Below are 131,918 nucleotides of genomic sequence, written 5' to 3'. Positions count from 1 at the left end.
GCGCTAAGACGTTTCAAAACCATGTCTTATCTCAGCGCAAAAGTTCCTGCATTTGCAGTTTGGAGATTCCACCAGCAGGTGGTAATAAAGTTAATGTCCAAACATTGAAAATAGTGGAACATCAAATTTAGTCCCTGACAGTTGTAGCCATTTTCTGAAACAAAAACATATGAGATGAACTATGAACAATCTATAGGTCATGGTTTATTTTTCCACTATTATTATTATTATTATTATGTTTATATTTACAATTGTATTTATGATCTAATTTATATTGGTATTTTTCCACCTGGGAAGCGAGGTTTCCAGGTTCAGGTAAGCATTTAATTTGGCCACCTTGATGCTTACAGTTTCATAAACTCAACAGTCCCTTAGGCACGGAGTTATTTAAACACATCAGCTTCACAGACAAATAGTTACTTAAACACTTTAACTTCATAACACAATAATCATAACAGCTTCTGTAGCACCGTGGCCTTCCTTGTGCCAGTCTCTCTCTCTCTGTCTGCTGGCGGTGTGGCTCTTTTATGCCGCTCTCCCCGTGCTCACTGAAATTAGAGACAGGTGTTAGATATAATCTAGCTCAGGTGTAAGCGCCCTTACCGCTTTCTCTCTCTCCGGAGAGATGCTTGACCACACCCCCCCGCTGCCACATATCCCCACCGCCTGACTCAGGCCGGGGAGGCATCCGGCCTGTCTACCACTCCCCCCACATTTCTGGAAAGGAAGTCGGCGACAGCCATCTGCGCCCCCGGTCTGTGGACCACCTTGAACTTAAACGGCTGAAGAGCTAGATACCAACGGGTGATCCGCGCGTTGGTATCTTTCATGTGGTGGAGCCACTGGAGCAGGGCGTGATTGGAACAGAGGGTGAAGGCCTGCCCCAACAGGTAGTATCGGAGAGTGAGAACCGCCCACTTGATGGCGAGACACTCCTTTTCCACGGTGTTGTACTTAGTTTCCCTCAACGAGAGCTTACGGCTAATGTACAGCACCGGGCGCTCCTCCCCCTCCACCACCTGCGAGAGTACGGCCCCCAGCCCTCTGTCTGAAGCATCTGTCTGTAAAACAAAAGGGAGAGAGAAATCAGGTGAATGTAAAAGCGGCCCCCCGCAAAGTGCGGCTTTAACTTGAGTGAACGCCTGCTGACACTGCTCCGTCCACTGGACCGGGCCTGGAGCTCCCTTTTTAGTGAGATCAGTCAGTGGGCTGGTGACATCCGAATAGTTAGGCACAAATGTTCTATAATAGCCAGCCAGCCCCAGGAACTGTCTCACCCCCTTTTTGGTCTTGGGCCTCGGGCAGGTCGCAATCCCGCTGTCTTGTCAATTTGGGGACGCACCTGCCCGTGGCCCAAGTGGAACCCCAGATACCGTACCTCCACCCACCCAATCGCGCACTTCTTTGGGTTTGCTGTGAGTCCCGCTCGGCGCAGCGATCTCAGAATCGCCCTCAGATGTTGCATGTGCCGCTGCCAATCATTGCTGTAAATGATGATGTCATCTAAATAGGCAGCGGCATAATCTGAATGCGGTCTGAGAATTCGGTCCATGAGACACTGAAACGTAGCCGGATATGCATCAAATTTAGACACCGTGTTGACTTTCCTATAATCCACACAGAACCGTACAGACCCGTCGCTCTTAGGCACTTGAACAACTGGGCTGGACCAATCGCTGTGGGATTCTTCTATAACCCCCATATCAAGCATTGCGTCCAATTCTTCCCGAACGATTTTCTTTTTGTGTTCGGGTAATCGGTAGGGGCGGCTATGTACCACGACCCCCGGCTCGGTCTCGATGTGGTGGTGAATGAGGTTCGTACGACCCGATAGAGGGGAGAACACATCCGCAAATTCCTGTTGCAACCTGGCAACCTCTGCAAGTTGACTCGGTGAGAGGTGGTCTCCGCAAGTGACCGGAGTGAACTGTTTATGTTTTGAATTCACCTCCGGTCTGAGCTCCGCCTTCTCTGGAACTACTGTAGCCAACATCACCGGGACCGCCTCCCTCCACAATTTCAGGAGGTTGAGGTGGTATATTTGATGTGTGCCCCCTCTATCGGTTCGTTTAACCTCATAATCGAGATCTCCCACTCGTCGCGTGACCTCAAAGGGCCCTTGCCACTTGGCGAGTAATTTAGAGCTCGATGTGGGAAGTAATACAAGGACTTTATCTCCCGGTGCAAATTCCCTTAGCTGAGTTCCCCTGTCATACGGTCAGCGCTGTCGTTCTTGAGCTTGGAGAAAATTCTCCTGTGTTAGTTGTCCCAAAGTGTGGAGTTTTGCTCTGAGATCAAGAACGTATTGAATTTCATTTGTACTATTTGAAGGTCCTTCCTCCCAGGCTTCTCGCAATACATCAAGCACACCGCGTGGGCATCGCCCATACAGCAGCTCAAATGGGGAGAAGCCAGTGGAGGCTTGCGGGACCTCTCGTACTGCGAATAACAGGGGGTCGAGCCATTTATCCCAATTCCTAGCATCGTCGTGCACGAACTTACGAATCATGTTTTTGAGGGTTTTATTAAATCGTTCCACCAGGCCATCCGTTTGATATCGCGTTGCATAGTCCGTTAGGACCAATACTGTCCGTGTGCTGACCGTTCTAATGGCCCGACGTGGTCCATTCCAATTCTCTCAAAGGGGACCTCAATCAACGGAAGAGGGCACAACGGCGCTTTTGGGGTGGCCGGTGGGTTAACCAGCTGACATTCGCAGCATGCCGCACACCACCTGAGGACATCGCCGCCAATGCCCGGCCAATAGAAGCGGGTTATTAGACTGTTCAGTGTTTTCCTTTCTCCTAAGTGACCCGCCATGGGATTATAATGAACCGCCTGGAATACCATTTCCCGACGGCTCCGTGGTATCAAAAGTTGGGTTGTATCTTCTTTAGTCTGAGCGTCCTGTGTCACTCTATACAACCGCTCATTTATAATTGCAAAATAGGGGTATGAAAGGGCGATGTCAGGCTGGAGTCGTTGACCATCGATGACTCTCACTTGGTCGAAGGCGTGTTTGAAGGTTTCGTCTCGCGACTGCTCCAAAGGGAAATCTCCCTCAGGGAATTCCCTGAGAAGGGGAGGGGCTGCAGCCTCTCCCCCTCTCTCATCATTGACATGGAGCTGTCGAGGACGGCCCCGGCTCCGCCTCCCCTGCCAGAGCATCGCACATTGCACATCTCCCTAATTTAATACAGGACACATCCGCACAAATTCCCTTTAATAAATCTCTAAAGTCAGGCCAATCCGTCCCCAAAATCAGCGGATGGGTGAGGTGGGAGCTAACCACGGCCTCCACTCTATGCTTTTTCCCCCGGAATTTAATCGTCAGAGTCACCACCGGATACTTGTGAATATCCCCGTGCACACATTTCACCCTCACCGTTTTAGCTGTGCCCAAAGCCTTGGGTTGAACAAGCGTTGGTGGATAGTGGTTTTTTGATAGGGCCGTGGCATTATCCGCCCATGTCTGTCTTCGTGTGAGCGTGCTGTCCTGTTCTATTCCTGGCCGCGCGCTCTTCTGTCTGTTGTGTTTCATGTCTGGAGTATGGTGTCTGGGTCCTGACTTCCTGTCTAGTTAGGTTCCGGTCTGTATCGGGACCCAGGCATTCATACTCCTTGTCTGTCTCTGGCGTACGCGGACACACGTTGCGCTTGCCTTGCGCCCAGGGTGCAAGCTGTTTTCTTGTTTGTGCTGAGGTTCGATCACTTCGGTAAGATGTTGGGTGTGTGTGTGGCCAAACTCTCACACAAGTGTCTGTTCTTGTCTTGTTTGTCGATTGGCTTGAGTGTATATCACCTCATTGTCTCGGTGATGTGCGCTCATGCCAATCGGTTGTTTTGCCTGCTTGTGAGAGCATGCTGCTTTGTTATTGTTTCTGTAGCGCCGTGTGCCTCTCGGACTGACATCACACCCCGCCTCCTTGTTTGCTCATTATTGTTTCATTGTTAACACCTGCTCTGGATTAACCCTCTTGATTTCTCTCCCTACTTTAGTCTCCTCGTGTTTGCTATCCAGTGCCAGTTCGTCTTGTTCTCTAGTCAGTTCTGCATGTGTGCTAGAATCCTGTTTACCCTGATCACTTTCCTGTTCCTTTGTGGTCTGGTTGGTCCTGTTTCCCTCTGCCATTGCCTGGATTACTTTTCCCCCCTCGTGGGAGTTTGTTTGTTTTGTTAATAAAGTATTTTTGATTTTTTTGAACTCTGTGTTTGGATTCCTCCTCTCCCCAAATCCGTGACATTACAAACTGGCCAGCTAGGACCCAGCAGAGTTCATGGGCATTTTTATTTTCCCCTTTTCCTCTCTCGAGGCCACCTGCAGCCAGCGATTGGCCCAGATTGCCCAACTCTGCTCTCTCCGGGAAAGAGAAGGTGATGTGAGAGACTTCGCTTCCAGGTTCCTTATTGTGGGGAACAACTTGGGTTGCTCAGAGGCTGAACTCAACGGTCTGCTGAATGGATGCCTTAAGGACCCTCTTGGAGCCTGGGAGATGGAAGGGCTGGGGCCCATTTCCTTCTGGGATTTTGTGAGCTACGTCTACCACCAGAAGGAGTGGATAACACCCGTGTACAGGCAGCTCTCCCACACTGGCCATTCCACCATTCCAGCCGGAGACTGTCAAGCCCCCAGCTGTTCCCAAACCCATACTAGGAGGAGGAAAGGGGCACCTTCTCAGTTGCTGCCAGTGCCTCCAGCCACAAAGGCTGCTCCCCTGCTGCTGCCAGCACCCACAGCCAACGAGCCAGCGCCAATGAGCCAGTGCCCATGGCCAATGAGCCAGCGTCTGAAGCCTCGTCCGTCCCAGAGCCAGCGTCTGAAGCCTTGTCCCTCCCAGAGTCAGCATCCCTGGCCTTGATGGCCACTCCCACAGCAGTGCTCCCAGCTGTCCGGAAGAGGAGGAGGAGGAGGAGGAGGAGAAGGGCTCCTGCTTCTCAGTCACTGCCAGCGCTCCCTGCCACGAAGGCTGTTCCCCCATCACTGCCAGTGTCCACAACAAGGAGGTTGTTCCCCTGTTCCTTCCTGTACTCACAGCCACGAAGGCTGTTCCCCTGTCACTGTCTGAGCTCATGGCCACTGAGACTGCTCCTCTGTCACTGCCAGTGCTCACGACCAAGGAGACTGTTCCCCTGTCGCGGCCAGTCCCTGAGCCTTCCACGGCTCCGCTCCCTGAGCCTTGTCCAGCGGCCACAGCCCAGAACTCTGTCCCCTCTGCCCTGGGGCCGCCTCCCAGGCCTCCAGACCTCGCCTCCATCCTGAGGCGTTCCTCCAAGCCACCGGACCCCGCCCCTTTCTTTGTTCCTTTCCTGGTTTCCCTCCCTCTCTGTGCTTTCTGTCCTGTGTTAGTATTCATTCTGTGTGTATGGTGTTTTGTTTAATGTTCCTGCTTAGGGGCACCAAGTGGTGTCCCTTTGTGGGGACTGTCACGGCCTTGTCTCTCTGTCAGTCTGAGTTTTGGTCTGACAGGGCCATGGCATTATCCGCCCATGTCTGTCTTCGTGTGAGCGTGCGGCCCCTGTTCTATTCCTGGCCATGCACTCTTCTGTCTGATCATGTCTGGAGTATGGTGTCTGGGTCCTGACTTCCTGTCTAGTTCGGTTCTGGTCTGTGTTGGGACCCAGGTATTCATACTCCTTGTCTGTCTCTCACGTCCGTAGATGTGCATTGCACTCGCTTTGCGCTGCGCGCCCGTGGCGCGAGCTGTCTTGTTTGTGCTGAGGTTCGTTCACTTCGGTAAGGTGTCGGGGGTGTGTGGTCGAACTCACACGTGTTTGTTCTTGTTTTGTTTGTCGATTGGCATAAGTGTATATCGCCTCATTGTCTCGGTGATGTGCACTCATGCCAATCTGTTCTTTTGCCTGCTTGTGAGAGCACGCTGCTTTGTTATTGTTTCTGTAGCGCCGCATGCTTCTCGGTCTGACGTCACACCCTGCCTCCTTGTTTGCTTGTTTCACTGTTAACACCTGCCCTGGATTAACCCTCTTTATTTCTCTCCCTATTTTAGTCTCCTTGTGTTTGCTGTCCAGTGCCAGTTCGTCTTGTTCTCTAGTCAGTTCTGCATGTGTGCTAGAATCCTGTTTACCCTGATCACCTGTGCGGTCCGGTTGGTCCTGTTTCCCTCTGCCATTCCCTGGATTACTTTCCCCCCTTGTGGGATTTTGTTTTGTTAAAGTATTTTTATTTAGGTTTATCAAACTCTGCGTTTGGGTCCTTCCTCTTTCCAAACCTGTGACCATTTTGTTTGAAGTGTAATTTGAATTTAGATTTATTTATTTTTTCGCATTTCAAGTTAATTTAAATCACATTTAATTACATTTAATAAATTAATTTGCTGTGTCATTAAATGGTGCTTTCTAGTTTTATTAATTTCAATTAAGTTCCATTTTATGTCACCCTAATTAACTAAATATCAGAATTAAATAATTTCCTCATATATATATATATATATATATATATATATATATATATATATATATATATATATATATATAAAATAATACATTTTGGTAACACTTTACAATAAGTTTGTGTACGTTAACATAAGTTAACTACATTAGTTAACATGAACTAACGATCAATGCTTTTACAGCAATCTTGGTTCATTTTAATTAAAACATATGTACTTATACATTTTTACAATTAAAAGTTGAATATTAACATTAGTTAATGCATTATGAGCTAACAAGTAAAAATTTTATTTTTATACCAAGTTTAATAAATGTTGATATCTAATTAATTCACTAATGTTAACAAATGGAACCTTATCCTTAAGAGTTTCCACTAATTTTTTATTTTATTTAGCTTTAATGTACAGTGGTTAGCTACTCTTTGTTAGTTACTTGTACTACTACTTAATTTATGAGAAACATTCAACATAAAGCTGATACTTCAATTAACTATAATTTAGAACTCCATTAAGCCTGCCGAGCCATGAAAGGTAAACCTCTGAGCAATAAAATGTTCCTCTGGTTTTGTACAACACAATCTCACTTACTACCAGCCGCCCACTTGCAGTATCACTCGTGCCAAAGTCACATTTACAACTGTGAAAGTTTGACACCTTCTCGTTTCTCAGTCCGCCCATTTCCTTTCATTGTGGTTTATCTCCTTTTGAAAATGACAAATATACTATTGTCAGTGGTAAAGAATCATTGAGCAAAAATGTATGTAAAAGAATACGTAAAAAAATAAAAGATATGTAAAATAATGCATTTACATATTTAGTTCTGAGACAGACACAGGAAAAGACATGTTGCAAGCCCTGTGAGGTTTTTGCAGAGGAAAACTGCGTGTGGCTGTTTCAGGAAAGATCTAACTGATAGTCTGAACATTTTAAACTGCGTTAACTTCCTCTTCATGCACTCTGCCCATTTGACTGCTCCTCATGTTATTAAGCCTGGAGATCATACTACTTCAATGCAACTTTTCTTGTTAGTCACATGAAGGTACAGAAACTACTAGTTGTTTGCTTAATGATTATCACCTTATAGTTGAATATATGGTTTGGTTTGCATACATGTTTAAAATTGGTAATTTCATGCTACTTTACCAGTGCTTTATTAATGTTTTTCTCCACCTACATGCAACTTGTATTTCCTGTTTTACTGCATGTCACACTTGTGACAAAAAAACAAAAAAACAAACACTTATTTTTGTTAAAATATGTTTTTTGTAGAGTAGTTGTGGAGTTTTAAAGAATGCTGAATGAGTCATAAATTATTAATCAAAATAGCTGTTTTTGACACGTGGACATTTGATATTGTGACCACGGTGCCCTTAACCTACTAACTGTCTTGCATTAAAAGGGATAGTTCAACAGAAAATTAACATTTTGTCACCATTTACTCACCCTCATGGTTGTTCCAAACTCATATGACTTTCTTTTTTTCCATGGAACACAAAAGATGTTATGGACTGAGTCACCATTCACTTTCATTGAATGGAATGTAAGTAAATATTAACGGAGGTTGTCAGTCCCTAACATGCGGCCTCTCGTTTTGTGTTCCACGAAAGAAAGAAACGCAGACAGGTTTGGAACAACATGAGAGTGAGTAAATGGTGTCAAATTTTTGGGTCTTTATTAAACTATCCCTTTAACAACAGAACATTAGCTGAAGTCGCCAGCAAAGGAAGTTCAATCACTTCCATGTAATTTTGTTACATAATTTTATTTTAAAGTCATGTGTTTCTCCACAGGTTTCATGTGCAAGAATACAATGTTCTTAGAGTGATGCGGCTTTCAGTCAAACGGGGAGTCATACTCCTACTAGCCCTGTTTGCAGTGTGTACTCTTACTAGGACCCTTAATCAAGTACTAACATGTTTTGGAGCACTTCCTAGAACACATCTGATTTCTGTGCTGGTTCGAAACTGGAACCAAACTGAGTATCGTTATAACCAACATACCCCGGTAGTGTTTGTGGGTGGGGTTCCTCGATCTGGGACCACCCTGATGCGTGCCATGCTTGACGCCCACCCTGACATCCGTTGTGGTGAGGAGACGCGGGTGATCCCCAGGCTGCTCTCCCTGCGCCAGAGCTGGGCGAGGCAGACTGAGGAGCGCTGGGCTCTGGAGGAAGAGGGGGTCAGTCAGGAGATGCTGGACTCAGCCACCACAGCTTTCATACTAGAGGTCATCGCACGTCATGGGGAACCTGCTCGATTGCTGTGCAACAAGGACCCCTTTACACTGAAAAGTGCCAACTATCTGTCACACATTTTTCCTAAGTAAGAGCCTCAATATGGTGCTTTGATCCCGCCACTGAACTGAAAAATAAAAAAGGTAATTCTGACTTTATATCTCACAATTCTGACTTAATTTATTTTTTCACTATTATGACTTTATAAATTGTAATTGCAAAATTTAAAGTTGATTTAAAGTTACGTGACATAAACTTACGAGACTTAAAGTTGCAATTGCGAAAAAGAACAGTGCAACTGCGTGAAATAAAATGATAATTGCTACTTTATAACTCACAATATAAAGTTGCAATGGTGTCATACAGGGGCGGAGCCAGGAGTTTTTCACAGGGGTGGCCTGGCAGGGGCCAGCGATCAGTCTGTAGTGGCACAGAAAAGCAAAGGCAGCATTTCCGTTTTGGGGGGGGGGGGGGGGTTGATACAGTGACACCCAGGACAGGGAGGTGCGGCGACCTTGGTGTGCGCACATGTTAAGTCTCCTGTGTGTTGCGGTTGTACAGAGACAGTTCCACCTCTAAAAACTAAATTGTGCCCAAGACAAAAAATGACCCAAGCAGCAGTTGCGAGTGGGGTGGCCAAGGCCACCATGGACCGAAGCCTGGCCACCCCCTAGCTCCGCCACTGGTGTCATATAAATTTGCAGTTGTGCAAGTAGGCATAGCTGCAGCCCAGAGATCTCCAAATGGGGGCGGAATCTCTCAAAGAGGGCGGGGTACCTCCAGAAGGGGGTTGGGCCAGCTTCTAAAGCAGGGGCGGACTGGGAAGAGAAATTGGCCCGGGATTTTACATAGAAACTGGCCCAAAAGTTGTTGGGGTGATGGGGGGGTTTGTTTGAAGTTGCATCCAACTTCAAAGGCGCATGTTGATACAACATGAATGGAATCGTTTTTACTGCTACCAAAAAGTCATAAAAACGGTTTGTTTCATGAATCAAACTACTTGTTTATTATAAAGCAAAAATGTAGAATCTTTTTAGAAACTACGAAATTTTCTCTGCATACACAATCAATGTAGAACGTTACTCGGAGCCACTGATCCAGAGTCAGCTTTTCTCATCCCATTCTCCCAGTTACGGGGAGCTGTAACATGGAGCAGTTCGGCTGCATAAGTCAGTGAATTGAGCGAGTATTTCACCCTGTGTATTATGTCGTGGCCAGTGGAAGTCTAGTGTTATAATCCCTGTGCCTAAACGCGTTTACTGATTTTTTTAGTGCAGTGTGGATTAACACAAATCAATCGCATATCACTTAACCGAATGTTGACCTCATATTACGCTACGACACGCAGTTTTCCTGGCTAGTATAGCTAATGCGCATGCGTGTTAGCGAGTTGATTGACAGGCGATGTCTGTATCTAAAAGGGTATTTTGATTGGCTCTTTTATCTGCAAGGAGGAACATCCTCCTTTCTACATCCATTGACTGTTGGGTGCTAGAGCTTCTTGGTTGGGCTTCCAATTTCTCCCATTCATTTAAATAGAAGTGACTCGTCACTCTCTGCTAAATAGTCTCTGGTCACACACGCTATAGAACTACAATGACCATCATGCACTACGTCTCCTCCACGAAGTTTGCACACTTTTACTCCTGATTTTTCGCAATACAGGGAAAGCAGAGGTGTACAAAAGCAACGCGTTACTTTATTTAAAAAGTAACTCCGATATTATGGTCTAAAATAAAACAATATTGCGTTACTTTACTCAAAAGTAATCTGATTACGTAACACGCATTACCCCACCAATGTTTATGTGAAATAAAGTCACAATTGTGAGATAAAACTCATCATTTTGGAATAATTCCAGCTCTAAATTATTCTTTTATTTGTAGTTTCTTTTTATTCCGAGGCGGGATCCGGCTTCCATATGTCACTGTATTGCTAATACAAGCTAAGAGTTTCCCAAAAGTTTTCACTAACAGGAAAAATTTTTAGTTGTGCCTAAAGATATTTAAACACTTAAGCTAGAATTGAAAATGTATGAATGTCCCTGAAATAGATTACAAAAAATAAATAAACCAAGAGGCTTCTGCTAAAAATTGTAGTTTCACCAGTGGTTTTGCTTGAGAAGTGCTATTGCTATCTTTCATAAAAATGCTACTAGCTTTGTTGAAATACTTTTTGTGACAGTATTAAAAAAAACAAAAAAACGTTTGTCTTTTTTTAATTGTTCAAGTAACACGTGTTAAAATTTAGGCTCATTTTCATATATAGGGAGACTTGCTACTGTGGCATGTAATCAGAAAAGGTTAATGTGTTCAATCATATAAAGCTTCTCCAAAAGCTATTACTTTTAATCAGAAATATTCTCTCCATTTCTTGTCTTTTTTCATGACATTTTAGTCTGTCTTGCTTGTGCTCATTTCTGTATACTGTCTCTTCAGCTCTAAATTTCTGCTTATGCTGAGAGATGGTCGAGCGTCCGTGCACTCCATGATCTCCAGACACGTGACTATTTCTGGCTTCAACCTATCCAGCTACAGGGACTGTCTGACTAAATGGAGCAATGCTATAGACGCAATGTTCTCCCAGTGCATGATTGTAGGCCGACATCGCTGTATGACAGTGCGCTATGAGGATCTGGTGCTGCAGCCACGGACTACCATGAAGAGTGTGCTGCGATTCCTGAATGCACCATGGCATGAAGGGGTGCTTCACCATGAGGAGGCCATCGGGCAACAAGGAGGCGTATCGCTGTCTCGGTATGGCTAAATGACATTTATTTTATGCACTAAGTTTTCCACCAAAAACATGTTATATGTAAAATAAAGTACCTTTGGTACATTTGTTTAAAATGATTCCAAACATGTCAGTGGGCTAGAAAAAGCAGTGGCTGCCATGTTGAGATCACATGACAACCTGAATCCTAGTCACTTTATCTGAGTAATAGTGTGTTCACATCATGTAAGAATTGCCGTAATTATGAGATTGTTTCTGACGTTAGACTTGGCCAAGATTATGAAAGTGTTCACGCCTTTCTAGAACTCATAATTACAAGTTCTATGAAAGCTCCAACTTGACAGTCGTGACGTCATGGGGAAAAAAACAATATGGCAGTGGCCTCAACAGTTAAAGGTAGTGAACACATATTTCCAGCCTGATCTTATGAACATAACGTGACTGTTAAACATTTTTGCAAAACGAAATTAAGTGCTTCATTACATGTTTCGCTGCAGTTTCCAAGTGAAATGTCCAGCAGGGGGCACAAAAAGCAAGTGAAAAGGTGTCAATCAGACTATGTTTTTAATGTTGGATGGAGGTTTTAATGAGTAATCCGTACCTCCCTAACCTAAAAATTTAACATAAACCTAAATGACAGTGTCCTAAACGCAAATGAGAAATAAACAAAACAGACATCCTTACCCTTAACCAACACCTAAACTTAACAGATAGTGTGGAAAAAGCAAATGCGACATCAAAAGCATTTTCTGAACAACCGTGTCATTTCAAGTCGCTTTTATGACATTTTAGTCTGATGTGTTAGCTTGCGTGATTGGCTGGGCTCGAATTGCAGTCTTCCGAGTCTGAAGTCCAACACTCTAACAGGTGAGCTACCACAGAAGCTGATCACATTGTAATATGTGTGTAAATGTAATACAAGCTTTAACATAGGTAGTTTTTCAAATGATGCATTATAGTAAGTGTTTTGATATCGTAACATAGCAGTGTGTGAGTAGTAGTGCGAATATTAGTGTTTATAAAGTCATAATCAGCCATTGTAGTTGGATTTTGTGAGAAAGTGAATAAAACGCACACTAGTTGTAGGGACTCTAGTGTTAATTTTGACCAGGAAACTGCGGTGAAACATGGAACATGGCATGTAAAAGTCAGTTTGCAAAACAATTGCAAAAACTAGCTTGCATATTTCTGTTTGATATGCCATTTTATTATGTTATTGCTACCTGGAGCACTTTCTTTGTTATTAAAAAGTAGTGTAGTGCTAAATATTCTGTTGTTATGAGTGTTCACATAGAAACTATTAACTTCCAAGATCCCAGGATGTGAAAAGCTCAGAGTAGTTGTGTATATAATCTTGTAATTATAGTAATACTAAAACAACATTAATGCACCATCCCCAGATAAAACACGTACATCTTAGAGATGTCTGTTTAAGAGTGTTTTATTTGGAAAGCATTGCATTCTCATTAACATCTGCTAAACATCTTAAAAAGATCAGGGCAGCATTTCCCAAAAGCATCGTAAGCCTAAATAGATCATAGAAACCATTGGCGCCAGTGGCTTGCAATGCTTTTGGGAAATGCAGCCCAGATTTACAAACATTCTAAATCATAAACATCTCATAGACATCTGCTGTCTTATTGACATCCAAGAGGAAATGTCTTATAGACATATTGCAGATGAGCAAACAACGTAAAGAATATGTTGACCAGATGTTAACACACATCAAATAGACGTTTAGGTGATTTATGTGTGCTATCAGTGTAACTATACAAATAAATCTTTAATGTTTTGGGTATAGTACTGTTCCTTGTAGATGCTCACTTTCCCATTTTGTTTTTAAGGACTGAACGTTCCACAGATCAGGTGATCAAACCAGTTAACCTGGAGGCTCTCAATCGTTGGGTGGGCCACATCCCAGCAGATGTCAAAGAGGACATGCAGAACATCGCACCAATGCTCCGCAGACTAGGCTACGACCCCAACGCCAATCCTCCAGACTATGGTCAAGCAGATCCTGAAGTGATAAACAACACAAAAAGGGTATAAATATGAACACAACATATGTAATTTTCACTGCAGTCCAGAGCAGCTCACCATTAGCTGAGTTGCTGGTTATATAAGTAATCTTTGTTCCTTTCCTAGGTATTGAGAGGAGATTTCAAAACTCCTTCAAGCTTGAAAAGATGGGCACAAGTGAGTGCATACTTCTGATTTATTTTTATTTTTTTGTACATTGTCTTTAACGGTTGTTATTAATAAACAATATTTTTAAAACCATTTGAGACCAACAGAATAAATTTTGTATTAATTTCTTATATTGACAGATATCTCAAAGATTCAAAGGAGGTAGCAACTGAACAGATTTCTGCATTGATTGTAGGCCTAATATTTGTGTATCCTGTAATGTTTTGATTACTTTGAGAAAACTCATCACCATGAAGTGAACATGTCGGAGTCAAAGATTATTTTACTAAATACTCCTCAATGCAATGGACTGCTGTCAAAACGACAAATGGATGTCTCTGGAAAGACTTGAAACTCTGGACAAAGAACTGTTACCATTCTGTTGTCTATTACTTGATAAATTCAGTGAGCCACTATTTTCCTCCTGTAGACTCATATGATAAATTGTTTGTTTTTCTGCATGAAGGAAGCGTTCTCATTATTTAAGGACGCTGCACTTCCTGAACATTTCAGTTTCTCATCTCTCACGTGTTGTTTTGTGAAACGAGAAAAGACAAACTGTGACGTTGCGCATGGTGACTTGCTGATTGCTGTTGCTATGTGGGAGTGTGCATTTTATTTTCTTGACCTAGTTATTAAACGGAGCCATTATTCTTTTGCAGCAGCCAGAATTACCCCAATTTCCCTCAATGTCTCCAAAAGTTCATTATTTCAATAAATCCATCATTAAAATAGCATCGTGTCAAGACTATTTTTGAAATAAAACACTGGATCACAGCCAACACTGTGTGCAGTGCATCAAATCATTCCGCCTCTGCCTCCCTAATCCCCAGGTTACTCTAAATAAGATGATATATATTTATTTTACTTCCACAGAATAATTTATCAGTTTGAATATGTTCAACATACCATATATGTACTCGCTTTTCGTGAAAACAAACCTCGAATTCAACAGCAGCCTTTGCTTGAATAGTGCGCTGGGTGTAACGGCGGAAGGATACAGCACGTTCTGTATATATTACCGGATCTTTTGTTTTTGAGTCATTATTAGATTCGCTCCCGTGACGAGAGGACAGAGACATCTACAGCGTGCTTTTCCAGAAAAGAACATTTGTTTGTAAGTATCGAGTAAAATGGGTCCAAACGACGCACAAATGTATGGTTATTTTAAAAACGAAATCTGTTCTTGATTTTTTAAGAAGTTATCAAGCGTAAAATTTGAAAGAGCTTGTTAGCTTCCTTAGCTAGCCGGACTGATGACGAGGGGCTCTGAGGACTAAAGTGGTTTTTTGTTTGGTAATATTTCCGTTGAAAACCGCGTTAGAATACAAATCTAACGAGTTTTCTGTATGTTTCGGTGAATTACCAGTAATTTGGCGGTAATTTTGCCGCGAAACGGGCGGTTATGTGTTAACTGCGATTCGTTTGTTCTATTTCAACATCTGTTAGGCGTCGACAGGCCATTAAACGTTTTCTCATAGACTGCTCACTGCGCTGTCACGTGACACCGGTTACTTTAGCAGCGCTGTTCAGAATGGGCCAATCACAATCGATTATTACGGAAGGATCTAAAATATATATATATTATAGGCGGATTTAACAAGTATGAATCCTTGCAACCATCAGTGTTCCCGCGGATCCCTTTTAACTGTCTTAAATTAAGTGTTTCCAAAATTTAAGGTCATTAAAAAGTCTTAAATGATACAACAAGAGTCTTATCATTTAAAGAGGTCTTAAATTTGGGGGCGGAAAAACAGGAATCGTGATATAAATTAATGTCATGGTCAAACTTCAAAAGTTTATGGTTTAAATAAATGCGCCGCGTTCCTCAGAGTGAAAACACGGCACTGTTGTATTTTCTCCAATCACGCGGGCGCTTGTGAGCGTTTTCAGCTATTGCGGAGCTGTTCACAATCATTAAGCCATATCGGAAATTTATGACAAGCGATCACTAAAAATCAACTTATGACTATGATAGTGTTTATGAAATGTTTACTTTTAATAGTTTATATTGCAGTACGTTTGAGATTATTGGAGTGCACATTTTATAGCCCTTATTTGTTTGAATGAGCAGCTGGAAACAGTGAAGCTCAAACATTTCAAAATAAGAGTCCCCGGTGTATTTCGAAGTTAAAGTGCCTTTAAAGTTAAAAGTTACACGCTATGAAGCAAATCTGCCACCCCCTAACCATAAAGTGCATCTGGAGTTTAATTCAATTTGGACTCTTGTAGCCAATATCTGGCCCTCTCCATCACAGGAAGGAAAGACTTAAGAACTTAACATAGGCTACCAATTTTTAAAAGCTATTGGCAGACTAACTGGTTTTCAACACATTATCGAATCAGCACAATCCAATATCGGTCAACCCCTAAATTGTATTTAGTTATGTAATGGTACATATTAACGAATTTTAATGTGACGTGTGGAAAACATGTCTTGTATTTTAAACTTGCATATAGCCTACACTGTTTTACTGAAATTATGTTAAGGCCATGTTGAATGTGTTTTATTTGAGATTGTGTTGGTTTGTTTCGGTATGGGGATACTTTATTTTATTTATTCAGGTCTTGAAAAAGGTCTTAAGTATTACATTTTTGGGAGACTCTGCAGCAACCCTGCTATCAGTTTTAATTAAATTACTCCCCAGAAAGAAACAATTACATGTAAAACATACTTAGATTTGAATGCAGATCAATGGAGGATTCAGTTTTGTCAGCCGTCTAGTGCCCCCTTTGTGTAAGAAAGCTTTGTCTCACAAAATGGGTTATTTCTGACAACATTTGGGTCAGTATCAACATGTCCCTTGACTTTTAATCATGCTAAAAGCTTTCAAATAGCGGGGGGGAATTAAAAAGTATCATTCTATAACCATTAATGATATGAAATGGCTTGTCTTTGTTATGCAAGTGTTTTTTTTTTTTAGAAATATATTTAAAAATTCTCAATTTCCTGAAAGAAAATCCTTTTCCCCTTCAGCTGGTACACCACTTCTATGGCATGTAAAGTTATGTATTTTGTACTTATTTTTTAATAAGAGCATTAGTGCAAGGCTGTACAAGTATGCAAAAAGATATTAATCATTTAAGTTTAAAGAGTGCTTGTCCTTTGATTTCATGGCATTGGCGTTATCAATTAAGCTTTTTGTTTTTAAATGCAAAAAGTTGTGAAATAATAATTAAGTTCAAAGTTCAGAGGCTGCTTAAGTTTGCATAGTTTTTTTTTTTTTTTTTTTTCAGCATGTTAGGTTATTAATTCACTAACTTATATTTTCATACAAAAATATTTTTACTCCATTGAACCCTCAAAATGTGGTGGTGTAACCCATTTAACCCTCATTAGTGTTAACTAACTTCATTAGTAAAACATAATTAAATAATAAAAGAACAGCCAAGTTGTCCTTTTATGAATAAAAATAATGCCAATTTGTTAATGTTTACCCTCTGTTTATAGGCAACAACTGAACTGAATGGAAAATTTAATATTTTGTAAGTTGTAAAGCACATTACAATTGTGCATCAATTTCATCATGAATGAACCAAGAATCGTTACTGAGAAGTACTTGTAATAAGTGGTGTTTTAATAACAAATTGACTGACTGAATATTCTGTATAATTTAAAATTAACAAAGAATTTGTCTGAATGACATCTTGACCATAGTCCTTAAACAAATAAAAATGTGCTTAAAGTCCTTGAATTTAACTTTGAAGCATCTGTACGAACCCTGCCTATTGTTTAGTTTTTATATTAGGTGGAAGAATTTTCCAGAAAAGGAGTCTAATGTTAAAATGAATACTTGTCTGTCTGCCCCCACCCATCCTATTTTGATGTCATTTGGGGTTTAACTTTATGATTGGACAATTGTCAGAAGTTGTCATTTCTAGTGTCTGTTTCAAAAACTCAGACAGCCTTGCCAGTAGTGTGCAAATTTTCTGTTTTTAAATGAAGTAAATGTTGTGTAAAATTCACCTATTTAAATTTAGTAATTGCATCTTTTTGTAAAGGTTACTTATTTAATCATAATATACACTGGACATCCCATTAAAACCCCATTTTGATTCGCCACTAATTGTGGATTGATTTATTTATTTTTTTTAGCGTAAAGATGCAGATCTTTGTAAAAACGTTGACTGGCAAGACCATCACCCTTGAAGTTGAGCCCAGCGACACCATCGAGAATGTCAAGGCCAAGATCCAGGACAAAGAAGGTATTCCACCTGACCAGCAGCGTCTGATCTTTGCCGGTAAGCAGCTGGAAGATGGACGCACCCTCTCTGACTACAACATCCAGAAAGAGTCCACACTCCATCTTGTCCTGCGTCTGAGAGGTGGTATGCAGATCTTCGTCAAGACGCTGACTGGTAAGACCATCACTCTTGAGGTTGAGCCCAGTGACACCATCGAGAACGTCAAGGCTAAGATCCAGGATAAAGAAGGCATTCCTCCTGACCAGCAGCGTCTGATCTTTGCTGGCAAGCAGCTGGAAGATGGTCGCACCCTCTCTGACTACAACATCCAGAAGGAGTCCACCCTCCACCTGGTGCTCCGCCTCAGGGGAGGTATGCAAATCTTCGTCAAGACGCTGACTGGTAAGACCATCACTCTTGAGGTTGAGCCCAGTGACACCATTGAGAACGTCAAGGCTAAGATCCAGGATAAAGAAGGCATTCCTCCTGACCAGCAGCGTCTGATCTTTGCTGGCAAGCAGCTGGAAGATGGTCGCACCCTCTCTGACTACAACATCCAGAAGGAGTCCACCCTCCACCTGGTGCTCCGCCTCAGGGGAGGTATGCAAATCTTCGTCAAGACGCTGACTGGTAAGACCATCACTCTTGAGGTTGAGCCCAGTGACACCATTGAGAACGTCAAGGCTAAGATCCAGGATAAAGAAGGCATTCCTCCTGACCAGCAGCGTCTGATCTTTGCTGGCAAGCAGCTGGAAGATGGTCGCACCCTCTCTGACTACAACATCCAGAAAGAGTCCACACTCCATCTTGTCCTGCGTCTGAGAGGTGGTATGCAGATCTTCGTCAAGACGCTGACTGGTAAGACCATTACCTTGGAAGTGGAGCCAAGTGACACCATTGAGAACGTCAAGGCTAAGATCCAGGATAAAGAAGGCATTCCTCCTGACCAGCAGCGTCTGATCTTTGCTGGCAAGCAGCTGGAAGATGGTCGCACCCTCTCCGACTACAATATCCAAAAGGAGTCCACCCTCCATCTTGTCCTTCGTCTTCGCGGGGGCAATTAATCTATCCTTAATGTTTAAGTCTTTAAATTGATGAAGACCAATTTCTCCCCCTCCATTGTTACTCAGTCATTCAATAAAGTTCAAGCATTCCTCGTTCTTTTGTTGTGTGCCTCATTTTTTTTTAATTCATATTGTTGACTCATAAATATTAAATGTATTAAACCCAAATGTGTAATTGTTTTATTTAACCAGTGGTTTCAGAATGTGTTTGGGTCCAGTGGTCATTGAAAACGGTAGTATTTGAATGAAAACAGTCCTGGTGAGGTCATGGAAACTGATTGAATCTTTAAGGCATGCAGGTTTTCAACAACATGAGGGTGAGTAAATGACAATTTGAAATGACAAAGGGTGAGTGAGCTATCCCTGTAAGTTTTTATCCAACTGTCAGAAATTAGTTTACACTTATTGGTGAAAAGTTTGGAACCCTGAATATAGTATTTGGTAGCATATTGTAAGGCAATTTTACATGTTAAAAACATTTAGCGTTTTATATTTAATTACGCTGCTGTGCTTATGCACGTCATACCAATGATTGAAATTAAGCCAGCCACTAGATGTCACTAAAAGATTTTTTTTTACTTTTATATTTGCTGAACCATGGCATTGAGTCAATGTCCAAATGGGTAATTGTTCGGCTTGTTCACAGTACATGTAATCACCACAGATGATTAAATGCAAATGAAGGTGTCTGGAATATATATATGAAATTACCTTTTTGCCTTTAAGTGAAGTACTGTGTAATCTAATCCTTGGGTTGCTCAAGGGGAACAGCTATGTTGTAAAACTTCACACTTGAAGTTCAAAAGCTGGGAAAATGTGTCCCTTTTTGCACAAATATTGCTGTACTAAGTATTAAACAAGCCTAAAACCAAAGTATATAACATACTGTACACTCTTAAAGCAATGTTCCAGGTTCAATACGGCATTTGTGGCATAATGTTACTTTCGATTCATCCCTCCTTTTGTTTAAAAGTACAAATCAAGGTTACAGTGAGGCACTTACAATGGAAGTTAATGGGGGCAATTTTTAGGGAGTTTAAAGGCAGAAATGTGAACCAATTGCCATCTTTTATATTTTTTGAGCTGTAAAACGGTTTGTCTTAGTTTTACGAAAGTAGAACAATTAGATATACAGTTGGAAGTCATTAAAACTCGTTTCATTTTAGCAAACTATAGTTTTGGTAAGTCGTTAAGAACATCTACTTTGTGCATGACACGATTAATTTTTCCAACAATTGTTTACAGATTTTCTTTAAATTGACTATATCACAATTCCAGTGCGTCAGAAGTTTACATACACTTAAGATAACTGCCTTTTAAGCAGCTTGGAAAATTCCAGAAAATGATGTCAAGCCTTTAGGCAATTAGCCAAATGGCTTCTGATAAGATAGTCAATTGGAGTTGTACCTGTGGATGTGTTTTAAGGCCTACCTTCAAACTCAGTGCCTCTTTGCTTGACATCACGGGAAAATCAAAAGAAATCAGCCAAAAATTGTGGACATCCACAAGTCTGTTCATCCTTGGGAGCAATTTCCAAATGCCTGAAGGTACCACATTAATCTGTATAAACAATAGTATGCAAGTATAAACACCATGGGACCACACAGCCATCATACCGCTCAGGAAGGAGACGCATTCTGTCTCCTAGAGATGAACATAGTTTGGTGTGAAAAGTGCAAATTAATCCCAGAACTACAGCAAAGGACCTTGTGAGGATGCTGGAGGAAACAGGTAGATAAGTATCTATATCCACAGTAAAATGAGTCCTATATCAAAATAACCTGAAAGGCTGCTCAGCAAGGAAGAAGCCACTTCACCAAAACCGCAATAAAAAAGCCAAACTACAGTTTGCAAGTGCACATGGGGACAAAGATCTTTTTGTTGAAATGTCCTCTGGGCTGATGAAATAAAAATTGAACTGTTTGGCCATAATGGCAGTCGTTATGTTTAGAGGAAAAAGGGTGAGACTTGCAATCATCATCCCAACCGTGAAGCATGGGGGTGGCAGCATCATGTTGTGAGGGTGCTTTGCTGCAGGAGGAACTGGTGCATTTCACAAAATAGATGGCATCATGAAGGAAAATCTCCAGACATCAGCCAGGAAGTTAAAGCTCAGTCGCAAATGGGTCTTCCAAATGGACAATGACCCCCAAGCATACCTCCAAAGTTGTGGCAAAATAGCTTATGGGCAACAAAGTCAAGGTATTGGAGTGGCCATCACAAAGCCCTGACCTCAATCCAATAGAAAATTTGTGGGCAGAACTGAAAAAGCGTGTGCAAGCAAGGAGGCCTAAAATCCTGATTCAGTTACACCAGTTCTGTCTGGAGGAATGGGCCAAAATTCCAGCAACTTATTGTGAGAAGCTTGTGGAAGGCTACCCAAAACGTTTGACCCAAGTTAAACAATTTAAAAGCAATGCTACCAAATACTAACAAAGTGTACATAAACTTCTGAACCACTGGGAATGTGATGAAAGAAATAAAAGCTGAAATAAATCTTTCTCTCTACTATTATTCTGATATTTCACATTCTTAAATTAAAGTAGTGATCCTAACTGACATAAGACGGAATGTTTTCTACGATTAAATGTCAGGAGCTGTGAAACACTGAGTTTAAATGTATTTGGCTAAGGTATATGTAAACTTCTGACTTCAACCGTAACTTTACACAGAAAAGGTTAGTTAGCCCCGGAATGTCATAGAGGCTTTTATTGAGGAATGTGAGTTTCATCCTGCTATAAGTGAAGCATCGATTTTGACCTGCTGTTACGAGAGGTATTAATGAAGCATTTTAAAACAAGTATCTCCCCTTATCTGTTGATGGTGATTTGACATTTTCCAGGTAGTATTATTTGTCAAGCTGACTGGATTTGAATTGTTTCTTTATTTAACATGTAAAGAATGGTTTTGCTTTCACATAATGGTCACCATAAAGTATAAGGGTAGCTACACAACAGCAAATCTAGACTCTTTCTGCTGTGTGTCACAGTGTCATGTGTTTTAAGAATGAAAGAGGGTCTTTTATACTTTTTATTCACCAAGTCCATAGATAAATTTGCATGGCCCAGCAAATATCACTCATAATGTGTGGTTTATCATGTTTGTCATGTCCTTTAGGGACCAAAAACTTGGCCAAAAAAAGATTTGCTTGTTTTCTTCATCACGTTCCCAGTCTGGATTTGTCTTGGATTTGTGGTCAAAATCACATGAATAGCCATTTAAAAGCTTTTGATGTCTCATTTTGCCTGCACCCTGTTTGACATTTTATACTTTAATGACAGATAGACTATATTACTCTTTTTTTTTTTTTTTTCTCAAATTAAAATCAGAATGAGCTTTATTGCCACGTATGCTTACATACACACACAAGGAATTTGTCATGGTGACAGAAGCTTCCAGTGCAAGAGAATGCAACGTATACAAACATATACAGTATACATATAGTGACATAAAAAAATAATAAAATTAGATATAACAGATAACAAAAGATAAATATACAATAGCGCAATAATTATTTGATATACAATTATGTGCAGGTTATGTAATGTATTGAAGAAGAGGTAGGATATGTTAAAGAATATAAATGAAATATGGATATAAATATTAAACTTTAAAAAGCAAACAGTAGCTATAGTATATGTGCACAAATTATTTTACAAATTGCAGACTTAAGTCATTAGTATTGGGCTTGTATTGGCAATCCAAGAGATTTCTGATGTTCCGAAAGCAACTGAAATGTGAAATCTCCTTTGAGAAGTGTTAATTGTTGAGTGTAGTCACCCTTTCGGTTGAGTTATCCCAGATTTGAATGCCCTATTATTGTTAATGATAGTTCAAGAAAAGAACGGGATGTTCCCTGTCCAATTGTTTTATTGCTTCAGATGGAATTTTAATGGAACAGTCTGATTGTGATGTTTGAACGAGTGTAATTAATGTCTTAAAGAGTATAAATTGTGGTATACTCTTGGGTTATACGTTTTAATCTCCCTTTTAAAGAGAACATGGAATCCCTTGACAGCTGTAGTGTTTAGATTTAAATGTATCTCAGAAGGCAAATATCTGTATACTCTTTACTCCCCAGAATCTGTAAAAAGCAAAACGTAAACACGGCAAAGAATGAATGAGACCATTTCATGTCAAATAGACTAATACCTGTCACTAAAGTCTCCAAATAACTGATTCAGGACATTGTGTTACGTACTGTACATATGAGATATCTGTGACAAAATACATAGATAATATAGGTACTTATCCTGTTCATGCCACGGCTCTGCTTGAGCCTTTATCACACTTCTGTCAGGCACTGTTTGTTCTGTTTCAATTGCATTTGACAGTGCCATGTTAATCAGTAGAAAAGATGATCAACATGTTTTGATTTACTGTAATGCACACATATATTTTAAACATTCATGCATATATTTGAAACAGTGGCAAGGACACTAAATTTGACAGGATCAGAACTAACTTAACTTATTTACGTTTACTATGTTCAGTGGCCCCACAGTTGAGAATTTAATGAAAATAAATGCTGAAATTCTTGAAAAAAAGAATGCTGGCATAAGTAGTTTGAAATTATCTTTCATTATTATTTCTTACAAAATAAGCAATGAAGCAATTTTGCTTAAAATATGGTTACTATATGAAAAACTTTTATCCACCAAATCAAAGTCAGGTGGTATAATGAACATATGCAGGTAGCCATTCTGTTGTCATGTTACAAAAATAAATAAAATACGAAAAAAATAAAACAAAAAGAGAGAGACACTCTTGACACACTCTTAACTTATAGTTTATCACCCCTTAAGACACTCTTGACATTTGAAGAAATTTTGACATTTTTATAAAAAAGACACTTTTTGTTCAGGACACATTAGTAACCCTAAGAAAACTTTTGATATACATGACACAAATTCATGACATTTGTAAAAAAAATTAAATAAAAAAAGAATATATTGAAAAATATGTTTGAAAGGTAGGTTTTTTGGTAGAAAATGTTTTTAAAAAATGTATGAAAGCAAATGTACAAAAACATTAAATTTCTACTAAATGATGTGTTTTTTAAACTATAAGTTTCCTCACACTCAAAAATAAATAAATAATAAAATAAAAACTATTTTAAATTTTCTCCCCAGTTTGGAATTCCCAATGCGCTCTAAGTCCTCGTGGTGGCGTAGTGACTTGCCTCAATCCGGGTGGCGAAGGCCGAATCTCAGTTGCCTCCGCGTCTGAGACCGTCAACCCGTGCATCTTATCACATGGCTTGTTGAGCACGTTACCGCGGAGACGTACCGCCTGTGGAGTCTTCAAGCTATTCTCCACGGCATCTATGCACAACTCACCACTCGCCCCACCAAGAGCAAGAACCACATTATAGCGACCAGGAGGAGGTTTCCTAGGGCTGGGCAAAACAATACTTTTTTTATTTTTTATTTGGCCGATTCTATATCGATTCTGAAAAGCAGTGGATCGATCTTTGTGTACTGGGTCTGATTAACGTGAATCCTGCAGCCCAGGGGTCCACAACTCCCAGTTGGTCCGACATCCTTCTTCCCAGTTGGCGTTTGCGAGTGGAGCGCATCTAACGTGTACAGCGGGAGAAGCGGATATAAACACGGCTATAGTGCGCAACAGCTAAATCCGTCCGTGTAGCACATGTTGACAGAGTACAACTTTTCCTCGGCTCCGTAGCCAGCAGTTATGTGTGTGTGTGTGTGTGTGTGTGTGTGTGTGTGTGTTTGTTCCAAGAGTGTTCGCGATGTGGATTCACGCAAGCATGCTCAAAAATGCTTAAAAAGTCTGTCAAAATACCCATCTGGTGACTTATCAAGGTATGAACGTAAACACAGAGTTATTTCTAAAGTAAACGTAAACAGTGGGAAAAAAGGCTGAGTTGTATCAAAATATTTAAATTATAAATGTGTAATTCCAGCTCTGTCACTGTCTAGCATGTCATTTATAATAATCAAACAACAATAACAAGAAAATGAGAAAACCTTTCACAGCTCTTGGCTGGGTTATTTTAATAGCTTTAAAATGACTCATGTATTATAATCTTACAGTTTATATATATATAAAATTTAAGGGTGCAGTCTACAGGTCTCCCCCTGCTGCTCAGAATCCTATAGGAAACACTGCACTCTTATTTATTTTTAAATTGGTGTTCCCTGTACAGCTTTAGAAATATCTCTCCAATTAGTAGTACTTAATTTTCAATGTCTAATTAATCGATATTAATCAAATCGAATCGAGATCTTGTGAATCGAAATTGCATCAAATCGGGGTATCTGTGCCGATACCCAGCCCTAAGGTTACCCTATGTGACTCTACCCTCCCTAGCAACCGGGCCAATCTGGTTGCTTAGGAGACCTGGCTGGAGTCCCTCAGCACGCCCTGGATTCGAACTCGCGACTCCAGGGGTGGTAGTCTGCGTCTTTGCTCGCTGAAACCCAGGTCCCCAATTTTAACCCATTTTTAAGATTTACGCATTTCAATTTGGTAACAAAATTCCATCAAATTAAGGAAATTAAATTAATAAAATTTGTTTTTTTGTTTTTTGTTTCATAAAGGTTACTCAGTTCAATCTGATGGAATTTTGGCGTGAAATGCATAAATCTTAAAATCATTTTTTTAATGCATTTTTATCATCTCGGACAGCCTTACTTTCTAATAACCCATAAAAGTAGGTGCATATCATATGCTCAAAATAAACCATGTGTTATGTATGTATATATGACTAAATGTGACTGGCTATTTTTTGTGTATTATCTTTCATTGTCCATATTTTTCAGATTGTCTATAATTCTTATTTATGGGAGGAGACATAACTACATTCCCCAGCAGTCCTTGGCTTATAGGTGGAGCTATAAATAACGCAAACATTGCAATTAATCGGCAAGCGCGCTATAAAAAGTGCTCGTTCAGAAAGCTGGACTTTAACTGTCATAAAGTCTAGAGAGCATTAATAACTCAATGGCGAGTGTTTTATAGTTTTATTTAGTATGCTAATAGTTTGTTCACCTGCTGAACACTCAGTTGTTTATACGAACTCTTTAACTTTATGCTACCATTTGCTCTTAGAGTTAGTTGTTTGAAATAAGGATGGCTGTGCCTAAATCTAAATTAGCGATAGGGCTTTTAGTTCTGGGAAGCTTGGGAGTGCTGTTCGGGACTGTCCTGGTGTTTGTCGGACCTATTATAATAGACGATCAAATAGTCAAGGTAAGTTTATCCGACAGGTGCATGAGATCTCATTCATGTGATTAATCTCATTAATCACAATTGAAATATTTAAATTAGTTGAAGTTACAAACATTCGGGGTTTTAGTGTCCGTGCTTGAAAAGCATTCAAATGAACCCCATCTCAATTGAGTGACTTTGTGCCCTAAATAGGAATTATGTTTAATTAGTTAACCATATAGTATACAAACAATACCAGACTGCATGCCTCACAAAGAGACAAACTTGTTGTTTAAATGAGTCTTGTCAAACATAAGCGTAATCGGTAACAGTGTCACTCCGATTGACACGCGCCTTTGTTTGTTTCATTCCTTTGAAAGAAATACAGTTTTAGTTATTTAGTTTAATACTCTTTTTGCTTAAATTTGCCACAACGGGTTCAGTTTCACCTTTGCCTTTTTAACTATATTCCAAAACATACTATATATAAATATAATGTACATCTTCCACCGATCAGCCACAACATTAAAACCACCTGCCTAATATCGTGTAGGTCCCCCTCGTGCCGCCAAAACAGCTCTGATCCGTTTAGACATTGATTCCACAAGACCTCTGAAGGTGTCCTGTGGTATCTGGCACCAAGACCTTAGCAGTCAATCCATTATGTCTTGTAAGTTGCAAGGTGGGGCCTCCATGGATCGGACTTGTTGTTGCATTGATGCTCAATCTGATTGAGATCTGGGGAATTTGGAGGCCAAATCAAAACCTTGAACTCTTCGTCATGTTCCGCAAACCATTTCTGAACAATTTCTGCAGTGTGGCAGGGCGCATTATCCTGCTGAAAGAGGCCACTGCCATCAGGGAATACCGTTGCCATGAAGGGGTGTACATAGTCTGCAACAATCTTTAGGTTGGTGGTATGTGTCAGAGACATCCACATGAATGCCAGGACCCAAGGTTTCCCAGAAGAACATTGCCCAGAGCATCACACTGCCTCCGCCGGCCTGCCTGCCTTCCCACGATGCATCCTGCTGCATCTCTTCCCCAGGTAAACGAAGCACACGCACCCAGCCGTCCACATGATCTAAATGAAAACGTGATCCATCAGACCAGGACATCATCTTCCATTGCTCCATGGTCCAGTTCTGACGCTCTCATACCCATCGTAGGTGCTTTCGGTGGTGGATAGAGGTCAGCATGGGCACTCTGACCGGTCTGCGCAGCCCCATATGCAGCAAGCTGCGACGCACTGGGTGTTCTGACACCTTTCTATCATGGCCAGCATTACGTTTTTCAGCAGTTTGTGCTACAGTAGCTCTTCTGTGGGATCGGACCAGATGGGCTAGCCTTCGCTCCCCACGTGCATCAATGAGACTTAGGCGCCCATGACCCTGTCGCCAGTTCACCAGTTGTCCTTCCTTGGACCACTTTTGGTAGGTACTAACCACTGCTTACTGGGAACACCCCACAAGACCTGCCGTTTTGGAGATACTCTGATACAGCCGACTAGCCATCACAATTTGGCCCTTGTTAAAGTCGCTCAGATCCTTACGCTTGCCCATTTTTCCTGCTTCCAACACATGAAATTCAAGGACTGACTGTTCACTTGCTGCCTAATATATCCCATCCCTTGAGACGTGTCATTGTAACGAGATAATAAAAGTTATTCACTTCACCCGTCAGTGGTTTTAATGTTGTGTCTGATCACTGTATTTTTATTTATTTTTAGTAAATGCGATTTCAGGTATATAGCTTTTGTATTTTCACCCAAGATTCAGTTGTACCTCTTACCTCTTTCACTATGTTCCACAATATTTTATATCATATAGCCTACTTAAAATATCTTCACAGAATGTCAAGATTAATCCGAAGAACGACCTCTCCTACTCTATGTGGAAGGACATCCCGGTCCCCTTTTTCATGTCTGTATATTTCTATCATGTTGTCAACCCTGAAGAAATCCTAAACGGAGAGAAGCCCATGGTTGAACAGAGAGGGCCGTATGTTTACAGGTAAGGATTGCATTCACCAAGGTTTCTTCCTCATCCGACCTAACTTTCTTAGGGAAATTTTCATGGGCAGAGCATTAAAACAATATACTGTATAGTAAAAAACCACAATGTAAATTATTCGATTGAACATAACACATCTTTGATGTACTGAAGTCCAAGCAGGACCCCCATAATGTCTAGAATCCCCCCACTTAGGATATTAAGAGTCATTGTGGGCCTCTTTGTCTCCCAGGTGGAATGTTTTGTAGAGATAACTTTGCATTATGTACCTGAGTAGAGTTTCTGTCTGCACTAGTCAGTTTATTTCTAAACGGCATTCCTCCTGCGTCTATAACTTGTCCAGACATTGTGTAAGACATGCGAACTCCAGAGGTCTGATCATCAGAAAAGATTTCTCCTATTCATTCTTTCCTGTGCTGTAGATGTATCGGGGGTCTTGAACTGGGTCATTTTGGGGGACACTTCAAAGGGACTAAAAGATTTACATTTAGTCATTGATGATATAGAAGTTCTTTAACAACCATATAACATTATAGTCAAGTTGCACGACTATAAGATATTGCATCCAAATTTAATTTGCACGGTGCAGAAATTAAACTTGATTTTAATTAGAAAATTGAGCATTCACATCTTTTCTTCCCTGTATATTCTTTTACTTCTAAACTGAATGCATCCCATTTATCAATGCACAGGAACTGCTTGATTCCACCCTAGAGCAATGCATACTAGGCCATTTCACTGAGTAAAAACAGACACCATGCTGGAAAAGAATGAAAAACAAGGAAGGTCCATACATCTGCTCAAACTAACTCTTCTGAACTTTTATTGTAATTCAGAAAATGTTTCCTTGCCAGTTCGATTCATGGTTAAGTTAATGCGTTTCCTTTTTTTTTTTTTATATATAAGGTTTTAGTCTAAAATCCATTTCCAAGCATAACCTTGCTTCACACTTTTGATGTAAAGGAACGTTACAGGTTCAGAGCTCAGTAAGAACCATTTGTGGCACAATGTTGATTACCACAAAATTAATTTGACTCGTCTGTCTTTTATATATAAAAAAAGCAATAAATGTGGTTGCAGTAAGGCACTTCTGATTGAAGTGAATGGGGCCAATCCTTAAATGCTAAAATGCACACCCAATTTCAAATAATGGACACCATATGTGAACATTATTTGTTAACATGATTTTAGTGTAATAAAATTGCTTGCCTTATCTGTGTAAAGTTAGATGCAATATTACAACTTTGTTATGACGACATTGTACAGGTAAACCCTGTACAATGTCGTCAACAAAGTTGTAATATTGCATCTAACTTTACACAGATAAGTGAGTGCCTGGCTTCATTCCACTAAATTCATGTTAACACGGATAATGATTACATCTTTTATATATATATATTTATTTATTTATTTATTTATTTAAATGGTGTGTATTTTAATGTTTATGGACTGGCCCCATTCACTTCCATTGTAAGTGCCTCACTGTCACTGCGATTTTGCTTATTATAAATAAACACAGGAAACGGTCAAAGTTATTTTTGGTGGTAATCAACATTGTGCCGTAAATGCTGTCGATTGAGGTGAACTTGTATTGAACCTGGGACATTCCTTGAAGGGTTAAATAATAAAAAATAAATGACAAGCTGCTTGCCTTTTTAAACCAATCATGTGCTTGCAACTGTGTGTTAGTAAGACGTTGTGTGACTTTCTAATGGTGATCTAGAACCTCAAAGTTGTTCCTCAAAAGTTGAATTTTGCAGTGTTAGGACAATATTACTGCATAAAGGTTACTCCGCTGACTACCTCACTTTTGTCATGAATCGTGTCTGTTTCAGTGAAAACCGCTGGAAGGACAATATCACATTCCACGACAACAACACAGTGTCATATCAAGAGTATCGGCAATATTTCTTTGAGGAGAGCATGTCTGTGGGTGACGAATCCGATGTGGTCACTATTCCAAACATGCTAGTACTGGTAAGAAGATATCAAATTTAGGCAATCATTTACAGTTACATTTATGCATTTGCCGAACACTAGTATCAAAAGTGAAAAGGGCAGTTCTGGTCTTGCTGATTTTTCAGCATCTCGTGCCATGAGCGCGGCGTGTCCAGTTAAAAGAACTTTTTAGCTTTTAAAAACCATCTTGAGGGACCTGCATTCCTCGAAAGACCTGTGCTGCGCCAAGCCAACCTTTATTTAACATGGCCCCTTACAGTGCATTCGAGCTATACATTTTATTAATACATTCATGGTTTCAGGGTGCAGCAGTCATGATGGAGGATAAGCCATATCCTATACGAGTATTGGTCAGCACCACCTTCAAGACCTTTAATGAGGGTCCTTTCTTGACTAAACCAGTGGGAGAACTCATGTGGGGCTACGAGAGCAAATTGGTGGACTTCCTGAACAAATATCTCCCTGGAATGTTGCCGTCCAGTGGGAAATTTGGCCTGTTTGCTGAAGTAGGTGTTATTTTGTAGTTTTCTGTCCATTTGAGTCTTGTTAGTTAAATGAAGAATTCATAGTTCTTGGGTTCATAATGCTTTGACATGATTTTTTTCTGCCTGTATCCTCTGCAAATATAGTTTAACAACTCCAATTCTGGACAATTCACTGTCTTCACTGGCCAAGATGACATCAGGAAAGTTCATATGGTGGATTACTGGAATGGCCTGAAAAACGTAAGCCAAGATGCCTTGATAATATCATACAGGATGGGGATTGATATTTTAATGTCTATAAAATGTCTCTACGACAGATAACGGAGAAATGCTCAAATGCTCTCTGACTGTGAATCATCGAGCCTAAACTCATGGAAAGAGTTTTTTACTGTGGCAACATTTTTGCAAAGAACCGGAGCCACGTGATTTCATTTTGCATCGCAAGTGCAACGCTCTACTTGAGCTACTGCAGATTCTGATTGCATTTGAACAAGCTTGTAAATGTTGTTGGTTATGTAATGCATATGTTAAAATGCTAGCCTTACAAGTCATGTGCTATAGTAAAAGTGTTTAGTTGTCAGAAGATAGTACTGTGTGAGGAACAGGGTGACAAGTGTTTATGAACCAATGATCTGCCCTTTTACTCACGATTTGTGTGGTAAGAAATAAAACTTGTTATTTTAGCGGCTCTAGTGTTCATTTCACCAGTTAGAACAAGCCACTTAAATTATTTAGCAAAAATGTAGGTATAGGACCGTTTTTCAATGAGACCAGGTAGGAATCATCTTTGGCTGACATGTCTTTTGGAGGGTGGGGTTTTGGAGAGAGGGTGTGAGGTTGAAGTTGGCAAAATGGCGGAAACCAGAAATACATAAAATCGCTTTTAGCACATTTAAAGTCAGCATGAAATCAAAATTGATGCTGTTCGTTTTCTTAATACACTATTGGACTTAATGTAAACAATTCTTTGGAGCTCATTACTCCCAAAAGTTCATCGACCTGCTCCGTCTCTGAAACAATTTTGCTTTTCAGACGACGTCACCAATCCCTCCTACCACGTCACAGAGACCAATTTTCATGATCCAGTCAATTCTTGATGGACAAAATTTAGTTCCGTTCTACATTTTGTTAAAACTTAGAAATATGTCATATTACGGAACAAGCAAATGCTGTTTCATGTTGACTTTAATTTTTAATTTTTTTTATTTTTTTATTGTGCAGTTGAGTTACTGGAACTCTGACCAGTGTAACATGATCAATGGTACAGCGGGCCAAATGTGGCCTCCGTTCATGACAACGGAGTCCACGCTTCCCTTCTACAGCCCTGATGCCTGCAGGTATGCCACTAAAATCACCCAGACTTACGCCCCTTAAAAATACAACGTTTTAATGACTGTATGTAGTTACGAGTTTGTCATGTATACCTTTTTTGTAAATATTTTTGGTGGCAATTTTCAGGTCCATGGAGTTGGTGTACCAAAGGTCAGGTGTATCGCGTGGGATTCCTGTATACCGTTACGTGGCCCCAAAGACTCTCTTTGCCAACGGCAAAGATTATCCCCCCAATGAGGGCTTTTGTCCATGCAGACAGTCAGGCCTTCTCAACGTCAGCACCTGCAGACACAGTGAGTCCCTCTTAGAGAACACTCACATCTTGTATTTATACATGACTTCATGCTACCGTCTGCAGTGAAATGTTATAAGATTTTGTCATAATCTGTGATGCAGTGAGATCCAGCAGATGGAAATGACTTCAATAAATCAGACTTCAATAGAAGAAATAACAACTTCAATTTGTAAAAATTAATGAATGAATAAAAATGAAATAATGAATACTGAGAATAAATGCGATAATACAGAAAATAAATGTTTGACTATAAATGAGTAGATATGTCTTAAGGATATATCCAAGGACTAAGTCCTGGAATAAACCTAACAACACAAAGTCTAGTCTTTGTCTAATGAACTAAGTAAATGGAAAAAGTTAAAGTACAGAATGAGTCTAGATGAGGCCTCAAAGTTGGAGATCAGATGCGAAGAGCTAGAGAGCTGAGGTGTTAGTCTGACACCCAAAAATTCGTTAAGGTCTTTATGCCATCTTTAGACTGTGCCAGAAAACACTTACGTTTTGGGCACAGAGTTCTGCATTAGGTTAAGTTGTAATTCAAGGTGTCCGGTCATTGTTATGACCTATTGAAGTGCCAAAACTGTGGTTGAGTGGAAGGAATAGACTGCAGAAATGGCTCATATCTTTGCCAAGTACTCATACATTTCCTGATCTCGGCAAGTTACGAACACGGGTGTCTTGGATACATCCTGTGTTCGAAGACCACGTCTGTACATTACTTGGAGTAATAACAACTATAAACTAGGCTCTGAAGCCTCATAAGGTCATGAAGTAACAAACCCATATACAAGAGCAGAGAAAGAGAATGAGGTAATTTTCTAACATATAGGTTGGGCATATAAGGAATACATCAAGCATTAGTACAGTGATAATAGTACAATGAGTACATAAATGTGAATATATATGATTGCATAACTCTGATTTGTAATTGATTTCAAGCATAATATCAATAAGCAAAAATACTGAAAAGACTCTAGCCACATGCATCAATCTGGAATTATAACTGAGTTCATGAGTATGCAGACTCTGCAGCTATTTTGTGTTCAGATTAGGTTTAAAGTCAAGCTGAGTGGAAAAATTATTTCTAAAGGCTATTTAAAAATATATATATTTTTCCCCGTCTTCATTTTTCATTGTTTCTTTACTCTTTCATTACTTTTTCTTTCTTTCCCTGTTCTCTTTTTCATTGTTTCTTTACTTTTTTTCATTTGTTTTCTTCTCTTCTCTTAGATTCCCCTGTGTTCATCTCCCATCCTCATTTCTACAATGCTGATCCAGTTCTTTTGGACACTGTGAATGGACTGAGCCCTAATGAGGAGGAACATGGGCTTTTCATTGATGTCCACCCGGTAAGAGAACCAGACACACAACACAACTCATGTATTCGTGCGTATGCCATTTTAAATTAAGGATGAATATACAGTTGTGCTCAAAAGCTTGCATACCCTTGGAGAATTGGTAATATATGTACTCAAGAAAACATGAGTAAGCAGGCAAAATACACTTATTTCTTATGGGATTCATGTTCTACTGTAGGTTATAACAGAATGGCACAATCATAAAACAAAACATGGCAACTAAGAGAAAAATGAAATGACCCCTGTTCAAAAGTCTGCATTCCCTTAGTTCTTAATACTGTGTATTGCCCCCTTTAGCATCAATGACAGCGTGCGGTCTTTTGTAATAGTTGTCTATGAGGCCCCAAATTCTTGCAGGTGGTATAGCTGCCCATTCGTCTTGGCAGAATGCCTCCAGGTCATGCAAAGTCTTTGGTCGTCTTGCATGAACCGCATGTTTGAGATCTCCCCAGAGTGGCTCGATGATATTATGGTCAGGAGACTGTGATGGCCACTCCAGAACCTTCATCTTTTTCTGCTGTAACCACTGGAGGGTCAACTTGGCCTTGTGCTTAGGGTCATTGTCGTGCTGGAAAGTCCAAGAGGGTTCCATGTGCAGCTTTTGTGCAGAAGAATGCAAATTTTCTTATAACATGCTGCATTCATCTTGCCATCAATTTTCACAAGATTCCCTGTGTCTTTAGAGCTCACATACCCCCAAAACATCAGTGAGCCACCACCATGCTTCACAGTGGGGATGGTATTCTTTTCATTATAGGCCTTGTTGACCCTTCTCCAAACATAGCGCTTATGGTTGTGACCATAAAGCTCTATTTTGGTCTCGTCACTCCAAAGGCATGTCAAGGTGTTGTCGGGCATATTGTAACCGGGCTTATTTCTGGCATTGGTGCAGTAAAGGCTTCTTTCTGGCAACTCGACCATGCAGCTCATTTTTGTTCAAGTATCGTCATATTGTGCTCCTTGAAACAACCACACCGTCTTTTTCCAGAGCAGCCTGTATTTCTCCTGAGGTTACCTGTGGGTTTTTCTTTGTATCCCAAACAATTCTTCTGGCAGTTGTGGCTGAAATCTTTCTTGGTCTACCTGACCTTGGCTTGGTATCAAGAGATCCCCGAATTTTCCACTTCTTAATAAGTGATTGAACAGTACTGACTGGCATTTTCAAGGCTTTGGATATCTTTTTATATCCTTTTCCATCTTTATAAAGTTAAATTACCTTGTTATGCAGGTCTTTTGACAGTTCTTTTCTGCTCCCCATGGCTCAGTATCTAGCCTGCTCAGTGCATCCACGTGAGAGCTAACAAACTCATTGACTGTTTATACACAGACACTAATTGCAATTTAAAAAGCCACAGGTGTGGGAAATTAACCTTTTAATTGCCATTTAAACCTGTGTGTGTCACCTTGTGTGTCTGTAACAAGGCCAAACATTCAAGGGTATGTAAACTTTTGACCAGGGCCATTTGGGTGATTTCTGTTATCATTATGATTTAAAAAGGAGCCAAACAACTATGTGATAATAAATGGCTTCATATGATCACTATCCTTAAGACTTTTTTTTTTTTTTTTGCATGATCAGTCATATTTTCAAAATAAATGCCAAAATTTCACAATTTCTGCCAGGGTATGCAAACTTGAGCACAACTGTATATATAATTAGTATATTGCTTCTGGAAAGTGCTATACTCCATCTTAAACTATTTAAAAAGCATTTTTGTTTTTCATTCTTGAAGAATTATGCATGCAGCTCTCATATAAAGGAAGACTATTTAGAATATAGTGTGTGTGGAAAAATATATAAATAAATATATATAAAATATACACCACACACACATACATATGTGTGTGTGTGTATATGAATTAATTTGTAACACTGCAGGACCATTTAAAATGAAATAGTAAAGACAAAAAGGCGATTTTTAAAATAAAGTCCATGGTAGTGGCATCTACTCTATATCAGAATTCAAAATTTAATATAGCAACATTTTGAGAGGAAAGAAAACATGACCTCCCGATGCAATGTTGCTTCCATAGTCTAGAGATGGAGCAAGTTTGAATCTTTATCTCAAGGACATTGATTATCGATTGTTATGACTCAGAAAACCTCTCAAATTGTCCATAAAAGTTAGGCCTTATCCTTTATCTAAATTGGTTGCATAAACATATTATTCTGTTTTCCTTTAAAAGATTTACCGGCAGAGTTTGCTCGCTGTTTTCTGTATTTCAGGTCAACGTTTTGTGTAATTGTCAAATTATCACTGTTTAAACCCTTTGTCACTGGTTTGATAATGAGATTGCTTTCATCATAACAGCCCTCATAAATCCATTATGACATCTGATAAGCTAATTGGAAATGATGGTCATCACGACCTTTATGATATTTATATAGGTCTCTGCAACTTAATGACCCATCATAAACAATTTTTTTTTTTTTTTTTTTTTTTTTTTTTTGGCGTGTCATCTTTCTACAGTGTCAAAGACTGACTAAAGGTTTTGATTACATGCACCATTTGGATTAGGTGGGCATCTGTTTGAACCTTGAAGTGAAATGAAGGTTTTCAATTCTTTCTGACCGTTGGTGTGGTTCACATATATTGGGGATTAAACATAGCTGGAAATCTGACATTTGTGTGTGGGTTTTTTTTTTAAGTTAGTTTTGAGTAGCTCATTAGTGAGGTAGAAATGTATTTATTTATTTTTTTAAATATCTTGAGGCTATTCACACTGAATGCTTATTTGCAAGACAGAAGTCTTTGACCGTTGTGTGCTGCATTTTTCTCATGCTGTCAAGTTTAAAAAAACGTCCCTTTGGCCATTTGCGTTTTGAAAAAAACACTATGCTTGCAGCGGGAAGCTCAAACTGCATTGTAAAAAAATCGTCCAACATTTAAAAATTCTTCTTAGGGCCCCTTTGCATTCTGTTCCAATCTGTTGCGCTCCAATAAGCTGTTTTTTAACCCAAGAGCACATCTTATGTAAACACCCTTGTCGACTAGTCAAGCAACCCACCGACTGGTTGATTTTTGTAAATATTTCTGTGCTGTTGCTCATTCTTTGTGGTAACTTGTCTGATGTTAGACTTGAAACTCTGCATCAGGGGGCCTTTGCCCACACTGGCAGTAAGATAAGCGAAAATCCACTTTATGGCTTCTGATTAGTCGAGATATGGACACCGCTAAATTTAACAGCATTGCACAATCCTGACACAGTTCTTGGCTGGCTACCAGTTCCGTTGCCATATTTCTCAGTTATCTCGATTATTAAATATCTACATCAGGATGTTCTTCCTCCGTCTGTTTTTACGCTTGAGTTTGTCACCAGTGTATAAGACAATCAGATGGGTTTTCTCAGAAAGGAAAGAGTAGAGCAAAGAAAATGTGAAACTGCAGCGGGACAAACCCAGAGCACCCTCGGCTAGGAACAAACATCTAGAATGAATTTGCATGACATCTAATTTGCTCCAGGGTCTGTCATAGTACCAGTCCGGAATCCATTACTAAGTTGCCCCAAAAATATCTTGGTTCAATTTTTTTTTTTTTTTTCTTCTATATTAGTATGTGTGCTCCCCGGGAATCAAACCCATGACTTAAACATGTAGGGAACAACTAAATCTTTAGTCTGTAGTCTCATTAAGTCTCAATCGTCAGGCGTATATCTTATATTCATACTTTTGTTTTTAGTTTTTCAATAGGACACGCACTGTATTTTGCTAATAATTGTACAGAGAACCATTTGGCAAGACCTTCTAAAGTATGTCATGCACTCAAAAATGCATAAAATAACACTTAATTTCGGTACTGTTTCTTCCTGTAAATTTTATGTTTATATAAGCAATTACATTAATTCTGTTAAAACGTGTTATTTGAGCAATAAAGTTGTTTATATTGTCATTTACAGTCGTTTTAGGCAACGAAGATGTAAAATTGGCTATAACTTTACACAGGAAAGGTTAATAAGTGATTTTATCATACTAAAATCATGTTAACACGCATATTGTCTTGTGGCTAAACCTTTGAAAAAGTGAGTATTTTAACGTTCAAAAATATTCCCCATTCACTTCCATTGTAAGTGCCTCAATGTAACCCAGATTTTTATATATATATATATATATATATATATATATATATATATTTTTTTTTTTTTTAAATTGTGGTAATCAATATTATGCCACAAATGCTGTCAATTGAGCTTTACTTTTATTGAACACGGAATATCTTGGTTCACTCTGACCCCAGCTTAGCTGGGATATGTGGAAAAAGAATTTCACTGTATATGTGCAAATGTATAATGTGTGAAATAAATAAAATTTAAATTAATATTCCTTTTTTAAATGGATGGAATTCAATAAAATCAAGTTGTGACCATATTCTAGAATTGTGTTGCTTTAGTTCATTTTAATTAAGTAAATTGAACAAACAATTTTTTTGTGTGTGGAATTCAGTCCATATAGGGAATGAATAGAGTTAGGTCTATATAGGGAAAGAATCACAACAAAAGTTTTCAATTCAGATCTAAAGTACATATTTTAGTGCAGATTAAGTAACATCTTTTGAATCTCTTAAAACTGTACCATGTAAAGACACATTCTGTTTTGTAGCACACGGCCACCAGTAAAACATGTTTTCACTGAAGGCTTTGAATTGCAGGAGACTGGAGTGCCGATTAACGTGTCCATTCGACTGCAGCTCAACCTGCTCATGAAGAATGTATCCGGCATCTCGTAAGTACAGCATGTATACACTAGATCTGTAATCACAAAGATCTGCATGATCTAATGGGTGTTAACCTCTTTCTGAAAGATCTTCTGTTTTTTGTTGACTGCAGTACTGTGTCTCTGGCTGACTCATTTTCATATGATGTTGTTTGCTCTGTTTTAGAGAGACCGGAAAGATAACAGAGGTGGTGATGCCCATGATCTGGTTTGAAGAGGTACGACTGAATTACTGCATAAAACTGCACAAAATTATGTCACCGTGATCAAGCAATCAACTTAATTATGACAACTATGAGATTGTTTAAAACATTTGTGGTTGAAAAATACTATTGTATTCACATGGTAAAGAAATCATGGTATTTTCATTGCACAAATAAAAACATGGTAGTAACAGGGTGCATTTTGATATGTACTTTTTTTTTTTTTTGGTTGGTGATAAAATGGCTTTAAAATCACACACTAAATGATAGGCACGTTTCCATTAGTCATTAAGGGGTAAATTTGGTTGCACAACTCCAATTCAGTGGTTGAAAATTGCCCAGTCATTTTTGTTTTTCCCTAGAGCGGATACATTGATGGTCCTGTCTTGAACACTTTCCGCACCAATCTGGTGGTGTTGCCCATGGTAATGGAGTACATGCAGTATATTTTCATTGGACTTGGGCTTGCAACCATTTTGGGAGCTGTGGTGTTATTCCTCAGTGACAAGGTATGTGGCCTACTGCTCCTTTATGCATGCCTAAAGTGTTATATAACAAGCCCCAAATATGTGCATGTGCGAGAGATATATTGAGAGGATGTGGTTTGTTTTGCATGTTTTGCAAATGGGGTTTGATGTCTAATCATGTCTAAGAAGGTAAAAGTTCAGCATAAGCACCCAAAAGCTCTTTTAATGCTCCTGTATCACCCCACTGTAACACTGCATGAACTGTGTTTTTTTAAGAGATGTCTTAGATTGTTTAAAATAGCAACATTTGCATGGTTTGTTTTGCAGAGGGCCAAAGACAAATCATTTGCTCTTGATCAAGGGGTCAGCACCAACATTTTGTATATACAGGTGCTGGTCATATAATTAGAATATCATCAAAAAGTTGATTTATTTCACTAATTCCATTCAAAAAGTGAAACTTGTATATTATATTCATTCATTGCTCACAGACTGATATATTTCAAATGTTTTTTCTTTTAATTTTGATGATTATAACTGACAACTAAGGAAAATCCCAAATTCAGTATCTCAGAAAATTAGAATATTACTTAAGACCAATACAAAGAAAGGATTTTTAGAAATCTTGGCCAACTGAAAAGTATGAACATGAAAAGTATGAGCACGTACAGCACTCAATACTTAGTTGGGGCTCCTTTTGCCTGAATTACTGCAGCAATGCGGCGTGGCATGGAGTCGATCAGTCTGTGGCACTGCTCAGGTGTTATGAGAGCCCAGGTTGCTCTGATAGTGGCCTACAGCTCTTCTGCATTGTTGGGTCTGGCATATCGCATCTTCCTCTTCACAATACCCCATAGATTTTCTATGGGGTTAAGGTCAGGCGAGTTTGCTGGCCAATTAAGAACAGGGATACCATGGTCCTTAAACCAGATACTGGTTGCTTTGGCACTGTGTGCAGGTGCCTAGACCTGTTGGAAAATGAAATCTGCATCTCCATAAAGTTGGTCAGCAGCAGGAAGCATGAAGTGCTCTAAAACTTCCTGGTATACGGCTGCGTTGACCTTGGACCTCAGAAAACACAGTGGACCAACACCAGCAGATGACATGGCACCCCAAACCATCACTGACTGTGGAAACTTTACACTGGACCTCAAGCAACGTGGATTGTGTGCCTCACCTCTCTTCCTCCAGACTATGGGACCCTGATTTCCAAAGGAAATGCAAAATTTACTTTCATCAGAGAACATAACTTTGGACCACTCAGCAGCAGTCCAGTCCTTTTTGTCTTTAGCCCAGGCGAGACGCTTCAGACGCTGTCTGTTGTTCCCATGTCTTGCATACGTCTGTGCGTAGTGGTTCTTGAAGCACTGACTCCAGCTGCAGTCCACTCTTTGTGAATCTCCCCCACATTTTTGAATGGGTTTTGTTTCACAATCCTCTCCAGGGTGCGGTTATCCCTATTGCTTGTACACTTTTTTCTACCACATCTTTTCCTTCCCTTCGCCTCTCTATTAATGTGCTTGGACACAGAGCTCTGTGAACAGCCAGCCTCTTTTGCAATGACCTTTTGTGTCTTGCCCTCCTTGTGCAACGTGTCAATGGTCGTCTTTTGGACAACTGTCAAGTCAGCAGTCTTCCCCATGATTGTGTAGCGTACAGAACTAGACTGAGAGACCATTTAAAGGCCTTTGCAGGTGTTTTGAGTTAATTAGCTGATTAGAGTGTGGCACAAGGTGTCTTCAATATTGAACCTTTTCACAATATTCTAATTTTCTGAGATACTGAATTTGGGATTTTCCTTAGTTGTCAGTTATAATCATCAAAATTAAAAGAAATAAACATTTGAAATATATCAGTCTGTGTGTAATGAATGAATATAATATACAAGTTTCACTTTTTGAATGGAATTAGTGAAATAAATCAACTTTTTGATGATATTCTAATTATATGACCAGCACCTGTATATATACTCACATTGAGGTTACAATGAGAAGTGATCAAAATCTGATTTTATTTTTTTTTTACACCTCATCTTCAAACGATCAAGATTTCTCTACTTGATTTAAGAATGTTATTTAAATAAGTAAAATCAAGGGAACTGTTCACCCCAAAATTAAAAATTTGTCATGATTTACACACCATGTCGTTCCAAACTTGTATGATTTTCTTTTTGTCTGTGGAACACACAAGATGTTTTGCAGAATGTTCACGCTGCTCTTTTCCATTCAATACCAAGTTTGAATATGTAAAAAATGCAATATTGAGAACTACAGCAAAGGGCAAGGATTTAAGTAAATAATATTGGTCTGTTCCTAATGCAAAGCTATTGTATGGCTTCACAAGCCTTGGAATATAGCACAGGTCATATGTAATATTTAAGTTGCTTTTTATGTCCTTGACAGGCCCCTAGTCTGTGTATGCTTTCATTAAATGAAATTTCATTGTATGAAATTTCTCCTTTTGTGTTCCACCAAAGAAAGGTTATATGGGTTTGGAATAACATGAGACAATTTTCATTTTGGGGTTAACTGTTCCTTAAAATATAATCTTACAGCTGAAAGTTCAGCAGTCAGAACAGAAAGATCCTAGACGAACAGATTTGAATCTCTTTTAGATCCATTTTATCATAAGAAAATACTGTATATAAATGAGCATAATCAAGTTTCAAAGCATGTAACCATGTTAACCATTGCACGATTATGTACGTTGCATGCTTCATTTCAATCAAAATTTTGTGCATGCATTGTACACACCACACCTCGAATACTAATTGCACACAAGCTACCAAACTAAAGGCCGGTCCACTTTGTAATCATCTGAAGGCCACTCACTCCAAATTAATGTCACTGCCCACTTGATGTTCAATAAGGTCTGGTTATTCTTTTAGGAAAGCATAAAAGATACAAAACTTGACCCGAGTACCAATAAGATGCAGGCTGAAAAGTATTTCACAAATGATACAGGTGGGTTTTCGGCTCAGACATACTTCCTTTTACTCTTCTGCTTGTGTTTGGAAGTTTCTTGAAGCACATCAAAGTTGCATGAACAAATGCCTCTAGTTACAAACTCTACACTCTACTCGCGAGCCACGTACATTCACTTCTCATTTCATCAGAACTTTGTTGGTGCACTTCACTAATGGAGGACACACTGAGCATGTTATCATTCATAAGCATGGGTAGAGTTTCTCTTTGGCAAAACAGTTGAATTCCTTTTTCAGTTGCTTTCAATAAATGCGTAGTTTTGCAAAACTCCATGAAAGTGGTCCCAGTTGCTGACGGACTTCTTTTAAAATCCTCTGCAGTTCGTAAATGGTTTGGCTTTCAAAAATATGGGGGGAAAAAAACTGGCTGATGGATAATATCATTGTTAATATAATATAATGGGACTTGCCACAGAGCAATATTTGTTGATTCAAAAAGTAAACACATCGAGACTTTGTCAGACACTTGTTGACTGATCAGTGCCAGAAATTCCCTTTTATATTAAGGGACAATATTTGTCCCCTGGATTTGATTTTTCAGTTGAATTACCTTTTTATAAGGGCTATTTATTTATTTTATTTATTTATTTTATTAACCAATTGAAGCATAAACAGTGTCTCATCTGTTTGTCAAATACTTCAATTTAATAAATACATTGAGAATTATTACCTCTTACCCTAAGAATCAAATCAACATTAATTCCTATTTTATGCCATATGTACTGTATAACTAGTAGGACTATAATGGAATATTAAGAACTAAATCAGATGTTACGGGGGGGGGGAACGGACGGACTGACCTGGAAGAATTTATTATGAGGGCATTTTCTGCTCCCACATTTTGAATTTCTGGGGGATTTTTGTGGCAGTTTTGCCCCGAGCCCCGCTAAATGTCTTGCGTGAGATTGATTGTTAGTGTAATTGTTCCTTTAATCAAGTAGACTAATATAAAATAAAGTAGACACTCTTGATGACATCTTTTGGTGATTTACTGCCTAATGGTCACCAAATAAGATGCCATGCTTAAAGACCGCTTGGTAGCAAATTGCCTTAACATTTCAGAAAAAAAAAATCTTCATTGTTGAATAACAGCATATCATATTTCCTATATTTTATGTATTTATTGGTTAAAGATTGATTACAATTATTAACCACAATAGCCAGTGAATGTAATATTTAGTCAACTGATGTTTTTCAATGACTGCTTGTTTTAATTTAGATGCCACCTAAAGTTGATGCTTTTACATTATTAGTATTACATGTTTTAAAGTGGTTTACTGCTTGTGTAATTTGTAACATCTTGCTTTTTTTTTTTTTTTTTTTTAAGAATGTTTTGTAATTTTGTTCCCTTTTTGTGTATCTTTGTTTCTTTTCATGGGTGCTCTTGGTGGTGGGTTTTTTTTTTTTTTTTTTTTTTGTATTAAAATGGTCTTCTCTTCATTGGCAGATAAAAAGTAAGATGGGTGGCCAGTGTTGCACAGATGTGGATCCAGTCAGCTCAACCAGTGAAAAGGCCTCATTGCTTCAGAACACCAAGAACTAAAGTGGACATCCACACTATGAAGCTTACTTTCATTATACACACAGTGCCTCACAGTCCCCTGGGTAATAAATAAAAATTGTTTTAAGTGTTTGGGGTGATGAATGAACTGGATGGTAACTAGTAGAGACTAGGTATCATTATGAAGGGGATTTAGTGTAAAATATAAATTTTTGAAGTGGTGATATCTGCACTGTGGTTGGGTCAAAAGTGCTACATGCTGTCAGTACTGGAATTTTTGTCCGCAAAAGTTACCAGATCTGTGTTCTGGTCAGATTATATTAAGGTCTCTTTTGTATATTTCAGCATTTCATTTTTACTGTCTGACACTTCACTTTTAATGGAATACAATATACTAGATGCTGTATTTGAAATGGTGCATTCACACAAATTAAACGCTGACGAAATTCTCCAGTGGATGGATTCAAATGGCTTGTCCATGATCCTGTAAATAAGGAAGTGCTGTGAAATAATGTGTCGTTGACTGAAATGTCCCTAGAAAGCAGAAAACATGCTGAGCCAACATGCTAATTTCTCTATATGAACTTACCGCTTTCAAGTGTGTTAACGTATTCTCTCTGTAAAGGCACTTATGTAATTAATGTGAAATTCTTTGTTTTGTGTCTTGATAATTGTTAAATGTAAAATATCTAGTTTGTGACTTTTTCAATAATTGCCTTCACTGTCAAACAAATTATATATAATTAAAAATGTTGATTTGATACCAAATTTGTATGATTTACCAAATCTCTCTCTCTAGATTTTAAATGTGTAATTTTATATAGATAAAGTTAAACTTGCATGACAACTTTTTAAATACCCTGGACACATATTTGAGTTAATATATACTGTTTCTATTTAACTTTGGGTACAAATCTAATAAACCGTACATGATTACGAGTCCATAATACATATAATTTCTCATTAAATAATGCAAATTAAGAAGGTCTATTAAAAAGCTATATCAATCAGATATGACATTGTTTTTTATTTATAATAACAAATTCAACATGGTGATAATGCATTAATTTGTTTATAAGAAAAAAATACAAAATATATATTGCAATGGACAGATGTGTAACCCTAAAATAAAAAGAAAACACTCTTGTTCTGAACTGAAAACAGAATTTTTTTGTTTTTCTTTCTTTGTGATGTCACAATTCACGCATCAGCGGGTTAAAGGGATATTACAAAATACTTTTTTTATTTTATTTTTTATATATTTTTTTACATACAGGATGGAAAGTGATATTGATGACGTAGAGGGAAAAAAAAACATTATTTAAAAGATTTTTTTTGTTTTAAATTATTAAATAAGTGAATTGAGTTAAAAAAAAATAAAAGATCAGAAATTATTCAAATAAATGTCCAGTCTTTTATTTGCGAAGGTAAGAGCACGAGACATAGCACAATACTTGTGGATCTCTTTATTACCACTAGATATCGGAAGTGAGCAACAGTGCGTGCAGCAGCTTTGGGTTTGTATCTCGATATCGACTTATAATATACTTGATATCTTCATATATGCTTAGTTTTTCATTGGCCATGTATTTACTAATTTGTTTAATTGTTAAAAAACAAAACAAGATTTGAAACATTCCATATGTGATATTTCCCAAGTATACTGAACAAATCTACAAGTCTTTACGTTTATGCGGGTGTGGTGACAGAAACGATATTCTAAACGGAGTTTTCACATTCAAGACATCTTTAAATCGAACCTTAAACGCTTTATCAATGTGTGTCATCGGGATTCTTTAAAGGTTCGAAACAGACACGTGTAAAAAGAGAAAAGGCGACACAGCTGTCTGTTTCACGGCAGTTTAATCGATGAATGTAGACGTGACCTTTTCCTCAGAGTTCCCGCGCTTCAATCACATGTCCTGAGAGGACACGTGTGTTGGTGGTCTCTTGGCCCTTATTCTGATGACGGTGTGGTGTCATGGCCACAGTGCTGATCTGAATGTAAAATATAGTGCTTTGGAAGGATAAAAGCAATAAACTATATCTCAAATATCTCAGCATTCTGTTGCTGGGGCCTGCTGCTTAGTGGGTGGTGTGGAGTTTTACACTCTTTGAATTTGATCTCAATATTCCCCGATTGGCTCTTACTTTGATGAAGCAATGAAGAAATAGGAGAGAACAACACTATATTGCAGCCAGAGACCCAGACAAGCTATGCAGCAGCACTCCAAGAGCTGTAAATATCTAAAGAGCTCCGTTGGGGAATGGCCACTCCATTGATTGTTCTATTTGTGGCAGCCAGTTGCATGTGTCCATCAAATGGAGATGTAAGTTAAATGGAAATACTATCATTATCTACTCACCCTCATGTCATTCCAGTCTTGTATGCTTTTATTTTTTTCTGTGAAGAATTTTGTCGAATGTTCACTCAGCTCTTTCCATACAACACCAGTTCATATAGCGACCACATCTTAAGGCACGGTCACATTTACTATCGGTGGAGGGGAACATTATCAGTGAATAACAACTTATATTTTGGTCTGTGCCTCGTTTAAATATATCTTAAAGCTTCAGAAGACTTAGAATATAGCACATGAGTCATATTAGGCTGACTTTTATGGCAAGAGTTGTGCAAAGATTCTTCACAAATTTTTATTTTTGAGTTCTGCAGAAAAAGTTATAGCCGGTTTGGAACGACAGCGGTGAACAAATAAAGACAGAATTTTCTTTATTGCTGTTATTAATTTAATTTTATGTAACTATTCTCTTAAAGTGTTTGTCTGTGTGTTTTGTGCCATATGGATGTTGCCAGCCACCACCTAATTGATATTGTGCTTGTATTTCTGGTTGTGTTTGATAATAGTTTGTTTTGACATCTTGCTATTGCGGGTGGGTTTGACGTCAAACAGGGACCACAGGCCATCCCTTCAGGAAGCATCAAACTGAGATGTAATTGTGGTTGCACTACCAAAATCTTTGATGTCTGGCGTGACAAAAGTCTGTTGTAAAATCACAGGACAGGGTCTAGTGTAATTCAACACAGAATAATATACTGACGCAGAATATGATGCAGCATAAGGGAGAATCACACAAAAACATGTCCAGATAACTCCAAAATCAAAAGAAAATTAGAAATGTAATTTTGCATAAAGAAAAATTAAGACTATTTGAGGACCATTAAGATTTTTTTCATACTGACATTTTCATGTCAATTAAGCACATTCCCCCCTAAATGTTTATTACTGAATTGACTTTTGATGTTTTTGTATTTGCCATTATTCTCAATTGTGATTCTCATTAGATACTCGTTACTGTAATACATAATGTTGATTTAAATAATTTAAAGCATACAATTTTGGCAGTACAACAAATACTGCCATAATATATCAATACTTTACCATTTAATTTTATATATCAATACTTTACAATTTTAAATAGGTTTGATTGACCAAATTTGACATAAAGAACTTATATATAGATTTTTTTTTCACATTATCAGAATTACATTTATATTTACATCATGATAATGAGAATAAGCGGTTCTTAAATGTGCTTTTGTGCTTTCTTAATGGTCCTAAAATATGGTGCATTCTCCTTTGAAATAGATTAGAATAATCATATTTCTTTCTTTTGATTTTGGGGTGAAATTTGACCAGGACATTCAAACTGGTTTTTGACAGGTTTTGTGAGATTCACCCTTGTGTTACTTATTTCATGCGCTATACCTAAGTTCCATGGATTGTTTGTCTTGACTATCCCTCCATACTTCAGATATGTATACTTCAGATATTACATGCATGGATGCATTAATGAACTGAGTGCCCTTAAAACAAACAAATGTAAAAAAATAAATACAAAAAACAGACATGCAAAAACGCAAAAATAAATAAATATGAGAACTGCTTAGTATGCCGATGGTTGATTCTTATCTTTTCAGGGAGACCAGCTTGTTTCATTCACCCAGTATTGATTTTCTATTGGCTACGACGTTCCCAGCTGGGACATAATACAAGCAAATGAGATGCAGCTCTCCCCATTGCGGGAATACATGGATTCATATTAGCAAAACACAACTGCAAAATGCCTCAAAGTGATGCAAATTGTCACACAAAGCAATTTAGATGCTCAGAATTAAAGATGTCATTCATTAAAAGGATTACAACTCACTAAAATCAACAAAACACACCATTCAAATTATTTAAAGCAGTAGTTCTCAAACTGGTTTTACTTCAGGACCCAGATTTTACATCGGACATCAAGTCATGACCCAACACAGTACCAAAATTGTTTAGCGTAGAAAAGTCAACAAAACATTTCTTAAAATTAAACATTTAATTGTATAAATTTTTCCATAAACTGTAGAGGCTAACAATATACAAATTCAATCCAATAATTCAAAGCACACAACACATTTATCCAAGTTGCAAGTTAACCTATATTTAAGCTAATATGGGTCATATTTTCTTTAATCTATTGTAGTTCTGGCCAAAGTTTTTAAGGATGAGGGCATGTCACACAATCTGTCCATGTTGGTGTCTGTCCAGTTTGAATTTGTGGCAAAATACTTAGAGTTTGACTGGAGGTCCTGACATTGATGTCCACAACAAAAGATGAGTAAAGAGCTTCCTCCTCCCTTTTAAATATTATTAAGCCTATTTATGATTAGTTGCATTTTACTATTTGCATTTAGCATTGTTTTATAGCTGCTCTTTTATAGAAACCCACCAGTTGCTCAAACTGCTCATCATTACATTCATGTGTTGGGCCATTTGTTTGATAGAATGATAGAAAGAGTGTGAAGAGGATGTAGCATTTTAATGCACTTTTCTTGCATGTTTTGTCTTAATCCAATTTAGCCATGCTTGGGTTACCTGATTCACTATTAATTATTAAGTATTGTAAATTCAGACAGCCAGTACTGGGTAGTAACAGATTACATAGAATCTGGATTATGTAATCAGATTACAAAACATACTTTAAATTATTATTATTTTTTTAACAGATTACATGATGTTGTGACAAAACAATCAAGATTGTTGTTTCGCCACTGTGTGAGAACTGATGCTGGTTGTTTGACATGTGCAAAGTAAAAAAATGAATGAATAAATAAAAAATGTTCAGAGGAAGATTGTAACAAAATCAATGAAGGTTTATTTTATACAAACAAAATCAAGGGTGTGGATCACAAATTGTGAATCCATGTAGCACGGTCAAAAACTGTATGGACCCACACCAGCACCCGCCTGGCCTGACTTGCGCACACACCTTTATTTCCTCAGCAGAGGGAGCACAACTCTTTAAAACATAAATGCACAAGGGGCCTGGGTAGCTCAGCGAGTATTGACGCTGACTACCACCATTGGAGTCGCGAGTTCGAATCCAGTTGTGCTGAGTAACTTCAGCCAGGTCTCCTAAGCAACCAAACTGGCACATGGGGTAACCTCCTCGTGGTCGCGATTAATGGTTCTCATTCTCAATGGGACGTGTGGTAAGTTGTGCGTGGATCGCAGAGCATAACGTGAGCCTCCACATGCTGTGAGTCTCCGCGGTGTCATGCACAACGAGCCACGTGATAAGATGGGTGGATTGACTGTCTCAGAAGTGGAGGCAACAGAGACTTGTCCTCCACCACCCGGATTGAGGTGAGTAACCGCGCCACCATGAGGACCTAGTAAGCGGTGGGAATTGGGCATTCCAAATTGGGAGAAAAGGGGAGGAAAAAAACAATTATATATATATATATATATATATATATATATATATATATATATATATATATATATATATAAAATGCATATTAAACAAATAATTTTCCAAATATACATAATAATTTATGTTAAACACATAACAAATATTAATACTTAAATAAAATATAAACATTAATAGTTGGTTCCCACTTCACTTGACAACATATTCATTTCATAAATCCCTCTAAATTATTTTTAAATGTTTAATTCTAAAGCAGCCTACAACTGATATATGTTCAGTAAGTCATCAAGTGTTTTCGAATTGGTGGTGTGAGTTGGAATTTCAAAAACACACCTGATACTATCCAGTAGCCATAATTATACTTGAGATGGAGCGGTAATTCACACGTAAATGCAGAACCAATTGCAAGTGCGGTAAAGTTTTAAAAAAAGTTTTTGTTTCACAAATTGCTTTTGTACTTGGTTTCAAAAATGAACATTAATGCACTTTTGTAACAACTTTTGAGTTTATTTATTTATTTATTTATTTATTTATATTTTTGTTATATTCAAAAATATAAATGGTCTAAGCTGTTACCACCAGTGGCTAGCCAGAAAATGACTTTTAGGTGGGCCACAATAAAAATGGGTGGCCACATTTTTACAGTTCACTAATTGCAGCATGTGTATCGTGAAAAGCGCTGTACACATAGAACTGAATTGATTTACATTAGGTTACCTTTGTTCCTTATCAGTTTCTCTGTGCCTTTGATGGGAGATGTCCTATATTGTGCACATTATGACAAATATCCAGTGTTAATTTGACAAATTCTGTATTCTAATTGTCTTTTCTAAAAACAAGCCTACAAACAAACAAAAAAACTAAAAGCTACTGTTTGGTTCACCATGCTCACACTGTCTTTTCTTTTTTTTTTTGGCAGATTACCTCTTTGATTATGTTTCTAGAGGAGCCGACTGACAGGCAATTAGATTACGTTGCTATATATTTATTCATTCATTTATTTTATATTCTAAGCTTCACAAATTTGTTACGATTTGTTTAAGGACAGATTTTCAGATATCAGAATGTATGATTTTTTTTATTATTATTTCATAAATATACAGTATATTTAAAGTTGGAGAATAAAGTTTAATACACTGTGGCTATGCCCCTGGTAATCACACATGGGTGGTGTTTGCATTGCCAAATTTGCAGAAGTAAGTCTTTTAAATTATTTTTTTATTTCACTCAGAAACAGATAAATAGCGAGTAAAAACACTTAAAAAAAATTATATTAATTCTCATATTTTAATCCATTAATTGAACTTATTATATTACCTAAAAATGTAATCCAAGAAATTACAATAGTGACTACTATTGTTACAAATCAAAAGTAATATTCCCTGCACTGAAGTCAGCTACTAGGCCTCATCAATCATGAAATATCAATGCATATTTGGTTGGCAGTCTTTGATATGTCTGCACGGAAGTATATAATTAAAAACGAGCTCAGCCCTGACTCTCCACTTCAGCTGGAGATGTCACTGTAACATCTGATTATAACAAGACTTAAATTAACGCAACTCGCTGTGCGCATCAGGTCTTTTGGAGCTGCTCTCGTCAAGTGAGTGATGCTCAAAGATCCTTGCAAGCTAAATCATATTCTGTAAACTTTAAAATACCTTAATCATATATCAGTAAATGTTAAAATACTCACTTTTTCAAAGGTATAGTGACAAGATGCAAACAATATGCATTTTAACATTATATTCATGTAATAAAATTGTGTAAAGTTATATCCAGCTTTTCAACTTTGATGACAACGGTGTAACACCATAAACCCTAACACACTAAAACGACGATTTAAAAATTTTACAGCTCAAATAATACACTAGTTTTAACAGAAGAATTAATGTAGGTGCTTTTATAAAATTATACGCTTAACATTTCTGCCTTTAAACCCTCCAAAAAAATTGGCCCCATTTACTTCCATTGTAAGTGCCTCACTGTAACCTCGATTTTTAAAAAGGAGGGAGGAGGTGAATTTTTGTGGCAATCAGTATTATTCCACAAATGCTCTCAATTGAGCTTAACTTTAAATCAACCCAGAATATTCCTTTAAGTCCTATTCAGATTTGCATGTTTTAATAGAAGTCCTATCAGGAAGACTCGTAGACTTGAGTAAAGTTTAAGATTACATTTATTTGATGAATATGAAACAGGAATGTAATGTCTCTCTTTGGCGTAAGTCCCGGATTGGTCTTAAGAAGTTGTACTCGGAACCGTCAGATCCTGCCAGAGATAGGAAACAGGGGCGAGGATCCTACCCCCGTGCAGGACAGGACTCAACTGGTAGTGGTGGGGTGGTGGAGGTTGCCGTGTTGGCACACTGAAACAGCAATGTGATATATTGTAAGCAGACTTATAAAGCGATGGCTGATGCATGGTTGGTTAGGAGTTACCTAGCTAATGGTGTGATTATATACAGCTGCGAGACTTCCTGCTAGAACAACGCTGCGCTTACATTTCCGTGAGTACACAGGGCATCAGTCTGCCTGAAAACAGAGTCGTGTTCACATGGTACGAGTTTATACAACAAAATGAAATTATCCTTGGATTTGACTAAGTTTGGCAGGTTACTGACATAATTACTGACAAAAAAGATATTCAGAGTTTGTATAAGGCAAGTAATTGCAAGTTAAGCAGATATCCACAAGCAGAACTTTATTTTCTGCTTTGTTTCCTCAGTTAAACTGTGAAGTAGTATTGCTATTAACAATTTTGATTGATTCTTGTATTTAAAAAAACAGAATAAACAATACATATATATACACACAGTTGTGCTCAAAAGTTTGCATACCCTGGCAGAAATTGTGAAATTTTGGCATTGATTTTGAAAATATGACTGATCATGCAAAAAAAACCTGTCTTTTATTTAAGGATAGTGATCATATGAAGCCATTTATTATCACATAGTTACATAGAGCACAATACGACGATACTTGAACAAAAATGAGCTGCATGGTCAAGTTGCCAGAAAGAAGCCAATGCCACAAAAAAGCCCGGTTACAATACGCCCGACAACACCTTGACACGCCTCACAGCTTCTGGCACACTGTAATGTGGAGTGACGAGACCAAAATAGAGCTTTATGGTCACAACCATAAACGCTATGTTTGGAGAGGGGTCAACAAGTATTGTGCTCCTTGAAACAACCACACCATCTTTTTCCAGAGCAGCCTGTATTTCTCCTGAGGTTATCTGTGTGTGTATCTTTGTATCCCAAACAGTTCTTCTGGCAGTTGTGGCTGAAATCTTTCTTGGTCTACCTGACTTTGGCTTGGTATCAAGAGAACCCTGAATTTTCCATTTCTTAATAAGTGATTGAACAGTACTGACTGACATTTTCAAGGCTTTGGATATCTTTTTATATCCTTTTCCATCTTTATTTAATTCCATTACCTTGTTACGCAGGTCTTTTGACAGTTCTTTTCTGCTCCCCATGGCTCAATATCTAGCCTGCTTAGTGCATCCACGTGAGAGCTAACAAACTCGAGTATTTATACACAGACACTAATTGCAATTTAAAAAGCCACAGGTGTGGGAAATTAACCTTTAATTGCCATTTAAACCTGTGTGTGTCACCTTGTGTGTCTTTAACAAGGCCAAACATTCAAGGGTATGTAAACTTTTGATCAGGGCCATTTGGGTGATTTCTGTTATCATTATGATTTAAAAAGGAGCCAAACAACTATGTGATAATAAATGGCTTTATATGATCACTATCCTTAAATAAAAGACAGCTTTTTTTTTTTGTTTTTTGCATGATCAGTTATATTTTCAAAATCAATGCCAAAATTTCACAATTTCTGCCAGGGCATGCAAACATTTGAGCACAACTGTATATACAGAATCAACTGTAACCCCCATTATTTCCCCCTCCCCAAACCCACCCTGTCCATCAACAAACATCCCTGTGGTCAAAGCCTAAATTACACAATGCACACATATAAACAAACAAACAAAAAAAAATATTTGAGATAATCAAAAATATAAAAATCAACAAACACAGAGAAAAGAAAGAAATCCACAAAGAACAGAATCCACAATTACTACCACAGTTTTGTCTCTCTCTACATGGTCCTCACGGAGAGCATTCCAGGAAGGACCTGTCCCATTTCTTTCTATACACTTCCAGTCTGCCAAACTGTTTATATGACATCCTTTCAAATGCCACCACCCTGCCCAATTCGATGAACCATTCTTGAAATGAGGGAGTGCCAGCTGACTTCCATCCTCTAAGAATTATCTGTCTGCCAATCATTACACTAGTTTGGACCCAGCTTTTTGTATATATGTCACCTATTTTAATAACCGCCCCATCATCCAATATACATAGTCTGGGGCAGAATGAAATTTGAGCATCTTGAACCTCAGATAAAATTCTGGACTCTTACCCAGAATTCTTGAATCTTAGCGCAGAACCACAGAGCATGGGCTATGTCTCCATCCTCCAACTGACATCGCCAGCAGGTAGGTATGTCTTTTAAACCAAGCCTAATCAATCTAGAGGGAGTCCAATAAAAACAATGCAAAATCTTAAACTGAATAAGGTGTACACTTATATCCCTAGACATGGTTTTAATATTTTTTTTAATTCATTCCCAATCCTTCAATACCAAGTTCAAATTTCTTTCCCATAACCTCTTAAGAGCTGTTAAGGCCCCATCACCAAGACTCTGAATCAACAAGGAATAAAACACAGATGCTTCATGCCCCTTTCCAAAGGCCGTGAGCACCATACAGAGGGTGTCTGCAGCTTTGGGGGGCTGTGTACTACCCCTAAAAATAGTACAAAGTAGATGGCGCAACTGTAAATACCTGAAAAATTGAGACCTAGAAATCCCAAATTGCTGTATTATATTTTCAAATGATCTCAAAGCTCCATTTTCATAAAGGTCACAAGTGTAACAATGCCACTCTCAATCCATTTTTTATTTCATTTTTACTTTACAGAGAAAATATTCAACAGGGAATAAAACTTGCAAAAATGTTATATTACAACGTTAAATGACAAGGAAGTCATTGCATGAATGTAATCTTCCATTTTTAAACTAGGCCTACAGTTTGAAGGTTTAGGTGTTTTTTTTAATATGTGAAAGTCAAATAGTTTGTTGGAATAAGTATACATTTTCAGGGAAGTTAAAAACTATAAATACATTGCTGCAATTTACAGAGTCAATCTCGAATGGCATCAGAATTGTTAATAATGTTTCGTCGGTCTTTAGATTATAGCAGCTGCCTCATGAAACACCTGCTGACAGAGCTGACATTTTTTGTTTTACAGTAAGCAGCGCATCTGCAGCTTATCTTGCAGCAAATGACATGCAAATCTCATCAATGCTCGCATTGTCACCAGACACAAAGCTATTTTAGTATGAAGGTAAATCAGTAGCAAAACTCGAGAGCTTGCATATTTGGATTTGAGAACTTGTACAATAAATATGTGTACATGTAAGTTGAAATTTACACACAGCACTGATGTGAAAACTTGTAAAATAAAAATTTGAAATTGAATGTTGCAATCTGCACTCACATTCAATAATTCAAAGCTTGTGTTCTGAATTCACAATTGCAGATAAGAAGTCACAAATGTGTAAAATGACATTCACATAAATACAACTACAGATATAAACTTGTATTACACATTAACTTTTTTACTTTAGTTCATTTTCTCAGTGCAACCACAAATCGGCACTTACAACCTCTCAAATCTGGCATTGCAACTTTAATCTTCACACCTTGACTTTTGCAACTACTTTTGCGAAAAATCTGTAGCAAAACTCACTTGTGCACTTGTAAATACTGATGCGAGAGAGCAAGACAAGTGTTTGGTGGGAGTCTCTTAAATGTATTTATAATTACATTTCCTTACTTAAATGTGAAATAATCTAATTGTACTATTTCATTTGCTAAAGAGCTAATTTTAATTGAAAAATAAGTTTCTAAATTGTTGTCCTTTTTCTTTCTTTTTTTCTTTTTATTTTCATTTATTTATTTATTGTCTTTGAAACCCCTGTTTTTATGTGGATGTCTCTGGTTTGTATGTGGATTGTTCTGTAATAATAATAATAATAATAATAATAAAAAGCAGATGCAGGGATCTAACAATCCGAGGGTACCTTTTTTAATAAAACTTCCATACTTATCAATACGTTTTCCTTCACTGATATATTATTATTGATGTATATTATTGATTAAGACCATTCCACTTAACAATGTAAAGTTTTACCAGGTATCCAAGTATTGTACAGGTAGTTGTCCATTAGTGTGATGTCTAAATAACCAACATAATTCCTTATTCTTTTAGGTGAAGCAAGTTCGCTAATGATGATCAATATTTAAGGGAAAATGTACAGTCAGCTGGTCATTATCTTAAAATAAACCACGACAGGGTGATCAGGGCCCCAATGCGAAGTGGTCTTTTATAATCACACTGAATGTGGTTTATTTTGTGACAACTTATTGATAAGAGTGGGAGTTTTAAAAAAAAAATGTAATACTATTTAATTTAATTAGTAAAAAACATACCCTCGGATTGTTTGATCCCTCCATCCTGATGACCGGCTCTGTTTTGCCCTAAAAAAATAATGCGCGGGCTTGCGCTGTGGCGTGACGTCATCGTGTACAAAAACATCCCATTTAATTGGCTAGGCATTAACCAATAAAACAACTTAATTGCCTCCCTCCCCTGCCAACACAGGTCTTTCTCTCTCACATCAGTATTTACAAGTGCACAAGTGAGTTTTGCTACAGGTTTTTCACAAAAGTAGTTGCAAATGTCAAGGTGTGAAGATTTAAAGTTGCAGTGCCAGATTTGAGAGGTTGTAAGTGCCGATTTGTGGTTGTACTGTGAAAATGAATTAAAGCACAAAAGTTAATGTGTAATACAAGTTTGTGTCTGTAGTATTTATGTGAATGTCATTTTACACATTTGTCTGCAACTGTGAATTCAGAACACAAGCTTTGGATTATTGTCTGTGAGTGCAGATTGCAACATTCAACTTTAATTTTGTCTTGCGTGCAATTTCAGATACTCCCGCTAGATGGCGCCAATTATCGGTGGATCCAGGTAGGCTACTGTATTACATAAACGATATCCGATTAAAGAAAAATGCTTGAATATCAGAAAAAACATTCGAAAATCCAGTTATCAGTCGATCTCTAATGTATACACTTTAATCGGACATCACTGGAGTATAATGCAAAAAAAACAAGCACTTGCATTACATTAATAACTGATATTTTTATTAGGCAAAGCAGAGAAATGCAAACATGTGCCATTTGAGATATACATTTAATGTGGAACATAATCAAGCAATGCCAAGCTTTAATGTACACAGTATCTTTTCTTCCATTTCAATCTAATATTAACAGTATAAGACACAATGTAACTAATTACATTTACATTTAGTAATTTAGCAGATGCTTTACAAATGAAGAACATAGCAAACAATTAGTCATACAAAAGTCAACTATATCTGCGGTAATTATAATTTAACTAAACTACTGTATAATTAGGCCTATATAAACTAACATTTAAGCCCATAGTGTCTCATTGACTTATAAAGTAATCAGTTTATTGAATACAAAAATCTTAATTTTAACAGATAAGCAAATAAATATGTGTAAATATACAGTACAATATTTACATACATGAATCAGGACAACTTATAAAGACAATCACCTCAAAGGAATTATGATTTTGTGGTCACTACATTTCTGGTAACAGCAGCTTATCTGAACAGTTATACTAGTACTCTGGTACTGAAGTCAACATGAAACAACATTCAAAACCGATATTTCTTGTGTAATCTGATGTATTTCTGTGTGAAATGTCGGGAGGTCTTGATTTTATTCATCAGGAATTGTGAAAAGTTGTCGCTATATGACAGTTCATTGGAGAGTAAGGGTTAAAAAGTTAGAGGGATTGTTCGGGAACTAAGGGATCACCAAATAAGGAAAGTTATTTTAGTAGAAGAGCGTGTTATTGCACCAGGAACGTGCATAAAGAAAGTAAATGGGGTACATTTTGATATTATATCATGATATCTCCTTTTCCATGCTCATTTCTTCTTATGGTCTCTATAAAGTTTGTTGGCTAAAATTATTTACTTCTGCTACAAGTTTGGCCTTCATCTCTCTAATAGGACAATGAATAAAATACAAATCAAGTAGACAACAGTTGCGAACATGGAGTTGTTCTCTGCATTATGTGAAAGCAAATCTAACTAGTTCTGTGTTTCTGGCTACAGTGACTCTAAGCATGTGTGCATTAGTAAAAGGGCTGAGATCTCATGATAGTGGAGATGCTAGTGCATGCAGCTGCAGAGCAGTTCAAAAGGTGTAGCATCGCTGATCCTTTGTTCCTCAGCAGGCATCAAAGCAATGCTCACACCTGCCCAACAAAGCAAGTGCTTCGGCAATTTTGTGCCCTCACAGCTGAAAAGGCATGTAAGCGAGCACAAGCCATGGCAAACAACATCATGACAACTGCTGTGCAAGAAAATGGACCTCAGGTAGATAGCGCTCAAATAAAAAGCAGCGTGTAGAAGTAGCATTTACTGGAATCTTAACAACCAGGCACAGCTAGTCTTTGATAACACTGAAAAAGATCCTTTTCATCAACAGATGTGTTGTCATCAGAACTTTGGCACCAGATGTATAGCTTGGAATATGTATAAAAATTGACATGCCATTATAATTTTAATGGAAAGCAATGCTTTGATAGCGACAGTCTGTGACTGGATGTCTTGATCTTTTTATTTTATTTATGTATTTTTTAAAAAAATATATATTTTATCCACTTTTCTCCCAATTTGGAATGCCTAATTCCCACTGCTTAGTTCTCGTGGTGGCGCGGTTACTCACCTCAGTCTGGGTGGTGGAGAACAAGTCTCAGTTGCCTCCGCTTCTGAGACAGTCAATCCACGCATTTTATCACGTGGCTCGCTGTGCATGACACCTCTGCAATCCACGCACAACTTACCACACACCCCATCGAGAGCGAGAACCCTAATCGCGACCACGAGGAGGTTACCCCATTTGACTCTACCCTCCTTAGCAACTGGGCCAATTTGGTTGCTCAGAAGACCTGGCTAGAGTCACTCACAACGCCCTGGATTCGAACTCGCGACTCCAGGGGTGGTAATCAGTGTCAAATCTCGCTGAGCTACCCAGGCCCCCTGGATGTCTTGATCTTAAGATACTGTATTATAATCGGTCACCACAGAAACAAAACTAGATTTCAGACACAGAAAGCATACAGTTTTTGATATATTTAAGCAAAATAATAAAAAAATAACTAGATTTTTTCATTTTCCAAATAAAATGTTATTGGTGCTTGCACATGCAAACCAATGGGCCCATGCTTTGATCCTTAGGGTTAGCAGTTGTTTCAAATCTCTAACATAAATTCTAGGGTATACATTGTTTTTCTGTGTGGACTATTTCATGTGGACCTGTATTTTATTAAGGCCAGGGTCTTTCCACGTGCCATTCCGTCTCATTCACGGTTGAACACTTCAACATTTCAAAGTATACTCTTTTGACCACGAGCTCATACGAACGCTTTCGACACACACACTGTGTCTAGAAAAACTAGGTTGCACGCGAACAGTCCGCATGTACTGCGCTGTTGACAAAATGCATAGGCGCGTCACTGTGCTTGAGACATACTGGCACGTGGAAAACCGAAGTATACCAAAGTAGACTATGGTATTCTGATTTAATAATTAGTGTTTGCAGCAGTTGGTTCAAATCTCTAACCAGGGTATACTTCATTTTTCTGAGTGCCATTATGTTGCACGGTTCAGCACTCTAGCCCTTTAAACTAAGTATATTCTTTTAAACCGCAAACACGTATGGATGCTTTTGCCACTTGCACACTATGACTATTTTGTGATACTTTTAGTACAGTCAGTGGCAGGCGCATGTGCAGATGATGTAGACTGTCCCCACATACTGTGCTGATGATGAAATTTGCATCATGCGCAATGTGCATGAGACGTAGCGGCATGCGGAAAACCGAAGTATACCTTGGCCTTGGTATTCTTTGGTATGTGCAACTAATACTCAAAAACATGCAAATAATACACTCTGTATTTAACAGAGGATTATGGTGACATAACAGAAAGTAGCTATGTTAGCACAGTGCCAGTTTTGTCTACCTCTCTGTTCTATATATACCATGACCCTTTGGACCTGCCTTCCAGACAAATCCTATACTTACATTGTCGCCTCCGTAGTCCAGTAAAATGCAACAACAGGTGCAAACCCTTCCATGTCGTCGCTCTGGCTCTCATATCAACAACAACTTGCAGTAACCTTGATGGAAGACTGACAAGTCGTTGCTAAGGGCATCAGCTGGTCTAGTTTTCCTAAACAAACCCGATGGGTCCCAGAATGCTGGAGCAAATGCCAGGTTGATGGGTGAATTCCTACAGGCATGGTTTCAGGCCAGCTGCTCAGAACTGTCTCTGGATTGCATGTAAATGTAACAAGAAAACTATCTACTGTAAACATAAAGACAATATTACTGCTCGCTATGGTCAGAGTGTACAGAATATCTACTGCTCTGTGCCCATTATTTATATACGGTGTTCCCATTGCTAAACTGGTAGAGCATGGTGCTAGCAACGCAAGGATGTTTGAATTCCAGGGAACACAAATACCAATAAAATTTATACCATGAATACTACTGTACTATGATATTTCCATACATTATGGTTGGTTGGACCTCACATCTCGACATTTCCTGAAATGTGAATCTTTACTCTTCTCTGGACTGGTGTGATACTATGAAAACACAATAAAAGCATTTGCAATCCTTACTAAGCTAGGTTGTTACTAGAATAGAAGCTGGAGGACTCTGACACAGTCTTGGAAGCACTTCGCGAAGAACCATTGGATGTGAGATCTATGGAAAATCGATTTTCGTTCTCCTGAAAGTCCACTTCGCCAACTGGCATCACTGTGGAAATGGTGGTTTCCATTCGGCTGGTGCGGTAAATGCTGGCCTGCGTCTGTAGATAGCGAGTTGACTTGAGCTCCAGACCTTCATATGAGCCCTCAGGGACACAAGGACACCAGAAGAATGCCTGTTGGAATCCAGCTCGAAACCTACGAGAGGTAAAGTAAGACCAGACAGATGAATATTGCCCCTAAAGTGTTTTTGTATATTAACTGTCAACTTAATTTGTTTTGGCTCATAAACTTTTACAGAATAACAGTTTAAAGAACTGTGAAATTTCTAGAATATAAAAGTTATTCATTAGAGCCATTAGAGCTTTTACCTGTCATTGAGAAGACAATAAATGATGGGATTGTACATGGTGGAGCTCATGGCAAGCCACATAATTCCTAAGTACACCTGCTGGATGTAGCGTTCTTCAAACAAGTTGGGAAGAAACTGGTGCACCAGGAAGTAGACATGGTAGGGCAGCCAGCAAACAGCGAAGGTGCATACGACAACAATCATCATCTTAACCACCTGTGGAAGTGAAAGTAAAAGGAACCAAAGTAAGTTGTATATCTGGAAAGGCTGCTTTCTTAGTGATCTTGGGTCACAACATCCCTGCATAAAAGACCATCGTGAATTTCTGTGCTGGTCCAAGTTGGTTTATGCTGGTAAGTGCTGGTCTAGCTGGCGGACCAGTAGAGCCACACTGTTCTGCACCAAAACTGGTGAACAAATTACACAACTAATATAGTAATCAGTAATCTTTTCAATTAAACTTTTTTGGGACTCTAAATAAATTTTTTACTACTTTTTGCATGTTTTGATGAAAATCTAGCTTAAGTTCATTAAGAACTTTATGCTCTTTAGACACTTTCAGTAAGCATTTGTAAACATCAAATCTAACAACAATTTGTTATTTGTCATTAATCGGATTACGTGTAGTTTGCCCAAGACTTGTGTTAATGACGCTGGGTGACCAACGACGTTTTGCTGACTAATCTGGGTAACAAGCCTTGTTGGTACACACCAGCATGCAAAACACACTGATTACCAGCCATGCTGGCCTTTTAAACAAGGCCTTTGTATTGACAAATGAGAGACATTTGTGCTTTGAACATCTACAGACGATGACAACCTTTCGTTTGGAAGTTAGCTGCTCTCGATAGTGTTCTGAAGAGTCTCCAGGAATCTCACTGGCCCAGAGAGTGCATCCCACCACCAGGTAAGCACAGCCCATGACTAGCAAAGGTAGAAAGTAGATAAGCACAACCACACAGACGTAATACCTGTGAGACAGTGTGAAAGAGGAAGAGACAGAGGACAGCCAGAAAGACAATAAGAAAAGTTAACAGGGAAGAAGTTTAAGGAATGTGCCAGGTTCAAACAAGTTAAGCTCAATCAACAGCATTTATTGCATAATGATTACTACAAAAAATAATTTCGGCTTTGTGCATCGCTTATTAACAACAACAAAAAAGCAAAAATTGCGGTTACATTAAGGCATTTATGATGGAAGTGAATGGGGACAATCCATAAACATTAAAATACATACTATAGCCAAAATACAAAAACATTATACATTATTATAATTATTATTATTATTATTTTTATTTGATAAAATCAGGGAATTACTATTGTTGCAGCATTTACCATATTACAGTGTTTACTGGTGTTGCGTTATCATGACAACAAAGTTTTAATATTGGATATAACTTTACACAGATAAGGTTATAAAGTGATTTTATCATACACAAATCATGTTAACATGTATAATGTTTATACTAATACTTTTGAAACAGTGTGTATTTGAACATTAATGGACTGGCCACATTCACTTCCATTGTGAGTGCCTTACTGTAACCATGATTTTTGTGCCTTGTATATATAATATATATATATATATATATATATATATATATATATATATATATATATATATATATACATACACACAACGATCAGCCAAAACATTAAAACAACCTGCCTAATATTGTGTAGGTCCCCCTCGTGCTGCCAAAACAGCACCAACCCGGAGCGGTTATATGAGTTACCGTAGACTTTGAAATACTGAAATACAGAAAACCGCACTGTACAACTGTGGTAAGAAGTATAGGATCTCTTATATATATATTTCAATCACAGCTTTCATGCATCTTGGCATGATCTCTACCAGTCTTTCACATTGCTGTTGGGTGACTTTATGCTGCTCTTGGTGCAGCTCGGCTTTGTTTGTTAGCTTGTGGCCATCCATCTTCCTCTTGATCATATTCCAGAGGTTTTCAGTGGAGTTCAGGTCTGGAGATTGGGCTGACCATGACAGGGTCTTGATCCAGTGGTCCTCCATCCACACCTTGTGGCTTGTGGCTGTGTGGCCATTTTTGCGCCAGGAGTGGCATAAAGTCACCAGCAATGTGAAAGACTGGTAGAGAGCATGCCAAGACTCATGAAAGCTGTGATTGAAAATCAGGGTTATTCCACCAAATATATATATATATATATATATATAAATGAAGGACGAGTCTAAATAAATGTTTTTAGTAATCATCACTATGCCACAAATGCTGTCGATTAAGCTTAACATGTATTGAACATGGAACATTCCTTTAAAGAAAAAGAAAAGTTGATAGATATCTAGGAGTGTTGAAAAATCTAAAGAAACCCAAAAACCGAAAGTTGTCAAGGCATATTTTACTTCAATGCATTTTTTTTACTCAAAAGAGCACTCAGACTGCTGAGTCCCATGTGTTTTCTTGCATTAGCTGGCATTTAAAATAACCACTGGAAAACTTTTGATTTGTGAACTGAGAATGTTCAGAGGATGCAGTTCTGCAGCAATGCCTTTTCTCCTTTGGCATGCCATTCAATTCAACATACAAATTAGTTTGTGCCTTATCTGGAAAGACACTTGCCTCACAAGAGAGTTACAGAAAGAAATACAGCTCTGGTAAAAATTAAGAAACCACTGCAAAATTATCAGTTTCTCTGGATTTAATATTTATAGGTATGTGTTTAAGTAAAATTAACATTTTGCTTTATTCTATAAAGTACTGACAACATTTCTCCTAAATTCCAAATTAAATATATTGTAATTTAGAGCATTTATTTGTAGAAAATGACAACAAAAAAGATGCAGTTGTCAGACCTCGAATAATGCAAAGAAAACAAGTTCATATTCAAGTTCAACACAATACTAATGTTTTAACTTAGGAAGAGTTCAGAAATCAATATTTGGTGGAATAACCCTGATTTTCAATCACAGCTTTCATGAGTCTTGGCATGCTCTCTACCAGTCTTTCACATTGCTGGTGACTTTATGCCACTCCTGGCGCAAAAATGGCCACACAGCCAGGTCAATCAAGGTGTGGATGGAGGACCACTGGATCAAGACCCTGTCATGGCCAGCCCAATCTCCAGACCTGAACTCCACTGAAAACCTCTGGAATGTGATCAAGAGGAAGATGGATGGCCACAAGCCAACAAACAAAGCCGAGCTGCACCAAGAGCGGCATAAAGTCACCCAACAGCAATGTGAAAGACTGGTAGAGATCATGCCAAGATGCATGAAAGCTGTGATTGAAAATCAGGGTTATTCCACCAAATATTGATTTCTGAACTCATTAAAGATGAATATGAACTTGTTTTCTTTGCATTATTCGAGGTCTGAAAACACTGCATCGTTTTTGTTATTTTGACCAGTTGTCATTTTCTGCAAATAAATGCTCTAAATGACAATATTTTTGTTTGGAATTTGGGGGAAATGTTGTCAGTACTTTATAGAAAAAAACTAAAACGTTCATTTTACTTAAACACATACCTATAAATAGTAAATCCAGAGAAACTGATAATTTTGCAGTGGTCAATTTTTTGCAGACCTGTATAAGCAGACCTTTCACATGTTACGGAAAACGTTCTGAATCCCTGTCCCACCAGACTTTCCAGAAAAAGGAACATGCAAATGTCTCCTTTTCTCTTTTTGTTGTTGTTGTTTCAATTTCCTTGTTACTTTGGGACTTAAATGTGTGTGGGCAAAATCCCAAAGTCACGTATTGTTTAGAATGAGCCAAAGTACATTGTTGTGGGGCTTTAGTGCTATATCTATCAAGAATCCCAAACTATCACAGTGGAAAAGAGGTAATTGAATATTGTCCAGTCGATTAAATTCGAAAATGCTTCTTGCCTGTTGTGGTATGAAATAAGGAGATTATCGTACTAAAGCCTGCGGTACACTGACCAAAGCTTTGTGGATTATGATTATTCTTTGAATCTCTCTCTCCCTTCCTTGCTGTCTCTCAGTAAATATCTATCATCACACAAAAGGATCTACCAGCCAGTTAAAGAGGGTCTATTGATCAATGCTACTTATATCGAACAGTGCTACCAATATTTTGTCCCTCAGAGAATATCTTTACTTTTTAAAGAAAGTTTGGCAGACAAAAGCCTCAATCTCTGGTTGAGGTCAGAGATGGAAGGTTATGTTGTTTGAAGGAGGTAGACATGTTCTCCTCATTGGAGTGACAGGCTAAGCCTCCAGGAAGATTGGCTGTACGGGTGGGTGATCGGCTAAGTTGTTATGGAAATAAACGTACGTTGTTGACACATGACACCTACACAGCCATTGCAGATGACTGGAGGGATATTAGAGAATCGGATTGAAGCAAGGTAGCAATTACAGCAAAGAACGTGAAGGTATAGTGAGGGTGTGTGAAGATCTAAAACTCATTCAGTAGCTGATAAATATATGATTAGGATGCAGGACAGTAGTTTAAATATTCATATCGTAAATCAGACTACATCACACACCTTGAGTACCTGTCCTACCAAATACCAGTGAGACTGCACCCTGCGGTGTCACTTTTGTATTCATGCCGCATTGTTAGATTTCTCATTGTTGTGCTGTTAGTGTTTCACTTGTATTTAATGAGGGCAAAGCAGACGATTTTCAAGAAGACAAGCAGACAAGTGCCACACTGCACCAGTTTCAAAGTTTCATACCTTTGCTTAAGCAGGAAAATGGCAGTGCCGGGGAAAAGTGGAGAAAGAGAACTTGCAGACCTCTTAACGCACATGGTGCAATTCAGTACCCAAACAGGAATTTAAATTATGATTGTCTTTTTCATATTATGTTTGCATCGGCAAATGTATCCCAATGAAGTGTTCTGAAGTGCCTGACTGGCTTTGGGGTTTTTGTAGTACTTTTCCAGTTTCTAAAAACAAGACCTTTAAAGTCAATAATGAGTAAGTAAAAGAAGAAAAAGTAAAGATGAATTCTTAATGATTCTTCAGTGCATGTTATTCTAAATGAATGAAATGGTTGTCTTTGTAGAACTGCATCAAAATGTAACAACTTGCTCTGCATCTGAAATTACTTTCCTTTTTAGATGATGTTGCATATGTGTTTCAGCCACTCCCCTCTAACAAATTGGCTCAGTTCTGATATGTAATGGCCTTTTTTCCGATGGATAATATCAAAAGTCCCGCCCTACATATTTCCTCATTAAATGTCCTTTTTCACTCTGGGGTGATTCACATGAAACCTTGTCCTGAAAATACCCTCATCCTATTTTACTCCAAAATCAAAAATGAAACAAATAAGATATCATATTTTGCATATAGAAAATGAAGCCTATTTTTTGATTAAGAGTGTTTACAAAAGCCGCTTTCACCATCAGGCTGAACGGTTCTCGTTGCGAAACCATGCCGTTCTGTGCTGATCTGGGCCAGTTGCCACGATCACGGTTTCTTTTTCTACTGTGGTGCTTGAATGTACATATCAAATACGTCAGCTGGCGATGGCGTGAGAGATAAACATTAGTCCTCTTTCCCATCACAGGAACTAAAGCCCGTTTTAGGTTCTTTTACCCGGAACTAGTATTTTTCATTGTTTTCACATGAGGAACTGTAGTTACTCTTGGCCATAAAGAGGGAGTTTAAACTGACGTTTTAGCTCCAACTCTGGGGTAGGTACTTCTACCCTCAGAAGAGGGACTGTAGGAGGTGCTGCAACTTTTGTGATTGGTCAAACATGTATGATGCACAAAGCAATGAGAAACACGAGGAGTCGGCAGCCTCCATGAGTAAAGAAACTTGTAGCTGCTAGCCTGCTATTTAGAGGACTATGCTAATTTTCCAATACCCTTAACAGAAATAACATAAAAAACAACAAAGTATTGAAAGATTTTTGCCTGTTTCACAAGCAGAGCTGCTGCATGACTTTAACGGGAAACGCTTTGAGTTTTCATCGCATCTGTACTCTGTGACAGACAAAGTATTTTCTGGATTACTACATTGCTTTTTTCCTGGGTTAACAGGCATAAATAATTAGATATTTATCGAGAGTGGGTAAATTAAATCAATTATAAACTTGAAACCATCATCAAGTCTAATTTACAAGAGGAAAGTGTTGTGTGCCTGTTACTGCGTGGTTAACTTGCATCAAGATGTCTTTTTTAAGTCAGTGATTGAGTAGTTCATTACAGAATTTTATGTTGAGTCATAAAACCCTTTCATTGTACAAGACTGTGCTTATGAATAGGTTTATAGTGCATTTTCAATATGCTGAGTTCAGCATGTGCTGCATGGTTAAAATAGGCTGCACACCTCATCTCTCCTCTCACTGTGGCATCAGGATTCAGGAACACTGCACGTACGGCTCATGTCATGCGGCCAGTGTAAAAACTGTAACCTGAAGACACTGCGATATGATAACTGGAAAATGCTGACTTCGGAGGCAGTATAATCAGGTAGAATGAAAATAAGTTGCTTTTCAGACTGTTCTGAAACCAGTTTCCTTGAGAGTTCTATTAATTAAAAAACGCTATTGTTTAAGCCATTAACTGATTAGGCAGCAAGGCAGTTGCTCACGTTTTCGGATGCAGACACAGTTTGTTTTAAACAGCCCTAACAAAAGAGTAGCTCCGATCCTGGTGTCCTCCATCATGTTGTTGATTTTGTTTTTGTTGTTGCTATTGAATCACGGGTTGTGCATGCCACCGGACACGAACACACAGAAAGGTAAGTCCACAGACTAGCTAAAAAGGACATTTATTGACAAAATATTATATGAGTAATAAATATTTTTTTAATATGCTAGCTTGAGTAATCTACCTCCCTGACAAGAAGGTGTGTAGAATAATAATGTACTATACTAATTAAACCATCATCATCATAAAATCATGAAGATACACCAAACATACAAATTTTTTATTTTCATCATAGCAAACTTTGCCAGCTACCTAGAAACAAATAGTTACCTTTGGTATTGAAATATTGACAATTGTGAGTTGCTACGTAGCTACTAAAGCCTTTCTGCCAGCACCACCAGTTTAGAAAAATGTGCCGAGAAATCTGGGCTGAGAATGGTTTGTAATCGTGCCGTGCTGAACCGTGCTCAAATGGAAATGCTACTGGAACCATTCCTGACTGTGCTCAGAACATTGGGCCTGATGGTGGAAGCAGCTAATGTATTATATTTTCATGACCGCTTTTCATGGCACAATTGACTCAGTAAATTAAGATGGATTACGCTTTTTAATAAACATCCTTTGGATATTTTGAAATAAAATGCTTATGGTTATTAAGTTTATTCAAAGATGATCTCAATGCTTCTGTAAACTTTATAGAAGAGTATAATTTACCGTGGGGGACACTTTTGATTTTTCACTTTATAGACACATCAGAGAACGAGTTTTACAGTGCAGACTCAACAGCATGCACTTACGTCTTTTGAAAATCCCACACACTGTATTCTGGCCAATTGATGTAGCAGACGACACGTCCTGGCAGCTGAGCGGTACTGGAAAAATAATATTGAGGGAAAGCCAGGAGCAGCGCCAGGGCCCAGATCACCCCCACCACCAGCTTGGTCTCAGTGGACGACAGGCGCTGCTGGAGTGGGTGGATGATAGCCATGTACCTGCAGGGGCAGTTCAACAAAGGCAAATGACCTGCTATTTATGCAAACACAAAGGAGCATCATCCACTTGAATTACCCCTAAATTATTTGCATGGTCCTGTTGATTTGGTTTGCAGAGTTAAGTGGAGTGACAAGTGGTGATGTTTGTTTTTTTAGTGGGTGGGCCTATTCTACAGCTTTGGGATCTCACAGCCATGACCAGTTTCTTTACAAATGCAGCCTAAATAACTGCATCAACTCCATCCCCTCCCTTACAAAAAACAAAACAAAAACAAAAAGACTGTGGCAGTACCATAGTGATATCAAAGTGATGCTATCAGACGGTAATGACATGGTACTTTGATATACTGTTGTACTGAATCAACACCATATTCATGTACCATGGTATTCCAGTGGTACTCTAAGGTACTTAAAGAATACCATGGTACATGTCCAAATAGCTATGATGTTACCATGTATATATAAAAGTATGGCACTTTTTGGTTGGTACCATGGTATTTGCATTGTACTCCATGGCATTTAAATAAAAATAGTTTAGAAATGTAGAGTAGATGTTTATTTTTCTTCACCACGTTTAGGTACAACATAGGGTACAACGGGCTGAAAGCACACCTTTTGGAAAATGTGCTTTTTTTTTCTGGTCACAAAGTGCATTAAGATTGAACATTTTTGTTTTATTGAAAATCAATTGAGCAACATCATTTGTGTGAAAAGAAATAATAATGGAAGGTTGTTTTGATTACTCTTTTTTTTAAAGGTTTAAAAAAAAAAAAAAGAAAACTTTTGAGACAGCAAGTTGCTTTTTTAAGTTACTAATTCAGATCATGCTTATTCAAAATAACCACTTCAGAAAAGGGTGCACCATTTTCTGTTAATTTCATAACATCTATAAACAAATCAAACTTTTTTTGTGATCGGATCAGTCAATGTGAGCCCACATTTTTCACAACAAATCAATTCGCCCCACTTAAGAAAAACTATGTTTAATAGGGGCCTTTAGCCCCTGCAACAGGGGGGCTTTTTACCCTTAATACTATCCTTTCACTTATTAGACAGTTATTAAAAACTTTTGATTTAATCACCTTGAACAACATTTAAAATGTCAAATAATTATTTTGATAATTAATGTGATAATATCAGAGATTCTCATTATTATTCTCATTATTATTATTATCTCAGTGGCTATAGCTACATAAATATAGCTTCATAAAATATTAAATATGAAATCAAATTACCTCTAGCCCCGTTGTACCCCATCAACATGGTGATCACTAAGGAATCAATTATTTTCAGAAACAATTCACTTAGAGGCTTACACGTCTATTTTACACTTTTCAAACTTTTTCAGTATTTAATTAAGATAAAATAACAGTTTTAGCTCACCTGTCCAAGGCTATTGCTGTCATGGAATAAATACTTGCGAAGACAGCTGCTATTGGAAAGAAGTTGTGAAATCGACAGTAAACCAGCCCGAAGTACCACTCGTTGTGCACCGCATACACAAAGTTAATAACGGTGTTGAAAGCCGACATTGACGCCTCAGCGAACGCGAGATTCACCAGAAAATAGTTGGTCACAGTTCTCATGCGTTTGTGCGCTAAAATGATCCAAATGACAGTGATATTTCCAACAACTGACACCAGAACTATACAACAATACGCGATTGCCCATAAAACAATCTGCCACACCGGCTGAACGAACTGATTTGAGAACACGCCCGTGTCATTTACAAATGAACCGTCGGTCCCGTTGTCGCTCGAGTTTTGCGAAGTGATATAAAGAGGATCCATTCTTAATGAATATTCACAGAAAAATTATTTCCCCCCCAAAAAGTTGTGTGATGTAGATTTAGAAAAAAAAATCTCAATGCTCATGTAACAGAGCCTTTAGGAGTGACAGCAGCCAATGCATCTTCAGGATGAGCTGCAGACTGAATCCCGAGCGCGTACTCCGTGCGCATCTCCTCATGCGGAACGCGCGTCCGCGCGGTCTCGTGCCCAAACATGACGCGCCGGTCTTAACACCGAGTGCTGCATCTGTCCATTTACGCGCATCCTCCACACATATGGGACCGTTCCGACAAAAAGCGTCTTTGCACTAAAGAAAGACAGACTCGGCGCACCGAAAGTATTTATTTATTTATTTATTTATTTTAAGTTGAAGTTCTTTTTAAACACTGCGACGGTTTAAAAAAAGGGAAATCTCAGTCTACGCATGTTTACTACAGAAAAATAAATAAAAAAAAAAACAGCGCGGAAGGACGCAATACGCATTCTGTGTGAACGACCCCTATCACTGATGCTTTGACTTGCCCACATCTTGTTATGAGAGCAAAAAGCTGAAAAATAGCCTGCCAAACGTATCAACTGAGACGTAGGTCTAACAGAAATGTTACACAGTGTTAATGCAATATTTTGTACTGTAATTTATTTGTGTGACTGGGGCTAGTTGTCACCTTTTTTTTTTTACACCAATGAATTTTTCTCAGGTTTCATAGTTTATTTAGAGAGGTCAATTTCAGAATAGCATAGAACATAAAGTTTTGGCTACCAAAAAGCTGCTGAACATTTCCACAGTTTTTGCTCAGGAAAAGATCAGCTCCTTGAATAAGCGTTGACCCCTATAGCAGGGTATGTTGTCACAATGGGAACATGCCATTAAACATCTTATTATAGGCTGTTTGGAGATCTTTCAGCAAAATTTATAGAGTTAAACAATCTAGACAAAAACAATTCGTAAAACATTTAAAAAAAAAAAAAAAAAGACTAGTATCTATGGTTTTTTGGCAGAAACTATGGTTGCCATGGTAACGTTTTTGTTGAAAAAGCTAGAACTAAAAACAACTCTCATTTCGTCTTTTAATAAAAAATTTAATTAGCATTGTTAAGATAAGTTAATGTGGGGGCCTGGGTAGCTCAGCGAGTATTGACGCTGACTACAACCCCTGGAGTCGCGAGTTCGAATCCAGGGATTGCTGAGTGACTCCAGCCATGTCTCCTAAGCAACCAAATTGGCCCGGTTGCTAGGGAGGGTAGAGTCACATGGGTTCTTGCTCTCAGTGGGGCACGTGGTAAGTTGTGTGTGGATTGCAGAGAGTAGCATGAGCCTCCACATGCTGTGAGTCTCTGCTGTGTCATGCACAATGAGCCAGGTGATAAGATGTGCAGATTGATGGTCTCAGAAGCGGAGGCAACTGAGACTTGTCCTCCACACCCAGACTGAGGTGAGTAACCGCGCCACCACAAGGACCTACTAAGTAGTGGGAATTGGGCATTCCAAATTGGGGAGAAAATGGGATAAAAAAAGAAAAAAAAAAAGAAAAAAAGAAAAGTTAATGTGCTCTGTATGTGGCATTTTTAGATTCCATTAATGTTTCACCTTTAGCCCAAGAGCAAAGTCACTAAATGCATATAGGCCTATAAAGATGTGCACAGGCGGGAAATGTGTGGAGAGGATCAATGCACAATCCTTGACCTGCAGAATATGTGATTATTTGCTGTTTTATTTATTTATTTATTTATTTATTTATTTATTTTTTTTAATTTACAAGCAATTTCCCACTGCAAAACATCTCAACACCTGAAATTGTTTTGCACAGATAGGTCATGAATTATCATCATCAGAAAAATACAATCTAAAAATTATGGCCAAACTTATACAAAGGGCCCCAAAAGTCTGAGACCACCAGTGATTTTTGTTTTGCATTTTATGATTTAAAATCAAAAGAGTGTAACTGTACGAGTGACACTGTGATTTGAGAAATTTAAATGAATTTCATAGTATTTAGTATGTCCCCCTTTTGCTTTAATAACAGCATGAAATCAAGCTGGCGTGGACTCCAGATGATCGTGCCAAACATGATGATCCATGTTACCATGAATATTCCAAAGAGCATCTTTTGCACTTTAATGGAAGCAAGGAAATCTGACCGCCTGTACAAAGGAGTTATTTGCTTACATTCGATTAGTGACTTAGAAATAGAGCTGAACCCTAAATATTTACAGCATAACTTTTCTTAATAAAACATTCTGTTTGTTTCTAGAACTAAATTTAAAAAAAATTGGCCTCAGGTTTTGGACCCTACTGTGAATGGAACCTTTTTCTTCTTCATTCAAATAAATAATAAAGATAGAAAATGAGGATTTTCTATGAGAAAGGACAAGAAAAAAGGAAGAGGCATTTGGCAGCCTTACAAAGGAAATAGATTTAATTTATCACCTTGTTTCCAACCTGTCTGGCACAAAGAGAGAAGTTCAATTAGTAAAATGGCCTGTTAGTAAGTGACCATGAACATACCTAAAAATAAACTTGGCAGACCTATGCAGATTTGGAGATTTAGAGTTGTTAATTTCAGTTATGGAATACAATTAAATCATACTGTAGGTTTGAGTATATTGCAAATGTATGTATGCAGTCAATATGCAGTCAAGCACTTATTGTTAGCTAGAAGTTAATAATCACAGCAGAGGGGAGACTGGGCTATTACATATAATAATGAGCTGCAAAAGCATAAAGGCTAATACATTTCCACAGTGGAATATGGAATGAAAGCATGCTCTAGTTACTGCAGTCTTTGGCTAAAACATAAAGCTCCCTTATACTGCTACTGTAATTACATTTCACAAAAAAAGTATATTTTCTCTAACCATATTTGAGAGTTTAAAAGGTTTTATGAAAGTGAAAGTGACCAATAAACAAAAAAATATAAACAAAGTTAAAACCAGTGTTATCCAAGACTGAAATACTGTAGTTTGAGCAAGTGAACAGAAGCTGACCCTTGTATAACCTTACACCGGGACCATTTAGATCATTGAACAGTCGGTGGTCTCCATTATGCTTTGCTGTTAGGTTATCGGATCAAAATAAGAACATATGTTGCGCTGTCAGAAGCATTCAGGAACATTTTGAAATGGTGAAATGGTGTTTTCATTGGGTGAATGATCATGACCGGATCAGCGATGAGGTTTATTTGTTGATTTACTTTGTTTTAGTCCTGCTCCATGCACCTGTCCAGATCCTCCCTGGTGGCTGCAAGTGTCCAACCAAATGAGAATTATCGAAATTGACAGCAAGGAAAAATAAATTCAATTTACATATCACCTGCTGCCCGCTAGAACACCAGAAATTCGGAAAAAGATAACATTAATAATATCCTTATCACCTAAACTTTTGAGATGCTAAATGGTATAATACTTAAGTACAGTATCTTTTTAATAATGTCTTGGAAACCATTAAAACCATACACCATCAAATATGTAAATATCTTGCATGGCCTGTAACCTGCTTGACCCTGGAGTCATGTTGGGGTAATTTAATTTCAGAAACACTGGTTTTCAGAAAAGTCATTCTGATGGTGGAATTGCCTTAAAGGCAATAAATACAAATAAAGGCAATAATTACAGATGATACATTGCATGTATTCTAAAGGCACTTTCTTATCATTAAATAGTAGGAGAATACAGTAATCAACCTCTTTTAAAATACAGCTTTAACAACCAAAAACATGGACATTTTCCATATGTAAAGCTTTATTACATCAAGTTAAAAGGTTCTTCATGCTTTTATTTATTAGTTTTTCTGCTGAAATCGATCTTTGCTTACCGAAAATTTGAACTACTGCCCTCAGTGGCCAAAACTGGAAGTGTTGCTGAACATATGGGCATGTGTGAGCTCCAGTTTCTGGGTGAAATGTCCACAGAGTGGCGCCAAAAGCGAGTTGTATTTTAGTTGTAAATGATGTAATACAGTCAACAGGAATGCATATTTTATGAACTCCACACCCTAACCCAAACCCCAAGCCTAAACTTAACCATCACTGGAGTTAAAAAATATATATTTTTAAGTGAAAATGCAACCTCCGAATCACACTCATCATTGTTTAAATGAGCATGATTACTTCCTGGTTCCCATGGGACCAGAACCTGTGTCTCTGAGGTTGCTTGCGCTAGAGGGAAATGTGTTAACGTGTCTGATGGGGGATGTCACTTGTCAGTAATTCATCTGAAATGGGTTGATTTCACCACTCACATATTCTTCGGATAATTTAATATCTACCTTATATACTGGACTCAAATCATGTTTGGATCATTTTCTGTAAAACAGAATGCATCACGTGGACAAAGGAACAGAAAATAACGTCAGTTATTTGAATCATATGATGGGGTTTGTCCAGAACTCAGCAGATACAGTTGAAGTCAGAAGTTTACTGTATATACACCTTAGCCAAATACATTTAAACTCAGTTTTTCACAATTCCTGACATTTAATCATAGAAAACATTCCCTGTCTTAGGTCAGTTAGGATCACTACTTCATTTTAAGAATGTGAAATGTCAGAATAATAGTAATTATTTATTTCAGCTTTTATTTCTTACATCACATTCCCAGTGGGTCAGAAGTTTACATACACTTTGTTAGTATTTGGTAGCATTGCATTTTAAACTGTTTAACTTGGGTCAAATGTTTTGTGTAGCTTTCCACAAGCTTCTCATAATAAGTTGTTGGAATTTTGTCCCATTCCTCCAGACAGAACTGGTGTAACTGAGTCAGGTTTGTAGGCCTCCTTGCTCGCACTTGCTTTTTCAGTTCTGCCCACAAATTTTCTATTGGATTGAGGTCAGAGCTTTGTGATGGCCACTCCAATACAGCAAATACAGCCAGTACAGCAGATTGACTTTGTTGTCCTTAAGCCATTTTGCCACAACTTTGGAGGTATGCTTGGGGGGTCATTGTCCATTTGGAAGACCCATTTGCGACCGAGCTTTAACTTCCTGGCTGATGTCTTCCTCATGATGCCATCTATTTTGTGAAGTGCACCAGTCCCTCCTGAAGCAAAGCACCCCCACAACATGTTGCTGCCACCCCCATGCTTCACGGTTGGGATGGTGTTCTTCGGCTCGCAAGCCTCACCCTTTTTCCTCCAAACATAATGATGGTCATTATGGCCAAACAGTAACATTTTTGTTTCAATAGACCAGAGGACATTTCTCCAAAAAGTAAGATCTTTGTCCCCATGTGCACTTGCAAACTGTAGTCTAGCTTTTTTTATGGCAGTTTTGGAGCTGTGGCTTCTTCCTTGCTGAGCAGCCTTTCAGGTTATGTAGATATAGGACTCGTTTTACTGTGGATATAGATACTTGTCTGCCTGTTTCCTCCAGCATCTTCACAAGGTCCTTTGCTGTTGTTCTGGGATTGATTTGAAATTTTCAGAACCAAACTATGTTCATCTCTAGGAGACAGAATGCATCTCCTTCCTGAGCGGTATGATGGCTGCATGGCCCCATGGTGTTTATACTTGCGTACTATTGTTTGTACAGATGAATGTGGTACATGCAGGCATTTGGAAATTGCTCTCAAGGATGAACCAGACTTGTGGAGGTCCACAGTTTTTTTTTCGGAGGTTTTGGCTGATTTCTTTTGATTTTCCCGTGATGTCAAGCAAGAGGCACTGAGTTTGAAGGTAGACCTTAAAATACATCCACAGGTACATCTCCAATTGACTCCAATTAGCCTATCAGAAGCTAAATTAGGCTTGACATCATTTTCTGGAATTTTCCAAGCTGCTTAAAGGCACAGTTAACTTAGTTTATGTAAACTTCTGACCCACTGGAATTGTGATATAGTCAATTAAAAGTGAAACAATTTATCTGTAAACAATTACTTGTGTCATGCACAAAGTAGATGTCCTAAACGACTTGCCAAAACTATAGTTTGCTAATATGAATTCTGTGGAGTGGTTAAAAAATGAGTTTTACTGACTTCTACCTAAGTGTATGTAAACTTCTGACTTCAGCTGTATATGCATTCAGATGTATGTATTTATTCATTCATTTTCAGGACAGGTTGATCTCTGAGGAGCCCATGACTTTAACAGGCAAGGGTGACGTGCAATACAGCAGGACCAGGTGAGAGTTAACAGACTTCCATTCACACACGATCTCCAGAAATGAAATGTCAATTCCAATTTCATGCAGAAATTGGATGTACATGCTCTATATCAGGATTCACACAAATTAAATTGGATTTGAAGAGTGATCTCTTGAAGAATGAAACACTGCAATCGTTTCGGTCTCAGTGAGTGAACAAACAGATGCAATTACTATCATTCTTATCACACACATACAACAATCAATAAAGTAAAAGTAAAACAATCTTCAGCTGGTAGTTGTTTTAGTCTTTGTGAGAGTTTTTTTATAGCAACTTGGACAAACTCATGGTTGCTTATCATATGTTTTATATTTTGGTGGCACTTGCAAAAGCAAGTGAATCCTCAAATCTGTCGCAAAACCAAGAATATTTCCATACCATCTTTACGATTGGCTGTTAAAACATCAGTCGATCAAAGTTTTGGGAGTCATTAACTGTGTATTATTCACCACATTGAAGTTAAGTTGTCTTTTGAGTCCTAATTAGATGTTAGTGGGCAAGTACAGAGTAAGAGCAGCCTCTTGCAAAGAGGAGAAACTGTCACAACTTTTATCAACTTTAAGATGTAAATTAGACACAGGTAATTAAGTTGATCAAGCAACCATGAATTTGTTGGCTTATTCATTTGCTATGATTTTTAGAAATGCAAGATTGCAAAGGCAACCAAACAGGAAATACCTTGAGGGAGCTCACTAGTTGCTGGTGGCATAACAGCCAAAGTTTCCAAATATTTGTCTTTTCATTTCCCACATTAGGAAATTGTTTATTTTTTGTCACAGTTAATTTTTTTCTAATAAATTTCAATCAGTTCTTCAAAGTCTTTTGTTCTTGAAAGTGCCCCCCCTTTCGGATTTACTTATAGGTATAACTCACCCAAAAATGAAATTTTCATGGTCTTCCAAACCTGTAATTGCGCACAAAAGGAGATGTTAGGCAGAGCGTTAGCCTCGTTATAATACAATGAAAGTGAATGGTGACTTAGGCTAACATTGTACCTGATCTCTTCTTTTGTGCTCAACAGAAGAAAGAAAGTCATACTGGTATGGAGAAAATGAGGGACTATCCTTTTGAGACAATAATTTCCTCAAGCATTAATTTTTCTTTCTGGCAGATCGACTCTGAACAGGTGCTGCGTTCTCTCTTTAGTTCACTGATAGCACATGAAATTAAAGTCTTCAGATCTGCTGCTGGTGGAACAGATGAAATATGGTTGATTTAATGTGCCAACAAGATTAAGCAACAAGTTCTCTATTGTTCCCTGGCTTGCTGGTAAGAATGATGACCCAAAGGTTTCAGGCATGTCACAAAACTCTGCAACTAGACAACTAATATTAGATTATCATGTACCAATGCTGAGTTTTGATGCGATTCAAAGGTGAATTTTGACATTTCTGCGCTACTACTAGTGTCAGCAAATTGAATTTAAAAAACAGTGAATGTTGTCAAACAGGTTTCTTGAACAGTCCATTCGTCTACCATTGGCTTAACAAACAGATGGCCTGGAGACTTAAAGGTACACTCCTTTCTTTTTCCATTGAGTATCAACTTTGTCAGATGTTACTTTTTAAAATCTTTAGGAGTATTAAAATAGACATAAATGAGTCAATGGTTGACACAAAGTAAAAAAATATTTCCAGCTTCTATACAAGTTAAACTCAATCAACAGCATTTGTGGCAAAATGTTGATAACCACAGAAATTAATTTAGACTTTTCTTTAAAAATATGAGTTACAGTGAGGCACTTATGATGAAAGTCAATGGGGCCAATTTTTGGAATGTTTAAAGGCAGAAATTTTAAGCTTATCATTTTATAAAAGCACTTACATTAATTCTGCTATTAAAACTAGTGGATTATTTGAGCTGCAAAGTTTAAAATGTGTATTTTTACGGTAATTTTAGGGTTTGAGGTGTTACTTCATCATGGCAACAGAGTTGTAAAATTGGATATAACTTTACACAGAAAAGGAATGCTTCTGAGGTCGTTTCAACCGAGTGGAGAATGTGAGGTTACGTCTGTATCACTTGGACTCCACCCTCTCATGAAGCCTAACGGAAGCAATGATTTATAGTTAAAAAGTACTTAAATATTGATCTTTTTTGCACCAAAAGTGATCGTATCACTTTAGAAGACATTAATTTAACAGCTGGAGTTGAATGCAGGGGCGTAGCCAGGGGGTGGGTAGGCGTCCTGTATCTATCCGTTTTTGTACAAAGCGATGACCAATACCCCCAATCCAGAGGGACATGTCGAAGAAAAGGAGGGACAAGTCGAAATTCAACATTATGCCACAAATGCTGTCAACTGAGCTTGAACCCAGAATATTCCTTTGAGCAAAAATCTCCATTTGTTATCATTACTATTTAGGAGAAACACTCAATACAATTTCCAAACCTGTAAATATGTACATATCTACAGGTTTGGAAATTGCATTGACCAATTGCATTGACCACTAGCAACCAATTACCATGGACTCAGTACACAAAGACCTTGTCAACATAATTCTTGTGACTAAAAAACTAGCCATTTCCTGTTACATTATGTTACTGTGAATAACAATGATAAACCCACTGTCAGCTAGAAATGGAAATTCTGAAATTTTACCCAGTTAGCTAAACAGAAAAGGGTGTTGTGGCAATGGCTTGTACCTATTACTAGACATTCACTACTCCCAACGTTGTTTGAAATTTACACACAAACAGATGAACCAATACTCATCCATTCAGGAAGCTGTGTTGGCTGTTCCAATTAAAGCTGATCCATACTCTTGGTTTGACTTGTAGATGTGAGATGTGAGATGTGAGCCTGCATGTATACTAACAGTAGACAAATCCCCCTGAAGTATCTCTTGTGTGTTCACAGACGCCACTGAGATGGTTCAGTACTCATTACCCGTAATCATCATGCCGTGAATGTTGCTCTGGCTTAAGTTTACCTCTAATCTCTGATTATTATGTCTCAAGTGAATGAATTTTATGCAGACTTCCTTCGCACAAATCGTATAACTATTAGTTTGGATGGAAGGTCTTATCCTCTGCCTCTGCTTATCCACAAGGACATCTCAGGCTTACAAGTTTTTTAATTTATTATGAAGAAAAAACTTTGTCTTTATAGCACTGCAAGAAGATGAGTCTATATTTGATTGAAAGGGACATCATGATATGTAATTGGCACTTCAATGGTCTCCTTGAATTGCAAATCTACATAATATTTTCTTAATTGAACAATTCTAACTATTGGTTTGATCAACATGGAATCATAGAATCACATTACAATACTTATATTTTTGCTAAATAATTTTTACGCTCCTTATTGTATGTATTGTGGCAGTTCCTGTTGAAATGAAAACTAGAGGCGCTACAATAACGACTTTCATTCACTTTCACACAAATCCAGAGTAAAACGACAGATTATCAGTTCATAAACATGCCCTGTTCCTCACACAATTTTATCTTATGACATCAAAACACTTTTACTATAGCGCATGGCTTTTAAGGCGATACATTTTAATGTTTGCATTACATAACCAACTTAATTTACAAGCTTGTTCAACTGTCATCAAATTGCGCAGTAGCTCAACTGATAGAGTGTTGCACTTGCGATGCAAAGGACCAGGGTACGAGTCTTGAAATGCATGCAATATGACACATTTACATAGTTTTAGCAGATCGTGTGAAGGTTGGAAGCTCATTCCACCACAGAGGAACAGGGAAAGTGAATGATTGTGAAATTGACTTTGTGCCTCCTTGCGACGGGACCACCAAGCACCGCTTGTACATTGACTGCAGAGAGAGAGTGGGGACATAAACCTGGAGGATTGACTTGAATTAAGAGGGTGCTGTTCCATTGGCTGTCTTGAAGGCCAGAGTCAAAGCCTTAAAATTGATGCAGGCAGCTACAGGTAGCCAATGGAGTGAAATCAAGAGGGGGATGACGTGAGCCCTCATTGGTTGATTGAAGACCAGAGGCGTTACTGTGTTCTGGACCATCTGCAGTGACTAAATTGTGCTAACTGGGAGGCCGGCCAACAGAGTGTTATGAGCAGGGGCGTAGATCGGGGGAGGTAACCCCCATATAATCAAAACAAGCAAGAACAACCTGCCCAATATCTATAGCATGATCAATGGAAGCATAGGTAAATGCTTCAAGCTGCAACCCCGCAATGTTCAAGCCAAATCCACATCCTTGGTAATGAGTCGAATTATGTGGTAACTTCAGCAATTGTGTTTTTCATCACACATTTGTTTTTATGACACTATCGGTTAGGTTTAAGGTTTAGGGTAGGGAGGTAGGTTTTGATGGTATAAAGCTCGATAGAGCACTAACCATAAAAACCTCATGTGTTTGAAAGAACATTTAACTCGCTTTTAGTGCCACACTGTGGACATTTCACATCACGTAATGTATTATTATTGACGGTTGCTAAGGCAAAGAGCACAAACATCTTTGGGTTTGGGATTTGATCAAACCCCTGACCCCCAATTTTAAACACCTCATCTGGCATTATTTGTGCTACAGACATGAATGACTCCTCAAATCGTGTGTCCTGTTAAAGAGGGGTGTGCTCTTAATTTCAAAGTGATTAGACTTGCAATTGTTGCATGACAGGCAATAACACAGGCAAAGAAATTTCAAAGACTTGCACCGAAGGAGGGCTCAGAGCCATTTACAGTAGGAACCAGAAGTGAGTGAACAAGCCTATGTTGTAATGTCTTTTGTCGTTTGATAGAGTGTCATTCATTCAGAAGTGACGAGTCTGTCATCGTGGAATGCATCAACATTCTCTGCTTATGTGTAGTGAGCGATTAAACTGCCCCACATTGTATAAAACATTCATTAACAATATGGGACTGTTGGTTATAATGATATAAATCATTCTGTTGTCATTATATTTGCATTTTAAATTCATTTAGTAGATGTTTTTATCCAAAGTGATTTACAAATAAGGAATCTTACATGTTTGCAAATGGAAGCTATATGTATTCTTTAAATACGCTTCTGTTGTATCAAATTAAAAGATATCAATCTTTAGCTCCGTAGACTCTGTCTGAAAGCCAAAGCTGATGTTTAGAGGTTTTCTTTATCGTCGCACATAAATTCATTATAAATCTAAAACAGAACATGAGCACCAAAGCATTATCGTGATCAAGGGCATAGATTGACTTGAACATTGGGGGGTTCCAGTGTGAAGAATTTACATATTTCCATTGTTCATTGTATAAATATTGTGTGTGTGTGGGGGGGGGGTGTACTTGCTTGTTTTTATTATTGGGGGGGTTACCTCTCCCCCATCCCCCCTGGAATCTACGCCCCAGATCATGAAACATGTTTCTTCACATAAGCCCAGGCAGAATTATAGGTCTAGTTGATTTGCAGTTTGCAATATGGTGTTAGATAAGTTTGTGATGCCATCTAGTGGATCATTTACAAGTGGCTCGGATAAATATTGTGTCTGATGGTTGTGGACTGTTACACAAACAGGTTAAACTTTAATATAGTGGTACTTCCTAAGACAAATATGACAAATACTATGTTTATTATGATACTATTTTGTCCACTGTTGTACTATTTAGTACCCTTTCATAAAAAGCCTCTAATAAATGTTACATTAGGACTGTTTAAAGTTCATTTTGCATGCTGTGTTGGGTTGTAATTTGGCCTCTGGCCTTCAGTTTTACCTCAACATTACTCAGAGTTACAGCACTGCCCAGCAAAGAAGTGCAATGCCTGAATATTTTAAGAATTGTAAAGTTGAATAGACATTTATTGGTTTGTTCTTGAAGGGGTCTTTGGATCATAAAACTTCACAACTCTCAATCAAAGTGTAAATATGTAAATATCTGCAGTAATTTTCCCTCACATCAAATAGTCTGCAGACTTGCTCTTTTATTAGTTGTGTTTTATTGATCATGGCCTTCATATGGCGTATTGTCATATTTCTCTGTTGCCAGAGGTCAAACCCTCTAATGAAAACGGTTCCATCAATGGATTTGATCTTGTGTTACTACTGTATTTTAAGTAATCAATATTTTGTCTAGAATATTGATTATATTGTCAAGTCATTTTTATTTGTAAAGCACATTTCACAACACACATCGTTTCAAAGCAGCTTTACAGAAAATCATGCTTTAACAGAACATGAAACTGTAATATCTATAAAGTCTTAGAGTCATCATTATGTAATTGTAAATTGTGTATAAAAATAAATTAAATAGTTAAATAATAATTGTATTTAGAACCTCAGTGAGCAAGCTGAAGAAATACCTCTAATGTTGTATTCTTCCACTTGCGCTCCATTTTCCAAGCTGCTCTCTTGAGATCATGAGTGTGATCATTGTACCATGGTGCGGGGATTAAAGAAAATTTTCTTTAATCGAAGAATATTGGTATTGCTTCCACATGAGACTCCTGCAAACAATAAAAAATATCTTGAATTATGCATTAATTAAAAAAGAAAAATAGATCTGAATACAATAAGGAATTTATTAAATAAAAAAAGGATCAAGTTTATTACAAAGAGACTTTTTGGGCAGCATTATGATGTGGTACCAAATAATAATTCCATGATACTATTTTCATATATCATGGTATTTATATGTTACTCCAATGATACTTAAAATAATATCATTGTGCTTGTCTGGAAAACATGTTATTGTTATTGTTCCATATCTAAAAAAATGTCCTTTTTTGTTCTTTTTCATTTATTTTTATACACATTTCTCATACCATTAAACCACAGCAGATAACATACCCTGTGCATGCACTTTATAGTTCCAAAAACAAATTTTTTCAGTAGATTTTTAGCCATTCTCTCCCAAATATGCATGCAACACAAGTATGGATAAACCACGACATTGGGATTATGTTGTTACAGAACTATCACACTATAGCGTGATTAGTTTCAAAAGAGCCTACAGGATGTTCACTGTGAACGTGATGTGTGCATGTCATTTGATGGACAGTGTGTCTCGTGTCTCACCACCAGTGCTTATGGCCTGCAGCGTTTGACTGTTCAGCCAATTACAAGAGAGATGGAGAGGGATGAAGGATAACTGTGATGTTCTACTGTCTCTGTGTGCTTGATACTGTACAGAGAAAATAACCCTGATCACAGCTGATACAGACTAATGCTCATCGCACTGCTTGAGTTATTGACCTCATCTCAACAAAACTTCTGCAACAAGGTAAGATCTGGTCTTTGTTTAATTTTAAAGGTCTTGCAGCACTTGGAGTTCTTTAGTGTATTGATAAATGTAAAACAATTGCAGGGTTCCCATGATCATGGAAAACCTGGAAATATTAGAGAATATTTAAACTGTTATTTTTGTGGCTGGAAAAATCATGAAAATTAATTATATATTATATAAATCTTAATAAAGTCATGGAAAATCATGGAAATTCCTGAAGTGAATAAAAAAAAATTCTAGTTATATTCAGTTCATTTTATTGTGAAGAGATGGCAGCAGGATGCACTATGGGAAGAAGGCAGGCTGGTGGAGGCAGTGTGATGCTCTGGGCAACGTTCTGCTGGGAAACCTTGGGTCCTGGCATTCATGTTACTGTTACTTTGACACGTACCAAGATTGTTGCAGACCACGTACACCCCTTCGTATTCGCTGATGGCAGTGGCCTCTTTTAACAGGATTTTGCGCCCTGCCACACTGCAAAAATTCTTCAGGAATGGTTTGAGGTACATGACAAAGAGTTCAAGGTGTTGACTTAGCCTCCAAATTCCCCAGATCTCAATCTGATTGAGCAACTATGGGATGTGCTGGACCAACATGTCTGATCCATGGAGGCCCACCTCGCAACTTACAGGACTTAACGGATCTACTGCTAACGTCTTGGTGCCAGATACCACAGGACAGAAGTCTTGTGGAGTCCATGCCTCGATGGGTCAAAGCTGTTTGGGCTGCACGAGGGGGACCTACATGATATTAGTCAGGTGGTTTTAATGTTGTGGCTGATCAGTGTATATATGCACAGCAATGTCCTGACAAACACCCTAGCATTACTGTAAAGATTTTTGCTGGGCAAACATCACACATTTTCTTCTGAAAATTAAAAATCTAATATTTGTATTCAGTGTGTGTGTGTGTGTGTGTGTACATGTTTATACTACATTGTGGGGATCAAATGTCCCCACAAGGATAGTAAAACCTGAGATCACCTACCTTGTGGGGCCCAGCCAGCAGTCCCCACGAGGGAAATGGCTTATTAAACATACTAAACAATGTTTTTTTGAAAATTTAAAAAAGCAAAAAGGTTTCAGTTAGGGTTAGGGGATAGAAATTTTCGTTAGATCTGTATAAAATCCAAAAAATTCATGGAAGTCTATGGAGAGTCCCCACAATGAAATAAAAACAAGTTTGTGTGTGTGTGTGTGTGTGTGTGTGTGTGTGTGTGTGTGTGTGTGTGTGTGTTTATGTGTGTGTGTATCTTTAATGAATGCCTTCATCTATTTGTTTATTATGGTATTATTTACTTACCTGTGTTTACACTCCAATAAATATATTTTAGCCTGTTTTTAAGAATAACGCATTTTGGGGCCTGGGCAGCTCAGTGAGTAAAGACGCTGACTACCACCCCTGGAGTCACGAGTTCAAATCCAGGGCATGCTTAGTGACTCCAGCCAGGTCTCCTAAGCAACCAAATTGGCCCGGTTGCTAGGGAGGGTAGAGTCACATGGGGTAACCTCCTCATGGTCGCTATAATATGGTTCTCGCTCTCGGTGGGGCGCGTGGTGAGTTGTGCGTGGATGCCGCGGAGAATAGCGTGGGGCCTCCACACGCACTACGTCTCCGCATAATGCGCTCCCGGTTGCTAGGGAGGGTAGAGTCACGTGGGGTAACCTCCTCGCGGTCGCCATAATGTGTGGTTCTTGCTCTCGGTGGGGCGCGCGGTGAATTGTGTGTGGATGCTGCGGAGAATAACGTGAAGCCTCCACAGGAGCTGTCTCCGCGGTTACGCGCTCAACAAGCCACGTGATAAGATGCACGGATTGACGGTCTCAGACGCGGAGACAACTGAGATTCATTCTCCACCACCCGGATTGAGGTGAGTCACTACGCCACCACGAGGACTTAGAGCGCACTGGGAATTGGGCATTCCAAATTGGGGAGAAAAGGAAAAAAAAAAAAAAAAAGAAGAATGCATTTTAATTTCATAAAAAAATCTAATTTAATTATTTAATGCTTAACAAAATTAAATTAATTAAACTTAAAATATTTAGTTTTTTTTTATTTGATTTGATTAAAGATTACTCATTTAAATTTGATGGAATTTTGTCATGAAATTGAAATTCATATACCTTAAAATTATTTTTTTGGGTGTAGTTTTTTCGAAAAAAGTATGTAACAAGTGCCACCTTCTAATTGATTATCATTGTATTATTTAGGTTACTTCAGTAGTATTTAGTGTTGTTTTTCAAAAGTCTTTAATAAATGCATGCTGTGTTGGGTTGTAATTTGGCCTCTGGCCTTGTTGAGTTTTCCTCAACATTACTCACATTTACAGTAATTCCAGCAAAGGAATTAAAAAAAAACAAAAAAAACATTTTATTAATTTGTTACTGAAAACTAAGTTTAAATGGGTCTTTGAACACTGGAAGTTTAAGACTCTTTATGTGAGGCCATCAAATAAATGTGTATATCTGTGAGCATTTCCCCCAGTTTCCCTGCCATATTGTCACAGTGGCATTTCCCAGCAAATCAATGACGCTGTCAATCCTTATTATCTGTTTGTCCTGGAGTTGTTATTCATCTGGTGTGAAGGACACTGATAATGACAGTGACAGTAATGCAGACAGTGTTAATTACACTATTACATCTACTTTAGTCGAATATTAAAGCACCTTGGCCTTGGGCGGCCATTGATAAAAAGAAAGACTTCTCAGTGTTTTGTAGTTCTAAATCCTCATGCTTTAGTGATCATTCAAACACTGTTAAAAGGAATTGTTGACTTGAAACTTAACTGTTAAAATTTAAAGTTAATATTAAAGTTAAAAACATGACTAACTGGCTTAATAATTGTCCTCAATGCCTTGTTTGTTCATCCACTAAATGCAAAACGTTATGTATATTTTTTTCCAAGGCAACTTTCATTATCAGTTAGCAACTTGAGAGATTTTCATAATTTTCATTTCATAATTTATGTCAACATTTTTACATATGGTTATATATGACTCTTAATAGAGTACTACAATCTTTGCTTCTGAAGAAAAGAACATCTTTTTTAAAGATTCGCTCTGAAAATCACGACACAGCAATGTTTTCCAGTATGTGATTGTTTGTTCAGACATCTCTTTTAGGAATATTGTTGGTCTAATACATGTAGATTTTTGTAGAATGCAAAATTATTCAAATTATTTTGCATTTCTGTGACTCAAAAAGTCCTGAATGCTGGATATAATGCAATTGCTTTTTGGACAGTGTTGTTAATTATCATGGCATTATATTACTATTGGCACAGTAAGAAACCAGAGAGAAAACAAATCTGAACTGAAGGCACTGAAATGAATCTTTTTGGGTTCATTGTTCTCTGTGTTTGGTTAATACTTCATTCATTTATTTACTTTAATGTTGCTTATTGGCCCAGTTGCAAGCATGTGCCTGATCCACTGTAACACAGCTTTGACTTATTGAATAAGTTTAATGCTGATAATGTGGGACACAGCCACTGTCTCTGAATGTTATTCAGTTATTTTGACAGCTTTGTGACATAAGAGAGGTGTGTGTGTGTGTGTGCACTGACAATGAAAATCCTGCTGTAATTATGCATTGGGTAACCTCTGCATTGGGGTTTCCTTCCCCATCAGCTATAGGAACATCGATCTAATGGAGCCACAGGTCCACAAGCCGCATCACGCTGGTTTCACTGAGGTCCTCTCACGGTCACTGAAGCTGAGAAACTGAAACACATCCTGTGACCATCCTGACTTTGATCTCATTACTATAACTACTCAAAACGAATAACATGTCTAATATGTGTAAATACGTTATATTTGCATTAAATGTATGCATTTTTTCAATCTCTGGGAATCAAACTCATGACAATGCCATATGTCCCAACCAGTTTAGCAGAAACAAATTGTGTCCCAGCACAACTAAAGCCATCCTAATTTTGCACCCTTATTTTATAGTTTATTGAATTATGACTCTCTACGTTTTATTCTGCTTTCTTTTTCTATCAGAATGGACCATGACTGGCATGGCAGCAAGAGAAGTGGTCACCGCAGTAAACACCATGATGATGGTGATGGTGAGAGGAGGGCTGCTACATTTATGTTTTTACAATTATTTGTTGGTAGATGTACACTTTACATGTACTTGACAAGGAGCTAGAAGTTACTCGTAACTTAGAATAGTTTAATTACAGTCAAGCGACTATTTTGATAGCAATACAACAGTTGTAGTGGAATATGTCACTTACTGTATGTTTTGTTATGTTTATATATATATATATATATCAGAGCAGTCCTAATCTGTCACAATTCAATAAAAATAAATGGATCTCAATTAGGGTGACAGCTTCAAACCTGAAAAATGTATTGTAAGTAAGCCAACTAAAACAAAGATCACAGTACTTTATATAACTGAAAACATAGTGTTAGTGAAAATACGATGCAGGGAAAGCAGGGAACAATATTGAGTGGTGACTCATGAATCGATTAATCGTTTTTGAACCAGTTCAGTTGTATGAGCTATCAGAACGAACTGATTCGCTGAAAGGAATCACACTCAGGATGTACAAGGGGAAAAAATGTCCAAACCAAACGATTCACTGAAAGAGATTGTACTTAAGAGGATGTTCTTTAAAAGAACAGCCTAAACAAAGTGATTAGCTGAAACTAATTGTATTAAAGACATGGGAAAGCGTTCAAACGAACTGATTCGCTCAAAAGAATCATACTTAGACATTATAGGAAATACTGTAACTGTTCAAAGAACCGATTCAATTAAAGGAATCCATTTTAGGACGTTCTTTGCAACAACCAACCGAACAACCTGAATTGCTCAAAAGAATCGTTCTTATACATTATAAAAAAGAACCGTCGGAATGAAGAACCGATTTGCTCATTGAAATCATACTTGGGGAAAGTGCATTGAATTTGACCTCAACACGGTTGGTTTTAAATGTGCCATAAAAACAATGATTTAGAGTTCTATCTTGCTAAACTGCTACTTCTTGAAAAAATAAAACAGCTTATCACTGATGTACTGTAGATAATTAAATAATGTAAGGCTACCCTATTTTAAAAATCACTGAGCTACTGTCACACTGCTAAAATGTTGTTACGAAAGTAGTGTTGCTAACTGCCTTTTTACATTAAATAATCATTTCATATAATTATCGAAGGTACAAATACATTTTTGGAATTTCAAATGATCCATTCCAAATCCTCTTGGCTCAAAAATCTATGGGGGCATGTGCCCCCTCAGTCTGAATGGGCATGACGCCTCTGGAAGGAACCTTGTTTTTATTATTGCAGTCTAGGATAAAATAAGGTTAATGAGTTCATGGGATGGGATTGATTAGGGACAGTTCTGAAAAATACATTCAGTTCATACAGGAAACCTATAGCTGATTAACAATTGACTGTTTCTCCTTCCCACTGAGTAATTAATCTGGTGCCACTGTTAAGAGGAATGTGTTGGGGTGATATTTTTTGGTTTAGATGCTAAGGTGGTTCAGAGTAACATTGTAATGAGGTACAGGAATGAGGAAGCGGGAGATGGTGATTCCAACTCAGGAATGTCACTCTTTTATTCACAAAAATAAACACGTTCACTTAAAGCACAAGGGTGAAGCTTCAATTCACACACTCAAAAAGTTGCAACACGGCAGTGGCTAACACACGGGCAGCTTCTCAGCTGGGCTCTCCCTCTCTATTGCTGCTGTCTCCTCTCCTTAAAAGCCCCAATCACTCCTCACTGAAACACAAAACAGGAAATCATTCACCACTCATCTCCCTTGCTTCACCCTCCACAGCACGGCGCTCGGCCACGCCTCCACCTCCACAAACGTCCTCTCTGCAAAATGGCTAAATGATGATTTTTCATGTCCTAGTATTTACATTCTGAGTTCTGATACTGTACCATGAGACAGTGATGGTAGTACCATAATACCTTGATTTATACCATGATACTAAATAATTACAATATTCACGCAACATTGTATTTACAAGGAAATCCAAAGGTGCTTCATAGGATGCCATGGTACAGTACATGTCCAAAACAACATATACCATTGTACTTTTTGTTAGTGTAAGCACATAATGCTTTTAAATGCCCCTTTAAACTTAGGCAGAATACTTTTTTAGATGTTTTCAAAAGTTGCATTTCTCTTAGTATGGAAAGGAAACTCACAAGTCTTTTGTTCTCTGGTTTTAGAGTCAGTCTACATTGGTGTTCCGGTTCCACAGGGCTACAGAAGAAAGCGAAGACGTCACAGGCACACGTCACGGAATTCCCATGACCACGATGGCCAGGACAGACACCACAATCGTCATGGTCACCTGGATCGAGAGGAACCATGTGACCCAGGTGAAGGGGACCAGGACTCCAACGAGCAGTTCTCTGACATCAACTCCAACAGTGAGTTACAACAGTTTCTCTTAACCAGTTATTGTTGTGCTAACATGACTCTCTGCGGTCCTATAGTATGGAATATTTATGTCTTTTCAACCAAGATTTCATACATATAGCTGGACACCCAAATGTACAGTTTGTAAATAATACTTATAATATTAAAATCTTCATTTTAATAAGACCAACTGAATTGCATTACTGATATTACAGTATAAAAAACACAGTTCTGATTTAAGAATGCTTCTTGTTTTATTAACTTTAAAGTCCTCTTTAGTGCATTTGACATGACAAAGTAAGTCTTGTTGCAACTCTGAAAACTGAACATCAAAAAAACTCTATACCAATTCCAAATGAAATGTAAAACAAATCACTGATTGATGGTGTAAGACAGAATGAGTGAAAAGACTGTATGTGTGTGTGTGTGTGTGTGTGTGTGTGTGTGTGTGAGAGAGAGAGAGAGAGAGAGAGAGAGAGAGAGAGAGAGAGAGAATAAATTACTGGATATTATATTGTTTCTGTTCTCTTTGTTTTAACATCATGCATTGGCAACACAATGAACAGTCATTCCAATAAAGGTTCAAATGTGTCATAATTGAAGTTCCAGACACATCTAGCGCGTTGCCTATAGGGTGACCAGATTTTGAAAGTCTCAAACTGGGACACCTGGGGGGTTTGTGATACAGGCATTTATACAGTATATACTGTATAGAAATATAGAAATACGTACCTTGTATTAAAATATGTAGCTAAATTCAATACAACATCTTTTAGTATGTTAAATGTTATTTTATTTTATTATATATTGTTTTATATCATTTTAACCACATTTTAGATATTTGTAATATATACACATTCCATATAGCTTATTCTATCCATATGATGTCATATTGCATGTGTAGTAATGATATGACATGTCACAAAATTTGCAACATTGGAACTTAAAAGTAAAAAAAAAATACAATTCTACATTTCCACATTTAAGTGCTTGTACTATTTAAAGAAAATAAATAAATAAAAAAACAGCTGTATGAATATGACCTGCAATCTCTTATTTTATTTATTTATTTATTATTTGTTTTTCTCCCCTTTTCTCCCAATTTGGAATACCCAATTCCCCATGCGCTCTAATCGCCTCAATCCGGGTGGCAGAGGACAAATCTCAGTTGCCTCCGTGTCTGATACCGTCAATCCATGCATCTTATCACATGGCTTTCTGAGCGCGTGTGGAGGCTTCATGCTATTCTCCACGGCATCCACACACAACTCACAACGCACCCCACAGAGGGCGAGAACCACACATTATAGCGACCACGAGGAGGTTACCCCATGTGACTCTACCCTCCCTAGCAACCGGGCCAATTTGGTTGCTTAGGAGACCTGGCTGGAGTCACTCAGCACACCCTGGATTCGAATTCACAACTCCAGGGGTGGTAGTCAGCGTCAATACTCGCTGAGCTACCCAGGATCCCCTGCAAACTCTTATTTAACACTGTGGCCATGGGAAAGTGAACATTTACAGTGACAGCAAAACATTTCAGTTCCATTTGTGTGGGTGCCTCGTAATACCCCCCCCCCCGCAAGATGCCGCCCTGGGCAACTGCACATGTCGCCCATGCCTAAATCCGCAACTGCCAGTGGCCTTCTGTTTAACACAAAGAATCGAACTCAAATCCACAATTTTTACTCTGTTTTTCATTACACTTCCGTTAAAAAAAATCTTGAGATTTGACTGCATCTAAAGCAAGCCTCACTATTATTATTGCATTTATTATTGCATTTCAAGGTAAATGCTTGACTTTGCATTTAATCAAACCATCTTAAACTTTGTTTTTGTGCGTGCGTGCGTGTGTGTGTGTGACAGTGTCCCCCGCAGCAGAGAGACTGCGGCACATCCTCAGTGAGGAAGATGAGCCCACACCCACACTCTTCACTGAGATGGACACACTGCAGCATGAGGATGGAGAGATGGAGTGGAAAGAGTCAGCCAGGTAATACAATTATGATCACACACACAAATAACACACTCTTCTTTAGCTCTTAAAACTCCCCTTATATGATTATTTACATTATGAAAACCATCTCATGCATTTCTAAGGATGTTGCTATATAGATAATGTAATATTTGCCCCCTCCTCCCATGTTTTTGGAGATGATCAGTGCATTTCAAACACTCATGCCTTAATGTGTAACCCCCGCTTTTCAAATAATTCCAACACCTTCCAGTAATCCCTGTCAGAGTATTCAGCTAAAACCAGCTTCTTATGGTGGCTGGTTTTATATGGTTTTAAGATGGGGGTACCCCTTGTTCGTTTAGCCATCCAGCGAGGGAGGCAGTAAGAAACATTGCCCCCTAGCCCTCTCTTAGACCTGGCCAGGGGTGATGGTCAAGCGAGTTAGGGCTGGTAGATCTCCTTGAATCAGCTATGATGCGTGTAATTTAAAAAAATATATTTTTTCTTGGGCTGTTAAACAGTCAACTATCAATATGCGCAGACAACTAAAAGTAAATTACTTGTATGTTGATTTCCCCAAAAAGTGTGAACACTGTACCTCTGCGGCGCTTTCGATCATTGCTCAAGCAGTCTGACCAGCTCGACACAGCAACATTGACTCAACCAATGCCGTGAGTTTGAGGCGGGGCTATCTGTGTGTTCGACCAATGGAAGACGGAGGGTGTATTTGGAAATCTGTTTGAAAACAATGTTTATTTTGCACTTCCGTTTGGTGACACTAGTGTCGCAGAAATTGCACACTTCAACTTTAAGCTGCACTACAGCACTCAATGTCAGTGTTTAGCATAATGACAATGTTGTCATATTCCAATGCTTTATTTCTATATAAGACCTGCTGTTTTATGAAATAGAAATAAAAAAAAGCCAAAATGCATTTCATCCATCACTTATCATGAAAGAAATTTGCGTTCTCAAGGCAACAAATGTAACTTTGTTTCTTCTTTGTCTTGCATCAGGTGGGTTAAGTTTGAAGAAAAGGTGGAGGAGGGTGGAGAGAGATGGAGCAAGCCACATGTGTCCACACTGTCTCTGCACAGTCTATTTGAGCTGCGCACCTGCCTGCAGACGGGCTGCATACTGCTGGACCTGGAGGGATACTCACTGCCACAGATAGTGGGTCAGTACACTGTCTGCACAATGAACTACATAACATGAAAAGCTGTTAGATATAAGCATGTACGCTACATTTTATTGCTCAGAGGCGGCTCTTTCAAAGCTAAGGACTCTTGATAGAGCTCTGAGTTATGTTTCATTTAAGTAGCACCTCAGATAGTTATATTAAAGTTTCTTAGGAGAACAAAAATAGACACAAGTGAGACAATAGATGACTTATAGTAATATGAGTGTCTACTTTAGCTATAAAATTAATGTGAATAGAATAGTTTTGACTTTTTCATGTTGAAATCTCTGACTTTTGACTGCAGACTTTAGAATCTTGAGTACAGTTTCAGACATTGTTGAGATCTCTTCTGAAAATCTGGAGGAGACACATGTGAGATTACTGGGGTCTTTTTCTCAGAAGAACAATCTGAGACACTGGAGACTTCAGAAAAAGTCTCCCTTTAAATTTCATTGCTGTCTAGGAGGAACAATTTATATATTAAAGAGATCTGATTTATGATTTTTCTTTCCTATTATATATATATATGTTTTGAAGAGTACATGTCTGCAAATTCTAGGCAAAGGGTGACTATTTTGAAGATGCTAAAATATAACACAGTTTTGATTTATTTTGGATTTTGTTTAGTCACAACATAATTCCCATAGTTCCATTTATGTTATTCCATAGTTTTGATGACTACTATTATTCTGAAATGTGAAAAATTATAATAAAGAGTAATAAGTGTTTCAAAACTTTTGACCGGTAGTGTATATATATATATATATATATATATACACTGTATAATATTTATATAATATATACAGTACTGCGCAAACATTTTAGGCACATAAGTTGTTTCACAAAAACATTTGTCTTAGAATGGTTATTGATACCTGTATCTTCTGCTTTAGTGTGTCATAGGAAATATACATTTTAGACTCCCAAACATTCCTTTTGCAAATAGAATAGAATAGAAGAACAGGGAGCCCTGCAACAGATGTTATGGCCCCCACAAAGCCCCCCACTGAACATTGTGTCAGTTTGAGATTACATAAAAAGCCAGAAGCAATTGAGACAGCCTCAATAGATTGAAGAACTGTGGCAAATTCTCCAAGAAGCTTGGAACATCCTATCTGCCAACAACCAAGAAAAACTGTGTCCAGATGTGCCCAGGAGAATTAGTGCTGTTTTGAAGGCAAAGGTGGTCACACCGAATATTGATTTAGCTTTTTTATGTTTACTGGACTTTGTATGACATTAAGTGATAAATGAAAACTATTTATGTCATTATTTTTGAAGACATCCTCACTATGCAACATTTTTCACAAGTGCCTAAAACTTTTGCACAGTACTGTATGTTTATTAAGCATGAATTTTAATTTAAGCTTGATTTGTATGTGTTTTTGTGTCTGCTTCTCCAGATGACCTCATAGAGAAGCAGATACAGGAGGGTCTTGTAGCTCCAGAGATCCGTGAGAAGATCAGTTTTGTCCTCCTGCGGAAACACCGTCACCAGACCAAAAAGCCGATCCACCGCTCGCTGGCCGACATCGGCAAATCCAGCCCATCGAGTAAGTGCCCCCTCACCTGTACATGCTTGAGGTCAAATGTTTTTCACCTACATGGGTGCTTTTCTACACAGCAAAAAATTAAATAAAAATAATAATAATAATAATAATAATAATAATTTATTGAATCAAAATCTAACAAAATGTCATTAGGTTTATGCTTATTTGCCAAAGAACAATACGCTTAATTCATAAGAAAATCTTTTTTTTTTAAAGAGATAGTTCACCCCAAAATTAAAATTCTCTCATCATTTACTCACCCTCATGCCATTCCAGATGTGTATGACTTTCTTTCTTCAGCAGAACATAAATGAAGATTTTTAGACGAGTATCTCTGCTCTGTAGGTCCATACAATGCAAGTCAATGGGTACCAAAAATCTGAAGCTCCAAAAGCACATAAAAGCAGCATAAAAGTAATCAATATGACTCCAGTGGTTAAATCAATGTATTCAGAAGCGATATAATAGGAGTGGGTGAGAAACAGATCAATATCTAAGTCCTTTTTTTATTATCAATCTCCACTTTCACTTTCGCATTCACATTCTTCTATTCTTTTTAGTGATTTACATTGTTAGTGTATATTGCCACCTGCTGGGCAGGGAGGAGAATATATAGTAAAAAAGAATGGACGGACATGGATTAAACCACTGGAGTCATATGGATTATTTTATACTGCCTTTCTGTGCTTTTGGAGCTTCAAAGTTTTGGTCACCATTCACTTGCATTGTATGGACCAATAGAGCTGAACTATTCTTGCAAAAATCTTAATTTGTGTTCAGCAGAAGAAAGAAAGTAATACATTTCTTGGATGGCATGAGGGTGAGTAAATGATGGGAAAACTTTCATTTTTGGGTGAACTATTCCTTTAAGTATAAACCTGTTTAAATTTTGTTACATTTCTTTGAAAACAAGACTTAATATCTTAGGACATTTTGCTTTTCAAGTAAATTCATCTTGTTTTCAGAATATTTAGATATTTTTTTTGGAAAACGACAAAAATTCTGAATAAGAAAATTATGTTTTCTTATGTTGTAATACTGTTGTTTGTAGTATTATGTCATCATTGAGCACATTTCTATCTGGTATCTGTTGTATCTGTTGGTTTCATGGTAGGTGAAGTCACACAGTGGTCGTCTTATCTCCCAGAGTTCACTGTCCCTTTGACCCTCTTTATTCAAATAATTTTAAATTTTTCTTATTTCTTCTAAACACTTTTTTCATTTCTTAAGTTTCCACATATTTTTATTTTTATTTTATTTTTTTTTTTTTGGTCTATCCTGCAGCTTATTTCCCACTTTTCTTTCTTTCTTTCTCTCTGTCTGATATTGGGTCTGTGTCAGACCGCAGTCCGAGTCCCAGTCCTCGTGCTGGATCTGGTTTCCACCGTTCCACTGAGGACCTGCGAGCTCGTCAGAGTGGTGGCCTCAGCAGATTGCGTGAGTCTGGGACTCTGTTTCTTTATGTCTTGTGTACTACCAGTCAAAACTTTGGGCACTACTATATATAACATCAATTTACTGTATATTTATATTTTTTACATTTAGTTCAGTAAAGAAATTCATGCATAGTCACAAGTTATATTCTACAAATCTAATTTCAAGAATTTTAACAATAAGCCTTTATATCAAGATCACGGAAAACATAAATTCAGACAAGTGTGTCGAAACTTTTGACTGGTTGTGTACTGTATATGTTTATTCAGATCTAGTTCCAGATCTCTGGACATCTCTGTCTATATTTTCCATGGTAAAACTCACTATCATCTTGTAGTTACAGCAAACATCACTTAAGGAGTGTTTCACATTTAGTGTATGTTGTGTGTGTGAGGTGAATAACACTTCTTTAAGTACGCAGCATTGCATTTCTACTTGTTCTGGGGATTAGAGATTATTAAAAAGATCTTGACTTTGATCCACTCTTTTTTGTCACTATTTGTTTCTGTACTTTGGGAACTTTGTGCATGTATTGACCAGTAAAACAGTCGGCAATAACTTTTCACATCCCTTCAAAATTAGTATTATTATAATTTTTAATACATGTACCATGGTGATACAATGATATTCTATGTAGTACCATGCAAATGCCATGGTACATGTAGTATACAGTATGTATGTATCAACATAATCAATTAAATTTACAAATGTATAATTTTTGCGTTCCAGATCCTTCTCAGTGCCGCAGCATGAATGATATTTCCGATACACCGAGCACTGACCAGGTACGACAACAGTCTCACATAGTGTGATGTGTTATTTTTACATAACAGCAAGAATGGATTTTCATCAGGAAAGTGTAAATGAACTGTTGGTGACTGAAAGATTTTGGAAACAAAAGCTTTGTGTCAGGGGTCTTGGCTTATTTCTGTGCGATTATGCTGCCCAGAAGCGTATGAGGTGGAATTTTCTATATTTTATGCAGGGAGCTATATCTGTAATTACAGGATCTGTAAAATCTCTGTATGTATCACTCAAATGCTGTCAGGACTAGATAGACAGACAGACAGACAGACAGATAAACAGACAGACAAACAGACAGACAGACGGATAGAACGATAGATAGACAGACAGATAGACAGAATGATAGACAGACAGACAGACAGACAGACATATAGAATGATAGACAGGCAGACAGATAGATAGATAGATAGATAGACAGACAGACAGACAGACTGACAGACGGACGGACGGATCAACGGACAGACAGACAGATAGATAGACCGATAGAACGATAGACAGACAGACAGAGAGATAGGCAGACAGACAGACTGACTGACTGACAGACAGACGGACGAATGGATCAACGGACAGACAGACATAAAGACAGACAGACAGACAGACAGACAGAAAGATAGACAGACAGACAGATTAGAATGATAGATAGACAGACAGACAGACAGATAGAATGATAGATAGACAGACAAACAGACAGACAGACAGACAGACAGACAGACAGACAGACAGACAGAGAGACAGAGAGACAGATAGATTGATAGACAGATAGATAGATAGATAGATAGATAGATAGATAGATAGATAGATAGACAGGCAGACAGACAGATAGATAGACAGACAGATAGAATGATAGACAGACAGACAGACAGACAGGCAGAATGATAGACAGGCAGACAGACAGATAGACAGACTGACTGACAGACAGACAGACAGATGGACGGATCGACGGACAGACAGACAGACAGACAGACAGATAGATAGACAGATAGAATGATAGGTAGACAGGCAGACAGACAGACAGATGGATAGACTGGACGGACAGACAGATAGACAGACAGGCAGATAGATAGACTGGACGGACAGACAGATAGACAGACAAACAGATAGATAGACTGGATGGACAGACAGATAGACAGACAGGCAGATAGATAGACTGGACGGACAGACAGATAGACAGACAGGCAGATAGATAGACTGGACGGACAGACAGATAGACAGACAAACAGATAGATAGACTGGATGGACAGACAGATAGACAGACAGGCAGATAGATAGAACGATAGATAGACAGATAGATAGATAGACAGACAGACAGACAGACAGACAGACAGACAGATGGCTAGATAGATAGATAGATAGATAGATAGATAGATAGATAGATAGATAGATAGATATTCCACAAGAAATATAAATGCAAAGTATTAAGGTAAATATTTAATATTTATTTTGCCGTGAAGCCAATCAATGTTTTATGATATTGGGGGTGTGGTGTCAGTGGTGGAATGGTACCACTACTGGGTGCTTTCAGACTAGCACTTTTGGTGCATACCCGGGGTCGAATGACGTCAGTTCGATTCGTTTGGATAGTGTGAACGCTGTTTTCCAAACTCGGGTGCACACCCGAACCGCACTCAGGTCTGCTTGAAAAGGTGGTCTGGGGTACGATTCATGTGAACTCCAGTACAGTTTGCTATTGATATTAACTCAGGGGGCATTCAAACTGGTCACATTTGCTGCGGTCCGATTCCGAGTGCGATTGTTCCCGGTGCCCCCTGCAGCATTGATCTGGTTTCACACTCACTTGATTCTATCGAACCCCGGTCCATTTGCGTTCATCTTACATCATCACAAACACGCATGGAAAACACAACGCGACTCATCATACTTTTTTTTTGTTTTGTTTTTTTTGGTGCCATTATGCACAGCAGAGTGAATGACAACTGTGTATATGTGCGCTTCATGGTGTAACTCATCAGATGTCCAGGGGAAGGAGGCTTGCTGCTGCTCGCAAATGGCGTTTTTTGAGGAGAAAGCTGATTGCAAGGAATTAATTTGCATCTTTGTTTACACTGCACATTTACTCATGCTCGTGTCCAATGTGAAGTTATCGCCACTGTCATCTCCTATTATACCCTGTATCTATAACCTATAATAGTATTTATAAGGTGTATAGATAGATAGACAGACTGACAGTATTTATAGTGTTGTATGTCATTGTGGTGTCATTACTTTTTTGGGACTTTCAGGAATGTGTGGATCCTCGTGTGTTGTTGAAACTAATGATGTCGTCATCGGCTAAAACGCATGCGCAGGTTACTTTACTCCCTGAAGGAGTGTGCACCCGAGTCCGAGTTGCTTTCACATTCACGCGAATCACGCTACAATTCCATTGCAACCAAACTCAGACCATCTCCTACAGGTAGTATCGAGTTCGGTACCATGGTGCGCTCCCCGGTCCGTATGACAACTTTCACATTACCAATTTTTCATGTGAACCGTGCTCTGTTTCAAACTAAACTGCCAATGTGAAAGCACCCTCAATCATACCAAATCGTGGTAGTGAACCGCTTGTGATGACGTTAATTTGCATCTTTGCAGGCTCCTGATCGCAATTATTATTGTATAGTGCATTTTTCATACCTGCTTGTGTCCAGATACACCACCTTCAGAGAGCAGCTCACATTTTTCACATCTCTTGCAATGCATCCGCAGGCTCGCGGCAGACAAATGCTAATTTTCATCACATCATTGTACATTCAGTGCATCTGCGGGAGACAAACAAACAAAAAAGTGTTGTTCTGTGCGTGGCAAGTTTTCATGGTAAATCCAAAGAGACAAACTTTAATATTGCACTTACACAGTGACGTCTTCTCGAGTTGTTTCCTAGTTACAGTCGTAAACAGCTGCCGATTGTACTCATGTTGATGACATAATCGGACTGCGGTTCGGACCCAAAAATTATGATTAAGACCAACGGGGGCAGCGAGAGGGGGGAGGAAACAAACTCATGTTCGGTCCAAGCAATCGAACCAAATGTGAAAGCACCCTTAGAGGTGATCCTCCCCCTTCCTGATTCTGAGTTGACTTTAATGTGTTTCTCCATAGAGTAACACCCACGGGTCACTTTAATGTGCCCTCCACAAGTTCGCCAGGGCCTACAGCAGCATGCTGACTATGAGTAAAGAAAAGAAAGACACACAGGTTTGGAACAACATGAGGGTGAATAAATGATGACAGAATTTTAATTTTTGCTGGAACTATCGCTTTAAGTGTCCAAGTACTCTTTGGGGCCAGACAGTACCTTGCCAACTCAATGGGAAAAGATGCAAAACATGCCGTATGTGAGAAAGAAGCTTGTTTATTAGTGGCAGAAACTGAAATGACTCTGAAAGTAGCATTAAAATTGTACAAGGGTAATCGCAGACCATTCCATAACCATGTGTTCTTTCAGGGCAATGATGCTGATGGGGTGTTGTGATCGGTTTATGTGTGTGTGTTTGCGTGCTTGGTGTCCCTGGTGATTGTGTAACTTTATTGATCTGCTACTGGAAAAAATGAGAGGCGTTTGCCATTTCCGTCACATGCGGGCACATCAGACATTGATAATGGAGCTTATATTGATACTTGTATTATGAATGAGGCTGCACAATGCTCTGCTGTCGTGTGAACACAATCTCTGACTGCACAAGCTGTAATTTCCAGCACGGAAATTTAATGACCTATGCATTTCAGTGCTTATTTCTGATGCAAGCCATGTGATTTAATTTTAAACCCACTTACTTACACATGACACACTACATGGCCTAAGTATATGGACTCCTGAACACCACACCCATACATATGTGCATGTTGTTGAGCATTAAATTCCAAAACTATAGGCATTAAGATTTTTAGCCATGTTGTGGACCTAACCTCATTGTAATGTCACCCACCAGCTAAAGAATAAATTCATGAAGAAGATCCCCAGAGATGCCGAGGCATCTAATGTGCTGATTGGAGAGGTGGATTTTTTAGAAAAGCCGTTCGTGGCCTTCATCCGTCTGGCTCAAGCCACAACACTTGGAGGCCTTACTGAAGTCCCTGTGCCAACCAGGTGACAAATTGCATATATTTGTGTATCTGTTTATTAGCCCTGTTTAAAGACCTCATGAAATGGTTAAATGTTATTTTAAATAGTAAAAAGCCTTGATAGCATGTAGCATCGGTGAAAGCAATACAGACACTTTCAAAATGAATACATTTAAGCCACTTCCTTTGTGAACAAAAGTACGAATGTTAGCACAACTGAAGACACAACTTGCTGTTGCTTCACTGAAAAAAAAAAATTATCAGTATTTTTGTTTTCCAGTAATAATAGCTAGACATCCTTAAAACAATATACATTAACTTGAGAAGCAAACTTGCATAAAATACTAAGGCTTGTTTTCAGAGAATATGTGTTGAATTAAGTTTATTTCACCCCAGTGGTAAAATTGTTTTGTTTGTTTGTTTTTTTTAAGATTAATTTTAATGTAAAAATGTAATTTCATTAAAAAAAAATTAAAATAAACATTTAACAAAACATTTCAAACAACATGTAGCCTTTTTAATCACAATTTTGCTTATCTTATTTTAAGGATGTTTAGATATTTTTACTGGAAAACAAGGCAAAAATATTCAGTGTATTTAGAGGCAGGTGGTATTTATAATTTTAGGCCACTAGACAGAGCATTTCATTCTAGAGAGCATTTTGTTGTACAACAATTACCATAGTACAAGATCAATATTTTTGTCCATTTTCTCCAGAGGGAATTTATTTATTATTATTATTATTATTATTATTATTATTATTTAATTATATATATATATATATATATATATATATATATATATATATATATATATATATGTGTGTGTGTGTATGTGTGTGTTAAAACTTGAGTATTTCTGCTAAAAGTTGATTTTGTCAACATTTAGGCGTACACTAGAATGGTGTTTCCCAACCTTTTTTGCCATAAGTACCACCGCAGCACCATCAGTACCAAAGATGTGTTCCAAAAACTAGATTTCATTTATTCAGTTATGTTTCAGGTACATTTTAGTCATAATGTCCATTTTGCTTGCATAGGAATGTTCTCTTGGCTAATGCTGTTAATTATACAGGGGACCTTCTAACTATTATATAACAAAATATTAATTTTACAAATTTTAATTTATCATTAATTTTTCAGAATTTTAGTCACATTTTAGCTTTTAATTATTTTTTTTTAATCCATGTTATCCATCATTAAATATGATGTCTTGAAATTGCATGTATGCTTTATTAAATATGTATTGTTTACATGCATAATTTTTACTATTTACAAGTATTTACATTAATATGTATATCAAGAGCTTAAACGGTACTGTCTCTTTAAGACTACCTGCAGCTGTTTAGCCAGTGAGCGCATTATAACAAGAGAGGACTTACGCGGTTACTTTAGCGCATCCCTGCTGTGTTTTAGTAGAATGAATGTTTCTTTTTTGTTCTTTTTGATCAACAATTCACTGTAAATAGGGGCCTGGTTAGCTGGTTGACTACCACCCCAGAGTTGCGAGTTCGAATCCAGGGTGTGCGGAGTGACTCCAGCCAGGTCTCCTAAGCAACCAAATTGGCCTGGTTGCTAGGGAGGGTAGAGTCACATGGGGTAACCTCCTCGTGGTCGCTATAATGTGTGGTTCTCGCTCTCTGGGGCGCGTCGTGAGTTGTGTGTGGATGCCGTGGAGAATAGCGTGAAGCCTCCACACGCGCCTCAAAAGCCACGTGATAAGACGCACGGATTGACGGTATCAGACACGGAGGCAACTGAGATTTGTCCTCCGCCACCTGGATTGAGGCGATTAGAGTCGCATGGGGTAACCTCCTAGTGGTCACGATTAGTGGTTCTCATTCTCAATGGGGCGTGTGGTAAGTTGTGTGTGGATCGTGGAGAATAGCATGAGCCTCCACATGCTGTGAGTCTCCGCGGTGTCATGCACAGCGAGCCATGTGAAGAGATGCGTGGATTGACGGCCTCAGAAGCGGAGGCAACTGAGATTTGTCCTCCGCCACCCGGATTGAGGTGAGTAACCGCGCCACCATGAGGACCTAGTAAGCAGTGGGAATTGAGCATTCCAAATTGGGGAGAAAAGGGGATAAAACAAAAATACAACAACTGACTGTCAAAAGCAGTATGGATATTAAAAGAGACTTTATTCAGTCACTAATGGATGGCGTGGATCTTGTCTTTGGACACACATTGCACAAAGCGAGTTAAACCAAACTTTTACTCTCAACACGCAGTGAAAGAATGTCAGAGCCAAAGTTCGTATTCTGTAAAAGTTCGATATTGGGATTGTTCAAATGAAGATCATAAATTGTAAAATCAATATTTTTACCCATCCCTAATATATTGTTTTTATTTTAAGCCATACATGTGATTTTTTTTTTAGATTAAAAATTCTTTTTGCGTACCCCCTGGGGTTTGCGTACCCCCGGTTGGGAATCACTGCACTAGCATACAGCATCGATGCAAGCTAACAGACATGGACTACAAGCCACAAAACTCACAACTGTGATTTTGTTGGATCTTTTATCAAGTACACTGTATTTAACTGCTCAGTCTAAGAACCTGTCTTTATCTTAGGTTCCTCTTTGTGCTGCTTGGTCCCAATGGCAAAACCAAGTCCTACAATGAGATCGGTCGTGCCATGGCCACTCTCATGGTTGACGATGTAAGAGAAAATAGTTTGTTTAAACATCAGTAATACTCTATCCCATACTTAAGCATCCTCAGTATAGAATTACCCAAATCTGTCTCCATCTGTAGCTGTTCAGTGATGTGGCCTATAAAGCCAGAGATCGTGAAGACCTGATTGCTGGTATTGATGAGTTTTTGGATGAGGTCATAGTTCTTCCACCAGGAGAGTGGGACCCCAAGATCCGCATCGAACCGCCAAAGAAACTGCCTTCAGTCGAAATGAGGTATGAAATCTTGGATCTGTTGTTCAGATAGTTTAGTTATGGCACTTTTACGTACTTGCCTTTTAGCAGATGCTTTTTTTTTTTTTGAAGTACCATTCATTACAGTAATTGCATTGATAGTTTATCTGGTGCTCCAGGGGCTTACAGGGTTAATTCACCCAAAAATGAAAATTCTGTCATCATTTATTCACCCTCATTTTGTTTAAAACCAGGATGACTTTTGTTCTTCTTCTGTGTAACTCAAATAGATATGTTTTAAAGAACATACAACCAGGACCGGCCCTAGCATTTTGGGGGCCCTAAGTAGATTTTCAAAATGGGGCCCCCCTACCTTCAAGTACACCTATAAATTGTGCAAATAAGCAAGTCTATTTATTTTGAAGCATAACGCTTAAAAATGCAAAACTATCAACTGTAGTTTATCAGAACAGGTATAACTATTTCAGAAGTACAAAAAAAGAAAACACAATTTTTTAAACTAACCAGTCAAACTTCAAATGCACAAATTAATAAATATATTTATTGAAATTCTGTGCAAATGAATAAGAAAGAATTAAATTACATTTGTTGTAAATTGTGGCATATGGTATTTGCACCCTGGTGTATAATAAAACAGTATATAATCTAATAAATAGTCTATTGTGATGGAACTTAACTACATCGCTGGCAGCGGGAAGAAACGCACCTGATGTGTCACATCATGGTACCTCGTCACTGTTGTCTTCAATTGCCAAGAGTGGCTTTAGAGAGAGCGATTTCTTCAGGTCCAGGAAATGTGTTACCGCGACCCTCGTTCTGCTGTTCCGTGAGATGCCGAGCCGCTAGAAAAACCCTAATCCGACTCTGCACACAACTCCAAGGAAAGAAAAAGCTCGCACAAAATGTCCATAGCAACAATATTCCAAGATATTTATTAGGAGGCCAAAAACTGCCAAAGTGCTCAGTGCAGGAACAAAACGTTTTCGATTCAGTGTCCTGATGTAAATAGAAAACGTTTTGTACCTGCACTGAGCACTTTGGCACTTTTTTGGCCTCTTAAATATTGGAATATTGTTTCTATGGACACTGTGTGTGAGCTTTTTCTTCTCTTAGATTTGATTTTTTGAGCCTACACACCAAAACAAAGTGTTTGCCGCAAACGTTTTTAATGTTTTTTGTTTGTTTTGTTTTTGTCAGAACATTCGCATTCAACAATTTTTTTTGCATAAAACGAAAATGGTTGGTGATTTGTAACGAAAAGTTTAAAAAATAGAAAAGACATAACAGTACCATAAAAGTGTCCAGATGACTCTTGCACTGTATTCCAAGTCTTCTGAAGCCATACGATAGCTTTGTCTAAGAAAGAGATCAAAATTCCTCTGTTACATTAAATTTCGTTATTCACTGAAGATTGTGTTTTCTTGAAGCACCATTGTTATTCGCATGTAAAGTGCTTAGACAATTAAACAGAAATCATTTACATATAGATATATAAGGTGGGAGGACAAAAGGTACAGCCTGTTTAATTCTAAGAGTCAGAGAATGAGATACCTTGACCTATAACTTGACTTTTAAATGGGGAAAAATAAAATGCTTCATAAGTATGAAATATGGCCCATTTTAAACTATAAGACAAAATGTAGAATCAATCAAAACAGTCTGTCATCATGTCTTAGGGATATGCAAGTAGTTAACTCTACTTGTTTCTGCAGGAAGTCAGTTTTTTCTCTAAATGAACTTGGGCAGCCGAATGGGAACGCAGGAGGAGGTGCAGCATCTGCCGAAGATGAGGAGATGCCGGCTCCTCATGAACTTGGAGAGGAGCTGAAGTTCACTGGCCGGTATCATTCTGTCAATGTCTAGTTTTAGAATAGGACACTTATTGCACCTTGAACTTTGACGATGTTTCTGTTTGTGGTAGATTTTGTGGAGGACTATGGCTGGACATCAAGCGGAAGATGCCTTGGCTGCTCAGTGATTTCTATGAGGGCTTCCACATCCAGTCTATTTCCGCTGTGCTCTTCATCTACCTGGGCTGCATCACAAACGCCATAACCTTTGGTGGACTTCTGGGGGACGCGACAGACAACTACCAAGTAATTTACTTGTAGCATCTTCAAATGTTTGTCAGTGGCCGATGCTGTTTTTTTAGAAAGCAGAGTGGCCAGTAGCCGATAATACCATAGGCTGGAAGTGAATATTAAGTATGTGAATGAAAACCCTTCTAGCTACGCCAGCTTGATTTCATGCATTGTTGCATTTTGAAATGTGTCAGACTGAATTCATTGCACAGTGCAAGTATGTGTTGCATTCTCAGCGTTGCCACAAGGGGTGCTAAAGCTGCATAGCCACATAAAGTACTGAAGGAATAGTTCACCAAAAAATGAAAATTCTCTCATCATTACTCACCCTCATGTCATCCTAGATGTGTATGACTTTCTTTCTTCTGCAGAACACAAGCGAAGATTTTTGAAGAATATTTCAGCTCTGTAGGTCCTCTCACTGCACGTCAACAAGGTCCAAAACTTTTAAGCTAAAAAACAAATAAAGGCATCATTAAAGTAATCCAGATGACTCCAGTGGTTAAATCCATGTCTTCAGAAGTGATATGATAGGTGCTGGTGGGAAGCAGATCAATATTTAAGTCCTTTTTTCCTATAAAAGTGCTCCTCTCTCCAGAAGAATATTTCGGCTCTGTTGGTCCATCCAAAGTGAATGTGACCAAAACTTTGAAGCCCCAAAAAGCATATAAAGTCAGCATAAAAGTAATCCATATGACTCCAGTGGTTTAATCCATATTTTCAGAAGTGATATGATAGGACTGGTTGCGAAACAGATCAATATTGATGTCCTTTGACATAAATATTTATGCATGAAGAATGCGAATCGCCAAAATCAATAGAAGAAGAATATGGAAGTGAAAGTGAAAATGGAGATTTATAATAAAAAGGACTTAAATATTGATCTTTTTCTCACCCACAGCTATTTTGTCATTTCTGAGGACATTGATTTAACCACTGGGGTCGTCAGATTACTTTATGCTAAATTGTGTATGCTTTTTGAGCTTCAAAGTTTGGACCCTGTTGACTTGCATTGTGAGGACCTACAGAGCTGAAATATTCTTCTAAAAATCTTTATTTGTGTTCAACAGAAGAAAGAAAGTCATACATATATGGTATGTCATGAGGGTGAGTAAATGATGAGAGAATTTTCATTTGTGGGTGAACTATCCTTTTAAGTATGTACAACGGCACCATGCAGTTGCATTGATTTGTCCAAGCATTTGTGGCTGTGTTTGTGTAGAGTATGTTTCTGGCCTTATTTTACATGATATAAACTTAATATATACACAATATTATTTGAAAATAGAGATGTTCCGATGTATCTTCCAAACATCAATATCAGCCGATAAAAGCAATGATCTGCACCATCGACATCGACCCAAATTCTTTTTAAAACAGCAAAAGGGCGACGAAAAAATGCATCTGAGAATGTCTCTTGTGTGGAATTATTTTGACCACAGAGTTTTGTAAGATTTGTAAGCTTTGCACTGCTAGAATTTCACGAAGTGGAACTACCGTTAAAACTTAACACAATTTAATATGAGCCTGACTGGAGGCTATTCAGAAGTTAAGAATGTTAACTTACCTTAATAATGTGCTTTTTGTTTCAGTGTTTTATTTATAACTGGGACCAGTTACTCAAACATGGAAGACATGTAGAGACATAGAGAATAAAGCTGTTATTTATATTTCTTGTGAAATTTTTTAATTTAATTATCAGTGATTTGAAACAAGGTAGCATAAAAACATGCAGAACCACCAAACTATCGGCATATAACTTTGGCAGATGTTGTTCTAAATATTCGGATTCCAGTCATTTGTATTGGTATTGTTCTCTGTTAATGATGTTTCCAAGAGCATAGTTATTATTAAAGCAGAAGCCAATATGACAAATATGATCTCAAAAAAGTCAAATATCAGCTGACAGATTTCATTGATTTTACAGGGTGTGATGGAAAGCTTTCTGGGCACGGCGTTGGCAGGTGCGGTCTTCTGCTTGTTTGGCGGTCAACCGCTCATCATTCTCAGCTCAACAGGACCCATACTGATCTTTGAGAAGCTGCTCTATGAATTCAGCAAGTGAGCACAACATCCTGTGATTTAGTAAAGCCTAAAATGTTATTTAAAAAATGTATCTGAACTTAAGGAAGGTGTCAATTAGCAGGCACATTTATCCAAAGTGACGTATTAAAGCTCTTGCTCAAGTGAAAATGGTGATATCTCACGGCTAGCTTTTGACCATAAATTAAAAAAATAATAATAATGCTACAGAATTGATTAATGGCATTGAAAAAAAATCTAATTTCATATAGAATATTTGCATATTTTCTTAGAAAATTCTATATTTTGTTTATCAGTCCATGAGTGAAGCTTGGACTCAATGGTCTTTCACTGAGTATGGTGATTCAAAGGAATAGTTAACACAAAAATGCAAATACTGTCATCATTTACTCACCCTCATGTTGTTGATGTGTTCTGTGAAACACAAAAGGAACTGTTAAGCAGAATGACTGCCTCGTATGGAAAGGAGATGCATGGAAAATGAATGGTGATTGAGACCGACATTCTGCTAAACATCTCCTTTTGTGTTAGGAAGAATGAAAGTCATACAGGTTTTGGAGTAAATGATGACAGACTTTTTATTTTTGGGTGAACATTCCTTTTAACTTCAGTGTGGTCTTTGTTCAGGAACAATGAAATTGACTACATGGAGCTTCGGCTTTGGATCGGCTTACACTCATGCCTGCAGTGTTTGATCCTGGTGGCCACAGATGCCAGCTACATCATCAAATACATGACACGCTTCACTGAAGAAGGCTTCTCCAGCTTGATCTCCTTCATCTTCATTTCTGATGCCCTCAAGAAGATGGCGGGATCCTTTAACTATTACCCCATCGATCGAGACTTCAAACCAGATTACATCACTACCTACAGGTGTGACTGCCAGCCTCCAGGTCAAGGTGAGTCTGACCTCTTGACCCAAGCAGACCACAATCTCAGCCAATCAGGTTTGGTGGCATCTTGGGTGATTTTTTTTGATGAAACATGAAAATCAAAATTGACCCTCTTTACTTTCTCAAAACACGTTTCTGATGTTGTTGAGCATGATTGTAATATCCTACTCCTCCTCTGAAACGACTTTCTTTTTCAGCTGACGTCACCTAGGTCGTGCAGGTGGGGAAAATAATGTTAACCAATAGCAAATAGCTATTTAGCCATTGTTATACTTAGTTCACCCAAAAATGAAAATTCTCTCTTCATTTCCTCACCCTCATGCCATCCCAGATGTGTATGACTTTCTTTCTTCTGTAGAACATAAACAAAGATTTTTATAAAAATATCTCAGCTCTGTAGGTCCTCACAATGCATGTGAATGGTGGCCAGAACATTGAAGCTCTAAAAGGCCCATAAAGGCAGCATAAAAGTAATCCATAAAACTCCAGTGGTTAAATCCATGTGTTCAGAAGCGATATAGTAGGTGTGAAAATGAAAGTGGAGATTTATAATAAAAAGGGACATAAATATTGATCTGTTTCTCACCCACATCTATCATATCACTTCTAAACAACATGGATTTAACCACTGGAGTTATTTGGATTATTTTTAGCTGCTTTTATGTGTTTTTTGGAGCTTCAAAGTTCTGGTCACCATTCACGTGCATTGAATGGACTTACAGTGCTAAGAAATTCTACGTTCTACTATATCTATGTTTGTGTTCTGCAGAAGAAAGAAAGTCATACACATCTGAAATGTCATGAGTGTGTGTAACTAATGAGAGAATTTTCATTTTTGGGTGAACTATTCCTTTAAATGCTTAAGTGTTATAGGTAATGCACCCTTTTTAAAAGTTTGGTAATATTTAGTGCTGCAATTTAAGATTAGTATACATTTGAAGAAGAAGCAATACCATTGAGATACGTAACAATGCTCTCAAAAGTGAACTTGATCTTCAGCCTGTACGTCCCAGTCACCATAATAGCTCAAATAAATATTCCCTGATTCCTGGGACATAATGTTTATTCTCTCCACAGTCGACTGCAAACTCATATTCAGGTCTGGATCCATTCAGGGATAGAATGCCCACTTTTGATGATCCAATCAATTCCTGCCCTAAATCCTTTTTTTTGTTTTATTTATTTATTTTTCGCAGAGTTTTCTGTTTACTCCGAACAGTTTCACATTTTGGAAGTAAAATGGGTTGCAAATTCTGTTTCAAGTTGACTTTAATGACATACAGTTGTTGTGACCACTCTAACTTATTTGTATCATGTTTGTTTTTGTTGCCCACAATCAAATTGGCACCTTTCTGATTGGAGTAAGTATCAGCATGTGAACATCTACATTAAAGGGATAATTCACCCCAAAATGAAAATTCTCTTATCATTTACTCACCCGCATGCTGTCCCAGATGTGTATGACTTTCTGTCATCTGCAGAACACAAATGAAGATTTTTGAAGTATATGTCAGCTCTGTAGGTCCTCTCACTGCAAGTCAACAGGATCCAAAACTTTTAAGCTAAAAAGCACATAAAGGCAGCATTAAAGTAATCCAGATGACTCCAGTGGTTAAATCCATGTCTTCAGAAGTGATATGATAGGTGCTGGTGGGAAGCAGATCAAAATTTAAGTCCTTTTTTCCTATAAAAGTGCTCCTCTCTCCAAAGAGTTCTTCTTCTTTTGTTTTTTTCAATTTGCGTTCTTTGTGCATATCGCCACCTACTGGGCAGGGAAGAGAATTTAAAGTAAAAAAGTACTTAAATATTGATCTGTTACACACCCAGACCTATCATATCACTCCAAAAGTCATGGATTTAACCACTGGAGTCTTTTATGTTGCCTTTATGTGCTTTTGGAGCTTTAAAGTTGTGGTCACCATTCACTTGCATTGAAAGGACCAACAGAGCTGAAATATTCTTCTAAAAATCTTCACTTGTCTTCTGCAGAAGAAAGAAAGTCATACAAATCGGGGATTGCATGAGGGTGAGTTAATGATGAAAGCATTTTCATTTTTGGGGGGACTATTTTCCTTAAGCTGTTATTGTATGTTATCACATTTTGAGAGTGGCAGTTACTCTTGTCAGTAAACGTAAACACACTGTAAATGCTTGTTTATTTTCTGTTGTAGTGAATCCATTGGCTCTCAACACTTCTATTGCATCAGGTCTTGAGAACATCACTGATTATGCTTTGGTGAGCTGAAACTTTCACAAACAAATGAAATTTGTGTTTAATATCAGATATATCATACTGAAACTTAACTCACTCTGTTTCTGTATACACGTATGACCTCACACCTCCACTCAGTTCAACTTCACGGCTCTGGACTGGAGTCAGCTGAATAAGAAAGACTGTCTGAAGTTCGGTGGTTCCCTGGTGGGCAAATCCTGCAAATACGTGCCTGATCTGGCACTCCTGTCTTTCATCCTGTTCATTGGCACTTACTCCATGACCATCTCACTTAAGAAGTTCAAGGCTAGCCGTTACTTCCCCACAAAGGTTGGCCTGGATAGTTTTCATGGGACTGGGACAGGGATACAGTTGTTGTGACACTGTTTTCCCCACATATTCCCATATTTCTCTGTGTATTCCTATGTTTCAAAAACCACCTTGTGTATGATCTGGTACAAATTGTATATAGTATTCCTTATCCGTGTTCATGTTCTCCTTTCCCGACTCTTTTCTGGTTCCTTATTTTTTTTTTCCTCCAAGTGCCGCACCTTGATGGCAGATTTTGCTATAATTATATCCATCCTGGTCTTCTGTGGTCTGGATTATGTGATGTCATTGGAGACTCCCAAACTGCATGTGCCCACACAGATAAAGGTCCATAATATGTCTTCCTGTCTGTCTTAAAGGGACAGTACACCCAAAAATTAACATTCTGTCATCATTTACTCACCATCATGTTGTTCCAAACCCTTATGACTTTCTTTGGATACTTTTGAGCTCCAAAAATGAAGAAAAAACACAAAAAAGGAGATTTGTGCTATTGTATGACTTCAGAAGACTTGGAATATAGCGCATGCATTTTAAAATATTACAAAAAAGCAATGAGAGTTATTTAGGTTTGGAATGACATGAGGGTGAGTAGCTAAATTATAACACAATTTTCATCATTATGTTGTTGGAAAGACTTTTTATGGATTGCACTTTGAAATCTTCCCTTTTGATCTGTGTGCATTAAAGCATTTCTTCTGATCTTTTCTAGTTGCTACCTCTATGAGTCTGCCTAGTTTTTGACATCTATGTCCATCTTTCTTTTTCCCCTAAATGTGCAGCTTCGGAAGCTCATCAGTGATTTTGCAATCTTCACATCAATCATGACATTTGTTGGTCTTGATATGTTTATGGGGCTTAAAACACCTAAACTGATTGTGCCAACTGAATTTAAGGTACGTTGTGCTGCAGCTACATATGTATCCCCTTTGACTTCATTCATGTTGATTATAATAGTGCATTTCTTCATAATTGTATACTAACACAACTACTCTGCTATACAAAACATGGCATGTGATTTTAAGCTTTTTGTTTTTAGCAGATAAACATTTCCCTACTGACAACCCCCCCTCCAAACAAAAAAGCTTAAACCATCCGAAGGTGGTTTGCTGGTCATAGCTTGCTTTGGTTTTGAAAGGGATTTAGGCAGTTGTCAGCTGACCAACTAAACCAGCTGAAAACCAGCTTGACCAGGCTGGGAGTCCTGCTTAACCCAGCTAAGACCACCTATAGGCTGGTATATGCTAGTTTTTCAGCAGAGTTGCAAGTGCTATAATAACTTTGACCATTCTGTTTCTTTCTCTGTAGCCCACTCGGTCAGACCGTGGGTGGATTGTCATGCCTTCTGGGAAGAACCCCTGGTGGATATGTGTGGCAAGCTTTGTGCCCGCACTGCTGGTCACCATCCTCATTTTCATGGATCAGCAGATCACTGCCGTCATCGTCAACCGCAAAGAAAATAAGCTAAAGGTGCACATCTTCACCTCGCAAACTCTCCAGTCTTTAACAAAATTCTACAGTAGCACTAATTGTACAACCATGATGCCACTTCCATGAAAAAATACAAATGAGATCTCTTTAATATCTCATGAAGATCAAATTGAGACTCTTGCATAAGTCTTCTGCTTTGAAGAGAAGTAAAAAAGAAACAGTAATGTCACCCATTCAGATCAGATTTGCCAAGGAACCAAAAGTCTGCAATCAACATTCAGAGATTTCAATATGAACTCAAACATTTCTTGTCAAATTCTTTCAAGACCAGATTTTCTGTGACATTCACACTAACTTGTAAACAAGTGACCTATTGTGTCATTTTTATTTCTCCAAAGGAATTTTAGGAGAAACATCTGAGACAAATCTGATAGTTAAGTTAACCATAAAGAACCTGCACACTTTATACGAAATCGAAAAAATGAACAGGTTTGATACCATTTAGAACTAAATCTGGCCCAAACGAAGGTGTTTTTGAATTCGTTTCAGTGATTTGCAACAGCTCGACAGCACGAACTTACAGGAAAACTTTGTAAAACACCTTACTATCGTTAGTCCACATCATCGGTAGATGTGACCTGGAGCTCCACCTACTTTGAGGCCGACAGCTAATTCCCGTTCAGTCAGTTAAGATCAGTCTAACCCTTTTTTGTTTCATACCACTGATAAATGTCTTTCTCTCATTTTCAAACCCTACTCTTGAGCAGAAAGGTTGTGGTTATCACCTGGATCTGTTCTGGGTGGGCATCCTCATGGCTGTTTGTTCCTTCATGGGTTTACCCTGGTACGTGGCTGCTACCGTCATTTCAATCGCACACATTGACTCTCTAAAGATGGAAAGCGAGTCCAGCGCACCTGGTGAGCAGCCACAGTTCCTTGGTGTGCGGTAAGTCAAAATAAGATTTTGGAACTATTTCTCTGTGTTGTTGTGTGGAACATTATGTTGACATCATGTTTGTGTTTATTGAAGGGAACAGAGGCTAACTGGTACATTAGTGTTTGTCCTTACCGGAGTGTCAGTCTTTCTTGCACCAGTACTGCAGGTATTGCATCAATAATCAAAACTTTCTTTATAGTTTTGTAAAATCATAGTGCAATATTTATTAAGAAGCTGTAAAAAAATAAAGTACATTGTGTTTTTTTTGTACAGTACATCCCAATGCCTGTCTTGTATGGTGTGTTCCTATACATGGGTGTCGCCTCTCTCCATGGAATTCAGGTACACATCTGTACTACATTTGTTCAGATCTTTGTCTGCTACATCTACAGTGGAACAAAAAGTATCTTTGGACACTTATAAATGTCTGAATGTTATTACATTAGATACAAAGTATCAAAGTAAGTGTCATCTGCCAAGAAATGATGCTAGAGCTTTTCTTAAAACTACATTTACTTTTCTGAACCATTTTTGCTCAATGACTGTGGTGTCACACTGATTTTTAGTGGATGTATGAAATCAGTTCCCCTCAAGTACACACAGGCTTCCTAGCAGAGTAACCACATTAAAGGGATAGTTCAGAAAAAATATAATTCTCTATTCATTTACTCAGCCTTATGTTGCCTCAAAATCATATGACTTTCTTTCTTCTGCAGAACACAAACAAAGATTTTTAGAAGAATATCTCAGCTCTGTAGGTCCATACAATGCAAGTGAACAGTGACAAAATTTTCAAGCTCCAAAAAAGCACATAAAGGCAGCATAAAAGTAACCCATACAACTCCAGTGGTTTAATTTATGTCTTCAGAAGTGATTCAAATGGTTTTGGATGAGAACATACCAAAATATAACTCCTTTTTCACTATAAATCTTGAAATCGGCAGTCTCCGTGGCAATCATGATTTCAAGCTCGATTACACTTCCTAGCGCTCTGCGCATGCGTCAAGCACTATGAAGTGTAATATGGCTTGAGATCATAATCATGCCTAGAGACTGCAATGGCAAGATGTACAGTTAAAAAAGGAGTTACATTTTGGTCTGTTCTCACCCAAAACCGATTAGATCGCTTGATAAGATATGGATTAAAGTGGAGTCGTATGGATTACTGTTTTGCTGCACTTATGTGCTTTTTGGAGCTTCAAAGTTTTGGTCACCATTCACTTGCATTGTATGGGCCTACAGAGCTGAGATATTTTTTAAAAATCTGTGTTTGTGTTCAGCAGAAGAAAGTCATACACATCTGGGATGGCATGAGAGTGAGAGAATTTTAATATTTGGGTGAACTATTTCTTTAGCACCAGACATGTTCGAACTGTACAACTATTTTTTTATCTCTTGAAATCTAACAAACTTTTTTTGTGAAATGTTTTGCTTAAAAAGTGTGCTTTCTCTCAGGCCAGTGTATATTCCTTGATTTCACTAGACTTTTTCATTTTGTTCAGTTTTGGGAAAGGATAAAGCTGTATCTGATGCCAGCCAAACACCAGCCTGATTTTGTGTTCCTGCGGCACGTACCCCTGCGCCGCGTGCACCTCTTCACACTGGTGCAGGTCACCTGTTTAGCCGTTCTCTGGATCCTCAAGTCCACCATGGCTGCAATCATTTTCCCAGTCATGGTGAGAGTTCTCCACACATTCTGCTTCTCTATACCAATCATGTTTGTGAAACAACCAGTAATTATTACTTTTGGACGGACAGAAATTCTCATCAGAATGTCCATACACACTTTCCACTATTTTTTTCAATGTTTTCCATACAATAGTTCACTGAGACTGCCACATCATTGCATCATTTCAATCAATTTCATGACACTGGTCTTTTATTGTGGTATGACCTAATTCACATAAACCCACCCCTAAATGCCACGTAAAAACAAAATACACTGTGGTTGGTTGGTTGATCAGTTTTACATGCCTGGTCTCTTCCTGTCTAAGTGGGTGATTCTAGACCAGAATAAACTGCAATCTGGACCAGATTAAATGACATTAGTCAAAAGTTTGGCTATGCCAGACTAATCTACACCGATCTCTAGAAATGTATCTAAACTAATTATGATGTATGTGAAAGACCCAGATTGTTGGCATGTGCTTTATTATCGAATGATAACACTGCTTACGCACCATGTGACTTCCTCTGACAGATTCTTGGCCTAATGGTTGTGAGGAAGATGTTGGATCTGGTCTTCTCCCAGCATGATCTGGCCTGGCTGGATGATATCCTACCTGACAAGGACAAGAAGAAGAAAGAGGACGAGAAGAAAAAGAAAGAGAAGAAGAAAGCAAAAGCAGAGGAACACAACAACAGCGATGAAGAGGTAAGGAAGACCACCGTTAGAAAGATACAGCTCATCTTATACACTCATGATCGTTGACAGGTTCTTGTGTTGTTTGAGTGTTTTGTGTGAGTAATTGTTCATATCTTTTTTGTTTTGTTCCAGTGTTGCTGAGAAGGCACTGTATAAAATTTTACTATTTTTTGTATGTGTCTATCCCTCAATTTTATTCTGTTGTGCAACACCTGCATGGTCAATTTAGTAGTTGTTTTGAGACAGATGTGACATTAGTCTTGGTTGTAGGGCTGGGTAAATATATCGATTTTCCGATGCATCACGATCTTCATTTGAATGATCTCGATATCGATTCTTAAATCCCAATTTTGTAGTGGTTTAGCACTTGTTCTGCTACATTGATCAATGTAAAAACAGTACTTGTTGGCCTGAGTAGCTCAGCGAGCAAAGATGCTAACTACTACCCCTGGAGTCACGAGTTCAAATCCAGGGCATGCTGAGTGACTCCTAAGTCTCCTAAGCAACCAAACTGGCCCGGTTGCTAGGGAGGGTAGAGTCACATGGGGTAACCTCCTCGTGTTCGCTATAATGTGGTTCGCTCTCGGTGGGGCGCGTGGTGAGTTGAGCGTGGATGCCGTGGAGAATGAAGCCTCCACACGTGCTATGTCTCCGCGGTAGTGCGCTCAACAAATCATGTGATAAAATGCATGGATTGACGGTCTCAGACACGGAGGCAACTGAGATTCGTCCTCCACCACCCGGATTGAGGCGAGTCACTACGCCACCACGAGGACTTAGAGCGCATTGGGAATTGGGCATTCCAAATTGGGGAGAAAAGGGGAGAAAATAATAATAATTAAAAAAATTATAGTTAAAAAGTACTTAAATATTTATCTTTTTCGTGCCAAAGTGATCGTGTCGCTTTAGAGGACATTCATTTAACAGCTGGAGTCATATCGATGACGTTTATACTGACTGTCTGTGATTTTTGGAGCTTCAAATGAGAAATCTCCATTCACTTGCATTTTAAGGACCTACTGAGCTAAGATATTTTTCTATTTTTCTTCAAATTTGTTCTGGTGAAGAAAGAAAGTCATACACACCTGAGATATCATCAGGGTGAGTAAATAATGAGAGAATTTTCATTTTTGGGTGAACTATCCCTTTAAATTAAGTGTTTTCATTTTAGTTTTCATTAACAACACTGAGAGCTTGTGAATCAAAATCGAATTTGGAAATCTCTGTCAATACCCAGCCCTACTTTTTTTTGTCCTTCCCATATTGTACACACTGTATGATGTGTTTGCATGAAATATTTGTTTATCAAGCGTCCAAAATTAATGTTTCGACAGTTCGCCCCTGCTGGTAGTTGCCGTAACTACACCATATGTGGACAAAAAGCATCTTTCTCCATTGATGGCCATTCTAAAGTAGCCATGTTCTGACTATGTAAATAATGCGAAGTAGCCAGCAATTAAAGATAATTTTGGACCCTGGTTACATCCCTTTCCAAAATGTACCTGCATGCCAATTGTTTGTTGCAATGGTGTCTTTTCCCTCAGTCAATGTGTCCCAAAGTAGCCTATCTCTTTCCTCTGGAGCCGATGAATCCATCCATGCAGCCACAGTCTTCCCCAAACACCCCTAATTCTGACCCCTCAGCCTCCAACTGTGAGTAACGGATCATGTACATGATTATATCTACATATACAACCAAGTCCTTTGATCCAAATAAAGGCCAGGGCATGCTCTGCTTAAGCAAATGACTGTGTTGCATGGTTTTACTGTAACTTTATGCTCACCCTTGTATGTTTTGTGTTCTTTTCCTTCTTTAAAGAAAAGAAGTATCACCTATATTTTACCTGCAGTCATGGTGGGGTTGATGCAGACGACAGATTCTGTGTTCTTACTGCAACCTGAAGTGTCTACCTGAAACCTATAGTACTCCAAAAACAGTGGATCCAATAACATTAACACTCAATGAAACCGACACAAACCATATTTGTCCTCGCACTTACAGTGAGGTGTAATCTGAGTCACAAGCACAGCATCATTTGCAGTTTTTCCAAACACACTAGACACACAGATGTATGATATTTTATGTATGTTACAAACGCAGTAACTGACGCACATTTTCAAACCCACATTGACCATATTGTGTGTGAGTCAGTCAAACCTTGGATTTCTCTCAAGATTCTTCAAGATCTGTGCCAGTTTGGCATAAGAGCTGCCAAGCTCACTCACATAGATCATTTGCTGTGTGTCTGAGTTTACAAAAGATTCAATAAATGAACAAAAAAGGTTCACATACAGTATGCGTGCTATGGTTTAAACACAGTAAGATTGATTCAGTTGTTTTGGAATCTGCTAAGTGAGGACCTGGAAAGAAAAATCTTTTTTTTTTTTTTTTTTTTTTTTAATCTAAAAAAAGTTGGTTTCATTATCATACTGTATAAATATATTTGCACTGTATGATATTAAATATGCATTTCATAGAATCTAGTGTGACACAAGCACAAATGAATTGAATTATAGTTAGAAACAATAAGTGTATCTAGCTAGTGGAATTTCTTTGAACTAAACTTTTATTGAATTTCAATTTTAAAAATATCCCAGTTGGATTTTCGATATAGATTTTGATTTATTACTGTAGCATTTTATACTCATAAATCAGATACATTCAGAAATGTTCAAATGTTTTCAGACAGTCATAAAGGAGTATATGTCGCTATGTCCATGAGAACAATGCACGGGTTTTGTTTAATTGAGATTCTGTTTGTTCATTTGTGTTCTGTTCAAATAAAAAAGGAAAGAGGGCTGAATATCATGTATATATTTATATGACTCAGTACTTTTTTGTAAGGGTGGCAACCACCGTCATCAAAAAAAGACATTAAAATTACATAGAGCTTAATTTCATTTAATTAATTTACTATGATTTTACAGCAGTTACAAAAACTGTTATTGTTACAATAACTGGTACTGTGACAGAAACTGCTTACATGGAGTCATTAGAAAAGATTACACAAATGTAATACTTTTTCTTCAATTAAATAAAATATAAAAACACTAAAATCCTATTTAAGTAGACTTTTCTTGTAAATTTCACTAAAGAATTCTGATGTAATTTTAAAAAATAAACATCTAAATATTTTAATAATAATATATTATATATAAATAATTATAAATAATAATATTTATATATACATAGTGAGAATAATATATACTAATAGAAATAATAATTAATTCTAATGATTATATGCTCTAATAATTAACGCTATTGATTTATTTCCATTGATTTATATATCAGTATTAGTACTGACATATCAATATTTATATGTACATTTTAGAAATAATGTGTATTAATATACTGTAAATAATACATTAATGCATATTAATATTTTTTTTTTAATATTTTGACAGAACCTGCTTACTATGGAGTCAATAGAAAATATGAGACAAATTCTATATTTTGTCTTAAAATAAAGAATAAAAAAACACTAAAATCCTGTTTAAGTAGAGCTGTGAATTTCACAATAGAATGTCTGATTTACTTAAAAGAAACATGTAAACATTTATATAATTTAAATGTTATAATAATATCCTACAATAATTACAATATATACATAAGAAATAATTTATATCAACAAATGCATGAATACAAATTAATTTGAGTTATTTCTATTGATTATTTCTACTGATTTATACACCAGTATTCATATACTGTATACACATAAGAAATAATGTGTATTAATAGAAATACACTCATACAAATTAATTTTAATTATTTCTATTGATTATTTCTGTTGATTTGTAATATTTTAAATATATAGGCCTATTTTTCTTAATTATAAACAAATGCAAAACACTAAAATCCTATTTAAGTAGACATTTCTTGTCAATTTCACAATTTAATTTCTGATTTAATGACAAAAAGAAACAACTAAACATTTATATAGCATACACCGGTGGCCAAGAGTTTGGAATAATGCTCTTTATGCTCATAATTTTGCTCTTATGGAAAGAAATTGGTACTTTTATTCACCAAAGTGGCATTCAACTGATCAGAATGTATAGTCAGGACATTAATAATGTGAAAAATTACTATTACAATTTGAAATAAATGTTCAGAACTTCTTAAACTACTTCAAAGAGTTCTCATCAAAAAATCCTCCATGTGCAGCAATTACAGCTTTGCAGATCCTTGTTATTCTAGCTGTCAGTTTGTCCAGATACTCAGGTGACATTTCACCCCACACTTCCTGTAGCACTTGTTATAGATGTGGCTGTCTTGTCGGGCACTTCTCACGCACCTTACAGTCTAACTGATCCCACAAAAGCTCAATGGGATTAAGATCCATAACACTCTTTTCCAATTATCTGTTGTCCAATGTCTGTGTTTCTTTGCCCACTCTAACCTTTTCTTTTTGTTTTTCTGTTTCTAAAGTGGCTTTTTCTTTGCAATTCTTCCCATAAGGCCTGCACCCCTGAGTCTTCTCTTTACTGTTGTACGTGAAACTGGTGTTGAGCGGGTAGAATTCAATGAAGCTGTCAGCTGAGGACATGTGAGGCGTCTATTTCTCAAACTAGAGACTCTGATGTACTTATCCTCTTGTTTATTTGTACATCTGGCCTTCCACATCTCTTTCTGTCCTTGTTAGAGCCAGTTGTCCTTTGTTTCTGAAGACTGTAGTGTACACCTTCGGATGAAATCTTCAGTTTTGGGGCAGTTTCAAGCATTGTATAGCCTTCATTCCTCAAAACAATGATTGACTGATGAGTTTCTAGAGAAAGCTGTTTCTTTTTTGCCATTTTTGACCTAATATTGACCTTAAGACATGCCAGTCTATTGCATACTGTGGCAACTCAAAAACAAACACAAAGACAATGTTAAGCTTCATTTAATGAACCAAAAAGCTTTCAACTGTGTTTGATATAATGGCAAGTGATTTTCTAGTACCAAATTAGTAATTTAGCATGATTACTCAAGGATAAGGTGTTGGAGTGATGGCTGCTGTCTAGATTTGATCAAAAATTACTTTTTTCAAATAGTGATGGTGCTGTTTTTTACATCAGTAATGTCCTGACTATACTTTGTGATCAGTTGAATGCCACTTTGGTGAATTAAAGTACAAATTTCGTTCTCAAACAGCAAAATCTGTACATTATTCCAAACCTTTGGCCGCTAGTGTATGTCATATATTTATATTCTTCAATATTATATATACATATAATAAATAATGTATATAGATAAAAATAAAATAATAATAATAATAATACTTAATTACAGAAACACATGCAGCACAGTGAAAGTAAATAGAATCGGTATAAATAAATCTGCGATCCATGAACGGCCTCTTGACGTCACGCACACGTCCATGTGCGTGACGTCACACCCATTCACACACGCTGATTTGACGGGAATTACTCGACTTCCGGTCGAAGAACAAACACAAGAGGCTTCCTGCTGCAGCAGCGGAGAGACACAACAAAAGCCATGGGAGAAATGTCCGGCTTTGAGAACAGATTTCACTCTTATTCCACCGCACAGCTGAACGAACTGCTGGAGGACGATGACAAGCTCCGGAACATTGTCCGGGAAATGGATGAGGTGGGTGTTCGGATACATGTCAGCCATGAAAGACTCATTTATATCCTGAATTATAATCAGAATTTCCTTCCCACCATTGACAGTGAGTGCAGAACAGTGACAGGTGTCTGGGGTTTGACATTGAAATGTGTTCATGTGTTTGGTGTTATTTTATTAATGAAACCTTTAATTAGATCACTATTAATTTATTAGAAAGTGTTCTCTAAATAGGCAGGTTAGGGAACATTTCATAATGCAGGCAATATAATGTCATGCTCTTCTATAATAAAGACAAATTGTTTGTATAAATAAAGATGAGGCTAGTGTGATTGTGATATGGAGGCTGGCTTTTATTTAATGAGCATAAACAGACAGGTGATGTGATCTAAACATGCAAATCTCTTCTGTACTGACTGACAAAAGTCCAGCACATTTTATTACTAGATATACAAGTGCTGATATGTCCTGCTGATTATTTGATTTATATTTACTCTGTTGCATGTAATATTATATTTCCTTGTTTTCCCCCTCGAGTCCAAAACACTTTGTTTTAAAAAGTGATGGATCTGACATATTTGTGGGCTTTGCTTTTATCGTTATTATGTATTTATCATTGATAAATCATTTTATTTGTTTAGAAAAGTAATTGTTGACTGTGCTGCACTTTTTGTGTCCTTTTATTCTTCATTTGTTTCATATTTGTTAACATGAACAAACAATGAACAATACTTTTACATGTTAATTTCTGCATATACTAATACATTTTAATATTAAATATATTTACATTAGTTAATGCATTATGAATTAACATGGACACACAATGAACAGTTGTATATTTATAAACTAACCTTAACCAAGATTAATTAATGCTGAAAAAAAAAATTATATATACATATATATATATATATATATATACACACTATATTGCCAAAAGTATTCGCTCACCCATCCAAATAATTGAATTCAGGTGTTCCAATCACTTCCATGGCCACAGGTGTATAAAATGAAGCACGTAGGCATGCAGACTGCTTCTACAAACATTTGTGAAAGAATGGGCCGCTCTCAGGAGCTCAGTGAATTCCAGCGTGGTACTGTGATAGGATGCCACCTGTGCAACAAGTCCAGTCGTGAAATTTCCTCGCTACTAAATATTCCACAGTCAACTGTCAGTGGTATTATAATAAAGTGGAAGCGGTTGGGAATGACAGCAACTCAGCCACGAAGTGGTAGGCCACGTAAAACGACAGAGCGGGGTCAGCGGATGCTGAGGCGCATAGTGCGCAGAGGTCGCCAACTTTCTGCAGAGTCAAACACTACAGACCTCCAAAGTTCATGTGGCCTTCAGATTAGCTCAAGAACAGTGCGTAGAGAGCATCATGGAATGGGTTTCCATGGCCGAGCAGCTGCATCCAAGCCATACATCACCAAGTGCAATGCAAAGCGTCGGATGCAGTGGTGTAAAGCACGCCGCCACTGGACTCTAGAGCAGTGGAGACACGTTCTCTGGAGTGACGAATCACGCTTCTCCATCTGGCAATCTGATGGACAAGTCTGGGTTTGGCGGTTGCCAGGAGAACGGTACTTGTCTGACTGCATTGTACCAACTGTGAAGTTTGGTGGAGGGGGGATTATGGTGTGGGGTTGTTTTTCAGGAGCTGGGCTTGGCCCCTTAGTTCCAGTGAAAGGAACTCTGAATGCTTCAGCATACCAAGAGATTTTGGACAATTCCATGCTCCCAACTTTGTGGGAACAGTTTGGGGATGGCCCCTTCCTGTTCCAACATGACTGCGCACCAGTGCACAAAGCAAGGTCCATAAAGACATGGATGAGCGAGTTTGGTGTGGAAGAACTTGACTGGCCTGCACAGAGTCCTGACCTCAACCTGATAGAGCACCTTTGGGATGAATTAGAGCGAAAACTGCGAGCCAGGCCTTCTCGTCCAACATCAGTGTCTGACCTCACAAATGCGCTTCTGGAAGAATGGTTAAAAATTCCCATAAACACACTCCTAAACCTTGTGGAAAGCCTTCCCAGAAGAGTTGAAGCTGTTATAGCTGCAAAGGGTGGGCCGACGTCATATTAAACCCTATGGATTAAGAATGGGATGTCACTTAAGTTCATATGCGTCTAAAGGCAGATGAGCGAATACTTTTGGCAATATAGTGTGTGTATATATATATATATATATATATATATTTCTTTTTTTTTTTTTTTCCAGCATTAATTAATCTTGGTTAAGGTTAGTTTATAAATATACAACTGTTCATTGTGTGTCCATGTTAATTCATTATATATATAATATATATATATATATATTGTTCATTGTTAGTTCATGATACCTAATGCATCAACTACATTTTAAAACTACACTTTCATTTTTTCTTTCTTTAATAATTTATCATTTAACATGTTTGTAGAATATTTCAAACGTCACTTTTTATATCTCTTTTTCTTTATTATGCCTATGCAAAGCACACTGAATTACAATAGTGTATGAAATATGCTTTGTAAATCATGCCTTGAGTAAAATTAATGAAAGGTTTTAAAAGGAGATCTCAGTTTGCATGGGTTTCCTTTACATAATTATCTTGGTGTTGTCAGAATGAGTCAAAGTTGACTCAAGAGTATGTGTGCATGTTTAAGGAAGCTTTATTTAGTAAGGTTATATGTATGATGTTTTCCATAAAAGAGCCCAGAAGCCCGTTTCCTCATTTTGATTCATGATATTGTTATTACAGATGCAAGAAATGCAACAGAATAAAGAGCTGACGATTGCCAGTAATCGCAGTCTTGCAGAGCAGAACCTCGGCCTGCAGCCCGAACTCGACCATCAGAAGATTCAGCTGACCAAACACTATAGCTGTTTACAAGAACTCCACGAGGCCTATCAGCTCCGCAAGTCCACACTAGGTGAGATATGAACTTAATCAATGTGCTTGTTATTACACATCAGTTAGGCCTGCATAAATATGTTCCTTATTTATTATTTTGTCAATTCAATCTGTTAAAAATGTTTCAGTTTAGGTGGCAAAATAAAGGAGAGCATCTTTCTGTAATCCAAACATTTTTTTTTCTAGTCTTGCTTTTCTGATATAAAAGCCATCACATAATAAGACATCCTGGTGAACCGGTTTGGTCACACTGTTGCGCCTCCTTTCCATATATATGTATATTTGCTGAGTTACACCATCTAGACACTGATCATGTGCTCTGTATTTATACAGTGTTCTCCATTACACATTTAGAAATTTTTTTTGTTATTATCGTATTTTATCCCTTTACAACTAGATGGCAAAAGAAAACATTTTCATTGAAATAAAGGGAACTGAGCAAGGTTTGAAAGCAAGTGCATTTGTCATGGTCAGTACAGCAGATAGACTAGAGTTACTCAGGAAGAAAAAAAGACCTGAACAACTACAAAGAGAAATTTCAACACTCATGTGTTAAAATTAGAAAGAACAAAGTTCTCACTACTTCACAATCCAGGGAGTGTTTTACATTTCTGTGTCTGCTCCCTTTATGGGTTTCTTTGGTTACCATCAGGAACAGTGTACAATGACTGCAGTGTGATTATAAAAGCAATGCAAAATATAAATGCTTACAGCAGAGTCTCAGATTTCTGCTGTCACATGAGTAGGACAGACTCAAATACAGTTATAAATAGTTTATGGTTATCATTAGTTTGGACAGCGAGTGTATTTGAGGCAATAAATACAGTATGTTTAGAATGGCGTATTGCCATACTACTCTTACTATATATGCAGTATGTAATGTATACTGCAAATATAACAAAAAATTGTATGCTTGGTATACCTGTGTAAGCTGCTACATTTGCCACTTCTAGTGTGACAAATGAATGGGAGTTGATATAAACCTTGATTTTTAACATCCTTCATGTCTCATGTGATTGGACTGCCAAAAATAAAGACTTTTTATTTTTTCCACAAACTTTGATTAAAAATGCAAAATAACTATTTATTTTCATAGATTATAGCTGCATGTCTCTTGGTGAAAGTAGGGAGGTCGTCTGACAATTGAAGCATAGTACTGTTTTAACGTTATCGTTACATACTGTTTTGCATACTATTTTCAAAAAATAGTAGACAGAGTATTGCACTGACAAAGGTCACAGGACTAAAACGTAATAAACACTGATTGTTTTTGCATGCTATGATAATGTTTCTTTATAATGGCATTTCAGAATATTTCCGTTATTTTATATTTAATCATATTTTAAATTGAAATGTTTCAGGAAGCAGTTCACTAGACACGCTGTTGGCTCTTTTGCAAACGGAGGGAGCCAAGATTGAGGAAGAAACAGAGGTAACGACACCAAATTCATTAAAAAAACACACACACACACAAATCAGCATTTTTATAAATGAAAGTTATCAGCTTAAATAAATGATCCTAATTCAATACAGGTTGAGCTCAATCAACAGCATTTAAGGCATAATATTTATTTCCACCAAAACCACAAAAAAATTTTTTTTGACTTATTACAACAACAAAAAACCACAGTAATGACAGTAAATGGGGCTAGTTTATAAACATTAAATGCGCACTGTTTCAAAAGTATAGCCACAAGACGGAAACATTATGTGTTAATATGATTTTAGTGTGATAAAATTGCTTGATAACCTTGTCTCTGTTAAGTTATATTCAATACCAGGATTACAGGGTTTTGTTGTCATGACAGCGAAGTTGTAATATTGGATATAAATTATATATATATATATATGTATGTTTTTTGTTTTTTTTGTGTGGAAATCAACATTATGCCAGAAATGCAGTCGATTGAGCTTAACTTGTATTGAACCCGTAACATCCCTTTCAAGTTAAACACCACAGTCAATCAAGCCTTGCAACGTCCAAAGATTCTCCTGCATGTTTTATAGAACATGGCTGATTCATTCTTGGGTGGAACCTTATCTCTGGATAGCTTTATTGATGATTACCAGAACAAGAGGAAGCTAGCCCATCTGAGACGTGTGAAGATCGATAAGCTACAGGAGATGGTGTTAAAAGGCATTCAGTTTCCTCAGGGCTCCTCTAATGGTTCTTCACAACCTCCGGAAACCTTCAGCTCCTCCGCACCCTTCCAAAGGGTTGCTAAAGATTCTCTGGCCCTTGTAAGACCTACACCAACATCTCAACCATTGCCTTGTTCCTACCCCTTGCCAAACATGGTAGCATCATATTCAAGTCCGTACCCACCAGCACTCCCTCAGGGACCCAGCACTGGTCTTCCCCCACAGGCGGGTTTTATAATGCAATGATGTTCTGTTCCTTTACATTAGAATGTGAAATGTGTTGTTTCATTAGATGCACTTTGATCTGATACAGGTTTGGGTTCTTGACCCATTTGCAGGCCCACATGGAATTTGATCCCGCAGTCTTCTGCAAAATTTCCTAAAGTTCACCACATTCTCTACCATTGATCATGCCTTCAGCTATCAATAAGAGTAGTGTTCTCTGCTCTGTTTAACACATTTTACCATATTCAAAAGTGAATTGTGTTAAAAAAATATATATTTCTATCTTAGCTAATATGCAGAGACTATAAGTAAGACATTCGTGGGTCGATTTCCCTAAAACACTTTGGCTCTGTTTGTTTGAGCATCCCAACCAACTTGACTCAACCAGTGGTGTGAGTTTGGGATGGGGCTATCAGTTTGTATGACCATGGCCAGGTAAGAGGAGCGTTCTGGAAACCAGTTTGAAAAATTTTTTTTTTTTTGCAATTCCATTTGGTGTTGCAGATATTACACACTTCACTTTTAAATATATTTTGTGAAATTTTCCCCATAATCAGAGCAGAAAACGTGGAAAAAGTGTGCAGATTCCATGTGGGCATGCAAGTTTGTTAACAATGTAATAATTTCAGAAATGCTGTGTAATTATAATATCAGATTCAGATTTCTTTATGATTTTACAAATTCAAGACATCAAAACCTTTCATTTAAAATCTTAAATTACTTGTACAAAATAGGGAGTATTGCATTTCTCTGTAAATATTCCTAAATTTGACTGAAAATTATAGTGAAACAGATATGATCCTAAAAAAGAAGGAAATGGTTCATATGCACATGAAAGACTTGAGAATTTACTGTGTATTTTGTATTTGTGTAAAAACATTCCTTTTGTCAATGGAATGATGATGATATTATATATAGACATTTTGGATTTCTGGGTCAGAACTAACCAGCAACCAAAGATGCACTCCATCTTATCCATGAGCACTCCATACAGGCTGTTTCCTAAGTTTTTGGGACTTAAACTTTCATTTTAGTTTTAATGTAAATATTCACTGTTTAACAGTATCTGTGGCATTAACAGACCAGACTAACAAGTAGGTCTGCTGTGGTAAACCTCCAAACCTTAAACTTTTTCACTGTTTTCTTTGAAAAAACTACTAACATAATAAGATATTAATGTTATAATATTAAAATAATTTGGATGCTGTTTACATTTCCAACATGTAAAGTGATCTATTTTGTCATTTTATTTCTTTGTTGGAATCTCTTTGCAGAAAAGTGCAGGTACTTTGATGTAAAACTGTTGTCATGCTGGACTGTGACAATTTATGTGGACGTTTTATAAGAAGGATGTTATTATGCAAGTTTGTAATGTTAGAAAGTCACTTGCTGTAAGGGTAAAAAAATCAAAATCAAATGTGCCTTGCAACAAACAAACAAAAACAAGTGATGTTTATTGAAGAAGAAAGCATTTAATCACACTGTACTTTGTTCAAAGCTACCAACATTTTTTTTTTGTTTTTTGTAATTATTATTTTGAACAACTGTTTAATCTATAGTGTGGTACCTTGTAACACTCCTTATGTATAGTACTGTAAATTGTAATTGTTTTATCAGTGGTTATTAATGTCTAGATTTTTTTAATGCTGATTAATAAATGCATAAAACACTAACAAAAAGCAAAAAGTCAACATTTTTTTGCTGTATTTCGAACATTTAAGAGTAAAACCGTATTTATTCCTCTCCCTCCTCTGCTTCTCCGTCGATAGAGTCGACTCCGACCTCTTCATAATCTTTCTCAAGAGCAGCCAAATCTTCACGGGCCTCAGCAAACTCACCCTCTTCCATACCTTCACCGACGTACCAGTGTACAAAGGCTCTCTTTGCATACATTAGATCAAACTTGTGATCCAGACGGGCCCAGGCCTCAGCGATGGCTGTGGTGTTGCTCAACATACATACTGCTCTTTGAACTTTGGCCAGATCACCTCCTGGAACCACAGTTGGCGGCTGATAGTTGATACCAACCTGATTAAGGGATAAAAAGGAAAGCAATTAAGGCAATGTGGCAACATTCTAACATACAGTGGCCCTAAAATTATTTCTTCATTTTGAACAGTGTCTGTTGTTTTATAATTTAAACTAAACTACGTTTTGTGTGTGCTTGTGCTATCTTTCTTTAAAATAAATGCCACCTTGGTTGATATTTTGTGTTGAATGCAATGACATTTTGAAGTGTGGCTTAAAGTAATAGTCTGGGTTCAATACAGGTATCGCAGTAACCCAGATGGTTCCTTTTTTTTTTCTCCCCAATTTGGAATGCCCAGTTCTCAATGCGCTCTAAGTCCTCGTGGTGGCGTAGTGACTCGTCTCAATCCGGGTGGCAGAGGATGAATCTCAGTTGCCTCCACATCTGAGACCGTCAATCCGCGCATCTTATCACATGGCTTGTTGAGCGCATTACCACGGAGACGTAGTGCATATGGAGGCTTCACGACATCCATGCACAACACACCACGCACCCCACCAAGAACAAACAACATTATAGAGACCACGAGGGGGTTACCCCATGTGACTCTACCATCCCTAGCAACCAGGACAATTTGGTTGCTTAGGAGACTTGGCTGGAGTCACTCAGCACGCCCTGGGATTCGAACTCGCGAACTCCAGGGATGGTAGTCAGCGTCTTTACTCGCTGAGCTACCCAGGCCCCCTCAGATGTTTCCTTTTTTTGAAGAAAAGAAGGGACAAGTAGAAATAAATTTTTGTGGAAATCAACATTATGCCACAAATGCTGTCGACTAAGCTTAACTTGTATTGAACCCGGAGTGTTCAAGTGTGCAAATACTTTGAGGCGACTGTACTGTTCAATGCATACTAAAGAACATATATAAAAAGAGATCATAAATAGCCATCTTAGATAGGGGGCACTGTCTGTTGTAAAATTTAATGCTAAGATAGAACAAGTTCCTCTAAACCAGAAAAAAATCCAATCCTCAAAACAGACTAACCTTGAACCCTGTGGGACACCAGTCAACAAACTGAATGGTCCTCTTGGTCTTTATGCTTCCGATGGCGGCATTGACATCCTTTGGAACAACGTCTCCACGATACAGCATACAGCAGGCCATGTACTTTCCATGCCGGGGATCACACTTCACCATCTGATTGGCTGGCTCAAAGCAGGCGTTGGTGATCTCAGCAACAGACAGCTGCTCGTGGTAGGCCTTCTCAGCGGAGATAACTGGGGCGTAGGTAACCAGAGGAAAGTGTATGCGAGGGTAAGGCACCAGGTTGGTCTGAAACTCCGTCAGGTCAACGTTGAGCGCTCCATCGAAGCGCAGGGAGGCTGTGATCGATGACACAATCTGGCCAATGAGACGGTTGAGGTTGGTGTACGTAGGGCGCTCTATGTCCAGGTTACGACGGCAAATATCATAGATGGCCTCATTGTCCACCATGAAAGCACAGTCAGAGTGTTCAAGGGTAGTGTGTGTGGTCAGAATGGAATTGTAGGGCTCTACCACAGCAGTGGACACCTGAAAAAACATCACAATAACATTGAAGCAACAGAAAACTGTTTGTCATTCCCTTACGTGCAACAATTCATAAACTAGATTGGTTTGCTTGCTGGTGCAAATGAAAAGAACCCACCTCCAAAGACTCTCTAGCTATGTTTGCATAAAAGTTATGCGAAAAATCATATTATCGTAAAAACAATTTGCTAATAAAGCAGTGTGTCATCCCATGTTTAAGAGAAAAACAAAACTTCTGGGGAAATTGCCGCAAAATAGAAATGAATATGGAAATTGAAGCCACTGTGGCTCTTTCAATAAATGTAACCATTTACTTGTGGTTTAACGCATGCAGACAAAATGCTCTGACAAACTTAATGTTTGCTAGCGTTCAGCAGCAGATGCCTTATCTTTGAGTGAAAGCGTGTTGGACAGTTCTGGGAGTTAATTGTAGTAAATCATTTTGATAACACTTTTTGGCTCCGGCATTTAAAAAAAAAAAACCTGAGCAACATTTGAGATGCTATGCGATCATATTTATGATATTCTGCTATGATGCCCTTCCATGTGTTGTACATGCCTCAGTTCTCGCATCTCACACGCCAACGCGATTACGTCACGCGCATGCTGTGACTGACTGGAAGCGATGATTTAGAGTTACTTAAATATTGATCTTTTTCACATCAGAAGCAATCGTGTCGCTTTAGAAGACATAAATTCAACAGCTGGTGTCGTATGGATGTGGTTTATGCTGACTATCTGTTCTTTTTAGAGCTTCAAAAGAGAAATCTCCATTCACTTGCATTTTAAGGACCTACTGAGATATTTTTCTAATTTTCTTCAAATGTGTTCTAAGAAAGAAAGACATACATATCTGGGATATCATGAGGGTGAATAAATTATGAGAGAATTTTTATTTTTGGTTGAACTATTCCTTTAATGCGCATTTGGGAATCTTTTCACGTCTTAATGTTTCCATCCAGGAATTTCTTTTGCAATATCCCAAATTTTTGCATGAAAACCTAGCCTATGATAATCTGGTCCCTGCTTTAATGTAAACCTATGGGATTTCTTTGCCGTTTATTGTTCGCCAGGTTTAAACCATAAATCTAATTGCTAAGAAAAGTAATAGCAGACATCTCAATAACAAGCACATTTTGAAGTATCATTCATCTTTGTAGCACAAACAGTGTGGGACAAGTTACGTGACAAAATTCAATAATTAGGTTTATGGGTTTGTTCAAATTTTGCCGTTAAAATAGAACAATAATTGAAATCAAGCTTATTAAAGTCAAAGGAACAGTATAACAATATAGTACCTGAGGTGCCGGGTAAATGGCAAACTCAAGCTTTGATTTCTTGCCATAGTCAACGGACAACCTCTCCATCAACAGTGAAGCAAAGCCTGAACCAGTTCCTCCACCAAAGCTGTGGAAGATGAGGAACCCCTGGAGTCCAGTACATTGATCGCACTACCAGAAAGACAAACACAAACATTATTAATTCATAGTTAAATACCGAATTGTGAGTTATGAAAGAAAAGCAGAACTTAATACTGTTGAGAGTGAAACAAATCTTACCAATTTGCGAACACGGTCAAGCACCAGGTCAACAATTTCCTTGCCAATAGTATAATGGCCTCTGGCGTAATTGTTGGCAGCATCTTCCTTCCCGGTTATAAGCTGCTCTGGATGAAACAACTGCCTGTATGTTCCTGTGCGAACTTCATCTAAACAGAAAAAAATGAATTCATTCACTTCAAAAAAATGCAGGCTCTATATAATTTTGTTAGCCAACATGAAATGGCATTCACAACCCATTTTACTTTAAATTGACATACTTCTGGGTGAAACAGGATTGTTGAGGATTATTCCCCTCCTTAAACACCACTGGCACCCACTTCTGAGGAGGCTTTTTAACCATGACACAGAGGCTGAAGGTCAAGTTCACCCCTGGCAGCATCTTAACATATCCTAATGG

General features: G+C 38.0%; 7 protein-coding genes across 13 annotated transcripts in view; 5 read left to right on the top strand and 2 right to left on the bottom strand.

Annotated features, from left to right (window-relative positions):
• Positions 1-7,311: 7,311 nt before the first annotated feature.
• On the top strand, positions 7,312-14,378 carry LOC127432601 (protein-tyrosine sulfotransferase 2-like). The gene is made up of 6 exons (XM_051683895.1): positions 7,312-7,446; positions 8,198-8,728; positions 11,079-11,396; positions 13,218-13,416; positions 13,519-13,569; positions 13,701-14,378. The coding sequence occupies exons 2-6, from the start codon at positions 8,232-8,234 to the stop codon at positions 13,731-13,733; spliced, it is 1,098 nt and encodes a 365-aa protein (XP_051539855.1). The 5' UTR covers positions 7,312-7,446; positions 8,198-8,231; the 3' UTR covers positions 13,734-14,378.
• Positions 14,379-14,532: 154 nt separating this feature from the next.
• LOC127432600 (polyubiquitin-B) lies at positions 14,533-18,905 on the top strand. Of its 6 annotated transcripts, none has more exons than XM_051683894.1 (4): positions 14,533-14,677; positions 17,657-17,939; positions 18,396-18,450; positions 18,679-18,905. In XM_051683894.1, the coding sequence occupies exons 2-4, from the start codon at positions 17,664-17,666 to the stop codon at positions 18,807-18,809; spliced, it is 462 nt and encodes a 153-aa protein (XP_051539854.1). In that variant the 5' UTR covers positions 14,533-14,677; positions 17,657-17,663; the 3' UTR covers positions 18,810-18,905. The 6 variants fall into 6 exon arrangements, with proteins under 6 accessions (XP_051539854.1, XP_051539853.1, XP_051539852.1 ...); XM_051683893.1 differs by lacking the exon at positions 18,396-18,450 and adding an exon at positions 18,168-18,222; XM_051683891.1 differs by having other exon boundaries at positions 14,534-14,677; positions 18,168-18,450.
• A 6,794-nt stretch (positions 18,906-25,699) lies between these two features.
• LOC127432586 (scavenger receptor class B member 1-like) lies at positions 25,700-44,402 on the top strand. Of its 2 annotated transcripts, XM_051683864.1 has the most exons (13): positions 25,700-26,027; positions 27,837-27,997; positions 29,833-29,974; positions 30,259-30,462; positions 30,586-30,681; positions 31,663-31,778; positions 31,900-32,066; positions 33,299-33,417; positions 38,073-38,146; positions 38,304-38,355; positions 38,703-38,849; positions 41,695-41,770; positions 43,238-44,402. In XM_051683864.1, exons 1-13 carry the CDS (start codon positions 25,908-25,910, stop codon positions 43,246-43,248), a joined length of 1,485 nt encoding a protein of 494 aa, XP_051539824.1. In that variant the 5' UTR covers positions 25,700-25,907; the 3' UTR covers positions 43,249-44,402. The 2 variants fall into 2 exon arrangements, with proteins under 2 accessions (XP_051539824.1, XP_051539823.1); XM_051683863.1 differs by lacking the exon at positions 41,695-41,770.
• Positions 44,403-56,330: 11,928 nt separating this feature from the next.
• On the bottom strand, positions 56,331-69,724 carry tacr1b (tachykinin receptor 1b). The gene is made up of 5 exons (XM_051683884.1): positions 69,298-69,724; positions 67,720-67,914; positions 61,138-61,288; positions 60,337-60,533; positions 56,331-60,163 (listed from the first exon to the last, which is right to left on the bottom strand). Exons 1-5 carry the CDS (start codon positions 69,702-69,704, stop codon positions 59,875-59,877), a joined length of 1,239 nt encoding a protein of 412 aa, XP_051539844.1. The 5' UTR covers positions 69,705-69,724; the 3' UTR covers positions 56,331-59,874.
• Positions 69,725-82,886: 13,162 nt separating this feature from the next.
• slc4a5b (solute carrier family 4 member 5b) lies at positions 82,887-118,387 on the top strand. Its single transcript, XM_051683799.1, has 26 exons — positions 82,887-83,021; positions 87,029-87,096; positions 89,229-89,432; positions 91,288-91,414; positions 92,395-92,555; positions 93,962-94,111; positions 95,450-95,545; positions 96,272-96,327; positions 100,276-100,433; positions 102,985-103,072; positions 103,168-103,322; positions 105,014-105,142; positions 105,223-105,397; positions 107,310-107,443; positions 108,053-108,324; positions 110,526-110,554; positions 110,669-110,860; positions 111,643-111,756; positions 112,169-112,330; positions 113,059-113,237; positions 113,322-113,394; positions 113,502-113,570; positions 114,731-114,904; positions 115,429-115,602; positions 115,726-117,246; positions 117,413-118,387. The coding sequence occupies exons 2-25, from the start codon at positions 87,030-87,032 to the stop codon at positions 115,732-115,734; spliced, it is 3,147 nt and encodes a 1,048-aa protein (XP_051539759.1). The 5' UTR covers positions 82,887-83,021; position 87,029; the 3' UTR covers positions 115,735-117,246; positions 117,413-118,387.
• Positions 118,388-121,028: 2,641 nt separating this feature from the next.
• Positions 121,029-128,138, top strand: LOC127432617 (vacuolar protein sorting-associated protein 37B-like). Its single transcript, XM_051683929.1, has 4 exons — positions 121,029-121,186; positions 123,904-124,075; positions 125,418-125,488; positions 126,064-128,138. The coding sequence occupies exons 1-4, from the start codon at positions 121,073-121,075 to the stop codon at positions 126,442-126,444; spliced, it is 738 nt and encodes a 245-aa protein (XP_051539889.1). The 5' UTR covers positions 121,029-121,072; the 3' UTR covers positions 126,445-128,138.
• A 7-nt stretch (positions 128,139-128,145) lies between these two features.
• Positions 128,146-131,918, bottom strand: part of LOC127432590 (tubulin alpha chain, testis-specific-like) — a 6,064-nt gene continuing 2,291 nt past the window's right edge. Inside the window, exons 3-6 of the mRNA XM_051683874.1 lie at positions 131,519-131,667; positions 131,258-131,410; positions 129,435-129,962; positions 128,146-128,451 (exon numbers count right to left, since the gene is read on the bottom strand). Of these exons, the coding sequence (XP_051539834.1) occupies positions 128,158-128,451; positions 129,435-129,962; positions 131,258-131,410; positions 131,519-131,667 (1,124 nt within the window). The 3' untranslated portion in view covers positions 128,146-128,157. The remainder of the gene's footprint in view (positions 128,452-129,434; positions 129,963-131,257; positions 131,411-131,518; positions 131,668-131,918) is intronic.

This window comes from Myxocyprinus asiaticus, chromosome 42, assembly GCF_019703515.2.
Source record: "Myxocyprinus asiaticus isolate MX2 ecotype Aquarium Trade chromosome 42, UBuf_Myxa_2, whole genome shotgun sequence".
Taxonomy (NCBI): domain Eukaryota; kingdom Metazoa; phylum Chordata; class Actinopteri; order Cypriniformes; family Catostomidae; genus Myxocyprinus; species Myxocyprinus asiaticus.
Note: the sequence above shows the minus strand (reverse complement) of the source record. Positions and strands in the feature narration are given on the sequence as shown.

Coding starts and splice junctions, on each gene's coding strand:
- LOC127432617 (XM_051683929.1), top strand. CDS start 121,073: ATGGGAGAAATGTCCGGCTTTGAGAACAGATTTCACTCTTATTCCACC. Junction 121,187..123,903: donor TTGTCCGGGAAATGGATGAG/GTGGGTGTTCGG, acceptor TTGTTATTACAG/ATGCAAGAAATGCAACAGAA. Junction 125,489..126,063: donor AGATTGAGGAAGAAACAGAG/GTAACGACACCA, acceptor CATGTTTTATAG/AACATGGCTGATTCATTCTT.
- tacr1b (XM_051683884.1), bottom strand. CDS start 69,704: ATGGATCCTCTTTATATCACTTCGCAAAACTCGAGCGACAACGGGACC. Junction 61,289..67,719: donor GTGTGGGATTTTCAAAAGAC/GTAAGTGCATGC, acceptor ACTGTCTCACAG/GTATTACGTCTGTGTGGTTG. Junction 60,534..61,137: donor AGCTAACTTCCAAACGAAAG/GTTGTCATCGTC, acceptor TCACTTCCACAG/GTGGTTAAGATGATGATTGT.
- LOC127432600 (XM_051683889.1), top strand. CDS start 17,664: ATGCAGATCTTTGTAAAAACGTTGACTGGCAAGACCATCACCCTTGAA.
- slc4a5b (XM_051683799.1), top strand. CDS start 87,030: ATGGACCATGACTGGCATGGCAGCAAGAGAAGTGGTCACCGCAGTAAA. Junction 87,097..89,228: donor ACACCATGATGATGGTGATG/GTGAGAGGAGGG, acceptor CTCTGGTTTTAG/AGTCAGTCTACATTGGTGTT. Junction 107,444..108,052: donor CTGCTCTATGAATTCAGCAA/GTGAGCACAACA, acceptor GTCTTTGTTCAG/GAACAATGAAATTGACTACA.
- LOC127432586 (XM_051683863.1), top strand. CDS start 25,908: ATGGCTGTGCCTAAATCTAAATTAGCGATAGGGCTTTTAGTTCTGGGA. Junction 29,975..30,258: donor TTCCAAACATGCTAGTACTG/GTAAGAAGATAT, acceptor TCATGGTTTCAG/GGTGCAGCAGTCATGATGGA. Junction 38,356..38,702: donor CCATGATCTGGTTTGAAGAG/GTACGACTGAAT, acceptor GTTTTTCCCTAG/AGCGGATACATTGATGGTCC.
- LOC127432601 (XM_051683895.1), top strand. CDS start 8,232: ATGCGGCTTTCAGTCAAACGGGGAGTCATACTCCTACTAGCCCTGTTT. Junction 13,417..13,518: donor TGATAAACAACACAAAAAGG/GTATAAATATGA, acceptor TTCCTTTCCTAG/GTATTGAGAGGAGATTTCAA. Junction 13,570..13,700: donor GCTTGAAAAGATGGGCACAA/GTGAGTGCATAC, acceptor TTATATTGACAG/ATATCTCAAAGATTCAAAGG.